Source organism: Gymnogyps californianus, unplaced genomic scaffold (assembly GCF_018139145.2).
Source record: "Gymnogyps californianus isolate 813 unplaced genomic scaffold, ASM1813914v2 HiC_scaffold_100, whole genome shotgun sequence".
NCBI classification, from domain to species: domain Eukaryota; kingdom Metazoa; phylum Chordata; class Aves; order Accipitriformes; family Cathartidae; genus Gymnogyps; species Gymnogyps californianus.
The window spans coordinates 66856-200058 of NW_026113981.1; the positions used below are offsets into that span (position 1 = coordinate 66856).

The window sequence follows — 133203 nt, forward strand, 5'->3', positions numbered from 1 at the left end:
GAGGCAATATATCAGATAACAGCCATTGATGAGTTCCTAAGGGAGGATCGCAATGGATGTTCTAATTTTTTTAGATCATGTGTGGCTGTACTAAGTTTGTTTGCAAGTACTTCATATCTATGCTGTTTCAGACTCCCAATCCTGTCCCTAGGATACCAGTTACATTTCTTTTTACTCGATTTGGAAGGGTAAGAGACTGCCCATGTAACCATGCTAACCATCCTGTATAGGACGTGCTTATGAATGGTGAACAGGCTGGTTTAACTGCAGAGATATTAATCTGCATTGATAGTTCTACCCGTTTGAGGGACCATGATGGATTAAACAAGATTCGTTGTTGTCCAACCCTTTTAACGACATATGGTCCAACTCTAGCTATCTGGGGGGTTATTTCCTTTAGTAATATCCTAATCACTTCCCTAGCCCCATTGTTGCGACAAGGGAAAGTCTCAGGCCATCCGGAAAACATATCCACTAGAACAAGTAGATACTTATGTTGTCCACATTTTGGTAATTCAGAGAAATCTATTTGCCAGTATTCCCTAGGGGTTATTCCTCTTTTTACATCACCTGCTGGCGGCTTTCTTTGTATTTTGGGATCATTTACACAAGTTTCATCTCTTTACTATTATATCTGCATTTGTCTGCATTTTTGGCCCTACAGCGTATCTCTTAACACTGCTTATCATAGCATCAGCTCCCATGTGAGTTTCTTCATGTAGCTTCTTGAGGAGAGCTTCCATCATTTTCTTTTAATTTCATCAAAACTACTCCGACACTCTGGAGTCCATTCTAACAACTCCCCACAAGGCCCTTCATGGCTGCATATAAGGGTTTGGTTGTAAGTCCGAAATTGGGGATCCATATCCAGCAGAATCTGGCTATTCCCAGAAAGTTTAGCCGGCTTACTGTGGCTTCTGTACAAGTCTGTTCTGTATCTGCTCCAATTAAGATATCGTCCACATACTGTAAGAGAGTAACATTATCATTATTAGTTTGCCATTGTTCTAATTCTTTGGCCAGTACTTCACCGAACAAAGTGGGACTATTTTTAAATCCCTGGGGAAGAACAGTCCAACACAGTTGTCCTTTCCTTCCAGTAGTCGGATTCTCCCATTCAGAAGCGAAGAGTGTTTGACTCTGTTCATCCACTGGAATGCAGAAGAAGGTGCCTTTTAGGTCCAACACTGTAAAATAGGCATTGTTTTCGGGTACAGATGCTAGCAAAGTATAAGGGTTAGACACTGTAGGATGTATGTCTTTGGTTATCCGATTTATAGCCCTCAAGTCCTGCACTAATCGGTAATCCTGGGAGTGAGGCTTTCTCACCTAAAACCGGTGTATTGTATTCAGATTGACATTTTCTGAGCAGTCCATATTGAACAAAGGTATTTATCAGGGCTTCGAGGCCCTTGCGAGCTTCCAGCCTAATAGGATATTGATGCACCCTTACTGGTTTTGCCCCCTCTTTTAGTTCTGCTTTAATCGGACTCACTTTTTTTGCTTTACCTGGTTTTTTTGAAGCCGATACCAGGGGAATTACCACATTTAATACAGCATCTGGAATATTCTCTTCAATTTCTTCCGGTGTTTCATCTGTCAGCAAGCAGATCTGAGCTCACCAGGTGGTTTCAGGCAGGATATGGAGCTGTACAGCATTCTTAGAAAAGGTTACTTGTACATTTAGTTTGCATAATAAATCTCACCCCAATAAAGGTAGGGGGCATTCTGGCATGTATAGAAACTCATGAATTAATTTAGCTCCCCCAGTTGTGCATTCCATTGGTTGTAAAAATGGCCTTAACATTCTTTTTCCCTTTGCCCCAACAATAGGTATAGTTACTTTACTTAGAAGTCCTTTACAAGTGGTGACTACTGAATGAGTAGCCCCACTGTCAATTAAAAAAAAATCTATGGTCTCGTTCCCCATCTTAACTGGAACCAGGGGATCAGCTGGGGAGATTTTAATGTTCTCCCCCGGTCCCCTTCATTCATTGTCTGAATCTTCTAACATAATAAGATTAGCATTTTCTGCATGATCTTGTTCCTTTGGCCCCTTTTGTTTCAGGCATTCATTCTTCCAGTGTCCCTCCTGTTTACAGACCGCACACTGATTTAGCCCTAAAGGGGTTCAGTTTTGCGGACCTCTTCCCTGCATTATGCCACCACATCCTCCTCTTCCTTTACTTTTTCCTCTACCCTTCCCTTCAACATCATTTCCATTTATTGCCGCTGCCAGCAAAGATGCTTGCAACTTTATTTTGTTTTGTTTTTCTTTTCTTTCCCTCTCATCTCGATTGTTATAAACCTTATATGCTATCTCTATCAATTGTGAGATCGACATTCCCCCAGCTCCATCAACTTTCTGCAACTTTCTCCTTATATCCTGAGTCGACTACCCAATAAACAACATATATTGAACATCCTCTGATTTGCCTCATCATCCGGATTCAAGTCCATCCATTTTCTAGCTACCTCACATAGCCTTTTGTAAAAGGCAGATGGATTTTCCTCCAGACCCTGCCTTACCTCATAAAGCTTAGACACATTCTTCGGTTTAGGCACTCCATGCTGAACCCCATATAGCATCAGCTGCTGATACTGCTTCAGTTGAGCCCTCATTTCCCCCCCCGTTAGGATCCCATTCTGGGTCCCTTTTAGTAGGTAGGAACTCCTCAGAATCTTCTTGCCTGTTTCTCCTTCCCCCTTCTTCCCTGGCCCTTTCAATCACCATTCTCTTTTCCTCTGCCGCAAAGAACGTATTTAGCAGAGCCTGTATATCTCCCCAGTTGGGATTATGTGTTAACATTATAGTTTCTAATAGTTGATGTACTCCCTCAGGGTTTCCCCTATAGGATCCAACAGATTGTTTCCAATTTAACAGGTCAGAGGTAGTGAACGGAACATGTACAAAAACCGGCAGTCCTTCTGGTCCCACTGCTTGTCTCAGGGGAGCCTGTACAACTGGTTGAGTGTGCCCCCTAGTCCGGCTTGAAATGGGGCTAAAATTCTCATTGCCCGATTGTAAATTAGGATCGATTGGCAATTGTCTGGCACTATTTTTGTATGGGGGTGGGGCTGTCGGGACTAACATTTGCACATCCTCCTGCTCTTCTCCCCCTGCAGTCTTTCTATCATCACAGCCTATGCAACAACCGCTCTCCTTTTTCTCAGAAGCTGTATACATCACTAGGTCAGTCTTTAGCTTACATTTTTTCTGAATATCAGGTTTTCTGTACAAAGTCATAAAAGCATCAACATAAGGCACTTCATCCCATTTCCCCGTCCGAGGGCAAAACGACATCAATTGTAATATAGCATTATAGTTTACCGATCCATTTTCTGGCCAGACCTCATCATAACCCAATTTATAATTCAGCCACCATTGATTACAATATCTTTTCATTTTATCTTTAGTCATCAGATCTCCCCCAAACTTCTTCCAATTTTTCAAAATACACCCCAAAGGGCTACAGGGAGGAATCACGGATTGGCTTGCTCCCATTTTAACCGAATTTACCTATTTGCCGGCTTTGACTCCCTTGGTCGGTAATTACCCTTCTGACCCCTTTGGTCAGTAATTTCCACTCTGACCCCCTTTGGTCAGTACCGCTCTGACCCCCCTTGGTCAGTATGCGCACTCAGTTCTGACCCCCCTGGTCAATTAAGGCAACCCTTGCCGAACATCTATGTGCGACTTTATGCGCCCCCCTGGCAACTTTATGCGCACTCGGCTCTGACCCCCCTGGTCAATTACGGCACCCTTTGCCAAGCGTCTATGTGCGACTTTATGTGCCCCACCGGCGACTTTATGTGCACTCAGCTCTGACCCCCCTGGTCAATTACGGCACCCTTTGCCAAGCGTCTACGTGCGACTTTATGTGCCCCACCGGCGACTTTATGTGCACTCAGCTCTGACCCCCCTGGTCAATTACGGCACCCTTTGCCAAGCGTCTACGTGCGACTTTACCCTTTAACCTTCCATGGGAGTCACTGAATTTGTAATTAAATTTTATACTCACCAATCCAAGGATTCATTCCCCTTTCACCCTGATACAAATATCTCTGGTCGGCGTTGCACCTTTGAGTCGCTTGTCGCCCCGGCTTCGGAGGGAATCCAGAGGAGTCCCCGATCAATAGGTCGGTGCACGCTGGAGCTCGGTCCAGTCCGGTCCGCTGTCGGGGACAGCAAGACGATCCGGGCAAGGCCTTATGGCCGTCCCATCTGGGTCGCCAAAATGTTGTCCCAAAAATCAGGATTCTTTCACCCGGTGTGCAAAAAAGCCGATTAACACACAGAGTCGAGATATTTGTTTATTTCATGTCTGCGCAGAGATGGGTGCTAGGTGGTAACTCCACAAAGCTAGCACACCTGGTTAACACATGGTAAAGCATTTTATACCTTTCGAGCAACAGTTATCAGTATTTTTACAGTTTTGCTTAGTTACTCTCGTTCCTATTGGTTCTCGCAAGTCTCATCTCCACTTAAAGTCGCAGTGTCCTCCTTTTTTACTGCGCATGTTCTGTGAGGAAGGGGCTTCTGTTGGTAGGGGGCTCTCCCTACCTAAGGGTGGGTTTTCTAGTATGTTAATTAGGATAGTTCACTCACAGTTCAAGTAGCCCTTTGGTTGCCCTTGTGCTTATCTTGGTATTTCTTTACCCGGCTGACTTATGGTGTCATCGTATTTCTCTTCTCAAGGTCATGCCTCGTTAACTAAATAGCATCCTTTGTTTTTGTTTCTCGCATATCTCCAACACTATTGTTTATGGATGCAAAGTACTGTCCAAGTAATATAATATGTGAAGCAATGGGAAATTTGATAGAAGCTGTTAGGTTATGTGATAAAAGCTCACGTGTACACTCACAAAGGAACTCAGAGAGACAGTGGCAGGAGGGGAAGCCCAAATAATACCCTGCTGAGCTACTCCTAGGCCTATCACAGGGACCAGCAACCCATGAAAAGTCCATGTCTACAAGTCCAGAGGAGCACAGGAGTGCAAAATACCAGGCAGGGACCCAAATTAAGGAGAGAACACCTTCTTCAGGCCCCTCCCAGGGCTGTCCCAGGAGACTCATCAGCCCCCTTAATGTAGGTATGAAACCCATCAAGATGAGCAGCTCTCTGGATCACCTTTCAGATCACCTTTCAGTTGCTGCGTAGGGATATTGGACATAGTATGGGATGCAGGGGAAAAACATTTTGGGATTGCAGAGGACTCATTATGGGATGTTTATGGAAGGAAGCAAAGGTGGGGAAAGGGAGGGATCTAAGTGATTTGGGGAGGAACAAGTGTGGGAAAATAGAGGCACAATGGGATGAAAAGGACCAGTCGTATGTAAATAGTTTGCTGGTTGGTACACTTGTCTGGCTATGCCCTGCGCCTAATCAGTGCAGTCTGTCCTATCATTAAATTCCTTTCTAATTCCTTTCCTGGATGAGGGGCTCTTTGTTCTGTGTGCATATGTGTGTATGGGGGTGTGAGTGCCAGCAGCTGGAGTCAGACCACGAGTCAGAGGGCACATGTGTCCACAGTGCCAGCAACTGGAGTGAGATCCATCTTGGAGTCCGCTGGCGCTGGCACTGGCTCTATCGGACATGGGGGAAGCTTCTGGCATCTTCTCACAGAAGCAACCCCTGTAGCCCCCCCGGTACCAAAACCTTGCCACACAAACCCAATACACCAATCCACACAAACACTTTTCTCCAAACACATCATTCAACACCCTCCACGTAGATCCCAAAACCTCACAGATAAGCAGTCCCATGAGTGGAGGGACCACAAATCTGGCTGCCCAGCAGACCTTGTGTGAGGATCCAGCTCTTGCATGGATGTTGTCACGCCACAGCTCTTCCACAAGAATCAAGTTTAGTAGATCCTCTCTTCCCGCAGCTGCTAAGGTCCTACAAGTTTTGTAAAAATGTTTGCTTTTCTTTTTCTACTCTACTGATTAATTTTGCTGAAATTAACCAACTGGTTCAAGAGGAACTGGGAAGAAGGGACTGATTGCATAATCACACGTGCCTTGCCACTTTATGAAACCCGGCTAAAGCACTTTATTTACTTCCAAAGGTACTACTCTTTACCAAAACTATCTAGCTAGCTAACTATTGTACTGTTCTTGGGAACATAGAACTGGGAAACACTTCTTGAGTCACAAAATCTGGTTTCCCTACAATTGCAGGGAATTCTAAAATGGATGTCTAGCTCAGAAGTCTCCACAAGGTTCTTTTTACACACTTACTTCTTACTCATAACTATAGATTTAAGGCACGTAGTAAGAAATTGGAAGATGCAATGATAAGGTACTGCCAGAAGAGAGATTGAGATCATTGCAAGGTCATGATATTAGCAGGTATTTGTTAATTAAATCTCCTGGCTGATGTGAGGAAATGATGCACATGCCACCTTTCAGAGGCAGGTGGGGAGTCGGGGGAAAGGAATAGATCCCTGCAATCAAAACTAAAAAAAAGTTCTGTCTCAAAATCCAGTGATTTCTAAGTCTGAGGGTGGGCATCAGACACCTGAAAATGCAATGTCCTTTGCAGGATCAGCACACCAGCCTCCATTAAACAAATGGACACATTTTTTTAATGTAGCTAAACCCAGGAATTTTTGCCCATAGACTCCTAATGTAGTCTTCATGCACGCATTACAGGACTATTCAGAAGGCATTGGCAGTTCCTTAGGAGTTGGAGTCCACAGTATCTAAGACATCTCAGATTCTCTCCAGCTTATAATGTAATTTTTCAGACCGGAGCAATCTGGTTATCTAAATATTAAAGTACATCTATGTATGCTCATATATACACAGAGAAGTCTACATTCTGCTCTCAGCCCACATTTACTACTGATGCTTTTATTACTCCTCAATGCAATGCAATCTTAGCAATTGATTCTATTTTTTCAATGTTCCTATGTTCACTGTTATGGTAGGCCTCAACCCACCTCTGCTTCTTTTTGCGTGACCATTGGCGGGAAACAGTGCACATTCCTGGTGGGCAGCCAGCCCAGCCCAGATATCTTATCTTGGTGGTGCCTGATAAGCAAAAGAATGGTCTGTTGCTTCAGACAAGTTTCCTTGAAAGCTGGAATGTCACCGGGTTTCGCAATTTTGCCATGTTTTATCAGGCAAGCACACACAAGCAAGCTTTGAGACAGTTAACAGATATTTCAGTTCCTCACAGCTGGGGGAAGAAGGAGGAAGGGAGGATGTTCGGAGTTATGGCATTTGTCTTCCCAAGTAACCATTATGCGTGATGGAGCCCTGCTTTCCCGGAGATGGCTGAACACCTGCCTGCCGATGGGAAGTAGTGAATGAATTCCTTGTTTTGCTTTGCTTGCGTGCGTGGCTTTTGCTTTCCCTATTAAACTGTCTTTATCTCAACCCACGAGTTTTCTCACTTTTACTCTTCCGATTCTCTCCCCCATCCCACTGGAGGGGGAGTGAGCAAGCGGCTGTGTGGTGCTTAGTTGCTGGCTGGGGTTAAACCACGACAGTCCTTTTTGGCACCCAACGTGGGGCTCGAAGGGTTTGAGATAATGACAGATTTGATTGGAATGTGCTAGATCGAATTTATAGCTATTATTGCTGTTCAGCTATTAATTGACTGGCTCCTGTGCTTGCTTTGGGGCTTGCTTGCCTCACTGTATATTAGAGTCTAGTGCTCATTAGTGGCTGCTTTTTGCTTTTGCTGCTTGCTGTACTGCTTCTCATCTTACTCTGCTGTGCCTGGGAACATTTTGATAACAGCAATGGCCATGCGCCTGGGCTGGCAGATGGCCAGGGCATCGCTGCTGTTTCTGTGCTGCTGTACTGGACAGGCTGGAACTCCAGTGTGAACTTGAGTCGAAGGGACTGTGACCTGTGGATGAGTCCACGTGGGAACAGGACACCCCGAAGCATCTGTGGCCGTGGATGAGTCCATGCCAGAGCAGGTACATCTCGAAGCATCTGTGGCCATGGTTTTGTTTGTGCCGCAGCAGGTATACCTCTGAAGAGATTGTGGCCCAAGGATAAGTCCACGCTGGAGAAGGTACACCTTTGTGGCTGTGGATAAGTCCATGCCGCAGCAGGTCCACCTTGAAGCATCAGTGGCTGTGCATGAGGTCATGCTGGAGCACCTCAAAGCATGTGGCCATGGATAAGCCCATGACAGAGCAGGTACACCCCTGGAGGGACTGCAGCCATGGACAAGGCCATGTCAGAGCAGATTTACTTCTGAAGGGGCTGTGGCTGTTGGTAAGGCCACACTGGAGCAGGTATACCTCTGAAGGCATTGTGGCCCATGGAGAAGGCCACGCTGAAACAGGTGCACCTCAAAGCGACTGTGGCTGTGGATAAGTCTATGCCGCAGCAGGTATACCCCTGAAGAGACTGTGGCTCATAGATAAGGCTCCACTTGGAGCAGATAAAACCCTAAGGGACTGCAGTCTGTGGATAAGTCCAAGCCGAAGCAGGGGCAAGGGGAGGAGTTCATTGCAATGTTAAACCCTATGGTCTGGTCCAAAGGGACCAGGGGTGGAGATTGTAATGGATATACCTTTAAAATGTTGTAACCCATGATTTGAGTTGCATGTTATAGGAATTACTATAGCAGGAACCACCCGAACCAATGGAGGACAAGCCGTACAAGAAGCAGTGCAAGTGCAGCAGTGATCCAACCTGAGCTGGCTTTGGTGCCCAATAACTCCACACAACACACCACCTCTCCTGTCCTGAGTGACCACCATAAGAGATGGAGCCCAAAGTCATGGACTAAATGAACTCAATGGACATTTTGTGGACATTTGTGGACATTTTGTGGACATTTCACAGGGGTGGTCCATAGACTAAGGGAATGATATCTGTGTATTATATCAAAGGATGGGAAGGGTGGTGGTGGTTAATGAGGATGTATTGGATAGTGTGGGACCTGAGCATGATGTAAATGGTATGGAATAAGGGGTGGAGAATGTGCTGGTTTTGGCTGGGATAGAGTTAATTTTCTTCATAGTAGCTAGTATGGGGCTATGTTTTGGATTTGTGCTGAAAACAGTGTTGATTGATAACACAGGGATGTTTTCATTATTGTTGAGCAGTGCTTACACAGAGTCAAGGCCTTTTCTGCTTCTCACCCCACCCCACCAGCAAGTAGGCTGGGGGTGCACAAGAAGTTGGGAGGGGATACAGCTGGGACAGCTGACCCCAACTGACCAAAGGGATATTCCATACCATATGATGTCATGCTCAGCAATAAAAGCTGTAGGGAACAAAAGAGGAAGGAGGGGACATTCAGAGTTATGGCGTTTGTCTTCCCAAGTAACCATTACGCATGATGGAGCCCTGCTTTCCTAGAGATGGCTGAACACCTGCCTGCCAATGGGAAGTAGTGAACGAATTCCTTGTTTTGCTTTGCTTGCGTGCGTGGCTTTTGCTTTCCCTATTAAACTGTCTTTATCTCAACCCATGAGTTTTCTTACTTTTACCCTTCCAATTCTCTCCCCTATCCCACTGGAGGGGGAGTGAGCGAGCGACTGTGTGGTGCTTAGTTGTCAACTGGGGTTAAACCACAACATGTGTGAATGGATCTGTGCCTGGATTACTTCAACCTCTCTAGTATAGTTTAAAAGCAGAATGCCCACGAACTAATTATTCTTTTTTAAAATGTACAATTCAACAATGCTGCTCTGAAAAGAGCTACAACAGGCACTTTTCATCAGATTTTGGTATTGACAGTCCAAGGTTGGGGTACAAAAGAGTAGTAGGAAGAGGACAGTTTTTTCAGATTTCCAGATGTCAAGACTTTTCAAGTCTTGCAAAAGCAAAGACAATCATCTGACTCTTGCAGAACACCTTCTGATTTCTGGGTACTGACATGACCTTACTGCTGTTATATCTTATTTACACTTCTTTGAGATTGACTTTTCTTTATGCCCTGTTTCCGAATTGCTTCTGTGGGGATTTTTTAATTTTTTTTTTTATTTTAACCAATACCCTTACTACTCTTTTTTGTAATCCTCTTCCCTACCCGTTCCCTGTTATTGGCATACTTGAGGCTTTTCTTCTGCTTGTCTTTGCTTTTGTCTTCATTGGTTATAGAACCATCAGGGAGTGGTTCATGGCCATGAATGTAAGCTTTCTGTAATCCAGTGAATTTTTAACTTCTTTGACTGGGGGGAGGAGTGAGGTGTTGAGTAGCAAAAACATTATTTCAGATCAGTTGATGGGCAAGTGGTATCCATGCTAGACTTTTATGTGTTTGGCACTACTTAAAGAAAATATCAATGACAAGTGTATGCAAGTCTGAAAGAACGTATGTCATCAACAGTGAAGCAGGAGCACTTTTTGGTGTAAGGCTTGAAAATAGCATCCCTGTTTAAAAAAAAATTCTTAGAACTCTACATGGAATTATTTCTTCAAACCACAGCACTAATCTCTTGCCAGTAATTCAAAGAATAGTCAAATAATGCAAATCTGAAAGAAGGAAGGGAGAAGTATAACATGTTCATTCATCCCATGTACTTTATGTAGAGTCTAGTAAAGTCACAATCAGTGAGGTTGCATAAATATTTCAGCAGGAAATCTTCATGCACTTTTTTAAACTGACTGGTTAGGCCCAAATGGTTGCACGTTGCAAATTACCTCTGAAATGTTTGCACCTCTTGTAAATGAAAACACTTACAGCATTTTACATATCATTAACTTCTTGCAAGTGAAAAGAAAACTGCAATAACACTGATGTTTTAGCTTTTTCCCTTCATTTACTGTATAACCTAGTACTTTTCCAGCACCTGTGTTTGCATGAGTGTCTACTGCAAAAATTCATATATTATGCCCACAGTGCACTGGGAGATTAGAGAGATGTTGACCCCATTTGAATTGAGGGGGAACTGAGATTTTTAAAATAATTTTTATCGTATTTTTAAAGCCGGGGTCCCAAAAGAGTTTGAGTGGATTTTTTCATACCTCCTCCCAAGACAGTCAAGCTGTCCAGTGGAATCCTCAGACCTGGATTTGGTACCCAAAGACTCTCCTAAATAACAGGGAGAAATAACTCATTCAACAAATATTTTTGTAGTGAGTCAGCTTGTTCTGGGGAGGAGGTAGGAAGAATGGTGTTAGAAGGAAAATGCCTAAATACACAAAGTTGAGTAGGTAAATTGGGGGAGGGGGGAAGGATGTAGGCATTTGGCAAGGAGTACTCTCTGGGCTCATCACCCCACTCATTCTCTTGGAATTAAGCTCTTTCTTGTTACATTTGACTGTCTCTTAAATCACAGTCGAAGTAAAATACTCCTTGTTTCCTAGTTCATCACTAATAGGACAACAGCTACTCAAAACCTTTTATGAGAAATTAGCATTAAAATGGTAGTTAGTGCTCTTAAAGTCTGACCATTTAGTTGTTATAACTGTTCTGTCCATTTTCATGTCTACGCAATTTTAACCTTGATCAGATTAAGCTTTCCTATAACCATCACTCAAATTGCAATCTAGCTTTTACCAGCTTGCTAGGTTTTGTACATGTGGCAGTCAAGCCACAACCAACTTTATCATTGTCTTCTTGTTTGCTTATTGCAATATGTTAAACATAACATGCAATAAAAATATAAACACATTCTTTACTATTAAAGTCAGCACTTTTTAGTAGAATGTTAAGTATCATCTCTGTGACCTTTTAAGCTAACCTGTGTACAGTAAGGCACATTCCTTTTGATTTTTGTAAATACCTGCTATTCTTTACTTTGGGAGGGTTTTGTGGATTTCTGTTACATATAGAAGTTTCTGATTATAGTACTGAAATCCAGAGTTTAAGCATCAGTTGGTGTTAACATAAACTTCACTCATTATCTAAGACTGTAATGGAAAAGTGGCTGAAATAATCTGAGTTCTTCAGAATTTAGTGCAATGGACCTGATTCTCATACACAGTCTGGCTGGTGCCTCTCGATGGTATAATAATGCTATAAGATGAACAAGTGGGCAGGCCAAAAGGCTGGACATGTACTGCCAGCTACAGTCAGGGAGCAGCATCAGTTGTCAAGTTACTGTACAAACATCTGCCAGGCAGAAGTTTTTGCTCTGGTGATCTGTTGGCTGATGTTGGCTCCCTGTGGAATTAATCTCTGAAGTTCAGAATTATTCCAGTATTTATGGAAAAATATGTTTGTTCATTCTTTCAGTTGTACTAGAAGAGCTTTTAAAGAAATTATCTCTTTGCTTCCTCTTTTAGAAGTGCTATAGGCCTTTTTTTCTCTCTTTCCTCAGAAACCTTGAAGGAGGAAAAAAGCCTAGGACTAGCTTCACAAAATGGATGTAACAGTAGCTTTAGGCCTCAAGGCATTTGTATTGGGTTTGCATGGCAAGGTTTTGGTAGCGGGGGGGCTACAGGGGTTGCTTCTGTGAGAAGATGCCAGAAGCTTCCCCCATGTCCGATAGAGCCGGTGCCAGCCGACTCCAAGATGGATCCGCCGCTGGCCAAGGCTGAGCCAATCAGCGACAGTGGTAGCACTTCTGTGATGATAACATATTTAAGAAGGGGAAAAAACTGCTGCGCAACAGCAGCCAAAAGAGAGAGGAGTGAGAATATGTGAGAGAAACAACTCTGCAGACACCAAGGTCAGTGAAGAAGGAGGGGGAGGAGGTGGTCCAGGCGCTGGAGCAGGGGAAGAGTGTGGGGAGGAAGGAGCAGCAGAGACAATATGTGTGATGAACTGACCGCAACCCCCATTCCCCGTCCCCCTGTGCCGCTCAGGGGGAGGAGGGAGAGAACTTGGGAGTGAAGTTGAGCCTGGGAAGAAGGGAGGGGTGGGGGGAAGGTGGTTTAAGATTTTTTTTTATTTCTCATGATCCTACTCTGACTTTTGATTGGTAATAAATTAAAATTATTTTCCCCAAGTCGAGTCTGTTTTGCCCCTGACAGTAATTGCTGAGTGATCTCCCTGTCCTTATCTCAAACCACGAGCCTTTCATCATTTTTTTCTCCCCCTGTCTAGCTGAGGAGGGGGGAGTGATAGAGCAGCTTGGTGGGCACCTGGTGGCCAGCCAGGGTCAACCCACCACAGCATTGCTGGCACTTGTATCATTGAGCTACTCTGTGTCCAGTTCACTTCCAAATCCCATTGGAAACTGCTTTATTCTTTTCAATATTACACTTGCAGAGTGTTGCCCGATAAAAATGTTTAGACAGTCTATGACTCCATAAAGAGGAAGGAGCAAAGCACCAAGTCATCAGGGCTTCCTCCTATCCAGTAAAGCAAGAGAGAGACTGTCGGGCAATATGTACTTGATACTTTCTTATTATCTATGGTGATTTTAGCCTAGCCTTCCTGCTCTCTAGGGAAGAGTATCGTGTCACAGGTAGAATGAAGTTGACTGATGTGCAGCCATTATAGCATGCACCTGGAAAGGAGCTGGAGAAAAAATCTGCATGCCGGTTCTTGCTCTAGTAAGTATCTTTATATTCTGGTCATCTGAGCACATATAGAAAATGAGACAGGTGAACCAAATCCTCTTGCAGAAATGAAAAATCTTCCTTGCCTATGAGTGCCCTTATTACCCAGCTTTTGGGTTATTTCAGCTGTTTTTTCCTCAAACAACCAGAGGAAACTTCTTGGGCAGAAGAACTGAACTCCAAGTATATTAACAAGTGTGGGTTATGTACATCCACTCCTGAGGGGATAAAAATCTAATCTCAGGGAAAAGAGTAGTTTCCTATATATTAATTTGGATAGATAAACCTATTGTTTTCTGTGACTCCCCTTTCTTGGGTGAGTTATCTACCAGAAATGGTACAGACTGCTAGGGCATGCAACTGAAATATGAATTTACTTGCCATCAAGATTTTTGACAGTCATCTTGCAAGTTACTTGGAGCAGTAATACATGTGCAGCTTCAGGGAAACTTCTGGCTCAGCTTAAATGATTTAGTGAGCAGTGGGAAATTGCTTCTTGATTCTTCACAAGGCCAAAATCACCACCTCCCCTGCTGGACTCCTTTGTGCAGTTGCCTTGTACCTAGCCTTGGTGCTCTACTTTTCTAGAAGTCTATTTTCTAAATATATCATCAACCCACTTTTCACTTCCCCACATGCTTCTGACATGGCTGCCACCATATTCCTAGAATATGTTAGTATTTAATTCTATCATTCTATGGAATACTTGAGATATCTTGCACAAGCAATGCATCCTCTTTTGGCAGGAAAAGGAATAAAGGTCAGGCATCAGATAGCTTTCCTTAATCTTTGGATGGAGAAAGTTGCAAGTTTCTGGTTTGTGCTGTGTATGTATGTATGTATACACATGTATATGCACAGACATGCATGTTCATAACAGGCCAAAGCAAGCAGGTGCCAGTTCTTTTGAAATGACAGTACTTTTATCAGCATCACAAATTTAATTTTTTTAAGGGAAAGGAGAGGAGGCTAAAATTAATCAGGTAACCAGAAACAGCATATATTGCACACAGCTCCAGGTATCATTTAGTCTGACGCCATTACTAAATTCTGCTGCTTTAGTATTTTTTTTAAACCAAGCTTCACAGGTTCTTTAAAAAAATAAAAATAAAATGACACTAAATATACTGAGGCTGTGTTTAACTTTCAGGTTCACCTAAATTTAGCTGTTAGTGCGTAAAGCAGTCTCGATTCACGTTGAAGCTTACTAGATTTTTAGTCACACAGCTTTCTTCCATTTCTCCCCATTCCTTCTCTATACCTGCTTTACTATCTCCAGAAAATACAGAAGAACATCTCTGAATCTAGCTTCCCAAATACAAATTCCACTACTAAACAGAAAAATAAATTCACTGGAAATCCTTATTCACATACTGTCTGCAAAACAAAAAAATGTATCTGCACTTTCTACTTACTTACTGATGCACCCAATGAATTTTGCAAAAGCTTCCAATTAATTAGTCTCCAATTTCACTCCACTGATTGATAGATTGTTTCAATAAATTCGTCTGCTCCCTCACTAAGACTCAATCCCTTCAATTAGTACTGAGCTATCAAAGTTTCTGTGCCCAACAGCCCTCAAGAATCCCTCAAAAAATTCCCTTGTAATTTTGCTGCATTTCCCCATCCCATTTCTCTCCTGTCCTCCATACCAAGATTTCTAGCTTTGCTGTTCCTTCTCCTCGCATTCTCCATCCCCACGTTGAGTGAAGTTCGTGGAAAAAAAAAGTCAGAGTCTCACTCTCTAATGAGATGAGGGAAAAAATGGGATAATAAGTTTCTTTGCTTCCTCACATCCCATGAAGAGCAAAAGAGGAGGAAGATGGCCAATGCAGCTTAAGGCTGAGCACTTCAGAAATGCACCCGGCCTTTTGACAAGAGGACTAGGCAGGAGCTGCCCTGCCCTATGTGATACAACAGAAAGAATCTCCCCAGAAAATAGACAACTCTTCTTCCGTCTCCTTCTTGTGAAGGAGGGCAGGAAGAAATAAGTAATATGCAGGAGGCTTCTCTGAGAGGAAAAGAAAATTACTCCATACAATAGTGTATTGGGTATATATGGCAAGAACAGGAAGAGAAAAAAAAGAAGTCTTTTGGCCCAGTAAGTCAGGATAACACTCTGGGTCAAATGTTGATTCAATGGCATAACTCTGAATTGCACTTGCTTACAGCAAGAATGCCAAGATGGTATGAGATTAATAATACAGAGTGGCTTCCTCACCACTTACAAAGCGGCACAAAAGCTACTATGGAAGAGAAATATTAGAAAAAAACCCTCTCCCCCCACAAAAAAAAAGGCTAGAGGAAGGGCAACAGACAAAAGCAATTCAGTTTGATTTGAAATTATTCCAGGCCTTTAGTATGAACTCTCATGCTTACTTAAAGTGTCACAGCAGTTATAACGACCAAAAGTTGTTAAAGACAGTAGCTTTATGTCTCATATGAAAGACATTGCCTGCAGCAGTAGAACATAGCCACTGATAGGCTATGGAAACTACCCCTATGGTTTATTATACCTATCATCTGCTATATCTTCCTTATCACCAGAACACTTTACTGCAACTGCAAGGTATTTTAGATTCAGACTACCCCTCTTGGCTTTGTGGGATATGACAAGATGTCAGGATTTAAAAATGGGCTGTTTTAGCATTTCAACAAAAGATAGAAGTAAGTTACTATCTTCATGTTTATTTTTTGCAGTACCTTGAAGGAAAACAAATTACGCTCATTCTTTAAATAACTAACAGCTTACAGAAAAAACACATTGAAATCCTACTTAAAGGACTGTGGTGGGTTGACCTTGGCTGGCTGCCAGGTGCCCACCAAGTCGCTCTATTACTCCCCCTCCTCAGCAGGATGGGGGGGGGGGGGGGAGAGAAAATAAGATGGAAAAAAACTTGTGGATCGAGATAAAGGCAGTTTTATACAAAAAAAAGCAAAGGCTCAATGTGAAGAAAAGGAAAACAAAAAGATTTATTCTCTACTTCCCATCAGCAGGCGATGTCCAGCCGCTTCCTGGGAAGTAGGGCCTCAGTACATGCAGCGGTTGCTCTGGAAGACAAATGCCTTAATAATGAATGCCCCCCTCCCCTCCTCCTTTCTCTTACCTTTTATTGCTGAGCACGATGTCATATGGTATGGAATATCGCTTTGGTCAGATTGGGTCAGCTGTTCTGGCTATGTCCCCTCCCAACCTCTTGCCCACCCCCAGCCTACTTCTTTTCTAGAAGTCTATTTTCTAAATATATCATCAACCCACTTTTCACTTCCCCACATGCTTCTGACATGGCTGCCACCATATTCCTAGAATATGTTAGTATTTAATTCTATCATTCTATGAAATACTTGAGATATCTTGCACAAGCAATGCATCCTCTTTTGGCAGGAAAAGGAATAAAGGTCAGGCATCAGATAGCTTTCCTTAATCTTTGAGGTGAGTTTTATTATTTATTCCACAAAGCCAAGCTGTGGAGCAAGTATAAACTGAGGTAGCCCTGGGTAACATTTTGTCTTGGAGATGATTTTTAGAGGTTTTCTGCTTGCTGTTCCCTTCTTGCTCTGGGATGGAAGCAGAGGGGAAAAAAACCAAACCAGTTGCAATGGTCAAAACTCTTAGAACCAAAGATTAGCCTTGCTCAGCTCATGTATCATGCACTCAGTCAAACTGAGCCATAAATGTTCAAAAAACTATCAAACAACGTGTGAAGCAGTGCAAGCTTCTTGCAGGGCAAATAGTGCAAGTCAATGCACCTAGAACTTCATAACCTGAATCGTGCGTTCATATGCCACCAGCTAGTACCTGGCCATTTCATACACAAATAACAGGTGTTTTTTCCACCAACCTAGAAGGTTACAAAAGGCCTCTGCATCTGACAATGTCTTTCTTGCATCCACTGAGCAAAGATCAAAGGGGCTGGACATCTGCCTGCCAGTGGGAAGTAGTGAATGAATTCCTCTTTTTGCTTTGCTTGTGCGTGTAGCTTTTGCTTTCCTTATCACACCGTCATTATCTCAATCCACGTGTCTTTTTGCCTTCCTTCTATTTTTCTCCCAATCCCCTGGGAGAGGGGAGTGAGCAAGAGGCAGGGTGGATGTTTGGCTGCTGGCCTGGGTCAGCCCACCACACCCTGTATGCCACAAGTGTTCGAAACTGCAGGTTAAATTTAGGGGCGATTCTTAAGATTTCTTTTTCTTATACACACATGTGAAGTTCATGCGCTGACCATGTTTCCATAGACCTTTCTAACTTCTCATAAAGGAATCTGGATTCTCACTCACTTTGGAGTGTTAGGGTACTGCCACACTTCATTTTGGGCAGACTTTTGCTACTCAGAACATCATAAAGGTTTTTTAAAGGACATTTTCAAAAGTCCAAAACTGCTCCTGAGGTAGGGTTTTTTTTAATTTTTTGTTTTGAGAGCAGTTGAAACCTCATCTCTTGCAATTTTTCTGGAGGCTAGATGCCTGGCAAGACTGGCTTTTGAGATGTTAATCTACCACAAGCTCTTTCATGTTTTCTCCTTCTTTCTCTAATAGATTTTGAGTTCTTTTTTTAAAAAAAAAATCATTTCATTTTTGTGTGATGAGCAGCCCTCTCACTTCTGTAATAGTTTGACAACTTTCTCTGTATAAGGTGATGGATACTATTAAACACAAACAGTGCATCCTTATTGCCTTAAGCCCTGATTGACCAATGTAGGTTAATTTTATTATTATGCATACATAGAGTTCAACATACATAAATGGTTGGCTCTGAATGTGTATAAGCTCCACCTCAGGACTATACTAATATGGCAGTGCTCTTCCTGGGCTACATCTGGCATGTATCTAGGTAGTCAGGACTGTTGGTGGAGGAAATTTGTTACCGTTTCTACCTGAGCATGTAGATATGCTCCTAGGGACTAGGTTTTTAAAAGTGAGACACTGCAGTGTTAGCTCTTTCCTCCATTTCCCTCTTTAAGTGGTGAGTAACATCCAAATAATAATTATTTTGAGAAGGGTGGAGTAGAAAGGCCAAAGGAGGTGCTTGCTTTTTTACTTATTCTGCCTTTTTTAAAAAAAAGAAGAAACAATATGAGCAACAACAACTTTGATAAATGGAGAGAACAAACTTACTAATTAGAAAATATTATTTCTGAAGATAAAACTTATTGAGAATTTTTCATAACTTAATGAGGGGAAAAGAGCTTTCAGGCAATTTGCATTTGTAGAACTGATATGGGTAATAGGTTTTATTCTAGATATTAGGCACTCATATTTAAACCATTTATTCTTTTATGCTTAAATATTGTTTTAGTATCATCTAATGCATCCCTTTGAATGTCCATGTATGATCTGACATGGAAAGAGTTTTAAAAACTGAACAGCAGTAAAACAATATGCCTATCCCCTATCTTTGACCTCTGATGATGACAGTGATTCAGAGTACTCAGTCTAGGTAGCCAAAAGTTTTAAATAGCTCATGAGGAAATGTATGGGCTTCCAGAAGGTGTTCAGAGCTCCTAAGCTGGATCTTTAACTTTTAGATAATGAAGCTCCTTCTGCATCAATGCCAACTTTATGGAGCTGTGGGAGGTAAAGAAAAGCTGTGTTGCCCAGGTCTATCTGGGAAGATCTGCAGACTTACAATAGATCATGATTTGCAGAATAAAGATCTGCAGAACATTTTGCAAGCATATTATGCTGTGAACGTATTAATCTGATCCTGCAAAGACTTAAATATAACTTGAAAAAAAATACTATTTAAATTAATGTACTTAGTTTTAAGCATGGTGAACGGGCCTGTTTGTTTGTGATATTATGTTTAAGTCTTTACAGGCAAGATACCTTTGCTAAGAGTCATTAAAAATGCAGGGATTAGCAACAAGACTCCAAAGTAACTGATAAAAGGAATCAGTATCTGGAATGCAGTGAAAAGGAGAAGTTCAGGAGCAAGTGAAAGCTGAATTTTCCAATCAGTGAGACTAAATTGAAGTATGCATGAGGCTTTTCAATTTGTAATACAGTAAATATGCCATGTGCTTCTTGTGAGAGATACCTTGTTATTTGTAAACAATCATTCAAAGAAAAATCTATATTCAGTTACAGAAGCAGTTTTGGAGATCTGCCATAATGCTACTTTCTCCTTTTGGTGACCTAATATACTGACCACTGTGAAGAAGCTTATGTTTTGGAAATAAAAATTCAGTAAAGGAATTTGTGGTACAAGATTCAAACAAGGAAAGATGAAAAGGAATTTTGTATCAGGAGTAAGAAAATTAAGCCCATAGTACTTTTTGTTTTCCTCAATATAAGTTTATATCCGTCTTTTCTTGGACTGGATTCACAATGTAGAAGTACTTTTCAAAACCAGGTATTAGAAGGAAAGAATTATCAGAATTATACAGATAAAATATCTGTAGTGAACTTTAGAGTAAATTAAGAAATTGAACCAGAGTATTCAATGGTGTCATCATTTGTTGTTTGCTTTAAAAAAAAAGGAATACAAAAGAATTTGGCAGACTATTATAAAATCCTGTTGATGTGAATAGTCCCATTACATCTAACACCCCTGCTTGCATAAAGCTACAGAAAAAATTTATTACGTTCAGGCTCCTGAGTCCTACTGTGTAACAGAGAACTGAGAGGTGAAAGATGACAGTTGCTCTTTCACAGCAAGATAAACCAACTCAATACTTGTAGTCAGATCTTAACTCAGAGTTAATTGTCACAGATTGGCAAGAATTTTCAATATGGAACTATAGTTCTTTAAAAAAAGTTATACAATCTAGAGGAGGAAAAATTAAAAAAAAACCAACTTACAAATATAAAAAAGATTATGTTTTTATAAGCAAGAAAAGAGCTAGTTCATGCTGGCAAGACAAAAAGCAATGCATTTAAGCTACAGAAAGAGTATTTCACATTCAGTAACAGGAAAAATATTTGAAATTATACATGAAAAATGGGAGAATGGAAAAATGAAAATCTTCAAGAAAAAAATTCTGGTACTTAACTATTAAATCCCAGTATTATTAATCAATACGTCTAATCCTGCCAATAGTGTAAATGAGATGGCCTCATGACCTTTCAAAAATCTCATCTAGCTGAGGACTGAGCTAGCACAACAGTAGCACGATATCCATCTTTTCCTTTGGTAACTCAAAAGAGATGAACTTCACAAAAACAAAAGCAGAACTGTAAATACTGTGCATAGGGCTTATTATTTCCAGTCACAAAATACCACCATCTATAAAGAAAGCACTCCCAAGGCATGCAACCATGCTGCTCATCTAGGGGAGAAAAATACTGTGAAGTCATTATCTTTCCCAAGGACAGAAAAGGTATTGGAGAAACTCTCAAGCTTTTTATAACCAAGCAATGCCTATGGATATAACTTATGTTCATCAGTTATATACTTTATACCAAAAAGGCAAAGCCTTTATTATAAATAGGCCTAAAGTGCATGCTGATTTTCAGATTATGAAAGGTAATGTATTTGGTTTGTGGAATTTTGGGTGTTTGGGAGAACAGCTCTTCTGTCTTGCCTAGCATGTCTGCTCTGACTTTCTGCATTACTGTCTTTCTGATTTCTAGGGTAAATTATATTTTTAATTAATCACTTCAGAAATTGAAGCTGTCAGTGACCTTTTAAAATGACTACATACACAGCACAGTGTTAGATGAACATTGATTTTTTTATTTTTGTTTTGATTTTTATTTTTCCCCGCTCCAGTGCAAAGTTTAGAGAATGAGTTTTCATACTGAGAGGATAATTACGCTTGAATTTTGTTCCTTAAAGTTTTAGAATTAAGTCTTTTGATCATGAGCTTTTTTTTAACTGTTAAAGTCCAAGTAACCAAGCAAATATGTGCAGAAATTCACCTTTTTATTATTATTATATACTGTAGTAATAAAGTTTGTTTGAAGTGCATGAATAAAAAGTTAGTGAAATTACAGGAGGAACAATCTAATATAGCAATAATAAGTGCATTCACTGTGCATCTGGGGGGGGAGGGGGGACAGTTTTCACTCATTTTGGCCTTAAATGTTGTGTCCAGGTTTCCAGGATTCCGACATCAGAACCCAGATAACACTGATTAGAACCATAGGGCTTTACAATAAAAGCTAAAATATTGACCATATGATGGCAAAAAGTCTTTTTTTTTTGTGGTTAACTTATTCTCTTCTAGCTACTCTCTGATGAAGCTGGTGGTGCTGTGGAGGAGCATCTCCTTCTTCTTGACAAAGACCATGATCGCTCAGCGCTGTAGGCAACATGTTTATAATTTTGTATCTGAGCCTCGAGGAGATCCCTCTGTTGTTGGCTGATTGTCTGGCTAATCAGTCCAGGGAGAGCTTGAATGCTACCAATTAAAGTTTCCAGTTTAGTTTCCAGAGAAACAATTCTCTTCTCAAAATCTTCACTTCTTTCATTTAAGTCAGAAATCATGTCATACATGATGTTTTGAGTCTGAAAGTAGAAGGATGTAAAAAAGGTTTAGAGAGATCTTACAGATATTGTAACATGCAGTGCAACTCTACAAGGGTTCTTAAATGCTTTTGCATTTCACAAAAAGAAGATGAGTATTCCAACAAGATCTAGTCTTGTGAAATAATTTTGCTTGCAGATGCATGACAGACTCCCTACTGGTGCTAAATTTATTGAGCAGAAATGTAACATTGATATTTTGAGTAGCATTTTAAATGTCAAGTTCTTATTGAATTCGACAAAACACCAGACCTTTTTAGAAGTTTGTTTAGATGCTTAGAAATGCACCATCCTAAGATTTGTGAACAGAATTAGCTGTGTAAGTCACAAGGAGACCAAAGGTTCCAAAGCACAGTGATGCGCCCTTCACTTTTCTCTATTTCCTCTGATTTTTAAACACCTTCATACTTTTAAAAAGAAAACAATTTGCTTGTTTTCTCCTTAAACTGTGCTTGAACCTGTTGTAATAAGAGTAGTTGGGTGGATTGTTTTTGAAATGTAGAGCAAGGAGTAAAAACTCAAGCGTACGCTCCTCTACTTCTACCTTCCCCTATCTATCTGTCCTCTACAAAATGGTGTTTGGTATCAGAAAGTCTATGGGGTAAACTTTAAAATGTCATAATGCTTAGTACAAATGGAATCTGAAGCATGTTAATTCATAAGGTCTGTCACTTTCTATTTGACTTCCATTTGTTTCTTTTGCAATTCATGCAGGGAAATTACTAAAACTAATGACTGAATTTCTCCCTCTTGTAGATTGAGACTTCAGATTAGACACAACCTAAATTTAAAATAACTGGTCATAATTCAGTAGATAAACTGGCTGAAGTTTATAATCCATTATAAAGGAATGAAAAATTAATTGAATGACTACCTGAAGTGCAAAGCACAGAAGTATCAGACAAGTGTCTATAATGCATTTTCTCTGCCCTGTTTCAAGATGCTAGCATAATTGTTGAAAGAAAACTAATCTACATTAAATAATATCTTAAAAGTCCTTATCAGTTGCCAGAAGCAGAGTGAAATGTATTTTCAGTAACTGAAGTTGTCAGGTGGTTCTCTACTGCAAAAGAGGAACAAACACTGAAGAGTTTTATGTTTGCCTCGATGTTGCACTTTAAATTGATCTGGGTTTTGAGGTGCCTGAAGACATTTGTATGAGAAACCCTTGGGAAAAGTGTATAAATACTTCTAATGAAGCTTCAAATGAAGTTCATATAAAATAACTGTTATATATTGCAGTCTAATGTGAAACATGGAATGCTCTCAGCTCAGCACTGTAAGTCTTGTTACTGTTTTATGTTTTTTTAAAAAGCAACACTTAACAACAGGCAAGTAGTGTGTGTTAGGTTATGTGATAAAATCTCATCTGCACACCCACAAATGAGCATAGACAGACAATGGCAGGTGGGGGAGCTGAATAATACCCTGCCATGGCTACTCCCAGGCCCATAAAAGGAGCCAGCAGACCATAACTGGCCCATCTCCACGAGCCCAGAGGAGCACAGGGGCAGAATCGAATCGAATCGAATCGAATAGAATCGAATAGAATAGTTCAGTTGGAACGGACCTACAACAGTCATCTAGGCCAACTGCCTGACCACTTCAGGGCTGACCAAAAGTTAAAGCATATTATTAAGGGCATTGTCCAAAGGCCTCTTAAACACTGACAGGCATGGGGCATCGACCACCTCTCTAGGAAGCCTGTTCCAGTGTTTGACCACCCTCTCGGTAAAGAAATGCTTCCTAATGTCAAGTCTGAACCTCCCCTGGCACAGCTTTGAACCATTCCCACGCATCCTGTCACTGGATACCAGGGAGAAGAGACCAGCACCTCCCTCTCCACTTCCCCTCCTCAGGAAGCTGTAGAGAGCAATGAGGTCGCCCCTCAGCCTCCTTCTCTCCAAACTAGACAACCCCAGTGTCCTCAGCGACTCCTCATAGGACATGCCTTCCAGCCCTTTCACCAGCTTTGTTGCCCTCCTCTGGAGGCATTCAAGGACCTTCACATCCTTCTTAAATTGTGGGGCCCAGAACTGCACACAGTACTCAAGGTGAGGCCGCACCAATGCTAAATACAGCGGGATAATCACCTCTTTTGACCGCCTGGTTATACTGTGTTTGATGCACCCCAGGATGTGGTTTGCCCTCTTGGCTGCCAGGGCACACTGCTGACTCCTATTGAGCCTGCTGTCAACCAGCACCCCCAGATCCCTTTCTGCAGGGCTGCTCTCCAGCCACTCCTCTCCCAATTTATACTTGTGCCTGGCATTACTCCGTCCCAGGTGCAGAATCCGGCATTTGGACTTGTTAAATTTCATGCCATTAATCATTACCCAATACTCCAGTCTATCTAGATCCCTCTGCAAGGCCTCTTGTCCCTCGAGAGAGTCAGCAGCACCTCCCAGTTTGGTATCGTCAGCAAACTTGCTAATGGTACATCCAACTCCTGCATCCAGATCATTGATAAATATGTTGAACAGAACTGGCCCTAGAATTGAGCCCTGAGGAACACCGCTGGTGACTGGTCGCCAGCCAGATGTAGCCCCATTCACTACAACCCTTTGAGCCCTGCCGTTCAGCCAGTTCTTCACCCAGCGCACCATGTACCTGCTCATCTCACAGTTGGACAACTTGTCCAGAAGGATGCTGTGAGGGACAGTATCAAAAGCCTCACTAAAATCCAGAAAAACTACATCCACCGCCTTCCCTTCATCCACTAGGCAGGTGACCTTATCGTAGAAGGATATCAAACTGGTTAAACAGGAATTTCCCTTTGTGAACCCATGTTGACTGCGCCTGATGATTGCAGCCTTTCAATAGCACCCAGTATAATCTTCTCCTAATTTTTCCAGGTATTGAGGTGTCCTGGTTTCAGCTGGGACAGAGTTAACTCTCTTCTTAGTAGCTGGTACAGTGCTGGGTTTTGGATTTAGTGTGAGAATGATGTTGATAGCACTCTGATGTTTGAGCTGTTGCTAAGTAGCGCTTCTCTTAAGCCAAGGACTTTTCAGTTTCCCATGCTCTGCCAGCAAGCAGGTGTGCAAGAAGCTGGGAGGGAGCAGAGCCGGGGCAGCTGACCTGAACTAGCCAAAGGGGTATTCCATACCATGGAACGTCATGCCCAGTATATAAACAGGGGGGAGTTGGCCAGGAGGCGTGGATCGCGGTTCAGGAACTAACTGGGCATCGGTCAGCGGGTGGTGAGCAATTGCATTGTGCATCACTGTTTTTTTCTTCCCCCCCCCTTCCTTTTTTGTTATATTCCTTTTCATTACTATTATTATTATTATTTTTCATTATTACTATTGTTAGTATTATATTTTACTTTAGTTATTAAACTGTTCTTATCTCAACCCACGAGTTTTACTTTCTTTCCTTTCCTCCTCCTCACCCCACTGGGAGGGGGAAGGGGGAAGCAGCTGCGTGGTGCTTAGTTGCTGACTGCTCCTGAATCTTTTAGCATTCTTCCCAGGGCCCTTTGATCGACCTTGGACTTTTTGTTGCAACATCATTAGTGCCCACATGAAAGAGTCGGAGTGGGTAATAGTCCAAAGGCTGTACTAAGTTCTTCAGTCGTCTGGTGACATCCCTGATTCGGGCTCCAGGGAGGCAGCAAACTTCCCTGAAAAGAGGGTCCAGTCTGCAAATCGGTGCTTCCGTTCCGCTCAGGAGGGAGTCACCGATGACCATAACTTGCCATTGTTTCTTCTTGGCACTGGTCTTAATGCAGGTCTTGTTGCGAGGGGTTGGTTGATCTGACCTTGGTGAGAGTGCTTGCATAGGTTCCTCCTCTTCTATCTTATTATGCGCTTCGTCTACCGTACCCAGGGCCTCATACCTATTCTGTAAAGGTAGCTGAGAGGGTAAGGAGGGGTTCCTCTTACAGCTCCGTGCAGTAACCTGCTTCCACCCCTCCCTATCCCTTGTAACACTGCCTTCCTCATGGTACAGAACAGATCCTGGACCTACCTCCGTAGTGGCCATGCTGAGTTGGCTTCTGTGTACCAGAGATGGCAGAGCACAGCTCCATTGGTCAATCTCCTTCTCAGACTCCTCTGTCTGCCCACCTCCTTCTGAAGCTGGGCCACCAGGCAGAGCAGTTCATCTACCTAGTCACACCTCCCACAGGTGTGCTTGCTATCACCCTCCATCTCCAGGAATATTCTTGCACACGCCCTGCAGTCTGAAGCCTGTGTGGTCGCATGCTTTGACAGGAGCTCTGTCTGTGTGGCTGCATTGGTTGCACTTCTACCGGGTGCTAGAAGCTCAGGAGAAGCAGAGGACACGGCTTTTTGCCAGATGGTCACCATGCTGCTGCACACCTGCCTGCTGGGTAATATATATGTGCATCCATTGCAATCAGCTGGGCAGAACAGAACAGTTTAATAACTAAAGTAAAATAAAATACACTACTAACTAAGAATAATAAGAATAATATTATAATAATAATAATTGTAATGAAAAGGAATATAACAAAAAAAAAAAGAAATAACACCCAAGAAAAGACAAGTGATGCACAATGCAATTGCTCACCACCCGCTGACCGATGCCTGAGCAGCGATCAGCCCCTCCCGGCCAACTCCCCCTGTTTATATAATGGGCATGACGTTCCATGGTATGGAATATCCCTTTGGCTAGTTCAGGTCAGCTGTCCTGGCTGTGCTCCCTCCCAGCTTCTTGCACACCTGCTTGCTGGCAGAGCATGGGAAACTGAAAAGTCCTTGGCTTAAGAGAAGCGCTACTTAGCAACAACTCAAACCTCAGTGTGTTATCAATATTATTCTCACACTAAATCCAAAACACAGCACTGTACCAGCTACTAAGGAGAAAATTAACTCTATCCCAGCCGAAACCAGGACGCTATCTTACTAAATTCCTTTCTAACTCTCTCTTTTCCTGGGTGAGGGACTCTCTGTTCAGTGTGCATGCATGTGTACGGGAGTGTGAATGCCAGCAACTGGAGTCAGACCATGGCTCGGAGGGCCTCTTTGTGTGTGTGTGTGTGTGTTTTGCCAGCAACTGGAGAGATCAGAGTGAGTGAAACCAAGTCCCACTGGAGTGGGACCAGGAGCCAGAAGTCCATGTGTCTGTGGTGCCAGTAACTGGAACAACTGTGGTGTGTGAGTGAGTGTATGAGTATTAGCAAAGATCAAGCCAGACTAGCCTGTGAGTAGGTGAAGTGGCCTGAGAGTCGGGGGGGGGGGGGGGGGGGGGGGGGGGGGGGGGAGTGTGTGTCTAAAAGTAAGACCACGGGAGGAGCTGGCTATTAGAAGGACCAGGGGAGTTCCAGCCAGATGCTGGGGGGACGGGGGGGGGGGGTGTTGGGTTGTGTGTGTCTATGGATGAAACCTGCTGGGAGGGGGGTGTGTCTCTAAGGGCGAGACCATGAGGAGAGTTGACTACCACGGAATCAGGGGAGCCCCAGCCAGGTCTGTGCGTGCGTGCGTGCGTGCGTGCCTGCGCAAGATGGTCTGTACCAACAACTGGAGTAGGACTGTGGCCTCAGGGGCTCATATATCCAGGTGGCAGCAACTGGGGACAATGGGTTCCAGGGGGAGCTACTGGGCAGACTGAGTGTCTGAGCCCAGCTGCTGGAAGGATCATGTATTGGGTGTAAGTGGCAAGGTTTTGGTAGCGGGGGTGGGCTACAGGGGTGGCCTCTGTGAGAAGAGATAAGGGGCTGCACTGTGCCGGACACAGATGGTTCCAGCCAGCTCCGCAACAGAGCCGCCACTGGCCAAAGCTGAGCCACTCAGCGAAGCTGGTGGTGCCTCTGTGAAAGCATATTTAAGAAAGGGCAAGAATGCTGGACAGGCAGTGAGGAGTGAGGAAAAAAACAACCCTGCAAACACCAGGGTCATAGAAAAAGTAGGGGGAGGAGGTACTCCAGGCACTGGAGCAGATATTCCCTTGCAGCCCATGGAAAAGAGCACGCCAGAGCAGATATTCACACTGCAGTCCATGGAGGACCCCACACTGGAGCAAATGGTTATTTCCTGAAGGAACCGTGGCCCATGGAGAATCCACGCTGGAGCAGATTTTTTCTTGAAGGACTGCAGCCTGTGGAGAGGACCCATGCTGGAGCAGGGGAAAAGTGTAAGGAGGAAGGAGCGACAGAGACGAACTGTTATGAACTGACACTAACCCCATTACCCCTGCACTGCTTGGGGGCCAGAGAGGGGAGGTAAAGGAGTCAGGAATGAAGGAGTGAAGTTGAGCCTGGGAAAAAGGTGGGGTGAGGGGAAGGTGTTTTAGTTTTTGTCTTTGTTTCTCACCATCCTACTCTATTTTTAATTGGAAATAGATTAAATTAATCTTCCTCAAGTTCAGTCTGTTTTGCCTGTGACAGTAATTGGCAAGCGATTAACCTGTCTTTATCTCGACCCACAAGCTTTTTCATCTTATTTTCTCCCCCTGTCTTGTTTGAGGAGGGGGGGTAAGAGAGCGACTGGGTGGGGGTCTGGCAGCCGCCTAAGGTCAACCCACCACAGTTCCACATTGTACATATGTGTGTGTATATATATATATAAAAATATTTTCTCGCTAATAGAACTCCATCCTGAAGAAGTTACAGGAGGAAGTCAGCAGGCTGCACAGCATCAGAGAGGATGAGAGAGAGATAGACAGTATCTTCTCAGAGATGCAACAGCTTCAAGAGCCCCGGACCCCAGGTGCGATGGAGACACAAGCAGTCTGTCCCTAGCAGAATGGTAAGTGCAACCTCTGGGGAAGGCGAAGAATGGAAGCTGGTGACTTCCGGTAGAAGGCTCCTGCTCCACCTAAGGGCTTACAACTACAATATAGGTTCACTGTCCTCAAAGCTGAGGAGGAGCTGGATGTGCTTTCAGGCAAAGAGCTGAGGAGGAGCTGGATGTGCTTTCAAGCAAAGCATCTGGACCAACTGACCCTGAACCATGCAAGACCACCAGGAGGAAGTGGTGAGTGATAGTAATGGGCGACTCCCTGCTGTAGGAGACGGAGGCACCGATCTGCCGACCTGACCTATTGTCTAGAGAAGTTTGTTGCTTGTTGGGGGCCTGGATCCAGGATGTTGTGGAGAGAATGCTGAAGCTGATCCAACCCTCTGACTATTACCCTCTGCTCTTCTTCCATGCGGGCACCAATGACAGTGCCAGGGGCAACCAGGAGAGTATAAAAAGTGACTACTGAGCTTTGGGGGGGTGTGGTGGGTTGACCCTGGCTGGATGCCAGCTGCCCACCAAAGCCACTCTATCACTCCCCCTCCTCAATTGGACAGGGGAGGGAAAATAAAATGAAAGGCTCGTGGGTCGAGATAAGGACAGGGAGATCACTCAGCAATTACTGTCATGGGCAAAACAGACTCGACCTGGGGAAAAATTAGTTTAATTTATTGCTAGTCAAATCAGAGCAGGATAATGAGAAATAGAACCATATCTTAAAACACCTTCCCCCCACCCCTCCCTTCTTCCCGGGCTTAACTTTACTCCTGATTTTCTCTACCTCCTCCCCCCCGAGCGGCGCAGGGGGACGGGGAATGGGGGTTTGGGTCAGTTCATCACACGTTGTCTCTGCCGCTCCTTCCTCCTCAGGGGGAGGACTCCTCACACTCTTCCCCTGCTCCAGCATGGGGTCCCTCCCACGGGAGACAGTCCTCCACGAACTTCTCCAACATGAGTCCTTCCCACGGGCTACAGTTCTTCACAAACTGCTCCAGCATGGGTCCCATCCACGGGGTGCAGTCCTTCAGGAACAGACTGCTCCAGTGTGGGTCCCCCATGGGGTCACAAGTCCTGCCAGCAAAGCTGCTTCAGCGTGGGCTCCTCTCTCCACGGGTCCACGGGTCCGCAGGTCCTGCCAGGAGCCTGCTCCAGCGCGGGCTTCCCACGGGGTCACAGCCTCCTTCGGGCATCCACCTGCTCCGGCGTGGGGTCCTCCATGGGCTGCAGAGTGGATATCTGCTCCACCGTGGACCTCCATGGGCTGCAGGGGGACAGCCTGCCTCACCATGGTCTTCACCATGGGCTGCAGGGGAATCTCTGCTCCGGCGCCTGGAGCACCTCCTCCCCCTCCTTCTTCCCTGACCTTGGTGTCTGCGGAGTTGTTCCTCTCACATCTTCTCACTCCTCTCTCTCGCTGCAACTCCTACTCCCCTGTAACTTCTTTTCCCTTTCTTAAATATGTTATCATCACAGAGGCGCTACCACTGTTGCTGATTGGCTCGGCCTTGGCCAGCGGCGGGTCCGTCTTGGAACCCGCTGGCATTGGCTCTATCGGACATAGGGGAAGCTTCTAGCAGCTTCTCACAGAAGCCACCCCTGTAGCCCCCCCCGCTACCAAAACCTTGCCACGCAAACCCAATACAGGGTGATAGTCAGGGGCATGGAGTCCCAGGTGGTATTGTCCTCAATCCTGTCGGTGAGGGGAAAGGGTGTAAGGAGGAGGGCACTGATACAGCATGTCAACAATTGATTGTGGAGCTTGTGTAAGCAACAGGCTTTTGGTTTCTATGAACATGGGACCCTGTTTGAGGATGAATGTGTGCTTGAGAGATATGGGCTCCACCTCACCAAGTGGGGAAAAGGTATCTTTGCCAGTAGGATGGCTGACCCGGTAAGGAGAGCTTTAAACTAGGAACAACAGGTGAGGGAGTTACCAGCAACCCTGTAAGGGAGTGATAGACAGGGTTGACAAGCAAAATGCCTGGAGTGATATGACTGAAAGGGAATGCAAAATCAACAAAATAGGACTTAAACAGGGTCACCTCCAACATTTGCATGTAAGCAAGGAAGTGCCTACAAGGCACCATTATGGTAAAAAGAAACCCAATGGATTCTTTCTGGGAAATCAGCATGCTGGGGTGCCTCTCTGAAGTGCATGTACACTAATGCACATAGCATAGGGAATAAACATGAGGAATTAGAGCTCTGCATGCAGGTGCAGGGCTATGATCTTGTTGGGATCACAGAGACGTGGTGGGATAGCTCCCATGACTGGAGTGTTGCAATGGAAGGATACAGTATTTTTAGGAAAGACAGGCCAGGAAGACGAGGAGGAGGAGTTGCTCTTTATGTGAGAGACCAGCTGGAATGCATGGAGCTCTGCCTGGGGATGGATGAGGAGACAGCTGAGAGATTATGGGTAAGGATGAAAGACAAGACAGGTAAGGGTGGCATTGTAATGGTTGCCTGCTATAGGCCGCCTGATCAGGAAGAACAAGCGGATGAGGCCCTCTGCAGACAACTAGGAGCTGCCTCACGTTCGCAGGCCCTGGTCTTCATGGGAGACTCTAACCACCCCAATATCTGCTGGAGGGACAACACAACAGGGCATAAGCAATCCATGAGATACCTGAAGAGCATCGGCGACAACTTCCTGATCCAAGTGACAAAGGAGCGACCGAGGAGAGGTGCTCTGCTGGACCTCATACTCACAAACAAGGAAGGGCTCGTTGGAGATGTGAAGGTCAAAGGCAGCCTTGGCTGCAGTGATCATGAGATGGTAGAGTTCAGGATCCTGAGGGGAGGGAGCAGGGCAAAAAGCCAGATCACAACCCTGGACATCAGGAGAGCAGACTTTGGCCTCTTCAGGTACTGGCTTGGTAGAGTCCTATGGGATAAGGCCCCAGAGGGAAGAGGGGCCCAAGAAAGCTGGTTAATGTTCAAGGATCACCTCCTCCAAGCTCAAGAGCAGTCCATCCCAACAAGCAGGAAGTCAGGCAAAAATCGACTGAAGGAGTTAGGTCTTTTCTCACTGGAGAAGAGTAGGCTCATCACAGCATTCCAGTACTTAAAGGGCGGCTACGAAGAGGACGGAAGGTTTCTCTTCACAAGGAGTCACATGGAGAAGACAAGGGGCAACGGGCACAAGTTACACCAGGAGAGGTTTCATCTCGATATAAGAAAGAAATTTTTACAGTGAGAACAATCAATCACTGGAACAACCTCCCCAGGGATGTGGTAGAGTCCCCATCACTGGAGATTTTCAAGATGCGATTGGACAGGATACTAGATAATCTCATCTAGGCTCCCTTTCCCACGATCTGTTGGACCAGATGATCTTTCGAGGTCCCTTCCAACCTGGGCTATTCTATGATTCTATGATTGAAAAATGCCAGGAGGCCTGCGTGGATGAACAAGGAGCTCCTGGCAGAACTTACACATAAAAAAGGAAGTATACAGAGGGTGGAAGCAGGGACAGGTAACCTGGGAGGAATACAGAGATGTTTTCCAGGCATGCAGAGATACAGTGAGGAAAGCCAAAGCCTACCTGGAATTGAATCTGGCAAGGGATGTCGAAGACAACAAGAATGGCTTCTATAAGTACATAGGTGACAAAAGGAAGGCTAGGGAAAATGTGGGCCCATTGCTGAATGGGGCAGGGGCCTTGGTGACACAGGACATGGAAAAGGCTGAGGTACTGAATGCCTTCTTTGCCTCAGTCTTTACTAGCAAGGCCAGCCTTCAGGAATCCCAGGTCCCAGAGACCAGGGGGAAAATCTGGAGCAAGGAAGACTTACCCTTGGTGTAAGAGGATCAGGTCAGGGAATACTTAAGCATACATAAGTCCATGGGCTCTGATGAGATGCACCCTTGAGTACTCAGGGAGTTGACTGAACACCTGCCTGCCGATGGGAAGTAGCGAATGAATTCCTTGTTTTGCTTTGCTTGCGTGTGCGGCTTTTGCTTTACCTATTAAACTGTCTTTATCTCAACCCACAAGTTTTCATACTTTTACCCTTCTGATTCTCTCCCCCATCCCGCCGGGGGGGAGTGAGCGAGCGGCTGTGTGGTGCTTGTATGCCGGCTGGGGTTAAACCATGACATAAGGCCACTGTCAATAATCTTTGAACAATGACAGCAATTGGGAGAAGTGCCAGAGGACTGGAGGAAAGCAAATGTCACTCCTGTCTTCAAGAAGGGCAAGAAGGAGGACCAGGGAACTACAGACTGGTCAGCATCACCTCCGTCCCTGGGAAGGTGATGGAGCAGCTAATCCTGGAAACCATCTCTAGGCACATGAAGGACATCAGAAGTTGTCAGCAAGGATTCACCAAAGGGAAGTGTCGTGGTTTAACCCCAGTCAGCAACTAAGCACCACGCAGCCGTTTCCCCCTCCCCCTCCCAGTGGGGTGAGGAGGAGGAAAGCAAAGGGAAAAAAAAGTAAAACTCGTGGGTTGAGATAAGAACAGTTTAATAACTAAAGTAAAATATAATACTAACAATAGTAATAATGAAATATAATAATAATAGTAATGAAAAGGAATACAACAGAAAAAGGAAGGGGGGGGAAAGGAAAAAAAAACAGTGATGCACAATGCAACTGCTCACCACCCGCTGACCGATGCCCAGTTAGTTCCCGAGCCGTGATCCACCCCTCCCAGCCAGCTCCCCCCTGTTTATATACTGGGCATGATGTTCCATGGTATGGAATACCCCTTTGGCTAGTTCAGGTCAGCTGCCCCGGCTATGCTCCCTCCCAGCTTCTTGCACACCTGCTTGCTGGCAGAGCATTGGAAACTGAAAAGGCCTTGGCTTAAGATAAGCCCTACTTAGCAACAACTAAAACCTCAGAGTGCTATCAACATCATTCTCACACTAAATCCAAAACCCAGCACTGTACCAGCTACTAAGAAGAGAGTTAACTCTGTCCCAGCCGAAACCAGGACAGGAAGTCAGTCATGCTTGACCAACTTGATAACCTTCTATGATGAAATGACTGGCCTGGTAGATGAAGGAAGAGCAGTGGATATTGTCTACCTCGACTCCAGTAAGGCCTTCGACACTGTCTTCCAGAAGATCCTCATAGAGAAGCTGTTGAAGTTTGGGCTGGATGTGCAGACAACTGGCTGAACAGCTGGGCCCAGAGGGTGGTGATCAGTGCCACGAAGTCTAGTTGGAGGCCAGTAACTAGCAGTGTACCCCAGGGGTCAATACTGGGTCTGATCCTGTTCAACACCTTCATTAATGATCTGGGGCAGAGTGTACCCTCAGCAAGTTCGCAGATGATGGTGGCTAATACGCCAGAGGGTCGTGTTGCCATCGAGAGGGACCTCAACGGGCTGGAGAAGTGGGCTGACAGGAACCTCATGCAGTTCAACAAGGGGAAGTGCCAAGTCCTGCACCTGGGGAGGAACAACCAGTATATGCTGGGGGCTGCCCAGCTGGAAAGCAGTTCTACACAAAAAGCCCTGGGGTTTCTGGTGGACACCTGTCCTGGTTTCGGCTGGGACAGAGTTAACTTTCTTTTTAGTAGCTGGTACAGTGCTGTGTTTTGGATTTAGTGTGAGAATGATGTTGATAACACTCTGAGGTTTTAGTTGTTGCTAAGTAGCGCTTATCTTAAGCCAAGGACTTTTCAGTTTCCCATGCTCTGCCAGCAAGCAGGTGTGCAAGAAGCTGGGAGGGAGCACAGCCAGGACAGCTGACCTGAACTAGCCAAAGGGGTATTCCATACCATGGAACATCATGCCCAGTATATAAACAGGGGGGAGCTGGCCGGGCGGCGCGGATCGCGGTTCGGGAACTAACTGGGCATCAGTCAGCGGGTGGTGAGCAATTGCATTGTGCATCACTGGTTTTTTTTCTTCCCCCCCCCCTTCTTTTTGTTGCATTCCTTTTCATTACTATCATTATTATATTTCATTATTACTATTGTTAGTATTATATTTTACTTTAGTTATTAAACTGTTCTTATCTCAACCCACGAGTTTTACTTTTTTTTTCCTTTGCTTTCCTCCTCCTCACCCCACTGGGAGGGGGAGGGGGAAACGGCTGCGTGGTGCTGAATTGCTGACTGGGGTTAAACCACGACAGCCTTTTTGGCGCCCAACGTGGGGCACGAAGGGTTGAGATAACGACGGATCTGATCAGAGTGTGTTAAAACAAACTTGTTGTAAGTATTCATTGTATTGGTTTGATAGTTACTGGTTACAATGTGGGTTCGTTTGCTATCAAAGTTGGTGTTGTGGTTCTTGAAGTTGCGTTATGTAATGCCCTACTTGCAGTATATGCTCCCTGTTGTGCTGTTTATCATCTGTGGGAACCGGGCTAGAGTTATCATGTTGTTGTACTTTGTAACACTGGCTTATGATGTGATAGAAGTGCAAGCCGTGAAACTAATCGGGTGTTTGTACTCAGCATTGTTGTCACCTCTGTACTTCGGGAGCCACCTATGGGAGACTATTAATAATTGTACCTTTTACCTTTTCTCCTCTGGGAACCAATCTGTGGAGGAGACATCTCTGTACTTCGGGTGCTATCTCCTAGAGAATATTAGTAACTGCACTTTCTACCTTTTCTCCTCGGGGAGCCAACCTATTGGGGAGACATCTTCCCACATCTTCCTTTTCTTTGCCAGGTTAATTGCAATAGCATTGAAGGAGTTTGTAAATTTTGAATATCCTTGGGATGTTGAACTTAGTATGGTCATACTGCTAGGAACCAGCCTGTTCCTGAATGTGATTCAGATCTTGCCTAGGGTTAAACAACTATTTAAAAATACCACCCAGAGATCAGCTCCCACGACTGCAGCTACTCCAACTCTGGCGACAGGCACTACGGCCACTCAAACTCTTGCAACAGGCACTGCAGCTACTCAAACCCCAGCGACAAGCACTGTGGCTACTCAAACTCTGGCGACAGCTACTGCAGCTACTCTAATCCCTATGACAAGCGCTGTGGCTACTCAAACCCCAGCAACAGGCACTGTGGCAACTCAAACCTTGGCGATGGATGATGCAGCTGAACTAGAGAATCAACTGGTGCCAATATCAATCGCCCCTACACAGAAGAGGAAATATACAAAAAAATCAGTTCACTTAGCAAAGGATGAAGGTGAACCAGGGCCATCATGAGAACAGGAGGAAGAGGCAGAACCGGAGATAATCTCCCGATCCCTATTCCCGAGTGAGCTGCTAGAGATGCGAAAAGACTTCAGCCGTCATCCAGGTGATCACATTATCACCTGGCTGCTCCGATGCTGGGATAATGGGGCAAGTAGCTTGGAATTAGAGGGTAAGGAAGCCAAGCAATTGGGATCCCTTTCTAGGGAAGGGGGCATTGACAAGGCGATTGGAAAAAAGACACAAGCCCTCAGCCTCTGGAGGCGACTTCTATCGGGCATGAGGGAAAGGTACCCCTTCAAGGAAGATGTTGTATGTCAGCCAGGCAAGTGGACCACCATGGAGAAAGGTATCCAGTACCTGAGGGAATTAGCCGTGCGGGAGATGGTTTATTATGACCCAGACGATGGGCGGTTACCCACAGATCCAGATGAAGTCCAATGCACACGACCCATGTGGCGGAAGTTTGTATGAAGTGCACCATCATCGTATGCCAGTGCATTGGCAGTAGTGGACTGGAAAGACGAGGAGGGACCAACAGTAGATGAATTGGCTCGCCGACTTTGGCAATACGAAGAAAGTCTCACTTCCTCCCTCGTCGCGGCTGTGGAGAGACTGCCAGACATACTAGCCGAGAAATGGTCCCGAGAGTTCCAGCGATTTTAGGATAAGTCTGGCTGCCCACCTGTACGGACCAATACCTCAGCTATTAGGAGAAGGTATTCTTCTGGGCAAGAGAGAGGAGAGAGAAGGTATATACCACGGGGTACCCTGTGGTTTTACCTGCTTGACCACGGAGAGGATATGAGAAAGTGGGATGGAAAACCTACCTCGGTCCTAGATGCACGGGTACGGGAATTGCGAGGAAAAACAATCACAAATGAGGGTTCTTCCAGGAAAATGGTTGCTTCAGCCTCCAGTGAGCACTGCGAGAGGTGTGGCCGACAGAGTGGAAGGGCTGATCTTACTCCTGATTCTATGAAAAGGAATTCTAATCCGTTTTTACAAGTGAGTGGAGAATCCTATGACCAGGACTAGAGGGGCCCTGCCTCCAGCCAGGTGGAGGAGAGGGACAACCGGGTTTACTGGACTGTGTGGATTCGATGGCCTGGCACATCAGATCCACAGGAGTATAAAGCTCTAGTAGACACCGGTGCACAGTGTACTCTAATGCCATCAAGCTATAAAGGGGTAGAACCTATTTGTATTTCTGGGGTGACAGGGGGATCTCAACAGCTAACTGTATTGGAGGCTGAAATAAGCCTAACTGGGAATGAGTGGCAAAAACACCCCATTGTGACTGGTCCGGAGGCTCCATGCATTCTTGGCATAGATTATCTCAGGAGAGGGTATTTCAGGGACCCAAAGGGGTACCGGTGGGCCTTTGGTATAGCTGCCTTGGAGACGGAGGAAATTGAACAGTTGTCCACCTTGCCCGGACTCTCTGAGGACCCTTCTGTTGTGGGGTTGCTGAGGGTCGAAGAACAACAGGTGCCGATCGCTACCACAAGGGTGCACCGGCGGCAATATCACACCAACCGAGACTCCCTGATTCCCATCCATACGCTGATTCGTCTACTGGAGAGCCAAGGGGTGATCAGCAGGACTCGCTCACCCTTTAACAGCCCCATTTGGCCAGTGCGAAAGTCTAATGGAGAATGGAGACTAACAGTGGACTATCGTGGCCTGAACGAAGTCACGCCACCGCTGAGTGCTGCTGTGCCAGACATGCTAGAACTTCAATATGAACTGGAGTCAAAAGCAGCCAAGTGGTACGCCACAATTGATATTGCTAAAGCATTTTTCTCAATCCCTTTGGCAGCAGAGTGCCGGCCACAGTTTGCTTTCACTTGGAGGGGCGTCCAGTACACCTGGAATCGACTGCCCCAGGGGTGGAAACACAGCCCCACCATTTGCCATGGACTAATCCAGAATGCACTGGAAAAAGGTGGAGCTCCAGAACACCTGCAGTACATTGATGACATCATCATATGGGGCAACACAGCAGAAGAAGTTTTTGAGAAAGGGGAGAAAATAATCCAAATCCTTCTGAAAGCCAGTTTTGCCATAAAACAGAGTAAGGTGAAGGGACCTGCACAGGAGATCCAGTGTTTAGGAATAAAATGGCAAGATGGGTGTCGTCAGATCCCAATGGATGGGATTAATAAAATAGCAGCTATGTCTCCAACGACTAGTAAACAGGAAACGCAAGCTTTCTTAGGTGTTGTAGGTTTTTGGAGAATGCATATTCCAAATTATAGTATGATTGTAAGCCCTCTCTATCAAGTGACCCAGAAGAAGAACGATTTTAAATGGGGCCCTGAGCAACAACAAGCCTTTGAACAGATTAAACGGGAGATAGTTCATGCAGTAGCCCTTGGGCCGGTCCGGGCAGGACCAGAGGTTAAAAATGTGCTCTACACCGCAGCCGGGGAGAATGGCCCTACCTGGAGTCTCTGGCAGAAAGCGCCTGGGGAGACCCGAGGTCGACCTCTAGGGTTTTGGAGTCGGGGATATCGAGGATCTGAGGCCCACTATACTCCAACTGAAAAGGAGATATTAGCAGCATATGAAGGAGTTCGAGCTGCTTCAGAAGTGGTTGGTACTGAAACACAGCTCCTATTAGCACCCCGACTGCCAGTGCTGGGCTGGATGTTCAAAGGGAAGGTCTCTTCTACACATCATGCAACTGATGCTACATGGAGTAAGTGGATTGCACTGATCACACAACGAAGTCGAATAGGAAATCCCAGTCGCCCAGGAATTTTGGAAGTGATCACAGACTGGCCAGAAGGCAAAGATGTTGGAATTTCACCAGAGCAGGTGGTGACAGGTGCTGAAGAGGCCCCACTGTATAATAAACTGCCAGAAAATGAGAGGCAATATGCCCTGTTCACTGATGGGTCCTGTCGCATTGTGGGAAAGCATCGGAGGTGGAAGGCGGCTGTATGGAGTCCTATACGACAAGTTGCAGAAACTGCGGAAGGAGAAGGTGAATCGAGTCAGTTTGCAGAGGTGAAAGCCATCCAGCTGGCTTTAGACATTGCTGAACGAGAAAAATGGCCAATACTTTATCTCTATACTGACTCATGGATGGTGGCAAATGCTCTGTGGGGGTGGGTGCAGCAATGGAAGCAGAGTAACTGGCAACGCAGAGGTAAACCCATCTGGGCTGCTGCACTGTGGCAAGATATTGCTGCCCGGCTAGAGAACTTGGTTGTGAAAGTACGTCATGTAGATGCTCATGTACCTAAGAGCCGGGCCACTGAAGAACATCAAAACAACCAGCAGGTAGACAAGGCTGCTAGGATTGAAGTAGCTCAGGTAGATCTGGATTGGCAGCATAAGGGTGAATTATTCATGGCTCGGTGGGCCCGTGACACCTCAGGCCATCAGGGAAGAGATGCAACATATAGATGGGCTCGCGATCGAGGGGTGGACCTGACCATGGACACTATCGCACAGGTCATCCATGAATGTGAAACATGCGCTGCAATTAAGCAAGCCAAGTGGTTAAAGCCTCTTTGTTATGGAGGACGATGGCTGAAATACAAATATGGGGAGGCCTGGCAGATTGACTATATCACACTCCCACAAACCCGTCAAGGTAAGCGCCATGTGCTTACAATGGTGGAAGCAACCACTGGCTGGCTGGAAACATATCCCGTGCCCCATGCCACTGCCTGGAACACTATCCTGGGCCTTGAGAAGCAAATCTTATGGCGACACGGTACCCCAGAAAGAATTGAGTCAGACAATGGGACTCATTTCCGGAACAACCTCATAGACACCTGGGCCAAAGAGCACGGCATTGAGTGGGTGTATCACATCCCCTATCATGCACCAGCCTCTGGGAAAATTGAGCGATACAATGGATTGTTAAAGACTACATTGAGAGCAATGGGTGGTGGGACTTTCAAACATTGGGATACACATCTAGCAAAGGCCACCTGGTTAGTCAACACTAGAGGATCTGTCCATCGAGCTGGCCCTGCCCAATCAGAACTTTTACATACTGTAGAAGGGGATAAAGTCCCTGTAGTGCACATAAAAAATATGCTAGGAAAAACAGTTTGGGTTACTCCTGCCTCAGGCAAAGGCAAACCCATTCGTGGGATTGCTTTTGCTCAAGGGCCTGGGTGCACTTGGTGGGTGATGCGGAAGGATGGGGAAGTCCGATGTGTGCCTCAAGGGGATTTGATTTTAGGTGAGAACAGCCAATAGATTAAATTGTATGCTATTAATTGCTATATAATCCTGCCATTGTATGTCATCATCATTATAATTATTATGTGCTATATTAATGGTATTATAGTAAGAATTACTTAGATTAATGAAGAATGAACTTTGACAAAACCGAGTGAAGTGCAGTAGTGATGGAACCAGGACTGACTTCAGCATGCAACAATCCGACACCACACACCATCCTCCTGCTGCGCCCAATGTCACCTGCCTGCCACATCACACCGAAGCCCAATCCTGTTCTGCCGACTGAGCGGACTTTGCACCATCCCTCCTGCCCAGACAGACTGTTATGATAGATGGAGCCCAAAGTCATGGACTGAATGAACTCAACAGACATTTGATAGAGGTGGCCCATAGATCGCGGGAATGATATCTATACGTATATATTAAAAGACAGGAAAGGTGATGGTGATTAATTGGAAATGTATTGGAAAGTGTGGGATCTGGGCATAACGTAAATGGTATAGAATAAGGGGTGGATATTGTCCTGGTTTCGGCTGGGACAGAGTTAACTTTCTTTTTAGTAGCTGGTACAGTGCTGTGTTTTGGATTTAGTGTGAGAATGATGTTGATAACACGCTGATGTTTTAGTTGTTGCTAAGTAGGGCTTATCTTCAGCCAAGGACTTTTCAGTTTCCCATGCGCTGCCAGCAAGCAGGTGTGCAAGAAGCTGGGAGGGAGCACAGCCGGGGCAGCTGACCTGAACTAGCCAAAGGGGTATTCCATACCATGGAACATCATGCCCAGTATATAAACAGGGGGGAGCTGGCCGGGAGACGCGGATCGCGGTTCGGGAACTAACTGGGCATCGGTCAGCGGGTGGTGAGCAATTGCATTGTGCATCACTGGTTTTTTTTTTCTTCCCCCCCCTTCTTTTTGTTGTATTCCTTTTCATTACTATTATTATTATATTTCATTATTACTATTGTTAGTATTATATTTTACTTTAGTTATTAAACTGTTCTTATCTCAACCCACGAGTTTTACTTTTTTTTTCCTTTGCTTTCCTCCTCCTCACCCCACTGGGAGGGGGAGGGGGAAAGGGCTGCGTGGTGCTGAGTTGCTGACTGGGGTTAAACCACGACAACACCAAGTTGAACATGAGCCAGCAGTGTGCCCTCATGGCAAAGGTGGCTAATGGTATCCTGGGCTGCCTTAGGAGGAGTATTGCCAGCAGGTTGAGGGAGGTGATCCTTCCCCTCTACTCAGCACTGGTGAGGCCACACCTGGAGTCCTGTGTCCAGTTCTGGGCTCAGGCCTGTGCTATGCTGTGCCATGGTGCACATACAACATGGCCTTCAGCCCTGTGTTATGCTGCACAAATCCCTCGGCCGCAGGATAAACTCAGCCAGCTCATTGTAACAGAGGATCCTGCAGGCAGCTCCCAGTTGGTACTGGTGATTATGCCGCTTGCGTGGCTTTGCCTTTATCTACAACCACAGCAAGAAGTTCTTATGTGAACATCCTTTCTCTTTGACAGTAGAAATTATAAATAGAGTTGTTTCCTTGTAAGAAAATCCTATAATGGCTTGAAAGACCAAAAGGGGATAATATCTCGGCTATGGACAGGGTCTGCATGGCATGCTGCATGTGGGTTGGAGTCCTGTTCAATGCTACACCGCTCAGGGTTCCCAGCATCTAAAGGGATGCTATTCTCTCCTTATAGTGTTAGATAAATAGCATTTTAAATGATACCTTACAGAGTCTAAGTGCCTTTCTTACTAGGATCATAACGGACCAGAACCTCCTAGTGCAAAACAGGGCCACTAAGATGATTAAGGGACTGGAGCATCTCTCCTATGAGGAAAGGCTGAGAGAGCTGGGACTGTTTAGCCTAGAGAAGAGGAGGCTCAGGGGGGATCTCATCAATCTCAGTCTTGATATTTTATGATCTCGGGCTCTTCCTTCAATATGGAGGCAATAGATCTTGGCTCTAAGAAGTCCATGATGCCACCATACATTCCCCATTACTACAACATTAAAAAAACCACACCTTTGCATCCATCTCTTGACTTAATAAAAGTTCCATGAAAACATGTACAAATCTGATATATGGGTTTCTTTCAAGTCCCCCCTCCTCCTTTTTTAGAATATTATTTGATACAAAACCTACCAAAACCAGTGACAATACTTTCTGGTGTGCCAAGATCACTTGTTATAATAGTATCATACTAATAATGCCTCATTGTTTCTCACTCTTTTTCCTATATGGGGATTGTAAGCTGTTTGGGAACTAAGACTATATTTTTCTCTTCTGTTTTTATACAGTACCTGCATCAATGTAATCAGGTGTTAAGAGTCCTGAAGTGCTACAGTAATATAAATAACAATAAATGAAGATGGTAGTTCTGTATCACCAACTGTACTGTACACATCATAATACTAGATCTGTCTTTTTTTATCCTTCAGATCCCACTGTGCTCTGCTGAGATATATAACAATATCCATATTATATACTAAGCTGAGACACCTATAGCAATCTAATCATGGTCCTCTGTCCTTCTCTTTACTGATGCAGCCCACCCTGAGCTTTCTGCTCTTATCACCAGGACCTCCAGTCCTGAGACAACTAATTTAAAGCTATCACAGATAATTTTACATTATGGTAGACTACAGCAGACAGCTACGGCAGCTGTTCTAGAGGGAAAAAGCTATTGGTGCCCAGAGTGACTAAAATTACAGAAATCATATCTGATGAGGATGAGGCTATGAAGTTTGGATCTGGATCATGCCTTCCCAGTTCACAAGTGCTTGGACTGAGGTTCATACTGATGCAATATACAGCGATTGCAAAACTGCAAGGTTGTGCTGGTTTCGGCTGGGATAGAGTTAATTTTCTTCATAGTAGCTAGTATGGGGCTATGTTTTGGATTTGTGACCAAAACAGTGTTGATAACGCAGAGATGTTTTAGTTATTGCTGAGCAGTGCTTACACAGAGTCAAGGCCTTTTCTGCTTCTCACACCACCCCACCAGCAAGTAGGCTGGGGGTGCACAAGAAGTTGGGAGGGGATATAGCCGGGACAGCTGACCCCAACTGACCAAAGGGATATTCCATACCATATGACATCATGCTCAGCGATAAAAGCTGGGGGAAGAAGAAGGAAGGGGGGGGGATGGCATTTGTCTTCCCAAGTAACCATTACGCATGATGGAGCCTTGCTTTCCTGGAGATGGCTGAACACCTGCCTGCCAATGGGAAGTAGTGAATGAATTCTTTGTTTTGCTTTGCTTGTGTGCGCGGCTTTTGCTTTACCTATTAAACTGTCTTTATCTCAACCCACGAGTTTTCTCACTTTTACTCTTCCAATTCTCTCCCCCATCCTACTGTGAGGGGAGTGAGCGAGCAACTGTGTGGTGCTTAGTTGCCGGCTGGGGTTAAACCACGACCAAGGTTCAGACTCAGACTTCAACAAAGTCTAGCGTTTGGGACTAGCATTTCGGTAAGGGCCCACTTTTAGTGATAAGCAAAGAGAAGTGCTTGCAACTCTTTAACTAAAGGGTTAAGTTTGGGGGTTGGTTTTGTTGTCTTTTAAAATCTAAGACAAAGAATCATTAGCACTGCCAGAGAAGCCACACTGAAAACAGCATTTGGTCGTCAGTTTAAAAATGTGGGACTCAGAGAAACACTATACTCCTCAAAGTAAATGCCTCTTGCATTTCCACTTGGTTCTTTGGTAAAGTTCCAAACGCAGTAGCTGCTGCGTGCTGAGAAGAGTTCGAGGTTTGTGATGTCCTCCGGGGGTGTCTGAGGGGGTTTCTGGGTCCCCGGCACCCTTGGGTTGTGTGTGGCAGGGACCGTCCGGCAGGCGGCAGGTCTCACGAGAGGGGCGGGCTAGAGTTGGGCAGTGCCGGCTGTCCTCGCGGCCAGTTCAAACCGTGGGAAGCTGCATATAACCGGCCCCTAGGGAGCGCCAGCGGCCAGGATTTGCAAACAGGGAGTGGCGTCAGCAGTTTGTGCTGCAGTTCGCGTGTGAAGGGCTGCACACTCTACCAGTTAGCGGGCTGCTGCCTGCTCTACTCACCAGCAGGCTTAGGCTGCAGCCCCAACAGTCACCCCAACTAACTGGTGGCTGTGCAAGCCTACCCAGAAGCTTGAGGTCTCCAGGGAATTATAATTAGGATTACATCTTTCAAAAGAATTACAGTTTTATAAGAAGGGGGCTATTTTTCTGAGAACTATAAGGAGACTGTGACCGGCTGAAAGAAAATGGTGTCCACCTGCCACAACTGCAAGGCTGTGGCTGCAACCCAAACAGAAGCACTACAGCTTACCTGTGCTCATGTCTACCCAGACCTCCCAAGGACTGAAACAGCTGTCCAGACCTTAGGTTGCATGGAGTTCCAGCATCTGGAAGTCCCCCTAGCACCTGAAGGCAGCAATGGATGTCATAGCTGCAAGTGTGCTCAGCTGGAAGAATGCCTTTCTGGTGACAGGAAAAAGGGAAACATTGCAGCCATTTTTAAAAAGGGTAGAAAGGAAGACCCTGGGAAACTACCGACCTGTCAGCCTCACCTCTGTGCCTGGGAAGATCATGGAACAGATCCTCCTGCAAGCTGTGGTAAGACACATGGAGGACAGGGAGGTGATTCGAGACAGCCAGCATGGCTTCACCAAGGGCAAGTCTTGCCTGACCAACCTAGTGGCCTTCTACGATGGGTTGACTGCATCAGTGGACAAGGGAAGAGCTATGGATGTCATATATCTGGACTTCTGTAAGGCCTTTGACATGATCCCCCATGACATCCTGCTCTCTAAATTGGAGAGATATGGTTTTGATGGATGGACTATGACTGGATGGATCAGTGACGAGTGGTGTCCCTCAGGGGTCCATATTGGGACCAGTACTGTTTAATATCTTCATCAAAGACATAGACAGTGGGATTGAGTGCACCCTCAGCAAATTTGAAGACTACACCAAGCTGACTGGTGCGGTTGACACATCTGAGGGATGGAATGCCATCCAGAGGGACCTGGACAAGCTTGAGAAGTGGGCCTGTGTGAACCTCATGAGGTTCAACAAGGCCAAGTGCAAGGTCCTGCACCTGGGTCAGGGCAATCCCCAGTATCAATACAGGCTGGGGGATAAAGGGATTGAGAGCAGCCCTGAAGAGAAGGACTTGGGGATATTGGTGGATGAAAAACTAGATATGAGCTGGCAATCTGCGCTCACAGCCCAGAAAGCCAATTGTATCCTGGGCTGCATCAAAAGAAGTGTGGCCAGCAGGTCAAGGGAGGTGATTCTGCCCCTCTACTCTGCTCTGGTGAGACCCCACCTGGAGTACTGCATCCAGCTCTGGAGTCCTCAGTACAAGAAAGACACAGACCTGTTGGAGCAGGTCCAGAGGAGGGCCACGAAGATGATCAGAGGGCTGGAACAGCTCTCCTATGAGGAAAGGCTGAGAGAGTTGGGGTTGTTTAGCCTGGAGAAGGCTCCAGGGAGACCTTATTGCAGCCTTTCAACACTTAAAGGGGGCTTCTAAGAAAGATGGAGAGAGACTTTTTACCAAGGCCTGTAGTGACAGGACAAGGGGCAACAGTTTTAAACTAAAAGAGGGTAGATTTAGACTAGATATAAGGAAGAAATTCTTTACTGTGAGGGTAGTGAAACACTGGAACAGGTTGCCCAGAGAGGTGGTAGATGCCCCATCCCTGGAAACATTCAAGGTCAGGTTGGATGGGGCTCTGAGCAACCTGATCTAGTTGAAGATGTCCCTGCTCATTGCAGGGGGGGTTGGACTAGATGACCTTTTAAGGTCCCTTCCAACCCAAACCATTCTACGATTCTCTAAAAAGGTGACAAGGTCAATAGCACAGCTGAAGTGCCTCTGTCCTGGTTTTGGCTGGGACAGAGTGAACTCTCTTCTTAGTAGCTGGTACAGTGCTGTGTTTTGGATTTAGTGTGAGAATACTGTTGATAACACACTGATGTTTTAGTTGTTGCTAAGTAGCGCTTCTCTTAAGCCAAGGACTTTTCAGTTTCCCATGCTCTGCCAGCAAGCAGGTGTACAAGAAGCTGGGAGGGGGCATAGCCAGGACAGCTGACCCGAACTAGTCAAAGGGATAGTCCATACCATGGAACGTCATGCCCAGTATATAAACAGGGGGGAGTTGGCTGGGAGGGGCGGATTGCTGCTCGGGCATCGGTCAGCGGGTGGTGAGCAATTGCATTGTGCATCACTGTTTTTTTTCCTTTTTTTTCCCCTCTTCTTTTTTTTTTTGTTATATTCTTTTTAATTACTATTGTTATTATTATTATATTTCATTATTATTATTGTTAGTATTATATTTTACTTTAGTTATTAAACTGTTCTTATCTCAACCCACGAGTTCTGCCTTCTTTCCCGATTCTCCTCCCCATCCAACTGGGAGCAGGGGGGGAGTGAGGGAGCAGCTGCATGGTGCTTAGCTGCTGGCTGGGGTTAAACCATGACAGCCTCTATACCAATGCACGCAGCATGGGTAACAAACAGGAGGAGCTGGAAGCCACTGTGCAGCTAGAAAGCTATGATCTAATCGCTATCACTGAAACATGGTGGGATGAATCACATGACTGGAGTGCTGCACTTGATGGCTATAACCCATTCAGGAGGGACAGGCAAGAAAGGAGGGGCGGTGGGGTTGCCCTCTATGTAAAAAAAAATGGATTGATTGCACAGAGCTGTCTTTGAAAAACAGCGATGAACAGGTTGAGAGCTTATGGGTGAAAATTAGAGACCAAGCCAACAAAGGAAACCTCGTGGCTGGTGTTTACTATAGGCTGCCTGATCAAGGGGAGGATGTTGATGAAGCGTTCTTGCTTCAACTACAGGAAGCATCACGCTCGCAGGCTCTGATCCTGCTGGGGGACTTCAACCACCCTGACATCTGCTGGAAAAGCAGCACAGCAAGCTGTAAGCAGTCCAGGAGACTCTTGGAGTGCGTTGAAGATAATTTCTTAATCCAGGTGATAGACAGCCCAACCAGAGGAGAAGTGTTACTGGACCTGTTGCTTATGAACACAGATGAACTAATTGGAGAGGTCAAGACTGGTGGCAGCCTGGGCTGCAGTGATCATGCCCTGATGGAATTCACAGTCTCGAGGGATGTGGGCCAGGTGATAAGTCAAGACCCTGAATTTTAGGAGAGCGAACTTTCAGTTGTTTAAGGAATTAGTGGATGGGACCCCCTGGGAAACTGCTGTGGCAGGTGCACCCACCCCGATAAAGGCCAAAACTTCTCGACCGCTGGAAGGAGAGAGTTAAACTAGAAGCCGTGGTTTGGGGGTCGAGCCAGCCAGCTGCGTGGTGACTGGAGTCACGTACACAGAGTGCCCCAAGTCACGTACCCCAGCTACCCGAGCCCGCCAAAACCACCTCAACCAGTGAAACCTCTCGGGTTAAGAGAAGTTTCCAGACCACTGACCATATATGACCACGAGCCCCAATCCGACCTAGGGTATAAATGGAGCCCCGCTGGAGGGCAAATTGAGCCAGTCCTCCTCGGAGCAGCGGGTCTGCAGTCGGGGACTCTCCCTATGGGTAGGGATGCCGCCCACGGAAACTCCTGCAGGTTGAGTGCCTCACCTTATCAGTGAGTGATTGCGCATTTTGAGTCATCATTCTAAGCTTAGATTTGGTTATAGTTCATGTAGTGATAGTTCCCAACTGACATCCTGAACCTGTAAATAAGTTGTGTTTATCGCAGTGTTTATGACCTAATATTCCTGTTTAATCTGGCTATTATATCTCAATATAACATAACATTCCTGTTCAATTTGACCGTTACATTTTGATATCATTAAAGAAAATTGACTTTTAAAATATATCACTATCTGTCTAGTGTTTCTGCGACAACTGCCCTCAGGGATAAAGGTACTGAACAGAGCTGGCAGCTCTTTAAGGACATTTTTCTTAGAACGTAAGAGCTCTCGATTCCCACGTGTAAGAAATCGGGCAAGGAAGGCAGGAGACCAGCAAGGCTGGGTAAGGACCTCCTGGTCAAACTACAGTGTAAGAAGGGAATGCACAGGCAGTGGAAGCAGGGACATGTATCCTGGGAAGAATATAGGGACACTGCCCAGATGTGTAGGGATGGGATTAGGAAAGCTAATGCACAGTTGGAGCTGAATTTGGCAAGAGATGCAAAGAATAATAAGAAGTACTTCTACAGGTACGTTGGACAGAAAAGGAAGATTAAAGAAAATGTACCCCCCCTTGCTAAATATGACAGGAGAACTGTTGACAACCAACATGGAGAAGGCTGAGGTACTCAACAATCTTTTTGCCTCAGTTTTCACTGGTAATCTCTCTTCCCAAGTCTCTCAAATCCCTGAATCTCAAGGCAGGGACTTGAACATTAGTTTAATATTTCAGGATGATGGCTAGCAAGGATGCTCTTGTCCAACATCTGTCATGGAAAATCATGCAACCCAGACAATGTAAATACAAAAGTTTCATGAAAATACATGTAAAGGTATATAAAAAATTGTTGCATTAAAATTCAAAGTTATTGCAGATGGAACCAAACCAAGTTACATTTTTTCAAAACAAAACAAAAGTTTTTCTATAAATCAGTCAGCTCCAGTCATATTTATGTAGAAAAAAGATATCTTGGGAGAATTGCTGTTTATTCCAGTCAGTAATTGACTGCCTTTGAACTTGATGAAATGCAACCATAATTTCTAATTAGATCTAACAGTTTTTTCCTGTCCTCTGACACTTAAAAATCTTCCCTATTCTATTGGGATGAAATGAAGAGCTTCTGAGGGAGTGTTTTGTTTTATTTTATTTTGTTTTATTTTATTTTCTAATTCTAAAAGATGGTTACATCTTCCAGAAGACTTTGTTTACTCAAATAGAAGTAAAAGAAAGCCTCTGCTGTTCTCTCACATTCCAGATTACTGCACTAACCACTACTGCCTCAGGGACTGATTGCTCAATCTCTCTGTAGCTACTCAACTTCATTTTAATCATTATATGTTCTCTTTTCTTTACTTCAATTAGAAATTTCATCCCAAGAAGCCACAGCCATAAAATAACACAGAAGAAGTAAGTGTTCCTGAGAAAAGTTTCCACTTTGGCAAATTGATGTGCTGGAACAACAATAATAAAGGAGCTAAAGAAATTCTGACCAGCCCAACTTTTAATAGTTTCAACCCTAATAATTCAAGCATCCTTAATTGTCTTCTCCATTTTATGTTTCTGCTTGACAGATTTTCCAGTTAGATTGTATTGTGTTAGAAGGATTAAACACAAACTTCTGAATCCTGAGGTCACTGATGTTTATTATTGAATTCTCAGAATCAAGTTAATTATATTCTACCATATATCTGAGAAGTGGACCTGAAATGCTACCAATCTGCATGAAAAGCTTTTTGCAAGCTTTTTTTTCCTATACTCTCAGGATGTAAAAACTTGGCTGTGTTCTAGATTTTTGAGATTCTCATCGACAAAACTATTCACCACATTGCTTTGACCTTTTGCCACCAGACACTAGAAATGCTAAAAATATTATAGATTCTTGATAAATGTGCAAAATGTTCTAAGTAAACCTTTAAATGGCAATACAATCTATTATTCTCTTACTGTTATCACAGAAAATTGAGTTGCTTCTATCAGTTCAGTCATACATATCTACCCACAAGGCAGTGTATTAATCATACCTTTTCAGCTCTTTGAGCATAATTCCAAATACATTTTTGTGTTTCATAAACAATTCTGTGTTTCTGCAAATAATTACAGAATTAAACAGTGTAAAGAAAAGTTTTCCTAAAAATACCACAATGTTCTAGGCATTACAATGCAAAATAATTTATGACCTTTATGTACATTATCCATAGAAGGTTCTATAAAATAATTTTCACATTTCACTGCTCAAATCTGATGTTTACCTTCTTTTTCTTTTGTTTAGGAATCTTCCCAGAAGATCTTCAGCCAATGTTAGCTCTGAAGTTAGAATCTACTTTTTTCTGTTTTTCTTAAAATCTAGTAACTATTAAATTTCAAAGATGTTACAGATCAGATTTTGCTACCAACAGAAATCAGATGTTTCAAAATTATGCTATTCTAGGTACCATGTTCCTCATGCAGACAGCATGTTTCTTCATATTTGTTGATAAGACCAGGGTGGTCTGAGATGAAACCCCATGAGCAAACAATACAGTTTAACTTTATATGAAGAGTTCCCCTTGTCATACAGCATAAACACCTCATTCTGGTGGCTTTTTTAGCATGTGTAGGAAAGGAGTTGCAATTCTTTTAAAACAAATGCAGACTTCCACATGGACTTTAAAAATTGCCGTAAGAGAAGTTTTAAAATTGTATCATCTGAGTAATTTTTAATTCAGTAAGCTAGTATTCCAAAGGCTAGATTGTACACACTGACTGCATTGTGACTGCTCTAATAAGAATTATTCACCTACATGGGTGGGGTTCAGATCCAATAGTTAAAAGATGCTACTTAAAAATTTTCCAAAAGAAACATCTAATCTCCTTGCCCACCTCTGTGATGCAACTTTAAGAATATCTTCATAATTTTTTTGCTTCTTTGATAGGCTTAATGATCTCTTTGGAATTCATTTCAATGAGAAGCATTTAAGCTGCAATTTCAGCAACAGCGAGGCCAACATGAAAATCCTACAGGATATCTATTTCATCGAAAGCAATCTTCATTCAAGCTATAGCCAACTATTCTGTGCATCCTGTGATAAAACAGTTAATTGTAACTCATCCATTTTATCTTACTTCTACTTATTTGTTCCAAATGTAATGACTTTTAATATAGACAAATAAACTCCCTATTCTCATACTAGACCAGGAGCTATTCAATACCCTCCATATTCTTCATATATTTTTAATACTTCATTCATTCATTCCAATTCTTCCCATCCCACAGTCAATAATTATGCATCTTCCCATAGCTTCTCATGATTGCCTCTCCTTTTACTTCTTCAATTTCTACTTCCCTTCTTTACATTTTTGTTATCTTCATTATATACTCCTCATAAAGCAAGGAAAAATTGGCAAAACACTCCAAGGCCCTGACTCTATAAAATAGTTAAGCAGGTGAAAATACTATCCATGTATAAGCAGTGCCACTGAAGTTAATAACAGCACAAATAAAGTGCTCCACCTGTAGCTGAGCTCAGCTTGCTGACCAGGAACTGAGAGATCTGGCGGGTATGCATTGATAACCACTGCATATTCAGTGGGTAGCCAAAACTCAGACAAGTTGCATGGCCTGGTAAAAATGGTGTGGATCTCCCCATCTATTCTATATCCTGTTCTGATACAGAAGATGGCACTCATATTTCTATTCATCAATCACTCTCTGCAGGCCTAATTAATGTATAGAGAAGGCAGAGGGCACATTTACTATTCAATTTATCATCTACCTGGTCCATAGTCTGCTAGTCTGCATAGACTGCATAGTCTGAATAGACTGCTTCCTAGTGAAGTCTCATCAGAAAAACACTGATAGGTGTTTTAGAGAGGTACCCAGTTCAGTTTCTCTTGCCAGTATATAAACAGCCTCTGCATTTACCAATGCCACCAACTCTGTACTGCACTGTTTCAATATTTTCATTAAAGATTCACATATTTAAGTGCTTTGCAAGATCCAAAATAAATTGTTCAATATGACAGAACACATTCTTTAAATATTTACATTATTTTTTCAAGAATACAAATGATTCACAGTTTTCTTTTTTGCTTATTTTAATTTTTCTAATACATTAATTAGACTACTGGCTTACTCTTAATGTTTCTCAACTGCTTATTTTCTTTTAGTATCATCAGAATAATATGTAAAGATTTTCCTATTTTCCAGGAGAATTTAAAACATGTCACTTGAACCAGTGTCTCAAGATAGCAATAGCTTCAGTTTTAATAGCCAGCACAACTTGGTGCCATCAGCAGACTGCATAAAGTCTACTTCCCTGGCAGAAGCACAATGCAGGGTTTAGCCTGAGCAGTCCAATTTCCACCCCACAGAAACCAATTCCTGAGGCAAAAGTGGGAGGAGAGCCAGGGCATACCTGGGCTCTCTCCCTTCTATGGGGTCAAGACACAAAAGGAGTCCTCTTTGGGCCACCAGTTCTGCAAAGCTAATATTAACTCTTCAGCGGTCTGTGTAACCACTCTTGTAACCAGTCATTTACAGATGTTTCCCTGAACTTAAACATGTATTTGTAAGTATTTCTATTTATTTTCCCTTCTATACTTTTTAACAGGGGCCTTATCCAAAAGCAAAAATTCAGTGGTATTGGGTATTGATCACAGTAATCTACTTGCTACTTTAGATGCTAGGGAATTAAATTTTTCCTCTTGAAATCACATCTTTTCCACAATAAACATGAATTAGTTACTGTACAAGTTTCAGAAGAGTAGCTGTTTTTAAAGAATTATATTTAAGAGCTATGAACTTTTTGGTCTTGGAGTTTAGGTTGGAGGATATGTTCATTAATATGTTCACTGTTTCACACTTCATATCTTTCAGATCCTTTACCAAAAAAAAAGCAGTAATTTCAACATCCAAATTTCTCACATTGCTTCATAATTTTCTTCTCAAAGATGACAGCTTGCCAAAGCCATATTGCTGATGTCCTTTAAAATTTAATTAGGGGTCAGATTTTCATTACTATTTTAACTACCATCACACACTAACTACCTGACCCCTTTTTTGTTAAGAATGCTTTCTGTCTCTGGAGGTATTTATCCCAAACTCATCGTGCAATCCTGACTATGTAAGTACTACTGAGTGTTTGGAGCCTTACTGCTTCAAATGTAGCTGCAGAATTTTTAATCATAAAAAACAATCAATCAAAGACATGAAGGTGAATATCATCTGTACCTTTTACAAACCTAATTTTCAAAGGGATCTTGTTTCAGTTGTGAAAAAGAAATGCTATGTGTGTAATCAGTATATATTAACCAGTACTGTAGCTTTTCACTAAAGCAATGGAAACAGCTGCTGTAAATAATTTTACACCTGATTCCAAATCATGCTGTCATAAGCAAAATGACAAATACAGCTTAGAATTTCACCTTCTGTGTGGTTCATTCATGAGCACATAGAAAAAATTTGCAATAATCTGGAGACTGTTTCTGTTATTTTATTTTTACCTTGTTTTCATCATAATAAAATCGTACAGCCTACCCAGAACCATGAAAATTTTAAGACCAGTCCAGATGCTGCTGTCATTTGCATCAATATAAACCCAATAGCAGTGTGAAACCCATGGATGATTAGTATCAATACTAACATTTTCATTGCACTTCTGCAGGGCTTGGAAACTTTAAGATTTCTGTTACAGTATTTTTTTTCATACTGAAAATGCCAAGAATGCTGAACAATTTGTTTTGAGTAAATATTCAAGGCAAGTTAACCTAGAATTTAGCTTTTGTCAAGAGATCTGTTGTCAAGGATGTAGTCAGAGATGATAATGAGGAGGGATAATGATCTAATATCTGCATCTTGAAGCATTTGCTTCTTATTTCTGAACAGTGTCTGGGAAGAAGGAAAGCATTATAACAGGGTTCTGTACTTGTTCTGCACATCCCTGTGGCAATATATGCTGCATGTTCTCTTCTTTTCCTAATGAACTTATGGCCAATTTTTATTCTATCTGGCATCAAAATCCAGCTCAGAATGAAGAACAAAGGCAAATACCCCAGAAGACAGCAGATATGAGTTTAGTCAACAGCCTTTAGAAAAGCCTTCTGAGTCATTCCTGTGCTTTCTGCCTGTATTTTCACCAGATGATTGCAAACTCTGTATTTAAAGAGATATGCATTTGACACTACCAAAATTTCCTGGAAGTCTTTCTCAATAAAGGTCAATGACCTGAAACCTGTCAGATGTTAAAAAATAAAAAAGAAGTATTTGGAAAAAAAGTCTTCAACACTACAAAAATGCATTGATCTATTTTACTCTCTGAACATAAAATACATACTTTTATAAACAACAGATTTACTAAAACACCTGCTCAAAAAGGGAAACTTCTTGCCACCATTTGTTTTCAGCTATAATCCCAATATACCTGTTTTAATAGAAGGTAGATATTGAAGCTGCATTACTTTTATGATCAATGGATCTTACTGTCATATATATTATATATGATGCCCATCCTGAACTTCTCACTCACAGGGAAATTTACATGGGAGCTTGATACGAATAAAAGTGGCAGGATCAGGAGCTTTTTTACTTCTAATTTACTGTAAATATGCAGAAATTTCCATTATAATTTATTGCCCTACTCCCTACCTAACTTGGACCAAATGCTACAATACAAAAAAATTGAAATGAGATATGAAGTACAACTAATAAATATGTACTGAATATGTATGGTCTAATAATTAAATCAATGGTAACAAAAACTCTTATAATGAAAACTGCACTACATAAATCCACTTAAAGCAATGGAAAACTATGGACCATATGTTATTAGACTTATAAGAAACAATGTAGAAAACTATGCACAAGCAAAAGACTAGCCACCATCGCAATTCTACACCTGTAAGTAACTTCATTAAGAAGCAAATATCAGAGCTGTAGGTTTGTTATTAGAAGTGGTCCAATTACACATGGCCAAAGACAGTCAAGAAGATGTGATATCCTAACATTTAATGAAAGACTCTATTGAGATTTTGAAGCTGAGAATGGCATCAGGGTGGAATTGTTTCTCTGTATTTTATTATGCAGCTCTTCATTCTACCTACAGAGGATGAAAGCCTTCCATTCCATTACCATGGAATGAGAGACCATGGAATGGTGCAAGTAAGCCTATATACTTTAAAAGTTATCAAATAAATATTTCTGTTATGAATACCATGAGTTTGGGGATTAATTCCAACAAACTTAATCTCATATCCAGTGAATGTGTTGGGTTTGTGTAGTGGGGGAGGGGCTACAGGGGTGGCTCCTGTGAGAAGCTGCTAGAAGGTTGATTTGAGACTAAGCAGGGTAGTTGTCCTGTAGCTACTAAGAAGAAAATTAACTCTATCCCAGCCGAAACCAGGACAGTAGTAGAGGCGGGAGCGTTACTTAAGCCGCTCCTTCACAATCCCTGAACAGAAACAAAGTAGGCTTAAATTTTGCATTAGGATAGTGTCGTGGTTTAACCCCAGCCGGCAACTAAGCACCACGCAGCCGCTCACTCACTCCCCCCCACCCAGTGGGATGGGGGAGAGAATCGGAAAAAAAAAAACCTCGTGGGTTGAGATAAAGACAGTTTAATAGGACAGAAAGGAAGGAAAAATAATGATAATGATAATAATAATATGACAATAGTAATACTAAAAGAATTAGACTATACAAAGCAAGTGGTGCACAATGCAATCGCTCACCACTCATTGACCGATGCCCAGTTAGTTCCCGAGCCGCGATCTGCCCCTCCCAGCCAACTCCTCCCTGTTTATATACTGGGCATGATGTCGTATGGTATGGAATATCCCTTTGGCCAGTTTGGGTCAGCTGTCCTGGCTGTGTCCCCTCCCAGCTTCTTGTGCCCCTCCAGCCTTCTTGCTGGCTGGCCATGAGAAGCTGAGAAATCCTTGACTTAGTATAAACACTACTTAGCAACAACTAAAAACATCAGTGTATTATCATCAACATTCTTTTCCTACTAAATCCAAAACACAGCACTATACCAGCTACTAGGAAGAAAATTAACTCTGTCCTAGCCGAAACCAGGACAGATAGATTTATTTTTTTTTTGCAAGTGAGATTTGCACAAAGCTTCCCCTCTTATTTTAAGACAATTGAATGATGGTTAACCTTGATGGGGGTTTTTTGTTTGTTTGTTTTAATCCTATTTTATATAGGGGTGTCTAATTCCAAATGATTGAATAAAGTACTGAAAAGGAGGTGGTACTTTCCTTCCCTTGCTTGTTGCATTTTTGCTTCTCTGTCTGTGACCTCTCAAGCCTCAGGATGGGAGCAACTAGCAGCTTTAAAAGTTTGCAAACTGGTAATAGCACGCTGTAAAGGCAGTCTCATTTGTGAAATGTTACTAAACCATTTATGTGTCTTACAGTTTCCTATAATGAACTTTTTTTCTGCTGGACACTTACATACTAACTTTTCTTTCTTCTTTGAGTCTCATTGCCTTTAAATATTACAAAGCTATGTAGATTTTTTTTTCTGAAATCTATTTGCTAGAGAGTCACTAGCTACTGTTTAGAGCAAAGGTGAGGCTGACAATGAAGGAAAGGTGGATTGGAAACAGATGTGACCTTTGCATTTTGTGAAATAGCTACACAGAGATAGTGTAGATGACATTCAAAGCAGAATTCAAAGTGTTCTGGGATCCACTTGCATATAATTGCTGTGATATCAACCTTATCTTTCCATGTTAAAGATGGTAATGGCTAGTGGTGGAAAGTTGTATCTGTAAAGGCACTGAACTGAAGATTTTGGAATAGCTGTGAGGGGAGAAAAGTCAGGGAAAAGTAGTCTGTTTCCAAAAATAATAAAAAACAAAAAACCCCCATAGAAATCTGAATATTGGTTATTCTTAAGATACATCAAAGAATCTTATGGTATATTTATCGAACACTAGTATACTGATTACTTTGTTATAAATACATTAACCAAAAATCTCACAGTGTTTTGGTAGCGGGAGGGGCTGCAGGGGTGGCTTCTGTGAGAAGACACCAGAAGCTGCCCCCATGTTGGACAGAGCCAGTTCCAGCCAGCTCCAAGACAGAGCAGCCGCTGCCCAAAGCTGAGCCAATCAGTGACGCTGGTGCTGCCTCCATGATAACATATTGAAGAAAGGGTAAAAAAAGCTGCGCAGCAGCTGAGAGAGGAGTGAGAAAAATGTGAAACAGTCCGGCAGACACCAAGGTCAGTGAAGCAGGAGGGGGAGGAGGTGCTCCAGGCACCGGAGCAGAGATTCCCCTGCAGCCTGTGGTGAAGACCATGGTGAAGCAGGTTGTCCCCCTGCAGCCCATGGAGGTCCATGGTGGAACAGATATCCACCCTGCAGCCCATGGAGGACCCCACACCGGAACAGGTGGATGTGCCCTAAAGGAATCTGCAGCTTGTTGAGCGCCCACGACAGAACAGGCTCCTGGCAGGAACTGCGGCCTGTGGAGAGGAGCCCACGCAGGAGCAGGTTTGCTGGCAGGACCTGTGGCCCCATGGGGGACCCACACTGGAGCAGTCTGTTCCTGAAGGACTGCACCCCGTGGAAAGGGCCCATGCTGGAGCAGTTCGTGAAGAACTGTAGCCCGTGGGAAGGACCCACATTGGAGAAGGTCATGAAGGACTGTCTCCCGTGGGTGGGACCCCACACAGGAGCAGGGGAAGAGAGTGAGGAGGAAGGAGCAGCAGAGACAATGTGTTATGAACTGACTGCAACCTCCATTCCCCATCCCCCTGCGCCGCTCAGGGGAGGAGGTAGATAATTCAGGAGTGAAGTTGAGCCTGAGAAGAAGGGAGGGGTGGGGGGAAGGAGTTTTTAGATTTGTTTTTATTTCTCATTATCCTACTCTGATTTGATTGGTAATAAATTAAATTAATTTCCCCAAGTCGAGTCTGTTTTGCCCGTGACGGTAATTGCTGAGTGATCTCCCTGTCCTTGACCCACGAGCTTTTTCATCATATTTTTCTCCCCCGTCCTTGTTGAGGAAGGGGAGTGATAGAGCGGCTTGGTGGGCACCTGGCATCCAGCCAAGGTCAACCCACCACAGGGAAACATTGCAGTACCCAGTAGGTCAGGTCTAGTCCATGGTTATGCCTGAGGTAGTAACTGTTAGATGCCTTTTTTTTTTTTTTAAAGGTATGTTTACTGATATTATTGTGAATGGAAAAAATATGCAGCTGAGTACAGGAGAAGTTACTGTGGATGTGCTAATGGATGTAGATGGCCTCAAAGGAAAGGGGTTATAAGGGATCAAATAGACTAAAAGGTTTAAAAAATAGAGTGGAAAGATACTTCAGTTTTTTGTACAGTACTACTCAAGAATATGTTTTTAACATATTTAAGAATATCAAGAGTATATTTATAGTATTTGTTATTAAAAAGGGGGCCAAAATAATTTTAAAAGGCAGATGTCAGTGATAGTTTTGTTATGAGACACTCTGTAGAGTGTAAGACAAAACTGAACAGAGAAGTACTGGTTATGGTTTCTGGGTGATAAAAAGTCTGATTTTCTGAGACTAAAAAGTCTGATTTTCTCTCTCAGCTCCTTTATTGGCTATAGGCTCTATTTGTGATCAATCTCTCTTTTATTTTTAGGAGAATAGCACATTGCTTAAAATGGACATAAATGGAGAGTCCAGAAGTACCATATCTACCCTCCCTGTACCTCTTACAGAGGTCAGTTCTGCAGGCAAAACAGAAGCAGAGAAACCACGATGTTCCAGTACCCCCTGCTCACCAATGCGACGGACATTTTCAGGCTATCAGATCCTTCGTATGGATTCTAACTACCTGGTTGGCTTCACGACTGGAGAGGAGCTGCTAAAATTAGCCCAAAAGTATACAGGAAATGAAGTTAATAAAGGGGATTCCAGGCCTAACTTGCACTCTAAACAGTTTGATTCAGGACTTGCACGTTCCTCCCGTTTGTACAAAACTAGAAGTAGGTACTATCAGCCATATGAGATCCCAGCAGTAAACGGGAGGAGGAGGAGACGGATGCCCAGCTCAGGGGATAAATGCACTAAGGCTTTACCATATGAACCTTACAAGGCACTTCATGGTCCCCTGCCTCTTTGCCTTTTAAAAGGTAAAAGGGCTCACTCTAAATCCCTGGACTACCTCAATTTAGACAAAATGAGCATCGAGGAACCTGCTGACACAGACATGCTACAATACCAGCTCCAACACCTTACCCTTAGAGGGGACCATATGTTTGCAAGAAATAACACATGAACTATGAACTATAATCTAGAATTTAGAACCAGTTTCTGGTTATTTCTCTGTTGCTGCAAAAACCCACTGTCATACTGTGTACATGAGTGTCCACACTGTAGGTGGTATCAGCTAAATGTTATCAGAAAGTAATTTATTTGAATAGAATTTTGACAGTGCATTGTGTTACAAATACTTGGAGGGAAAAAATCTTTCCAGAGCAAGCAGCTTCTAATGCAAATTTGACTGCAGCTGGTGGATAATTCTTTGGACACCTTTTAACAAAGAAAAGGCTTTTGGTTTTTGGATTTCAGTTTGGCTTTTTTTGTACAGTTATCTAGTATTTATGGTAATTTAATACTGAAAAATTGATGGTCTGCTTGGTTGTTGCTAATTTTGGCTTGATGTTAGAAATTGCTCTTGGATAAGTACTCAAGTTATCTTTTTGTTTCTTACTGTATTCTACAATAAAATGTATGTATGATTTTTTACATCATGGGAAGGAATCCGAGCTTGGCGAAATTGGATCACATGTTATTTTAAACCATTCCATTCAAACATTTTGAAACTGGGTTTGCACTGGTGGTGAGGAGGAAATTCACTCATAAAATAAACCTTTGTTCATTTGCTACTTTAAACTGATTAAATTATTTTTTAGTTTCTGCATGGAAGTAATTGTTTTGCCTCCTCTGTTTTATAAAACTAGTTTGGAATAAGAATTTGGAATATTAAAAAATATTTTTGAGAGTGAAGGGTTTGGGTTTTTTGTTAATATGACTTATTTTTTACATTGTCTTGGCATGTAAACAAGGATTCACTTCAGATTCCAGTAAATACACTAGAATGTCTGCATCAGTATGTCAATAAAGTTTTTCATTTTAATTCGTTATTTCTATATAGTATAGTAATGGAAGATGTCAAATAACTCTAGCATTGCTTTGGAAATTTAGTTTATTTGAAGCACTGAACACTTTTATTAAGATCCGGAAGGCAGATTTTTAGATGGAGTGCAAATGAAGTGTTTCTATATCAGCCCTGAAGAGCTGATTCTGGATTATTCAACAGAGTAGATTGAATACACTGGCTTAATTTGTTGCTTAAGAATTTTTTGTCCAAATATGACATCAAATGCAGTTTTGACAGCTGTATTCTTAGATATATTTAAAACATTTAGTAACTTATGTTTAAAATTTTAAAAAAGTTTTTAGACATTTTTAGGTGCAATCTATTACTGAAGCAGTGTGCAACTTCATTTTGGTTTACTTATTTAGAAGTTAAAATTAAGATCTCGTTGTTTTGACACATAACTTATTTGATCAGTTGTTTCTGGTACAATTCAGGGTTTTTTTGTTTCTCCTTCAGAATGAATAGCAAGCACTAGTCAGTGCATGTGTTGTGGAAAACGAAGAGTTCTTTTCATTCTGCCACTTACTCCACAATTGTAACTGAAGGCAGTGAAGAGGAGCCCAGTAGACTATGTTTTACTGGTTTGGTTAATGTTTTCTGGCTTATAAGAATATTTCCAACTGATGTGTATTTTAAAGAGTTAACTGCACCTCTGTAAATTTAATGTATTGAACAATGATCTCTAAAGTAAACTTTTCCTATGTAGTATTTAGTTTGAAAAACAGAATATGGTCAGATGCCAAAGAAATGGAGGTTTTGTCTAAGGAGTAAACACCATTATTTATTGAAATGCCCTATGAAAATGTATTTCTAGCTGAAAAATAAAAAGAATTATATAAATACCTATTTTTGTGGAGTCTTTTGCTGTGTAGAAGAATGAGGACATTTAAAAATACAACTTTAGACCAGGAATCATTAAAACTTGAAAGCAACAATCTTATACTTCTGTGAAATATTTAGACAGTTAGGATTCTTCTATTGTTTCAGGAAATCAGACATACAACTGTTAGTACATTTTGTGCATGTTGTTACTTTGGTCCTGTGCAGTAACTGTATAGCTACATCTATAGAGACACTGGTGGCTGTCTTGCCAAGTTCAAACATGAAAAATTTGTTAGTACTTTTTCTGTCTGGTGGCTTGCTTGTGAAAGTGATTGCACCTGATAACATTGCTTAACTGTTTTACACTTGCAGTTACACTTGCATAGTACATAATCATTCAAGAGCCATATTTTTTTTATAAGTTGGATTTGTAACGTTCTTAATTACAACGCTTAAATTCATAGTGCTTTTCTGTTTTTACTTCTAAAAGCAGCAAAATCTCAGACATAAGAAAGCTTTTAATCTTGTCTTATTTTTGATAACTATAATGTCTTACATTAAACTAATCTATTAAAATTAAAGGCAAGATGGTTCTTTAGACTACTAAAATGAAATCGAATGTGAACAATACTGACTTCTCAAAGTGAGATCTTTACTGAATATCAGGCTCCGGACCTTATTGTGGCCTTTCAATACATAAAGGGGAAAGATGGAGAGAGACTTTTTACCAGGGCCTGTAGTGACAGGACAAGGGGTGATGGCTTTAAACTGAAAGAGGGTAGATTTAAATTAGATATAAGGAAGAAATTCTTTACGCTGAGGGTGGTGAGACACTGGAACAGGTTGCCCAGAGAAGTTGTGGATGCCCCATCCCTGGAAGTGTTCAAGGTCAGGTTCAATGGGGCTCCGAGCAACCTAATCTAGTGGAAGATGTCCCTGCCCCCTGCAGGGGGGGTGGGAACTAGATGATCTTTAAAGGTCCCTTCCAACCCAAACCATTCTATGATTCTATGAATACAGAGTTCTCACTATTCTTCTAATAAATTAAAAGAAAAAATTGCATTGAGAAAACAATGTTTCCCTGTGGCCTATAGATATCTTCCAGATGATTAGAAGAGTGAAGGTGGTAGAAGCAATAAAAGGTAGTAACACTAATCATAGAATCATTTAGGTTGGAAAAGACCCTTAAGATCATCGAGTCCAACCATAAACCTAACACTGCCAAGTCCACCACTAAACCATGTCCCTAAGTGCCATGTCTACACATCTTTTAAATACCTCCAGGGATGGTGACTCAACCTCTTCCCTGGGCAGCCTGTTCCAATGCTTGACAACCCTTTCGGTGAAGACATTTTTCCTAATATCCAATCTAAACCTCCCCTGGTGCAACTTGAGGCTGTTTCCTCTCGTCCTATCGCTTGTTACTTGGGAGAAGAGACCGACACCCACCTCGCTACAACCTCCTTTCAGGTAGTTGTAGAGAGTGATAAGGTCTCCCCTCAGCCTCCTTTTCTCCAGACTAAACAACCCCAGTTCCCTCAGCTGCTCCTCATAAGACTTGTTCTCTAGACCCTTCACCAGCTTCGTTGCCCTTCTTTGGACGCACTCCAGCACCTCAATGTCTTTCTTGTAGTGAGGGGCCCAAAACAGTATTTGAGGTGCAGCCTCACCAGTGCCAAGTACAGGGGGACGATCACTTCCCTAGTCCTGCTGGCCACACTATTTCTGATAGAAGCCAGGATGCTGTTGGCCTTCTTGGCCACCTGGGCACACTGCCGGCTCATATTCAGCCAGCTGTCGACCAACACCCCCAGGTCCTTTTCCGCCAGGCAGCTTTCCAGCCACTCTTCCCCAAGCCTGTAGCATTGCATGGGGTTGTTGTGACCCAAGTGCAGGACCCGGCACTTAGCCTTGTTGAATCTCATATGATTGGCCTCGGCCCATCGATCCAGCCTGTCCAGATCCCTCTGTAGAGCCTTCCTACCCTCAAGCAGATCAACACTCCTGCCCAACTTGGTGTTGTCTGCAAACTTACTGAGGGTGCACTCAATCCCCTCATCCGGATCATTGATAAAGATATTAAACAGAACTGGCCCCAATACTGAGCCCTGGGGAACACCACTTGTGACCAGCTGCCAACTGGATTTAACTCCATTCACCACCACTCTTTGGGCCTGGCCATCCAGCCAGTTTTTTACCCAACAAACAGTATACCCGTCCAAGCCATGAGCAGCCAGTTTCTCCAGGAGAATGCTCTGGGAAACAGTGTCAAAGGCTTTACTGAAGTCCAGGTAAACAACATCCACAGCCTTTCCCTCATCCACTAAGCGGGTCACCTTGTCATAGAAGGAGATCAGGTTCGTCAAGCAGGACCTGCCTTTCATAAACCCATCCTGACTGGGCCTGATCGCCTGGTTGTCCTGTACATGCTGTGTGATGGCACTCAAGACGATCTGCTCCATAACCTTCCCCGGCACCGAGGTCAGGCTGACAGGCCTGAAGTTCCCCGGATCCTTCTTCCGGCCCTTCTTGTAGATGGGCGTCACATTTACTAACCTCCAGACAACCGGGACCTCCCCGGTTAGCCAGGACTGCTGGTAAATGATTGAAAGTGGCTTGGTGAGCACTTCCACCAGCTCCCTCAGTACCCTTGGGTAGATCCCATCTGGCCCCATAGACTCGTGTGTGTCTAAGAAGTGGTGTAGCAGGTCACTAACCTTTTCCCCTTGGACTATGGGGGCTTCATTCTGCTCCTTGTCCCTGTCTTCCAGCTCAGGGGGCTGGGTACCCTGAGAACAATTGGTCTTACTATTAAAGACTGAGGCAAAGAAGGCATTAAGTACCTCAGCCTTTTCCTCAGCCTTTGTCACTCTGTTTCCCCCCACATCTAATAAAGGATGGAGAGTCTCCTTAGCCCTCCTTTTGTTGTTAATGCATTTATAGAAACATTTTTTATTGTCTTTTACCACAGTAGCCAGATTAAGTTCTAGTTGAGCTTTGGTCCTTCTAATTTTCTCCCTGCATATCCTCACGACATCCTTGTAGTCCTCCTGAGTTGCCTGCCCCTTCTTCCAAAGGTCAGAAACTCTCCTTTTTTTCCTGAGTTCCAGCCAAAGTTCTCTGTTCAGCCAGGCTTGTCTTCTTCCCCACCGGCTCATCTTTAGGCACATGGGATCAGCCTCCTCCTGCGCCTTTAAGATTTCCTTCTTGAAGAATGTCCAGCCTTCCTGGACTCCTTTGCCCTTCAGGACTGCCTCTCAAGGGACTCTGTCAACCAGGCTCCTAAACAGGCCAAAGTCTGCCCTCTGGAAGTCCAAGGTAGCAGTTCTGCTAACCCCTCTCCTTACTTCTCCAAGAATCAAAAACTCTGTCATTTCGTGATCACTATGCCCAAGATGGCCTCCAACCATCACATCACCCACAAGTCCTTCTCTGTTCGCAAACAACAGTGGGGCCCCTTCCCTAGTTGGCTCCCTCACCAACTGTGTCAGGAAGTTATCATCTTCCACACACTCCAGGAACCTCCTAGACTGATTCCTCTCCGCTGTATTGTATTTCCAGCAGACATCTGGTAAGTTGCAGTCCCCCATGAGAACAAGGGCTAGCGATTGTGAGACTTCTCCCAGCTGCTTATAGAATATTTCATCTGCCTCTTCATCCTGGTTGGGTGGTCCGTAACAGACTCCCACCATGACATCTGCCTTGTTGGCCTTCCCCCTGATTCTTACCCATAAACACTCAACCCTTTCATCACCATTGTCAAGCTCTAGACAGTCAAAACACTCCCTAACACGCAGGGCTACCCCACCGCCTCTCCTTCCTTGCCTATCCCTTCTGAAGAGCTTATAGCCATCCATTGCAGCACTCCAGTTGTGCGAGTCATCCCACCGTGTTTCCGTGATTGCAACTATATCATAGTTTTCCAGCTGCACAATGGCTTCCAACTCCTCCTGTTTGTTGCCCATGCGGTGTGCATTGGTTTAGATGCACTTCAGTTGGGCTGTTGATCCTGCCACCTTTTTTGGGGGAGAAGCCCTAATTCCTATGTGACTGTCCTCAGGTGCTTCCGTGGTTTCTAACACATCAACAACCCTTGCGTCTTTGCTGCTGCGTGGATCTCCATCCCCTACCCCCATTGAGATAGCTAAGGTGCTGCACGCATTAGTATAGAGACATTTCAAATGTGCTCCAGTGTACTCAGCACATTGTGGAGCAGACGGAAGAACCTCGCTAGCATACTGTCCCTCAAACATTGGCGTGCCGCCCCCAAGCTTATCTCTAGCAGGCCTGGTTTTATCCCTTTCCCCCTTCAAATCTAGTTTAAGGCTCTTTCAATGAGCCCTGCTAACTCTTGCGCAAAGATCCTTTCCCCCCTTTGAGAAAAGTGTACCCCACCTGTCGCCAGCAGGCCTGGTGTCGTGTAGACCAGCCCATGATCAAAAAACCCAAAATTCTGCCGGTGACACCAGTCACGGAGCCAGGTATTGATCTGCTGGCTCTTCCTGTTTCTTCCCTCATCATTCCCTGCAACTGGAAGGATAGAGGAGAACACTACTTGTGCTCCTGATCCCTTAACCAGTCGTCCCAAGGCCCTGAAGTCTCTCTTGATTGCCCTTGGACTTCTTATTGCAACTTCGTCACTGCCTACCTGAAAAAGCAATAAAGGATAATAATCTGAGGGCCGTACCAGGGGTAGGAAGTTTTCTTGTCACGTCTTTAACCTGAGACCCAGGGAGGCAGAAGACTTCCCTAAGAAGTGGGTCCGGTCTGCATATTGGGCCTTCTGTTCCTCTCAGGAGAGAGTCTCCTATGACAATAACTCGTCTTTTTTTTCTTTATGGAAGTGGTTTTGATGCAGGGTGTAGGCTGACTTAACCTTGGCGACACCCCCAACCTAGATGGACCATCATCCTCATCATTGTTCAGTTCCACTTGCAGAGCCTCATACCTATTGTCCAAAGGCACCTGGGAAGGTGAGGTAGTCATAGAGGAGATGCACCTGCTGCGCCGGGCAGGAACTTTTCACCATTGCCCCCTATCCCTTAAGTCACTGCATTCTGCCAGGTAGAGAGAGGATAGGGAATCCTCCGTATCATGTGTCCTGTCTGCCTGACAGGTCTGTCCCAGGGAAGGCTGGGTGCGGTTCCAGTAGTTGATCTCCCTCTCAGACTCCCTGATACTCCTCAACCTACTCACCTCCTCCTGGAGCTCTGCCACTAAGCTGAGGAGTTCCTCTACCTGGGTGCACCTCCCACAAGTGTACTCACTGCAGCTATCCAGTACTGGCATAAGAGTAGGGCACACCCTGCAGCCTGACACCTTCTGGGAAGAACAGAGGAGTGAGTGGAGAACAGTTATTCTTAAACTGCTCAAAATGCAGATGTTACTGTCTGGAGATGGAGGAAGGTTCTGAGTGGTTCAGTGATTGCAGCATAAATAATTTTGGTTTTTTGTGGGCAAATATAATCTTTTAGAAGAATTACAAGAAAAGAGCAGAAGGGCCATAAGCTGCATAAAAAAGATTTCCAAAATCCACAGTACCTGGAGAAATGTGAGCTGATAAAAACAGGTTAATTTCAGATAAAGTTAGGTCATGTCAGGTTGTATAATTTACTTTTGAAAAGACAAAAAAGCTATCCAGAGCAGAAAACTATGGTCTGAAAAAAAAAAATCAAAGTGGGTTTCAAAGTGTATTTTCATTTGGTAAGTCACAGTTTAAAAAAAAAACCACCAACCTTAAGGTCAATGACAAAGTAATGTTAAGTTTTATGGATCAAATGGGTCTTTGTAGTATGAAGGTCAATACTGCAGGTAATACTTCCTAAGCAAAGAATTGTTAATGGATAACATCACTATTGTTTCCAGCTCTTTCAATGCTACCAAAGAATCTGAAACAGAAAATGTACAACATGATCAAATTCTGAAATTGTGGATGCTTGGGAGGTTGGTCTGAGTAAAGTGAATTTTTAATGTTAAACTTCATTTTAAAGAGGAATATATACTAAAACAATAGCAAAAAATGAGCTTCAATGAGAACAGCAGAAAAAAAAACTAGAAAAAATCTTTGAGAGGAAGACTAATCTTAAAGCGGAGCTATGTTACAGAAATGTAACTGAGTAGTAAGTTTAGCTATTGTAGGAAAAATCAGATCTAAAATTCAAAGATAAGTAGAGTTATTACAATGCTAATACCATTAAAGAAAGTTAAAGCTTGGCAGACAAAAGTGCACGTTTCTTTGCATGTAGTCTGAGCAGTTAGCAAATATGATTTTTATTGATTACCCTTTTTGGGGACTGACAGTTTGCATGAGTGGTTTGCAGTGCTTTGGTCTGTTAATTGGGTCATGATGGGTGATTACACTGAACACTGTAATAGTGTGGTGTCCTGGTTTCGGCTGGGATAGAGTTAATTTTCTCTTAGAGTTAATTTAGAGGGGTGAGCGGCTGCATGGTGCTTAGTTGCTGGCTGAGGTCAAACCATGACATGTGGCAAAAACATATTTGATAGATCCTCAGAAGAACACATTTGATAAAGTTTGCATAATTGATTTCTGTCTGTATCACATCACAGTTTTTAGCAAGAGGTTAATTCCAACCTTCCAAATTCCTGAGAACCCTCAAACAGATTATGCTTTTTCCCCCAGTTATTCTGTCAGTGAAGTTTTCCTGTTCTTCCCTCTTTATTCCATCATAAGGGCTCTCAGGCAAAATCTAGCTGTATCTTCAGGACTAGAATATTGAAAACTTTCTTTTTTTGAAAGGAGCAGGGGGAGTCCCTAGTTGTCTGAAGTACTCACTTCTAATCTTGTAAAAGCTGGGCATCATTGTTAAATATGATACTTAAGTACAGAAATATTTGTGAGCTACTTTTGTAGGCATTTTCATCTGCCTCTAACCATGGGAGTAGCTTGGGAGGTGTAGGATAAGTTATGAGATGCAGGTAACTGAGCTATGAAGCATCACTGATTCATAAAAATTATCTTCTGTTTGAAAAATCATTATCAAGCAATTCTTTGGTCATTTTTCTTTGCATCAGAGTGATGACTTAAATCAATCAACAATCACCTTAGTTTCCCCATCTAGAACACACGGATCATTATCAATGACTCTCCTTCCTCAGAAGTTGCCTTTGGTTGTTGTATTTGGCTGCTTCTGAATGTCTGATTTCATGGCAGTGGTTAAGATTTAGTGCTGCTGCTCCAGTAGTGGAAGTGCTAAACCTGCTTATCTTGTGCGTTTTTGTGGGATGGCTCGAAGGAGGGAATATTCACCTGATGTTTCAAAATCCAGTCTGTTTTGCATCCTTCTTAACTTATTCTTAGCTTTAGTAGTTTGGCAGTAGAGAATGGCATCAAGGAAAATGTACAGAGAAATTATCTAGGCCACATTAGAAGACCTGAAGAAAGATGACTGTCAGTCTGGGGGGAAAAAAAACCAGAATCAGCTGACTTGAAAACAAAACAAAAGTAAATTAACTGATCACATTTCATCCTTTTTTAGGAGACAGTTGTCTGAATTTACATGTGCTTGATGTTACTTATCAAAGAATTCATCTGGAGTGAAAAGAGGGAGAGGACAAACATGGAGAGCTTTGCACAGTGCTTTCCTTTTCTGTGGAGAGTGGGAGAGCAGAAAGGAGAATCCACCAGAATATGTAGGGAGAAAGGATGAAGAAAAAGAGAAAAACCTCAGAGGGAGAGGGGCAGTACTGCAAGAGTAGGAAGAGTGAAAGAGTGTATAGTTTCAGTCCAAATATAAATTAGCACAAAATAAACTATGAAAGAATATTTCACGCAAGAAATATTTTTCAAAATAAAGCTGTCTCCCCAAAGTAAGGAGAACATGAGCCTGGAAATCATTATGACGTGAGAATTAGATGGAAGAGACAATGTTATGTCACAAACCTTGTCCTTAACTCTATGCTGCTCTTGCTGTCTCTCTCTCTCGTGCTCTCTTGCATGCTGTCTCTCTCTCTCCCCTCCCTCACACACTCCCAGCCGCTCTCGCGCTCACTCTCATGCTAGTTTTCTTGCTCTCTTGCTTTCTTGCTCTCTCATGTTCTCTGTCGCTTTATCTCTTGCTCTCTCTCTCTATCTCACGCCTTTTCGCTGGCGCTCTCTCACTTTCTCTTTCTTTTGCTCGTGCTTTTCTCTCGCTCTCACTTTCTCAGCCTTTCTCTTGCTGTCAGTCACTCTTGTGCTCACTTTCTCTCTTGCTCGTGTACTTGCGCTCGATTTCCTACTCTTGCTCTATCGCTCATTCTCACTTTCTTGCTCTCACTTTCTCACTTGCGCTCTAACTTGCTCTCACACTTTCTCACTCTCTTGTTCTAGTGCTTTCACGCTCTTGCTTGCTTACTCACTCTTGTGCTTGCTCACTCTTGTTTTCTCACTTTCTCACACTTGCTGTCTCTCACGCTTGCTTTCACTCACATGCTCTCTCTATCTCTCACTTCCTCTCTTGATTTCTCTCTCTCGCTTTCTCGCCATCGCTCTTGCTCACCTTGAGCTTGCTTTCTCTTCCTCACTATTTTTCTTGTGCTCACTTGCTCACTCTCTTTCTCTCGCTCTCACCTCCACTCTCTTGCTTGTGCTCTTGCCTGCACTCACTTTCTCACTCTCGAGCTTTCTTGCACGCTCTTTTTTTCTGTCCATCTTTTGGTTTCTCGCCCTCTTGCACTTTCTCTCTTTTGCTTTCTCTCACACATTCTTGCACAAGTGTTTGCTTGTGCTTTCTCTCACTTGCACTCGCTTGTGTCCTCTTGCTCACGTCTTACCTCGCACTCATGCTTTCTCTCATGCTCTCACTTTTCTTGCTTTCTAGCTCTCTCCCTCTCAAATTTTCGCTCTCCCTCTTGGCTCTCATACTCTTGCTCTTAATCACTTTTTTGTGCTCTTGCTCACTCCTGCTCACTTTCCAGCACTCGCTTTCTCGCTTTACCACTTTCTTGCTTGCTTTTTCACATTACTGTGGCCGCTACCCCCTGCTCCTGACCCCTGGTAATACGGTTAGCACATAACTAACACCATTTATAAGGCAAACGGCCATTCTCTGTGACGACCAGGTCACGTATTAGTCCCCTTTCCCCTCATTATCAGGCCTTGAAGGTCCTGTGAATCAAGTAGACAAGTCAAACAGATTTCTTCTTCCCCTCCCTGTTGGCCTCAAGATTCCTGGGTGCCAGGCCAACTACTCCCTCCTTACCAGCCTTGAAGGTCCCAGGCACCTGGCCAACCAGGTGGTGGTGATGACCCCATCACAGAACAGGGAAGCACAGCAGCACACAGAGCACTGTCTATAAAATCAAGCAGTTACAGGTCCTAAATGGGAACTTGGACTGGAACTGCAGCTGGACAGTGAGACCCGTGACCTCCCGGTGGCCAGGGAGGCCTCCACCATCGTCTGCTTCCTCCGAGGACTGAGTGACTCGTATTCTTTTATATGTTTTTCGAGTCTAGATTATGATTGTTATATTGATGCAGCAAGCCAAGTATTAAGATTTGACCCGATCTGCAGAGGGTCCAGGTGATTAGAAACCATAAGCTAAGCGGTGCTATAAAATTCTGTGCTATGCTACTTATAAAACTGTGCTACAGTGATTCTGCTTGTAGAAATCCTGTGCTATTCTGATCGTAAATTCTATGCTATGCTAATCATAAAATCCCGTTAAAAAAAAATAAAGCTTTAATTGTAACTACAACTTAGTGCCGTCATCATTCTGCCAAGGATCCTAAAAGAACCTGTCTGTCCCCTTAGTGTCGGTGACAGTTACCACTTTCTTGCTTGTTTTCTCGCACTCGTACTTTCTCACTTCAACACTTGCGTTCTTGCACTCGTTTTTCACTCTCGCTTTATTGCTGTCACTTTCTCACTAACTCACTTCATCTCATGCTTTCTCACTTGTGCTCACTCGTTCCTACTCACTTTCTCATGCTCACTTTCTCACTTTAACACTTTTTCACTTTATCACTTCCTTGCACTTGCTTTCTTATTCTCATTCTCACTCCCACTCTCTTGCGCTCACTCTCCAGCTCACTTTCTCATGATCACTTTCTCACTTTAATGCTCTTGCTTTCTTGCACTTGCTTTCTCTTTCTCACTAACTCACTTTCTCTCACATATTCTTTCTTCCGTTCTCATGTTCTTGCATTCTCATACTCTTGCTCGTGATCTCACTCGTTCTTACTTGCTTTCTTGTGCTCGCTTCCTTGTTTTTTGCTTTCTCAGTTTCTCATGCTTGCTTCCTCGGCCTCTTTTGCTCTCTCTAACGCTCTCATGCTCGCTTTCTTGTGCTCGTTCTCGCTCTTTCCCGCTCTTAGTTGCTCTCGCTCTCCCTTCTCTCGCTCTCTTTTGCTTTTTCCTTCTCCCTTGCTCTTGCATTCTTGCTTGCCCTCTCTCCCTTTCTCGCTTTCTCACTGTATTGGGTTTGTATTTTCTCTCCCCTGTCCAGTTGAGGAGGAGAGTGATAGAGCAGCTTGGTGGGCACCTGGCATCCAGCCAGGGTCAATCCACCACACTCACTTTCTGACACTCACTTTCTCTCTCTATCGTGCTTTCTCACTCAATTTCCCTCGCTCCCTCACATTCTCGCACTCTCCCTCTCTTGTGCATGCTCTCTCTTGATTTCTCGCTAGTGCACTGGCATTCACCTTTCCACGCTCACTTTCTTGTGTCTGCGTTCGCTCTCGCTTTCTCTCTCTCTCTGTGCTCTATCTTGCTTTCTCTATATCATGCGTCAGTTTCCCATGCTTGCTCTCATGCTTTCTCGCTGTATCACTTTCTCGCACTCATTTTCTCACTTTTGCACTGTCACTTTCTCACAAACTCACTTTATTCCATGCATTCTTGCTTGTGTTCTCACGTTCTTGCGGTCTCACACTCTTGCTTGTGCTCTCACTTGCTCTTACTTGCTTTGCATGCTTGCTTTCTCTCTTGCTTTTCCGCTCCCTCACTTCCTCTCGCTTGCTTTCTTGGTCTATCTCCTGCTTTTCCTCTCGCTCTTTTTGAAATATCTCGTGCTCGCTTTCTCGCTCTTGCTGTCACTTCCTTGCTTGCCCTCACGCTCTCTCTCACTCTCTTTCCCTGCTCTCGGTTGCTCTCACTCTCGCTCTCCCCCTCTCTCTCCTGTTTGTTTTCTCTCCCTTGCTCTTACATTCTTGCTCTCGCTCTCTTCCTTCCTTGCACTCTCGCTTTCTAGATCTCACATTCTCTCTCTCTTTATTTTGCTTTCTCACTTTCTGTATTGGGTTTGCGTGGCAAGGTTTTGGTAGCAGGGGGCTACAGGGGTGGCTTCTGTGAGAAGATGCCAGAAGCTTCCCCATGTCTGACAGAGCGAGTGCCAGCCAGCTCCAAGACGGACCCGCTGCTGACCAAGGCTGAGCCCAATCAGCGACGTTGGTAGTGCTTCTGTGATAACATATTTAAGAAGGGGAAAAAACTGCTGCGCAACAGCAGCTGGGAGAGAGAGGAGTGAGAAGATGTGAGAGGAACAACTCTGCAGACACCAAGGCCAGGGAAGAAGGAGGGGAGGAGGTGCTCCAGGCGCCGGAGCAGAGATTCCCCTGCAGCCCCTGGTGAAGACCATGGTGAGGCAGGCTGTCCCCTGCAGCCCATGGAGGTCCACGGTGGAGCAGATATCCACCTGCAGCCCATGGAGGACCCTACACCGGAGCAGGGGGATGTGCCTGAAGGAGGCTGTGACCCCGTGGGAAGCCATGCTGGAGCAGGCTCCTGGCAGGACCTGTGACCCCGTGGAGAGAAGCCCACACTGGAGCAGCTTTGCTGGCAGGACTTGTGACCCCATGGGGGACCCACACTGCAGCAGTCTGTTCCTGAAGGACTGCACCCCGTGGAAAGGGCCCAGGCTGGAGCAGTTCATGAAGAACTGCAGCCTGTGGGAAGGACCCACATTGGAGAAGGTCATGGAGGACTGTCTCCCGTGGGAGGGACCCCACGCTGGAGCAGGGGAAGAGAGTGAGGAGGAAGGAGCGGCAGAGACAACGTGTGATGAACTGACCGCAACCCCCATTCCCCGTCCCCCTGTGCCGCTCGGGGGAGGAGGTAGAGAACTGCGGAGTGAAGTTGAGCCTGGGAAGAAGGGAGGGGTGGGAGGAAGGTGTTTTAAGATTTGGTTTTATTTCTCATTACCCTACTCTGATTTGATTGGTAATAAAATAAATTATTTTCCCCGAGTCGAGTCTCTTTTGCCTGTGACAGTAATTGGTGAGTGATCTCCCTGTCCTTATCTTGACCCACAAGCCTTTTGTCGTATTTTTCTCCCCTGTCCAGTTGAGGACGGGAAGTGATAGAGCAGCTTGGTGGGCACCTGGCAGCCAGCCAAGGTCAACCCACCACACTTTCCCTTGCTCTTTCTCACGCTCCCGCTCTCTTGTGCGTGCTCTCTCTCTCTTGCTTTTGCGCTACTGCACTGTCATTCACTTTTCCACCGCTGTGGGGGGAGGAGGTAGAGGAATCAGAAGCAAAGCTGAGCCAGGGAAGAAGGGAGGGGTGGGGGAAGGTGTGTTTTTAAGATATGGTTCTATTTCTCATCATCCTACTCTGATTTGATCGGTAACAAATTAAATTGATTTCCTTTTTTTCCCAAGTCGAGTCTGTTTTTTGCCTGTGACCATAATTGGTGAGTGATCCCTCCCTGACTTTGTCTCGACCCATGAGCCTTTTCATTGTATTTTCTCCTCCCCATCCTGCCGGGGGGGAGGAGTGAGCGAGCGGCTGCGTGGTGCTTTGTTGCTGGCTGGGCCTAAACCACGACAGTGAATAAATTCTGAAACACTCACCATGATTCCAGTGAGTAAACAGACTCCTTTCCCACAGTATGTATTAGGTACCATGTCACCATATCCAATGGATAGAAATGTTATTGAAATCAACCACATTGCTCCAAGGAAGTTGCTTGTAACATCCTGTTGATCATGGTACCTGAAAAGAAAAAGAAAACAATTTCTTTACAATGAAAAGTTCTGTTAAATTTTTGTGCTGTCAGAAAAAAATCTCACTAACTGGTGTGTGGTGGATCAACCTTGGCTAACAGCCAAACACCACCCAGCCGCTCACACCTCCCTGCTCAGCAAGATGGAGGGGACAAAATAGGTTTGTGTAATGAGAAACAAAAATAAAAATTAAAAAAACACCTCCCCCCCAACCCCCATTTTCCAGGCTCAACATCACTCCTTCACTCCCGAATCTTCTACCTGTCCCCCCAAGCATCGCAGAGGGATGGGGTTACTGTCAGTATATATGTACTAGGCCTGGCTAGGATAGAGTTAATTTTCTTCAAAGCAGCTCATATGGTGCTGTGTTTTGGATTTTTTACCAAAACAGTACTGATAACACACTAATATTCTAGTTATTGCTGAACAGTGTTTGCACAGCATCAAGCCTTCTGTTTCTCACTCTGTCCTCCCAGTTAATAGATTGGGGAGGAGGGGTTGCGCAATAGGCTGGGAGGGGACACAACTGGGCAGATGACCTGAACTAACCAAAGAGATATTCCATATCATATAATGTCATGCTCAGCAATAAAAGGGAAAAGAAGGGGGCTTTAGGGGTTAGCCATCTTTTGCTCGGGAACTGGCTGGGCATCGGTCTACCCACGGGAGGTGGTGAGTGATTGCTTTTGTATCACTTGGTTTGTTTTCTTCCCTCTTCTTCCACTTATCATTCACTTATTAATTGTTTGTTTGTTTGTTTGTTTTATCTTGACCCCCAAGGTTTTTTGTTTTTATTCTTCCTTTCCTCTTCCCCAGTCCCACTGGGGGGGAAGTGAGCAAGCGACTGTGTGGTGCTTATCTGTCTACCAGGGTTAACCCACAACAACATAACAGTTCCTCTCTGCCACTTCTTCCTTCTCACACTTTTCCCCTGCTCCAGTGTGTGACCTCTCCATGGGCTGCAGGGGAATACCTGATCTGTCATGGTCTCTTCCACAGGCTGCAGGGGAATCTCTGCTCTGGTGCCTGGAGCACCTTCTCTCTCTCCTTCTTCTCTGCCCTTGGTGTTCGCACTGCTGTTTCTCACTCTCTTTTCTCTTCTCTGCCTGCGCAGTGTTTTCTGCCCTTTCTTAAATATGTTTTTGCACAGGCACCACCAACTTCGTTGATTGGCTCAGCTTTGGCCTGCGGTGGGTCCATTGCTAAGCCAGCTGGAACCGGCTGTGTCCAGCACAGATGCCACCCCTGCAGTCCCCCCATTCCCAAAACCTTGCCATATATACCCAATACACTGGTGATAAAATTATTCTTGTAATCTACAGTTATTTCTTTTTAAAAGCACTTATAAGTGTTTATATAAAACTCAAATACAATGACATCAACATTAAAGAAACAGAAGATACAACAATAGCACAAGTAGTACAGATATTCATGTCATTTTATATTTAGTATTCTGTTATTACTATTAAAATAGCAGAAACCTCTTGGGTTTTAAGAGAATCTTTTCATAGGGGTACAAGTCCTGTTGATCTTCTACAACTGTATAAGACATCAGTCTACTATAGTTGCTCCAGTCTGAAGCATATACGGAAGTCAGAAATGAATGTGTGGACAAGCAGAGAGCAGAGCAGATCTCTATCTCCTTGGCCTAAATTTAAGTCTGTAATCAGTAATCTGATTCACATGAACTGTCATGTGAATGCTGAATTAACCAACCTAGGATCTTCCCTCTCCTTCAGCATGTTTAAGATAAATAGAACTGTATGCCACTGTATTCCTTGTCATCACAAGAACTTCACCTTAAAAATAAGAAAATCTCCCTTTTGTGTTAAAGTCAACTACTAAATGTAATTTCCTGATGTGCTATTTGTTGTCTTATTTTTACCATTCTAATAGAATGTGTTCATTTTTTCCTTTAAAGAAAACAAGCTTAAATGAATAATCTAGTCTTCACATTACATATATATCAACTCAACTGGGAAGCCATAAGGACATGTTTTAGGTATGAAACCTGCTGTTACCACTCACTCTGTGAGGAAAAAAGGCCTAACATTAATGTAGATGGAATTTTGCTTCCCAGACACAGAGTAGCTCTGCAACAGAGACTACCTGGCTGCTACTGCAGCCTCAAGGTTGAAATAACCCCTGCAGCTGCTGTGAAGCCTCAGGTTAGTTATCTGTGCTGTTGGATTCTCAAGGGTATTATTTTAACCAGTCCTCAAATCACTGTCTCACAGTGGGTCACAGAGTGCCACTAGGTAATTAGCTCATAAATCCACAGGCAACCTGCTTTCCACCACTGAAATAATTACTTCAGTTTTCTTCCTTTCCAGACCTCACTCTGAATGATGGAGCAGAAATGCAGAGTGAGCACAAAGACGCTCTCAGGAAATTCCCTGTTCTCTCACTTGCAATATATTCCCTATAAATATCTGCAAAATACCTTCATTCCGTTCTTCAAAGTCTCGCCTATACCCTAATGGTTACAAACCTAAAAACTCTTGGACTGCCAAAGACTGCAGTGATCATTCCAAACTAAATTGTTCCATTTTCTATTTGCCTGTACTCTTCTCTCTGTTGGTGCAATGTTGTCTTTCTCACATACTTTATACAAGCTTTTGTAGGTTTTTCTGTTATTGCAGCATCTAGAACAATGCAGTAGCAGTCCACAGCTGGAGCTCCTAAGGATGACAGTGACACAAATAATGATAATCACAACAGCTTATACTAGGTCTGGCTGGGATGGAGTTAATTTTCTTCATAGCAGCTCATATGGTGCTGTGTTTCTGATTTGTGACCAAAACAGTGTTAACACATGGATGCTTTAGCTATTGCTGAACAGTGCTTGCACAGCATCAAGACCTTCTCTGTTTCCCATTCTGCTCCTGCAGTGAGTAGGCTAGAGGTGGGTAAGAGGCTGGGAAGGAACACAGCTGGGACAGCTCACCCAAATTAATGAAAGGGATATTCCATACCATATAAAGTCATGCTCAGCAATAAAACTGGGGGGGGGGGGAAGGGAAAGGTGGAAGGTGGAAGGTGGAAGGTGGAAGGTGGAAGGTGGAAGGTGGAAGGTGGAAGGTGGAAGGTGGAAGGTGGAAGGTGGAAGGTGGAAGGTGGAAGGTGGAAGGTGGAAGGTGGAAGGTGGAAGGTGGAAGGTGGAAGGTGGAAGGGCGGAAGTCAAGTCAAGTCAAGTCAAGTCAAGTCTTTCCAAAGTAGTCATTGCTCAGGGACTGGCTGGGCATTGGTCTGCTGGTGAAAGGTGGTGAGTGACTGCCTTTGCGTCACTTGTTTGGGGTTTTTTTTCCCTTTCACTTATTAAACTGGTTTTATCTTGACTATACTGTTGCTGGTCATGATGTTGACTTGTTTGCTCTTAGTGCTGGTTTATTTGGTCCCTCACCTGCTCCTTGGAGTCCTCCCTCTCTTGCTGTACATCAAACTCCAGGGCTTGTTAATGGCTGCTTTGGCTTTTGCTGTTTGCTGTGCTGTTTATCACTTTGTTGTGTTTTGCCTGGGAGAGCTATGATAAAAGCACTGGCCTGGAGCTTAATCTGGTATTTGGGCCCTGCACTGCTGCCATTCCAGCACTCTGGGAGCCATCTCATGGAGACAATCAGCAATTACACCTTTCTCCTCCTCCCAGAGACATGTGGTGGGGAAAATGAAGAATGGCACCTCCCCTTTCTTCTCCACAGAAGATGTTTCCTGCCTTGTTACAATGGCCCTTCAGTTTCTTGAACATTCTTGCATAACCAGAATGCTCATATTGGTGTGTGCCATAAATCTGATTTCAGCTTTTCCTAAAGTTAACCAACTGCTTGGAAATGCCACACAGGGTTGTGCTCTGAGGCAGATGAGTCATGGGTGGCAAGATGCGTGGGAGAATTTGGGCAGATACTTAGAGCGATTTTCACCTCCGATGGTCTGGGACTTCACACCCAAACAGGCATGGAATCCTGTTAAAGTGGCAGACCACTGGAAGGAAGGATGCCTTGCCTATACCAAAGAGACACAACTTCTAGCACTGTGTTGGGGCCTTGCCTACGTGTACTGAGCCTGTGTCCAGCAACCTCAAAGGGATGAGAAGGTCTCTGGACCTGAGGACATAGAAACGGACACTGTGGCTAAGCCAGAGACCCACAGTCAATATGAGTTCTGGAGAACACATATTCTGAGTTACAGTCAGCTTGTGAGCCCTCTCTATCGAATAATCTAAAAGAAGAACTGTTTTGACTGTGACCCTGAGCAGTGACAAGCTTTTGAACAGATTAACCAGGAGATAGTTCATGCGGTAGCCCTTGGGCCACTCCAGACAGGATCAGATGTGAAAAATGTGCTCTACACCACAGCCAGGGAGCATGGCTTCACCTGGAGCCTCTGGCAGAAAGCACCCAGAGAGACTTGAGGTTGACCTCTATGGTTTTGGAGCTGGGGGTATAGAGGATTTGAGGCCTGCTACATGCTGACTAAAAAAAGAGATATTAGCAGCATATGAAGGGGTTCAAATTGCTTCAGAAGTAGTCAGTACAGAAACACAGCTCCTCTCGGTACCATGATTGCCTGTGCTGAACTGGATGTTTAAAGGAAGGAGGCGGCGTACACGACGAGTAGCAGAAACCATCAAAGGAAAAGGCGAATCGAGTCAGTTTGCAGAAGTGAAAGCCATCGAACTAGCCCTAGAGATTGCTGAAGAAGAAAAGTGGCCAGTAGTCTATCTCTATACTGACTCATGGATGGTGGCTAATGCCCTGTGGGGGGTGGCTACAGCAATGGAAGCAGACCAACTGGCAGCGCAGAGGTAAACCCGTCTGGGCTGCTGCATTGTGGCAAGACATCACTGCATGGGTAGAAAACACTGCTGTAAGGTAAAGATACATCATGTAGATGCTCACATGCCCAAGAGCTATGCCACTGAAGAACATCAAAACAATGAGCAGGTAGTCCAGGCTGCAAGAATTGAAGTGGCTCAGTTAGACCTGGACTGGGAACGTAAGGGTGAGCTACTCGTAGCTCAGTGGGCCCATAAAACATTGGACATCTAGGGAGAAATGCAACATACAGATGGGCTCGTGATTGAGGGGTGGACCTGACCATGGAGGCCATCACGCAGGTCACCCATGAATGTTAAACATGTGCCGCAATCAAGCAAGCCACATGAGTAAAGTGTCCCTGGAATAGAGGGTGGTGGCCGGGATATCAATATGGGGAGGCCTGGCAGATCGATTATATTGGACCACTGGCACAAACACGCCAAGGCAAGTGCCACATGCTCACCATGGTGGAAGTGACTACCGGGTGGCTAGAAATACCCTGTGAACCATGCCACCAATTGAAACACCAGCCTAGGCCTGGAAAGGCAAGTTCTGTGACAACACGGTAGTCAGCAGTGTGAGCTGCTCCTCCCTTGGGAAAAAGCAAACCCATTTGTGGGACTGCTTTTGCTCAAGGACCCGGGTACACTTGGTGGGTAATGCGGAAGGATAGGGAAAACTAGTGTGTACCTCAAGGAGATTTAACCTCAGGAGAAAATAATCCATGATTTGAGTTGTATGCTTTAGGAAGTACTACATCAGGAACCACCTGAACCGACAAAGAATGAGCCTCACAAGGAACCAGGTGTGTGCAGCAGTGACCCAACCCAAGCTGGTCTTGGTGCCCAACAATCCAATATGATGCTTCTCCTGTCCTTGACAGATGGGGCCCAAGTCATTGACTGTTGTACTGGGTCTCACTGGGATGGAGTACACTTTCCCCATAGAAGCCCTCATAGAGCTGTGCTTTGTATTTGTAGCTAGAAAGGTGTTGATAACACACCAATGTTTTGGCTACTGCTGAGCAGTGCTCCCACAGCATCAAGGCTGTCTCTCCAAACCCCCACCCCCAAAGGCCAGTAGGCTGGGGGTGGGCAAGAGGTTGAAAGGGGACATAGCCAGGACAGCTGACCCAAAATGACCAAAGGGATATTCCATACCATATGACTTCGTGCTCAGCAATAAGAGCTAACAGAAAGGAGGAAGAGTGGGGGGCGTTCGTTATTAAGGAATTTGTCTTCCAAAGCAACCGCCACGCATACTGGGGCCCTACTTCCCAGGAAGTGGCTGGACATTGCCTGCTGATGGGAATTAGAGAATAATTATTTTTGTTTTCCTTTGCTTCCAAGCGCGACCTTTGCTTTCCTTCATTAAACTGCCTTTATCTTGAGCCACGAGTTTTTCATCTTATTTTCTCTCCCCTATCCTGCTGAGGAGGAGGAGTGATAGAGCAGCTTGGTGGGCACCTGGCAGCCAGCCAAGGTCAACCCACCACACTTTCCCTTGCTCTTTCTCACACTCCCGCTCTCTTGTGCGTGCTCTCTCTCTCTCTTGCTTTTGCGCTACTGCACTGTCATTCACTTTTCCACTCTCACTTTCTTGTGCTTGCTTTCACTGTCACTTTCTCTCTCTCACTCTCGATGCTCTATCACATATTCACTTTCTCACGTTTGCTCTCTCTCATGCTTTCTCGCTGTCTCACTTTCTCACACTAGCTTTCTTGCTGTCTCTCCCACTCTCGCTTTCTCTCTTGCTCTTGTTCTCTCTCAATCTCTTTCTCATGCTCTTGCTTTCACTTATGCACATGCACTTGCTTTCCCGCTCTTGTACCTGCTCTCACTCTCGGTCTCTCTTGCTCTCTGGCTCTTGCTTTCTCTTGCTCATCGTTCGTGCTCACTTTCTCTCTCTTGCTCTCTCACTCATGCTTTTACTCCCACTTTCTTGCTCTCGTTCATGTTCTGTTGCTCACACCCTCTCATCTGCACTCTCACCCACACTTGTTTTCTCTCACTAAAGCTTGCTCTTGCTTTTTCACTTGCTTTCCTTCATTGCTCTCACTCTGTCTTTCCCTTTCTTTTGCTTTCTCAGGCATTCTCGCACTTTCTCACACTCTCATGCTCTTACTCTCGCACAAGATCACACTTGCTTTCCTTTGATTTCTGTTTCTCCTGCTTGCGCTTACACATGCTTGCTTTCTTGCTTGTGCTCACTTGTTCGTGCATTACCTCGCACTCGTGCTTTCCCTCACAAGCTCGCTCTTCTTGCTTTTTCACTCTCAAGCACACTTTCGCGCACTCTTGCTTACTCTCGCTCGATTTCTCGCTCGCTCTCTTGCTCTTGCATTCTCACTCTCTAATTTTGTCTTCTTTTCTGTCTCTTGCTCTCTCATGTTCGCTCTCCAGTGCTCGCTTTAATGTACTCACACTTGCTTTCTCGCTATCGCTTTCTCATGCTCGCACTTTCTCACTCACAAGCTCATTTTCTTGCTTTCTTGATTTCTCGTGGTCTCGCTATGTTGCTCTTTCTCTTGCTTGCTCTATTGCACTCACTTTCTCGCTCACTGTCACTTTCTCTCATGCTTTCTCACTCATGCTCTTGCTTGCTTTCTCACACTCTCACTTTTCCACGCTCAATTTCACGCTTTAATGTTTTCTTGCTTAATCACTTTCGTGCTTGCTTTCTTGCTCTCACTCTCACCTCACAATCACAGAAACACAGAATTGTTGAGGTTGGAAGGGACCTCTGCAGGTCATCTGGTCCAAACCCCCTGCTCAAGCAGGGCCACCTAGAGCAAATTGCCCAGGACTGTGTCCAGATGACTTTTGAATATCTTCCCAAGGAGGGAGACTCCACAACGTCCCTGGGCAACCTGTTCCAGTGCTCAGTCACCCTCACAGTAAAAAACGGTTTCCTGATGTTCAGATGAAACCTCCTGTGTTTACGTTTGTGCCCATTGCCTCTGGTCCTGTCACTGGACACCACTGAAAAGAGCCTGGCTCCATCCTCTTTGCACCCGCCCTTCAGGTCTTTATATACATTGATGAGATCCCCCCGAGCCTTCTCTTCTCCAGGCTAAACAGTCCCAGCTCTCTTAGCCTTTCCTCATACGAGAAATGCTCCAGTCCCTTAATCATCTTTGTGGTCCTTTATTGGACTCCCTCCAGTATGCCCATGTCTCTCTTGTACTGAGGAGCCCAGAACTGGACACAGGACTCCAGGTGTGGCCTCACCAGTGCTGAGTAGAGGGGAAGGATCACCTCCCTCGACTTGCTGGCAACACTCCTTCTAAGGGAGCCTAGGATACCATTAGCCTTCTTTGCTGCAGGGGCACATTGCTGGCTCATGTTCAACTCTGTGTCCACCAGGACAAGGCCGGACCCAGTACTGATCCCTGGGGTACACCGCTAGTTACTGGCCTTCAACTAGACTTCGTGCGACTGATCACCATGCTCTGGGCCCAGCCATTCAGCTAATTTTCAGTCCACCTTACTGTCTGCTCAGCCAGCCCATACTTCAGCAGCTTTTCTATGAGGATCTTCTGGAAGACAGTGTCAAAGGCCTTATTGGAGCTGAGGTAGACAATGTCCAGTCCTCTCCCCTCATCTACCAGGCTAGTCATTTCACCATAGAAGGTTATCAAGTTGGTCAAGTATGATTTCCCCTTGGTAAATCCATGCTGACTATTCCTGCCTGCTCTTGCTCTCTCTCGCTTCACCACACTCGCTCTCTTTCTTTCTCGCTGTGCTGGGTTGACCTTGGCTGGCCGCCAGGTGCCTACCAAGCCGCTCGCTCACTCACTCCTCCTCAACAGGACGCGGGGGAGAAAATACGACGAAAAGCTCGTGGGTCGAGATAAGGACAGGGAGATTACTTGCCAATTACAGTCACGGACAAACCAGACTCGACTTGGGGAAGATTAATTTAATTTATTGCCAATTAAAAAAAAAAGAGTAGAATAGTGAAAAAGACAGACAAAACTAAAAACACCTTCCCCCCCACACCCCACCCTTCTTCCTAGGCTCAACTTCACTCCTTCATTCCTGACTCCTCTACCTCCTCCCAACCGAGCAGAGCAGGGGGATGGGGAATGGGGGTTGAGATCAGTTCATAACACTTCATCTCTGCTGCTCCTTCCTCCTCATGCTCTTCCCCTGCTCCAGCATGGGGTCCCTCCCACGGGATACAGTACTTCACAAACTGCTCCAGCATGGATCCTCTCCACAGGGTGCAGTCCTTCAGGAAAAAGACTGCTCCAGCATGGGTCCTGCCAGAAAACATGCTCCTGCATGGGCTCCTCTCCACAGGCCACAGTTCCTGCCAGGAGACTGCTCCAGTGTAGGCTCTCCACGGGCTGCAGCTTCCTTCAGGGCATATCCACCTGCTGCAGCGTGGGGTCCTCCACAGGCTGCAGGCGGATATCTGCTCCACCGTGAACCTCCATGGGCTGCAGGGGGACAACCTGCTTCACCATGGTCTTCTCCATGGGCTGCAGGGGGACAACCTGCTTCACCATGGTCTTCTCCACGGGCTGCAGGGGAAATCTCTGCTCCGGCACCGGGAGCACCTCCTCCCCTCTTTCTTCACCAACCTTGGTGCCTGCAGGGCTGTTTCTCTCACATTTTTTCTCACTCCTCTCTCTCACAGCTGCCGCACAGCATTTTTTACCCTTTCTTAAATATGTTATCACAGAGGCATCACCAGCTTTGCTGATTGGCTCAGCTTTGACCAGCAGTGGGTCCATTGCGGGCCTGGCTGGAACCAGCTGTCTGACACAGGGGCAGCCCCTGATCTCTTCTCACAGAGTCTACCCCTGCAGCCCCTCCCCTACCAAAACCTTGCCACATAAACCCAGTACTCCATATGACATCATGCCCAGCAATAAAAGCTCAGTGAAATGAGGAGGAAATTTGTGGTTATGGCATTTGTCTTCCCAAGGAACCGTTATGCGCGCTGAGACCCTGCTTTCCAGGAATTGGCTGGACCTGCCTGCCGATGGGAAGTAATGAATGAATTCCTCTTTTTGCTTTGCTTGTGCGTGCAGCCTTTGCTTTCTTTATTTAACTGTCATTATCTCGATCCACAAGTCATCTTGCCTTCCTTCTATTTTCTCCCCATCCTGTGGGAGAGGGGAGCGGGCATTTGGCTGTTGGCTGGGGTCAACCACCACAATGACACCAATTCTGAGAGAGTTAAGTTCCTAATTGTGAGATATTCTGAAGGTATTGTCTTTCACTTGGGATTCCCAGTCCTAATGTCTCTACTGAACTAAACAGACTAGGCCAGTACTTTTACCCAATAGCCAAGGAAAAAAATCCATGTTCCAGTTCCTCAGAAAAGTGTACTAGCCAGCAGATTATAGAATGTTTCTTTTACTAAAATCTAGTCCCAGAATAACCAATATCCTCTTGGTTAAACATTTGCCTAGGATTAAGATTTGGCTTACTTCTCAGAGACAATTTCAGAAAAGTAATTTTTAGTATACAGTGGAAGAAAATTAAAGTGTCATTGCAAATGATGTCATTGTGAAATATATTTTCTGTAGCCTGAAATATTTGTCCTACAGCAAAGGAACATGTCACAGTGCATTTAGTTCATTAAAAAAAACAAGACAAAAACAAGTCAAGAAAAACAAATTTGTACTTCATCTCTTCTGCCTCAAATCACAAAGAAGTTAACACACCTAGAACACAATTCTGTTACAGTATATAGGCTGTATAATACTGCATGTTCAATTACCCAATTAATCTTATAATTAGCAATCCTAGAGGAAAGGAGAAGAAAGCATTATTTAAGGATAAACTATTTTGGTAACAATAAAATTGTTATACAGGAATAAAACTGACTTCAAGATTTCAAACAGTTCAGTATTTTTTTTTTTGATCCAAGCTATTGAAAAGACCTTTTTCATTAAAACTATGTATGATTTGGAAAACAGAATTCATACGTATTGCATTTGATATGACTGATCCAATGAAGAAGAAAGAAACAAGTTAAATATGGATAAAAGGAGGCACCATTATTAACATACAGTATTTCCTGACACTATCACAGGAGACCTAGATTTTAGGAGGATTCAAAATTGAATTGAGTTACATGCATAACAAGAACAACCAAGGTTGCAGTAGCAAGATAAAAATGTATAAAAGATATTAATCTTAAGGTTTCATAGCACAAGACAAATACTAAATTTCAGGGATTAGGATGAATTTTTGCCTATCTTTAAAAGCAGAAGGAGTTAGTTGCAAAGTTATACCTCATGGCAGGGCAGCAACATGCCAAGCATTGTCTTTAAAATCCAGCATTGCAGACAAAGCCTGAAATGCATGAATCCTTCAAAAGCGGTAAAAGAGGAAGCTGGAATAAGCAAGCAGGAACAACCAATGTAGGCCCATGACTGGATATGACTCTATGTCTAGACTCGGGAGCCAGAATGCACTTCCGAGTTTCTGAATCTGAGCCTGAGCCCTGGTCACATCCCACCCCCACAACAGAGCAAGAGCCAGGCCTATGTCACTGACACACACGCACGCGTGCGTGCACACGCACACCCGTGCTAATGGAAACCCTCGCAGTCAGTCAGGTAGAAGCCTCATGGTCCTCACTCTGCACACAGATTCTGGCACAGCCAGCACAACATAAATGGCTTTTAGGACCAGGTCACCGAGAACTTGATTCAAGAGGAGAAATATCCATTTTCATAACTTGGCAGGCACAAAAGAGAAAAATGAATGATATAACCTGTCCTTAAAGGGAATGTGTATACAAAAAATGGTAGAGGAAGGTGTTTTCCCTAGCGAGATGGACAAATGAGTAAGAAGGAAGAAGCCAGTTTTTCAAGTCCAAAAGGTTTTCTGTTCCTGAGAGCTTCAGAACAATTACGTTCTTCATGTTTACCCTATATTGCTTTTTCCTTAAAGTAATTTCTGGGAATTTTATATGAACTGTCTCAAAGAGGAAAAAAAATAACAAAAACAGAACCCTCAAACCCAGAAAAAAAAAAAATCTCAAAATATTCTTCGCAGCTGTTGTTCAAATCACCAAATGAACATTCTCTTACCCTGTAAATCAGTAGAAAAGAAAAAGGATCAGGTTAATTGTTGCTAAACATGACTCATTTAAATCAAAAACACACAAGAGAAATAGAAAACAAAGTAAAGCCAGTAAGAATATCTCTCTCAGAGACTATAGCTGGGACTAACAATAATAGCGTCATTAAAGTTACATAATTGATTTTTCCCATTTCAGAAAACATATTAATTATCCTTTGTGCAAAACTTTGACAAATGTTAATTATTTGGATTAATTTTTTTTTCCCCCCCTATTCAAACAATGGTTTTTTTTCTGGTAGATCTAGCTTCCTTATGCTATGGACCAGGCTCAGGGATGCAGCTTTTACCAGCTCTGTTGAAATTTGTTTATATTTGGTGTTATTCTTTGTGTCCAATAAAACCAGAACCAGTTGTCATATGTTCCATAGAGTTGCCCTAGATTTTAAAAACCCAACTGCCTAACCTTTCCTAACTCCTATAAACATGTCCAGACTGTACAGAATAACTAAACATGCTTGTGCTGGGTTGACCTTGGCTGACTGCCAGGTGCCCACCAAGCCGCTCACTCACTCACTCCTCAACAGGACACGGGGGAGAAAACATGACGAAAAGCTCGTGGGTCGAGATAAGGACAGGGAGATTACTTACCAATTACAGTCACGGACAAACCAGACTCGACTTGGGGAAGATTACTGTATTTTTAATTGGCAATAAATTACATTAGAATAGTGAGAAACAAAGACAAGACTAAAAACACCTTCCCCCCACCCCTCCCTTCTTCCCAGGCTCAACTTTACTCCTAACTCCTCTGCCTTCCTAACTCACTGAGCAGCGCAGGGGGGATGGGGAATAGGAGTTGCGGTCAGTCCATAACACTTCATCTCTGTCACTCCTTCCTCCTCATGCTCTTCCCCTGCTCCAGCATGAGGTCCCTCCCACAGGAGACAGTCCTTTGCGACCTTCTCCAGCGTGGGGTCCCTCCCACGAGAGACAGTCCTTCAAGAAAACACTGCTCCAGCGTGGGTCCCCCACGGGGCCACAGGTCCTGCCAGAAAACCTCCTCCTGCGTGGGCTCCTTTCCACAGGCCACGGTTCCTGCCAGGAGCCCGCTCCGGCGTAGGCTCTCCACGAGGCAACAGCTTCCTTTAGGGCACATCCACCTGCTCCAGCATGGGGTCCTCCACAGGCTGCAGAGTGGATATCTGCTCCACCGTGGACCTCCATGGGCTGCAGGGGGACAGCCTGCCTCACCATGGTCTTCTCCGCAGGCTGCAGGGGAATCTCTGCTCCAGCGCCTGGAGCACGTCCTCCCCTCTTTCTTCACCAACCTTGGTGCCTGCAGGGCTGTTTCTCTCACATTTTTTCTCACTCCTCTCTCACAGCTGCTGTTGTGCAGTGTTTTTCACCCTTTCTTAAATATGTCATCACAGAGGCAGCACCAGCGTCACTGATTGGCTCAGCTTTGGCCAGCGGCAGGTCTGTCTTGGAGCCAGCTGGAACTGGCTCTGTCCGACATGGGGGCAGCTTCTGGTGTCTTCTCACAGAAGCCACCCCCGCAGCTCGCCACCCCCGCAGCTAAAGCCTTGCCACGTAAACCCAATACAGTGCTCTATACCACTCTGGTCTGGCAAACTCAGACTCTAGTGATTGTTTTCAGTTGTTTGAGCAAAAGCATCAATAGGCACCAAAACTAACAGTAAGGACTGGAGCAATCTTAATTCCTCCTCTTTGGGCACATGTATTATGATGCACTAACTCCACGATCATATGCTACTTTTTACCCTTCCGAAAACTACGCTATTAAATTTTTCAGTGCAAAGTACAGCTCTGCACCAGGGATGGACAACAGTAGCACAAAATACTTTATTTTCATACAGTTTCCTGCCTCATTTTTTGGAAATGAAAAAAATCAGATTTTAATTATTCATAGCGCTCTGACAGACTTGCTGCATGAAGTTAACCACATGTGTTACAGCTCGCTCTTTTTTTTTTGTTGTTGTTGTTGTCTTCACATTCTAAGCTTTCAGATCCATACTTCGAGTTTGATTTGCCGAAGACCTGGATCCTCAGAGCTGCAACTAAAAACCAATTAACTCAAAGTTCTCTGTAATGACAAGTATGTTTAAAAATAAGAAGCTATGTTTCTTAAAATTAGACATCCAAAAGTTGCATAACAAAAAAAAAAAAAAAAAAATTCTTCACTTGGCCAAAAATACTGGCATTGCCCAAAGCACCAAAATAGCCTTTCAAATGCCTCAGTATCCATAAACCAATCAACATGGATGGAAAAATTCAGAGAACAACAACTAACTGATCGGGCTTCCCACAACACACAGGAAAATGAGCTGTTGATACCTTTTTTTTTTTTTTTCTTCTAGCAGCTTAACAATCAGATCATTCACCATGGATAGAAAACTTGTTTTAAGTCTCTTCTCAAGCACAAAGCTGATTCAGCTCAACATCTCCATCTTACTGTCCTAGCTGTTAGGATACAGGTTGTGAAATCATCTCAGACTTTCAACTTTAAATTGAATTAAAAATGGAGAGAGCATGACTCTCCAATACAGTGGACAGAGATATTGCCTAAAAGGATCAGGGCCAGAGTTGGGGAAGGGGACATGTCAATTCTAATCCTTGACAAACCACTCCGAGTAAACAATAGTTCTGCTTTCAAAGCAAAGTTCAGCAAGCAATCGAGAAAGTACAGAGATCGCACACACATTGACTAATAGAAATAAAATCCAAAATACCCAAGAGCTGCTCTTTCTGTAGTTCTGTATATCAACTTTATCAAATGAGGTTCAGTAAGAGAAGCTACTGTAAATAGACATTCAGTTAAAAGAATGTTCTAATGCATGAATATAAGTGAACCAAAGTGAAGTGACATAAGCAACCTTAAAGCAAAATTTTATTTTTCAGTGTTCTAATTTGTAATCTTATTTTAAAATATATAAATATATGCATATATATTTCCTTTCGGCAGCCATAATTTTGTAACACAGTATAATGTTTGAAATTTGTTGATACAGTAAGAATGAATCTTATTTTTCACAAGATTTGCTTTAATTTTTCAAAGTCTGTAACAGCATTAGTTAAAGCTGCATTATTATTGGAATATCAATCATTCAAAAAAATCAAAGGAAGTTCCTTAATGAGCTCTACTGTGATTCATTTGTTATATTCACTAGCAACTAATTCACTCCTAACATTTTCCTTTATCTTGCATTTTACATTTTCTCTGGAGATACTGTGCTCCTACTTTATACACAACCCCCCCTCAGAAGGAGGAAGGGTTTGTGTTTTGTTCTGTTTTTTGTTTTTTTGTTTGTTTGTTTTTAAAGTTGAGATCATCAACTGGAATCAATTGGCATCTAAAGAATCTGAAGTAATTTGCCGAAGAAAAAGTTCAGAAACAGAAGCTTTAGAAATTAGAAACAGAACTAATCATTATGCACTTAAAACTAAGCCGACTACCATTTTTTCTGACATAACATAGCAGAACTAGATAAAGGTTTTCTTTTCTTTTCTCCTGTATGTGTATGTGAGGAAAGGGGAGGGAAGAGGAGGAGGGGAAATTACACAGCAAAGATAATGCTGAATTCTCAGAGAAGACTTTGTGACAAACTGAGCAGTCTGAAGGTATTTTTCTCTCACAGATCTAACTTCATTTATCATCGTGCAAATTATTTTTTTTTTAATTCTTTTTTTCCCCCTACAGCAGAACCTGATGTATTGCCTTCCATAAAAAGCAGTGAAGTACAAGCTCACAGTCATAAAATTTGTTCTTTATGCCCAAACTTCTCAAAAATATAAACAATTTTGTTAAGAGAGGTTATAAGCAGCTGCCGTCTCCAGCACCTCCAGGCCCAGGGATTTGTCCCGTCTGGCCGCTGGAGCCCAGACCAGAGGGTCTCTGCCCCAGGCCAACGGACACGGTTTGCAGGTTCAACCAGTAGTAAAGCTGAGCATGTAGCCCAGAGACACACACATACACACAAAGGATACGCATAGGACATGGACACAGCCAGCTACACAGACTGCCACAGACAAGGCACTGCCTTCAACAGCACCGACATACAGGACTCACATAAAACATAAGCATAGACAGCCAAGTCCCCTTCCTCTTCTTTGGCTGGTAGAGATAGAAGGTCACTAGCAAAGGCACACACACAACACTCTCCGGATTCACAGCCACTGGTGCCGAGCCCCTCACTTGCCTCACTCATGCCGGTCCCTCCCAGCAGCTGGCACTCGGGACACACACTGGTCCCATCCTGGGTGCTGGAGACCCTTACTCCCTCCAGCCACTGGCACAGAGACCCCCACTCACTCCAGTTGCTGACACCACAGGCCAGGGTGCCTACACCCTTGGCTTGACTACAGTTGCTGCCACCAAATCCACTCACACTGGTCCCCCCAGTAACTGACACTCTGGACACAAAGTCTGTAGGATGCGTCAAGGTGCTCCTAAGAGCTATAGCCCCTCCAAGTACTAAAGCAGAGACCCTCGCTCGCTCCAGGTGCTGGCACCACAGGCCTGGGGGCGCCTACACCCCCCAGTCTGACTCCAGTTGCTGGCCCCAAATCCACTCATGCTGGTCTCACCATTAGCTGGTGCCTCATCCTTACAGCACTCACACATACAGGAGAGAGAGTGAGATTACACAGAAAGATAGTTAAAGGATTTAATGAGAAGATAGGACAGACTGCAGTGATCAAGCACATGGCTCAGTCAGACAAGCATACTGACCCACCACAGTTTACATGTGACCAGCCCCTTTTATACCCCTTTCTGTCTATTCCTCTGCTGTTCCTCCTTGATTCCCTTTCCCTGCATGTTCCTTCATCAGTTTGCATAGTTCCACCAACATCCGCCGCACCCCTCCTCCCCCCAATATCCAGGACCCGGAGGTTTGCATCCTCAGCAGTTGCTGTCGTGGTTTAACCCCAGCCGGCAACTAAGCACCACACAGCCGCTCGCTCACTCCCCCCACCCAGTGGGATGGGTAAAAGTGAGAAAACTCACGGGTTGAGATAAAGACAGTTTAATAGGGAAAGCAAAAGCCGCGCACGCAAGCAAAACAAAACAAGGAATTCGTTCACCACTTCCCATCGGCAGGCAGGTGTTCAGCCATCTCCAGGAAAGCAGGGCTCCATCACGCGTAACAGTTACTTGGGAAGACAAACACCATAACTCCGAACGTCCCCCCCTTCTTCCTTCTTCCCCCAGCTTTTATTGCTGAGCATGACATCATATGGTATGGAATAGCCCTTTGGCCAGTTGGGGTCAGCTGTCCCAGCTGTGTCCCCTCCCAACTTCTTGTGCACCCCCAGCCTACTTGCTGGTGGGGTGGTGTGAGAAGCAGAAAAGGCCTTGACTCTGTGTAAGCACTGCTCAGCAATAACTAAAACATCTCTGCATTATCAACACTGTTTTGGTCACAAATCCAAAACATAGCCCCATACTAGCTACTATGAAGAAAATTAACTCTATCCCAGCCAAAACCAGGTTGGCCCTCTTTGAAGTGATGCCTGCAGTTTCTTGATAGCCCATCAATTAGTGTGTGACTGAAAAGGTTGGTTTCTCATCTTTGTCCCCATTATGTTTGCCCCGTCAGGTCTGTGCCTCCCTCTTTTCCTTACCATCCCATTTGACAAAGACCTCAATCAGATCATCTTACTGAAATAAACAAACATTCTCACACTCCACATGCCCTTATCAATTAGTGTAACTGATCAGGTTTGGTTCTTGTTATTGTCTGTTAAAGTTTGTCAGTCAGCTTTGTGCCTCTATATGTATTGCTTCCCCCTTTTCCTTGTCATCCCATTTGACAAGGTCCTTGGTCAGATAACCTTAAGGGAGCAGATGCTCTCTCATGCACGTACCCTTACAAATTTTACCAACATGAACATGTTTTCTAATGAAAAGCACACTGGAAGCAGATGACAATACAAAGGCCAAGCCAATATCATTTTCCTTAGAGTTAAAAACCAAAATAATCTACAGTTTCTAGAACATACGTTTTGATGAATCACAGGAGAATAAAACTATACCCTATATAGTACAGCACTGTGGAAGAAACCATTTTACAAAATCTAGGCAGAATTATTTTTAGCTAACTTTGGGTCTGAGCCAAAGCCTGTGGTCAGTGGAAACAATTTCATTGGCTGCCTCAGATTTTGGACTAGGCTCATGCCCCATATCATGGGCAATGCTAGAGCCATGTATTTATCTTAAAAATCAATGCAAACTGTACTTGCTCCTTGAATATATGTTAATGTCTTTTATGAAAAGATGAAAAGTTATATTTAGTTTAATGCTTCCATAAGTCACACTGCTTGAAACTAGACATATTTTACTGAATATTTATAAAGACAATTCCAAACATGAAGTGTGTACTTGAGAGTCATCCAAAAGTTATGCCAGATTTCATTAACAATCTGTTACTAATGTATTGGAGACGATTGGTACATTTAATTTTATGAAATATAAGGAAGTATAAAAACATAACTATATATTGCTATAAAGCAAATGAAGCAAAGAAAGCATTTTTATGCATGAAACATTAGCGTGAGGCTGTAATATTTTTAAAAAAACCAAAGCGTTCTCCCTTTTCCGATTCTGTTCTTTTCATCACACTGATGAGAAGGCTAGAAAAATACTTCAAGGTGAGTTTCTGTGATGGTATGAATCTAAAAAAACCAAACCTAGTAGTATTAGTCTTTTTACAGCTACATTAACATATAGAATCTTCTCAAAGTACTGTACATGGTACAATTACCTAACCTATACCAGAGAAGAATTTAGTTCAGTATACGGCTGAAATAGGCAAACTATTCATTTCTCCTGCTGGTCAGTATATCTTGCTAAGAAACAAAGATAAAATGGCCGGGTTTGCTTTCCTCTTAGCACCTACATGCCTGCCAATACACCTTGGAGCTACACTTGAGAGACAGCAGATGAGAATCACATTTGACTCATTCAGATTGGAGATTTCGGTGTTCCAAACTCCCAGATTTCAGAAAATAAACTTGTCACAACCAACCTTAACTAAATGAATAATGAATAACCTGGAGACATTTATTTGCTAGAGAACAAAAAAAGTTATCTGTGCATAAGACGAATTTTCATTTCTCTCTGCTACAACCAACATATTGCTGTATGCCTTATACTGGAGTGAATGGGTATACTGATAAACTATGGTAACAGACTTCTGTCCCAACTCTCTCACGGCAAATACAAGTTGAGAGAATACCATAATTTCAGTCAGGCTATCAGAAACATAATACAGCTGTAGTACTTAACTGTGGTCATGGTAATTAAAGAATATAATTCTCATTTGCTTATATGGACCTCTGCAGTATCATATTTGAAGACAGAAGTATTGCTCAGCCAAATACACCTGGAAAAAAAAAAAAATACTTAAGACACTTTCACCATTTTATGTTAAAAGTGCCAGATGCTCTGTTTTAGGTCTTGACATGTTACCATCAAACTCTGTAGCATTGGGAGTATGAGATTATATGGAGTCTGACCCTTCTACTTTCGTCCCCTTACTTTCTCATAAAAAAAAAAAAAAAAAAAGGATAAAATGGGGCTTTTTGATTTTGCTAATTTTGCAGTTTCAAGTTTATTTGCTGTTTGCTTTTGGGAGAGCATAACTCTTAAGGATCAATCAACCCTATAGGGGTCATTCTCATTTTAATGACAATTATTTAGAGAGAATAATGCTGCCCTTAGGGGCCTATTAATTCTCCTCCTTTCACTTGCTTGACAGAACTGGCCTTCTGCAAGACTTTACATATACTGAATCCAAAGACACATGTAAAGCTCTGCATACAAATGTGATCGCAGAGCTACAGCTTCTTCTGGTATCTTGACTGTTTCATCTGTCCTGCTTCATAAAAGTCCCCAAGATTATCATTTGAAAGCACCACAAAGGATAGTAAGAAGAACTCATTTTTCATTCTCTGTCTCCCATTTTAAATGAGTAATGACCACCAGCTTATAGGTCAAAGACACCTTATTCTATTAGCAAAAATCCATAACATTAAAGAAAAAACAAGTCATAGATGATACACTGCAGAATAAGTTTTGTTTGGGAGAGGAAGAAGAGGATTAGACACAGAACTGAAGATGTGTGTCCCTCTAGTAGAGTTGGGACCACTTTATACATATGTAGTATTTCTGGAGCTACAAAACATTCATTACAATAATGGATAGACAAGACAAATTTAAGACAGAAGAAAAACTTTCCTCTGATAGTAGAACTACATTTGAATGTTACCTTTTATAGAACTCAAGAAAAGATGTGAGTAAAGGTCAAATTACTGGAAAAATAGTCTTAGGCTTCTCTAGATTGCAACTTTTGAGTTCAAGAAACTGAGTCATGATTCCCTCAAGGGAGAAGAGCACAAAGACTTCCAACTACATTGATCAGAAATCCCTTAAAAATGCATTAGGATCCAAAGTCTTACTTTTCCACTCCACCCAGCTCCAGGTAATTTCTCCTTTAGGTTTAGGAGCTGTGATCAAACAGAAGTAGGAACAGAGCTGTAGTACAGTCACAAAGCCTTCTGCAAAGGATGGCCCACATTTCCTGAATATCTTCCCCAAAGAATAAGAAAGCATAATGTAAGTGTACAGAATAACCACATTTCCTGCACTTTCACGCCTCCTCTGGACCCCCTCTGTTGGTGTGACCGCTACCCCCTGCTCCTGACCCCTGGTAATACGGTTAGCACATAACTAACACCATTTTATAAGGCAAACGGCCATTCTCTGTGACCGACCAGGTCACGTATTAGTCCCCTTTCCCCTCATTATCAGGCCTTGAAGGTCCTGTGAATCAAGTAGACAAGTCAAACAGATTTCTTCTTCCCCTCCCTGTTGGCCTCAAGATTCCTGGGTGCCAGGCCAACTACTCCCCTCCTTACCAGCCTTGAAGGTCCCAGGCACCTGGCCAACCAGGTGGTGGTGATGACCCCATCACAGAACAGGGAAGCACAGCAGCACACAGAGCACTGTCTATAAAATCAAGCAGTTACAGGTCCTAAATGGGAACTTGGACTGGAACTGCAGCTGGACAGTGAGACCCGTGACCTCCCGGTGGCCAGGGAGGCCTCCACCATCGTCTGCTTCCTCCGAGGACTGAGTGACTCGTATTCTTTTATATGTTTTTCGAGTCTAGATTATGATTGTTATATTGATGCAGCAAGCCAAGTATTAAGATTTGACCCGATCTGCAGAGGGTCCAGGTGATTAGAAACCATAAGCTAAGCGGTGCTATAAAATTCTGTGCTATGCTACTTATAAAACTGTGCTACAGTGATTCTGCTTGTAGAAATCCTGTGCTATTCTGATCGTAAATTCTATGCTATGCTAATCATAAAATCCCGTTAAAAAAAAAAAATAAAGCTTTAATTGTAACTACAACTTAGTGCCGTCATCATTCTGCCAAGGATCCCTAAAAGAACCTGTCTGTCCCCTTAGTGTCAGGTGACAGTTGGGCAAGTTCAAACCATTTTATTACTCAGTATAAGGATACCACACCAAACAATAAAGATAAATATTATTATATGCATGGAACATACAAACAGAGCTTAAGTGACTTTGTTCAAGGTCACAACATATCTATAGGATGGATTCCCTATCTATCACTTTTAATTTTTTATATTTTAATGAATTTATAAATTATTTGTATACATCTAGCATACTCTGGTTGGTATACTAAAACCTTCACTTCAATGTTCTATACTATCCATAAAACTATAGCCTGTTACCTGAATGATAGCAGAGTATTAGGGTTGATCCTATTAAAACCATACTAACAGTCTTTGAGTCTAAATTTTTTTATTTTCCTTCTGAAGAAAATGAAAATGAACTGCTCTACCATGCAGTTCCTGGTGCAGATTGTTGTGTCTCCAATGGACACCGGAACATCATGCCACAGCATCTGCTTCTTGACTGATTGTCTATGCAAGATCTCATTTTCTAAAAATCAAGAGAAATCACACACCTTGCCTTCAGAAATACAATCACTGAAGGTACACTGATTGCATCAGCAGGTCTTCTGCCTCCCAACACACAAAGAACAGGGAAGGCAATCAATGCCATCTGCTTGCAAGGAGATGTAACCATTAGAGCAAATACCACTCTAAATGCAGTATTATCAAGAATTATCAAGCAAAACTTTTGTCAAATGCCGGTATGCTTGGAAAAGGAAGAAAATTAATGCTGCAAGTATTACTGAGCTGAAAAGCCTCTTTGGTGTTAAATTAACTAAATGTAACATCATGTTTTGAATGCCTTGGAAAGAATCAGCTGCAAAAGATTCCACTTTCACATCGAAGTTTAAACAGGCAAGGATACAATTTTAGAAGCTCATTAGTCTGAAGGTGTATGATGATTTCTGAAAAGATGAATGATTAAAAAATAAGTAAGAAGAAAAAGACATTTGGGCACAAATATTTGATCTGAAATCTCACTGTTCAATTTCAGATAACGCTGCATCTCTACGATTACGGATTGTGGGAAGATTTTCAGGCTATTATCTAATGCATTCTTCAAAATACAGGATAACATAAGAGATCACCTTTAACTCAAGGAATTAGAACAGCAGGTAACTTCTTCCTGAAACACAGGTAAGAGAGAACTTGTTTTTTTATTAGAAGACCATTACTTCATGTAAATCATTTGCAATGTCGTTTCCCACATATGCTACTGGAGACTCAGAAATACGCAGCCTAGCCCCTGGTCGACACTTAGGTCACAAAGGAAAACATTTTGGATAATTCTCAGGTCAAGTCAATTAAGTGACTACACAACTGATAAATTTAGGTTATTCAGTAACAACAGAGAATGCGTCTGACTGAAAGAAAAGGGACACAGATTAACATCATCCCTTGGTAACTAACAGAAGTAAGCCTGGAGCAGCAAATGGACGGTGCACTTGCCAAACAGCACCTGCAATAGTGTAAACTCCACATTCTCCTACCACAACCCCACTGCAAACCCAGCAGTTGGCATGCAATGTTTTATAATCATGTTTAAGCTTCCCCCTGAGATGTACCATAGCCAAATATTAAATTTGAAAAGAAGCCATTAAACTTTCTGACATGACTGATTATTAACCAAGATACTTTCCATGTTCTTCCATGCTCTTCTCCAGAGTTGGAAAGAGAGAGCAGCTTCTCCTCTTTAAATCTCATGTCCTATGCCAGTCCTACCAGAGAGGTGGCAGCAGTAGAAAACAAGCCCAAACAAGGAAAACTAGTGTTCAGCCAACACCCTCCTCCCCCCTCCAACAGCATCAAGCTGCAATGGGACTAATATTTTTCTTCTCTCTTTCACATCAAATCCTTCTGTTGAACACTTACACCAGCAAACCTTCTGTCCTAATGCTTTATCTTTAATCATTCTGTCATTTCTTGTTTACGTATTACAATATGTTGTATTGTTTCAAAGACAGCATACACTATGTATTTTACAGGTATTTTCACCTTCTGCAGTTCACAGACTACCTTCTGTAATCTTCTGCAAGTCAAAAGTTACTTGTAAATATTTAGTGTATTAACGGAAAAAATAAGCCTTTAAAAAACAAATTAAAAAAATAATCAAACAGCTGTTTTATTTCATAGTAACTGTCAGACATCTCTCCCTCTCTCTCTCTCTCTGATAAACACACCAAGACAGTTATAAATTGCTCTGTGCGTGGGTTGACCTTAGCTGGTCACCAGGTGCCCACCAAGCTGCTCTATCACTCCCCCTCCTCAGAAGGACAAGGGGGAGAAAATATGACAAAAAGCTCATAGTTCAAGATGAGGACAGGGAGATCACTCAGCAATTACCGTCATGGGCAAAACAGACTCGACTTGGGGAAGATTAATTTAATTTATTGCCAATTAATCACAGAGTAGGATAATGAGAAATAAGAACAAATCTTAAAACACCTTCCCCCCACCCCTCCCTTCTTCCCAGGCTCAACTTCACTCCTAACTCTTCTACCTCCTCCTCCCCCTCCTTCTTCACTGACCTTGGTGTCTGCAGGGTTATTTCTCTCACATATTCTCACTCCTCTCTCACAGCTGCTGTTGTGCAGTGTTTTTTACCCTTTCTTAAATATGTTATCACAGAGGCGCTACCAATGTTGCCAATTGGCTCAGCTTTGGCCAGTGGCAGGTCCATCTTGGAGCCGGCTGGAACTGGCTCTGTCCGACATGGGGGCAGCTTCTGGCATCTTCTCACAGAAGCCACCCCTGCAGCCAGCCTGCCTGCCTGCCCGCCCCCGCCCCCCCCCCCCCCCCAACCTTGCCATGTAAACCTAATACGTGTCAGTAACAGTGGTTGCAGATTTTTTTCTGCCATGCATCCCAATGTCACAGAATCACAGAATGGTTGAGGTTGGAAAGGACCTCTGGAAGTCATCTGGTCCAACCTCCCTGCTCAAGCAGGGCCACCTAGAGCCAGCTGCTCAGGACCACGTACAGATGGCTTTTGAATATCTCCAAGGAGGGAGACTCCACAACCTCCCTGGGCAACCTGTTCCAGTGCTCAGTCACTCTCACAGTAAAAAAAAAAAAAAAAAAAAAAAAAAAAAAAAAAAAAAAAAAAAAAAAAAAGGGTTTCCCGATGTTCAGACGGAACCTCCTGTGTTTCAGTTTATGCCCATTGCCTCTTGTCCTGTCACTGGGCACCACTGAAAAGAGCCTGGCTCCATCCTCTTTGCATCCTCCCTTCAGGTGTTTATATACATTGATGAGATCCCCCCCGAGCCTTCTCTCCTCTAGGCTAAACAGTCCCAGCTCTCTCAGCCTTTCCTCATAGGAGAGATGCTCCAGTCCCTTAATCATTTCCTAGCATTACAAAGCATATTTTCATACATATACACAATTCCTTACAACTGAAACTTAAGTTTGTATCCCAACCACTTGGCATGATTTGCATGACTACACAGTGGACACAACCATTTTTGCATCCATCGTGAAAGGCCTTGAAGCCAATGAAAGCCCATTGGCTTCCACAGGTTTTGCATCAGCTTCCAAACCAGGCTATAGCCCTGTGACACTAACATCATCTGTTCCTGTTCCTGCTGTCATCCTAGTCAGGTAGCTGGCACTCTAGGGCCTAAGAAATATTTTTTTATCATCCTTCTTCCCAGTGGTCAGGGACTGGTCTCTTTTGCTGTCTCAGCTTGGCATCAGAAGATATGCTTATGCACTGTGTCCCACATTGGCCACACATACCCCATAAATGAGAGTATAGCGCAGAGACACCTGCTTAGTGCCAGCCCGTTCCAACTCAACCTGATATATGTTCACGGCATAGCATTGTGCATAGTGCTAGTACAGATCTAAAAGGAGTAAAGTTGATTGACGCTACTAAATGGTGGATTTTAAGGTCCCACCACCTGGCGTACGTGTTCCCCTCTGCGAGGGAATTAAGACTACAGACTCTCACCTCAGCCTTCTCCACTTCAGGCAGCACATTTCCAAGGAGAAAACAATGCCGAGTTCAGGCATTACTCCTGCCTGGGCAGTGTTCTCAGCACAAGCTGTCAGCACACTCAGCATCAATCGAAACTGAATAGTTAAACTGCTATATCAGCACATGCAAGCATTCATCTTCATCTGAACATCAGGAGCTCTCAGAAGCGTTTAGCTCTTCCACCCCACTAAAAATTATTACATTTATTAGTACTGCAATATATTATACGGAAGTGTTATTCTCCGATACCACTGTGCTAAGCAGCACGCAACATAGAACAAAGATAGCCCCTGACCCAAAAGCTCGCAACTTAAGTAATCTGAAATAGTTGTCCAATTTATGTTGCAGCAATAGATTCAGTTTTCAATTAACATACTTGGATTCAGTGGACCACTCGTGGAAACCCATAGGAATTTTACCAATGGATTTTATTTAATACAAAACAAGGCTTAAAAACAAATATTGGATATCACTGAGATAAACCCACTGTTTTATAGAAACATAACTACAAGTAAATTCACGTTCTATTTTCTAATTCAGGAATGTTTTTGATTGATCAACCTACGAGCTCTGTACTGGTATAACATCACTGTTATACTAGCATAAAGAAAGTTCAAAAAGGTGTCTGGATTTCAGTGCAGAAATGAAATTGAACCTTTCTGGAAATACTAGTGTCAGAATATTGGAATTCCTGTATTTTGGGCCAAAATGAGAGCGCGCCTTGTCACTTGCAATGAATTTAGAAAGCAAAACATCTTTCCTTCTAACACTTTGTTACTTCTTGTATTGCATTTACGTGGCAAGGCTTTTGGTAGCGGGGCAGGGGAAACCGCAGGGGTGGCTTCTCCAAGAAGACACCAGAAGCTGCCCCCACGTCGGATAGAGCCAGTTCCAGCCAGCTCCAAGACAGACCCACCGCTGGCCAAAGCCGAGCCCACCAGCGATGCTGTTGGTGCCTCTCTGATAACATATTTAAGAAAGGGTAAAAAATGCTGCACAGCAGCTGTGAGAGAGAGGAGAGAGAAAATGTGAGAGAAACAACTCTGCAGACACCAAGGTCAGTGAAGAAGGAGGGGGAGGAGGTGCTCCAGGTGCCAGAGCAGAGATTCCCCTGTAGACCATGAAGATGACCATGGTGAAGCAGGCTGTCCCCTCTGCAGCCCATGAAGGACCCCACACCGGAGCAGGCTCCTGGCAGGAACTGCGGGCTGTGGAGAGGAGCCCACACCAGAGCAGGTTTTCTAGCAGGACCTGTGACCCTGCGGGGGACCCACACTGGAGCAGTCCATTCCTGAAGGACTGCACCCCGTGGAAAGGGCCCACGCTGGAGCAGTTCATGAAGAACTGCAATCCATGGGAAGGACCCATGATCAAGCAGTTTGTGAAGGACTGTACCCCATGGGAGGGACCCCATGCTGGAGCAGAAGAACAGCATGAGGAGGAAGGAGTGGCAGAGACAAAGCATTATGAACTGACTGCATCCCCTGTTCCCCAACCCCCGTGCGCTGCTCGGTGGGGGAGGAGGTAGAAGAGTCAGGAGTGAAGTTGAGCCTGGGAAGAAGGGGGCGGGGGGGAAGGTGTTTTTAGTTTTGTCTTTGTTTCTTGCTGTCCTACTGTATTTTTAATTGGCAATAAATTAATCTTCCCCAAGTCAAGTCTGTTTTGCCCATGACAGTAATTGCTGAGTGATCTCCCTGTCCTTATGTTGACTCACAAGGTTTTTAGTCTTATTTTCTCCCCCCGTCCTGCTGGGGAGGGGGAGTGAGAGAGCGGCTGAGTGGGCACCTGGCAGCCAGCCAAGGTCAACCCACCCCTAGAATGTTCCTTCTGTCCCAGGTATGGGAAATATTTTGAAACTATAATGTGTCACTGTTAACATTTTCAGAACATGATTAGTCTTGCCATAACATAATTGAACAACATTGACACTAAGCATCTACTGTAACAAACTGCATTCCACAATTCTGGCAATATTAACAAGAGCAGCAGCAATGTCAAGATAATAGCTTATCTTATAAACTGAATGTAGATATTTTTCTCCATAACAAATTGGGAAGTAATGCAATGAATAACTTCCAAAAGTAACCTGACCATAACAGTCAGCTTGCATTTTAACTGCTGATTTATATCAGCTAGCTGTCACAAGTAACTCCCCTAAACAGCTTCCAAAGTGGGCAAACAGGGAAAGGAAGAGGAAAAACAACATGTCTGTTTCTCGCTTTCTCTTTCACCAGCCTTTCTCTCTCTCTAGCTTTTTCTCTATCTTGCCTTTTCATTCACTCTCAGCCTTGCACTCACATTCTCACTTTTGCTTTCTCCCTCTCTTGCTCTCTCCCTTTATTTTGCTGCCTCTTCCTTTCTCGCTCTCTCTTCCTCTCACACGGTTTCTCGCTTTTGCTCCATCGCGTTCTCTCTTTTCCTCTCTTGCTCAGTCTCTTGCTTTTGCCCCTCGCTTTCTCTCTCTCGCTTGCTCAGCATTTATCTCTCTCCCACTTTTTCTCTCTTCAACTCTCTTTGTCTCTTGTGTGCTTTCTCATGCTTTCTCCCTCCCTCACACTCTCGCTTTTTGCTCTCTCTCTTGGTTTGTCTGTCTGCTCTCCCTCTTCCCTCCCCTCTCTCACTATTTCTCCCTCCCTTTCTCTCTCCCTTTCACTCTCTTTCTCCGTCCCTCTATTTATCTTTCTTTTAGTAGCTCTCTTTTCTGTTCCTCTTTTTCTTTCTCTCTTTCACTCTCCCTACCTCTCTCCCCCCCCGTTTCTCTTTTTCTCTCCCTCTCCCCCCCCTTCTCTTTCTTTCTCTGTCTCTAACTTTTCCTTTCTCCTTCTTTGTCTCTCTGTTGCTCTCTTTCTTGCTTTCTCTCTCTTTTAATCTCTCTCCATCTCTTTCTCACCTCCTATTTATCTCTTTTCCCCTCTGTTTTTATCTCTCTCTCCCCCCATTCCTCTTTGCCTCTGTTGTGGGTTAACCCCGGTAGGCAGCTAAGTCCCACACAGCCGCTCACTCAGTCCCCCCCAACGGGAGGGGGAAGAGAATCGGAAGGGTAAAAGTGAGAAAACGCATGGGTTAAGATAAAGACAGTTTAACAGGGAAAGCAAAAGCTGTATGCACAAACAAAGCAAAATAAGGAATTCATTCACTACTTCCCATCTTACTTTTCCAGGAAAGCAGGGCTTCATCACGTGTAACGGTTACTTGGGAAGACAAATGCCATATCTCCAAACTTCCCCCCTTCCTCCTTCTTTCCCCCAGCTTTTATTGCTGAGCATGATGGTATATGGTATGGAATATCCCTTTGGTCAGTTGGGGTCAGCTGTGTCCCCTCCCAATCTCTTGTGCACCTCCAGCCTACTCACTGGGGGCGGGCAGAGTGAGAAACAGAGAAGGTCTTGACTCTGTGTAAGCACTGTTCAGCAATAGCTAAAACATCGGTGTGCTGTCAACACTATTTTGGTCACAAATCCAAAACATAGCACCATACGAGCTACTACGAAGAAAATTAACTCTGTCCCAGTCAAAACCAGTACATCACCCTTTCTTGATCTTGCCAACTCCCCAACAACATTTTTTCACTTTTTTTTTTTTTAAAGAAACAGGACTATAAAAGTCTAATTGAAAAAATACATTTTTCCATTGGAATTTTCCATAGCTATTTTATCTACATTACTCCCAATAAATTTAACTCATAAACACAATAAATGAAAGCTGTTATCAACACAGAATATCAACAACTGTAACTGTTGTTAAAAGACATTTTATGGTATCCCACTGTGTTTTAGCAAAGTTAAATGAAAACATTGAAATCGACTTGCAACACTACAATAAGTGTTGTGGCACAAACTTGTCTACATAAATCCTTCAGATTAAAAGGCAAAGCATTCCTGACAATCTGTGACAGAGTGAAATCCAACCAGCACTCAACATATCAAAGACCAGGAAGCTCCATTCCATTAAATATTTAGGTCCTTCAAATACATAAACCAAAGAAGCAAAACAAGACAGACAGACAGAACCAACCAACCAACCAAACAGAACAACCTTACCTTTCACAAGCTCGGACAGTCCACGCAGCAATTATCCATAATGAGATACTAAAAACCAACAGTACAGTTCCTGGACATATTGTCATTAAAGTCTTCATAACAAAGCGGGTATTGAAGTTTATCTTATTTAACGCTCCAATGCTTCTAGATGATGCATCAGTGAAAAGTTTGCTATGCAAAAGCATAACTCTGGCAATAAGATACAGCCTTAAGAACATTGGTATAGATAAAATAATATCCACATCAGCTGTTGTTGTGGATGGAGCGTAAGAAAAGGCAAGCCGGGCTGTCCATGTGAATGTATAGTTCCCAGGTATGGGATGTATAGCACATATAAGTATTTCCAAGCAGATAAAGAAAATACGCTCATAAGTCATGGCTATTCTCCAGTCATCTGCTCCATTGTCCACCATGAATAACTGAAATGATAAAATATAAGGTTAACTTTAGTATGCCATTAACAAACCTTGTTATAATTCTATTTTAAAATACCATCATTTTCAAAGCTGCTAATGACCCCTAAAACCAAAATAAATATGCCATTTCAGCAAATTACATTACTAAGTCACTACTAAGTGAACATCATTTTGGTCAAGCCAAAAAGAATGTTTTTGTGCACTATTTTTAAAACTGTATATGAAACTGAATTTCCACATATTATTTACTAAGATTTTTTCATATTTTTGTTTAATCATCATTTTTGATAAAACAAAACTCTGTGCCAATTTAAACCTCATCCCTTCAAAATCAATTGCTTATTCAAAGTTCATAGAATTAAGAATAATTTAAGAAAGGTTTTTCAGGATGGAAATCTAAATTACAAACTGAAAATACTTTCTGCAGTACAACATTAAGACTTCTTTAGAGCACATCAATGCTTCAGACCAGAGAGATTATAGCTTCAGTAGAACTATTCAAGCTTTCTTCAAACTTCAGGTACCAATATAGACCAATGCAGGCTGCAAAACCATCCAAGAAACTACATAAAGACTCTAAAAGATAACTCACAATAAAAAATCAGTTCAACTATACCTCAACTACTAGCAATACCTGAACTAGCTGTTTTAAAGCTAGGTTGACCATGTCTAAATGAACCATAGTCACACCTTCAAAAAACCAAAACTGAAAAGCAGAGGCCTGCAAACACCAGAGTAGCCTAGGCAGCCAGGTGAGGTCTATTAGTAGCTGAAAATTAAATGCACATGTATGTAGGTCCTTGCAGAATCAAAGCCTTCAGTTTACCACCCAGGAACAAAAGTAATAAAACACTTCACACTGTTTAGTAAATGTTGTTCCTGAAGATTTACTAACTAAATACTTAATTGAACAATATTTGTCACTAGTAGAGAGTAGGGATATGCAAGGTAACTTTTCAAAAAAGCAACAGGAGAAGACCTTCACGCCACTTCTAGTCTGAATCTAGACAAGGCTGTTCAGTAAATATGTAATCGGAAATAAAAAACTTTTGCAGGATTTTTAAAATTAGATTATTCAAAAACTTAGAAGTAATTTAAGGGGTGAGAAGGTGAAATACACAAAGAATGTCCTTCTGAACGTAAGAAAAGTATTTCTAGCATGCTACACACCATATACAGGGCCAAACAAGCAATTCCTCATCTGCATTGCTTTTTGCCCCTTTCCATCCTTCAAAAGTTTAGAAATGCAAGCCTGAACTCTCTGTATATGTCCTTTAGAGATCCAAAAACACATTCTACATCTTCCTCCCAACACGTTCAGTTTGTCTTCCAGAAAATTGCTCCAGTTCTTTGTTTAAGAAAGTGATAACAATAAGTTAACTTTATTGTAGTTGGAGTGACACTAAAAGAAAGAAAGAAGTTAACCACAGTAAGAAACAAACAAAACAAAAGAACCCAACCCAAATTCTCTTATTTTTGGACCTGTTTTTTCCTCCTTCATGTTCCTTCTCTTTATCTTAGGTATAGTTCTTACCTCCACTGCAATACTATTAAAGCCAAAGAAACATAGTGTTGAATTAAGCTAAAGAAACACACTCAGTGAATTCAATGTATGCAACGTGAGCACATACACTTTCTTTTGCCTGTGGTCTTTCTGAAGACTTTGTATGCTAGATATAAAAATGAAATTCATACTGGTAGGAAGGCAAATCTATCTATTTATTTATTACCAAAAGACAGTTGGTTTGCACTTAGCAAATATACTATTTGATATAAAGGGCCAAACTTTCAAAATACAATGAGGCTCAAGTGCGTTTGATTCTTGTGATTAGCCTGTAAATGCTGTCAGTCAGATCACAGAAATGGTAAAACAGCTATAAAGAGGTCCAGGTATTTAGAGCACCCAGAATACAGATGAATAGTAACCAGTTTAACTGAATATGAGATAGATAATATCAAATCCCTCAAATGTTGTGTGGTTTTCTGAAGAAAAGAATAAACGAATGACACAGCTAACCATTTCAGTTCTCAGATACATATCAAATACATGTTAAATCAGCAGTGTTTTAAAATTTCTTTTAAAGTTGCAGAATATGCTGGAAAAGCAATGGTCTTTTGTCCTCCCTTTTTACCTACCGTCTTCACAGATTTCAATATGAATACTATATGCAGAAAGGCAATTCAAGAAAAATGATACCTTAAGTATTGATTCGATTCAAAAGATGAGAATGGAAGAATGTTGAATTAAACTTAGACATCAAAATTTGATCTTACAATTTTCATAAAAGAAAATCATATTTAATCACTTTTTAAAAAACTTTAGAATATCATTATGAAACATATACTTAAGAACATATTCAGTTGTCAGCAGAAGAAATCCTAATATGCTACAAAGAAAGAAGTTTCTCAGTAGTGCCGAGTGGAATGGGTTATGTTTGCAGGCACAGAAAATCCTTATCAACTTCCCTTGACTTCGGCTAAGCCAATTGCTTCTAAGAAAAATAATATTTGAAAGTGATAATGTCTTCAGCTGTCACATAATGAGAGGTCCAGAAATAGAAGCCCACCACTCGGGGTTACCATATTCATTTGAGATACTCAGTAGACCCATCAGTAAGTGACTGAATTAAAGCTACTGAATAAGGAGTTCTTTCAAAGTCAGTGTCCACTAAAGGTATTTCTTCATTTAAATAATATTCTTCATTTAACACTTATTCTATTATATAATATATTCAGACCCCACTCCCTCCAGCAGGGTAAAACACAATGAGAATAAGCTCCTTAAGTTACAACATTTAGAAAACTTCCATCCAGCACCAACAGTTCCCAAAAGCTCCTGTGACTGGGGTTGACAGTCAAAAATGTTCTCCAAGCAGATGCAGAAGGAACATGACTTAGTAAAGCTCTGAATATAGCATAAGTGGAGGAAGATTAATACAGAAAGAACAGTTTAGGTAGGAGTCCTGTTCCTTTCCTTTGCACAAACACGCAAAACGGGAAAATGGGACCAGTGCACTAAAGAAGTATTTTTATTGTTTTATACTATGTATTGTTCTGTTATTTAAAAAGTAAAGAATAAAAAAGAAAAGGAGATGTATGTTATTACATAACAGATATGTTTACTAGTAAATAGACTGGGTGACCCAGAGGAATCCAGAGTAGCTGTTCCATACAATTGATAGAGATGGAATGAAAAACATACGTAGTTTTAAAACCATACTGTTGTTCCCAGGAATCTAAGGACAGAGCAGGTTATTTGCCTGTAGCAAATCTTTACAAAACATTCCACCAGCTAAGCTAACTTAAATACAACTTGTTTAGAACCCGACTTCCATTTGCTGACACTCCACACTACCCCCTACTTCTACTGGCCTGTTCTGGCTCACTCTCACTGCTGAGAGTGTAGCTGGACATTAGCTATGCCAGCTTTATTACACCTGAAAGGGAAAGTGGCAAAGAAATATTGAATGGATTGCTTAGGTTCCCTTTGCACCTTCACAAATACGAACAACAAATGACCACATTGAAAAAATTACTATACTAAAAAAATATTTCCAAAACAAAAACATCTCTTTAAAAACCTTTTCTGGTCTTGTAGGTGGTCTGCTATAACTAGTGCACTAATCTTAGCAGTACTGGGATAGAAACATTAGTCAGATTCCAGAGTTAGGAATGAATTTAGTTTTGCACTGAAGCAGCAATTCCAAGACTGTGTATGAAGAACATAGCACATCTTCCCACAAAATATCAGTACTTTTATACAGAACTAATTTTAGAATGCATCTTGTAAGAAACCTAGTGCTCTCTGTCATATTTTTCCCCATTTCAGGTATCTCAGAAATAAAGTAACTCTAATTCTACAATATTCTTGTGGAAGCAAAATTCACTGGGGAGAACTATCTACATTTCAGTATTTTTATGTTGTTAATTTTAAATGATCATTTTACAGTTCTTGATTTAGGATTTGTTTTTCTTCATTCATCACAAAAATTAATTTGTTCTACAGATCACTGCATGAAGAACTGCCATCTCCCAACATGGCTGCCATCAGCCACTGTTCCCAATGTGAGAGAAGCCTTACTCTCTTCAGGGAAGATCAGCTTCACTGCTACTGGGAAAACTAGAACCAATTAAAAAAGGATATATTCACTGAAGAAATTGGCGATATTTTTGCAAGGGAATAGGGGAAACAGAAGTTAAAGGAATAAATACTGAATCTGAAGCTAGATAAAATGAGCTAATTTATTCATTCTGCCAAAGGAATACACCTGTGACTCTAGACTTAAGAACGTATTTTTAAGGAAAGATAAACCTGATGTCCTGATAAACTTCTAACAGCCTCACTAAAAAATGCTCAGAACAAGGGTGCATTTGAATGGACAATGCTAGGTATTGTCAGGCCAGCCATTCAGTGGCCTGACCATTAGATACAACCTCCTCCTATGTCCTAAGGGAGGCTGTTGGAAACAAGCATCTTCTACATTTAATTTCAATGCAAAAGGCCTCAGATCCTTTCAGTCACCGTTCATTAGATGCTTGACCAATGTTAAAGGATTTTCTATCCTGCATTACAGTGCTGCTTTTCAGAGACAGTGGGCACCTGTAACTTTTCCTGGGTCAACACGTTCTGCAGATATAATCTATTAAAAAATGTACTGAATGGAACTAAAACTAAATATTTATCAAATAAATACTCCTAAAGTGATAATTTAGCAGATATGATGTCTCTAGATTTCTTATAACCAGCATGCTTTTCTGTTGTATGGAATGTGTATTAAGCTTCACTGGTACAAGGTAATTTTCAAGCCTATACATGAAGCTACTGTATCCTGGACCAAAACTGGCACATGATGAGATTTGTTGTCGCCTGATCCAAGGCCTATTAAAATAAACAGAAAAATTTCAGTAATTTTCAACAGGTTTTAGATCAGAATAAAATTATCACTCAAAGTTTATTTATTGATTTTCACCTGTTATTCAACAGACTTGCTTTCTGTGCTCTTAAACTTCATTCGTTTTTGCAGCAGCAGTCTTAGCTGATGATTCAGCGTACTTAAGCAAAGGCAAGCTAGACTTTTGTTTCTTTTGGCATGGAGTCAACAGAAGAAGGAAGACAATGAGATAAACGTGTACCACCACAGTGAAGGCAAAAGGATTACAAAGGATTTAATCATGTTGTATGCTGCTATTTTAATTATGTAACAAACTGTTTATGCATGAAGTGGGCAATTTATACATTGTAAATTATTATGATAATCGGATGATACTATCTTCTTAGCTCTTCCCTCCTCCACCTCTTCGAAAGTGTATTTCTCAACTGGAACAGTAGTCAGAGAAATACCTGTTCTAGGCTGGGATAACAATGAGCTACATTTTTCCTACCGGTCTTCCAAACTGAATCAACAACCACACAAGCTTAGAGAGCGAGTAATGAATATTTCATAATCTCCCAAGTGTGATGCTTTTAACAACATTACAAGCATGACAACAATGAACCAAAAGGAGAATACACAGATTTGGGGTTGTCACCATACTTGGCTCCAACATCATTACTGTTGTTCATCTGGCTTTTTTCCTGGGAGAGGGAGGGAGGTGAAGGAAGCATTGTTTGTGTTTTTATCCTCTTTTCTTGAAATGATAATGTAGGCTAAGAATTATCATTTAAAACTACCTGGTTTAATTTGATTGTTATTATAGTCTTAACATTAAGTCACATTTAATAAATATAATCACTCCTGAATAACAGGATAACTAATACACTAACTAATAATAATAATACTACATAATAACACTAATAACTAATGATACAGAATAACTAATAATAACACTAATTGTACTTATTATTATACTAATAATAACACTAATAGCTAATAATACAGAATAACTAATACACTGCAATCACTGAAAACCTATTTGAAGAAATCATTTTAACATTTCCAATATTTCACAAAACTGCACAGCAGCCAAACAGTTATTTTTGTCTAAATACCGCAGCTATGCCATTCTGGAGACTTTGGTCTGTCAAATGCAGAGCTGTTTCATAGAATAGAAAAATGAATCTGTTTTGCTAATAGGTTTAGAATGCAAGGCTAAAAATATGTCCAAAATTATGCATGTGCCGTCAGGCAGCAGGAGAACTCACCCGGCTGTGCTGCGGGAGGGAAGCTGGGGAGGCTGGCAGCCGCCCTCCCCACAGCACAGGTTGCTCTGAGCTAGGCCCAGCCCAGCCAAGGGCGCCCCGGATAATGTGCAACGTGCGGAGCTGTCTGCGGTGCTGAAAAGGAGGCGGAGGACACACACCCCACCCCACCCCTTATATACTGAAGGTGCTCCTGTTCCTCTACTGCTTATAAACTAAAAAAGAAAAAAGAAGAAGAAAACAAAAAAAGAAAAAAAAAAAGCCCATTTATCTCACATCCATATAATATTCTTGTGAAGAATCCCTGTAAGTCTTCTTAAATCTCCCTTCCAACTCCCTTAAAATAGGATGTTCAGCAGGTCTGGGACAAGCAAGCTCACAGTTTGGTTTAACTGATGAGCTGACTGTTTTCAAAACAGAACACATAGGCAAGGTCATTTAAATGGACAGACTACAGTCACCTGCTATACTGTTAGGCACTACCATAGAGTTGCTTGCAGCATGGCTGTTCAGACTTCCTACCAAGAAATCAAGGGCACTGTCCTGGTTTCGGCTGGGACAGAGTTAACTCTCTTCTTAGTAGCTGGTACAGTGCTGTGTTTTGGATTTAGTGTGAGAATGATGTTGATAACACACTGAGGTTTTAGTTGTTGCTAAGTAGCGCTTATCTTCAGCCAAGGACTTTTCAGTCTCCCATGCTCTGCCAGCAAGCAGGTGTGCAAGAAGCTGGGAGGGAGCATAGCCGGGGCAGCTGACCTGAACTAGCCAAAGGGGTATTCCATACCATGGAACGTCATGCCCAGTATATAAACAGGGGGGAGTTGGCCGGGAGGCACGGATCGTGGCTCTGGCATCGGTCAGCGGGTGGTGAGCAATTGCATTGTGCATCACTGGGGTTTTTTTTCCTCCCCCCCCCCTTTCTTTTTTTGTTATATTCCTTTTCATTACTATTATTATTATTATTATATTTCATTATTACTATTGTTAGTATTATATTTAACTTTAGTTATTAAACTGTTCTTATCTCAACCCACGAGTTTTACTTTTTTTTTTTCCTTTCCTCCTCCTCACCCCACTGGGAGGGGGGAGGGGGAAGCGGCTGCGTGGTGCTTAGTTGCTGGCTGGGGTTAAATCACGACAGCCTTTTTGGTGCCCAACGTGGGGCGAGAAGGGTTGAGATAACGACGGATCTGATCAGAGTGTGTTAAAACAAACTTCTTATAAGTATTCATTGTATTGGTTTGATAGTTACTGGTTACAATGTGGGTTCGTTTGCTATCAAAGTTGGTGTTGTGGTGGTTCTTGAAGTTGCGTTATGTAATGCCCTACTTGCAGTATATGCTCCCTGTTGTGCTGTTTATCACCTGTGGGAACCGGGCTAGAGTTATCATGTTGTTGTACTTTGTAACACTGGCTTATGATGTGATAGAAGTGCAGGTCGTGAAACTAATCGGGTGTTTGTACTCGGCATTGTTGTCACCTCTGTACTTCGGGAGCCGCCTATGGGAGACTATTAATAATTGTACCTTTTACCTTTTCTCCTCTGGGAGCCAATCTATGGAGGAGACATCTCCGTACTTCGGGTGCTATCTCCTAGAGAATATTAATAATTGCACTTTCTACCTTTTCTCCTCGGGGAGCCAACCTATTGGGGAGACATCTTCCCACATCTTCCCTTTCTCGGCCAGGTTAATTGCAATAGCATTGAAGGAGTTTGTAAATTTTGAATATCCTTGGGATGTTGAACTCAGCATGGTCCTATTGCTAGGAATCAGCCTGTTCCTGAATGTGATTCAGATCTTGTCTAGGGTTAAACAACTATTTAAAAATACCACCCAGAGATCAGCTCCCACGACTGCAGCTACTCCAACCCTGGTGACAGGCACTGCAGCTACTCACACTCTGGCGACAGGCACTACGGCTACTCAAACTCTGGCGACAGGCACTGCGGCTACTCAAACCCCAGCGACAAACAGTGTGGCTACTCAAACTCTGGCGACAGCTACTGCAGCTACTATAATCCCTATGATGACAAGCACTGTGGCTACTCAAACTCTGGTGACAGCTACTGCAGCTACTCTAATCCCTATGACAAGCACTGTGGCTACTCAAACCCCAGCAACAGGCACTGTGGCAACTCAAACCTTGGCGATGGATGATGCAGCTGAACTAGAGAATCAACTGGTGCCAATATCAATCGCCCCTACACAGAAGAAGAAATATACAAAAAAATCAGTTCGCTTAGCGAAGGATGAAGGTGAAGCAGGGTCATCACGAGAACAGGAGGAAGAGGCAGAACCGGAGATAATCACCCGATCCCTATCCCCGAGTGAGCTGCGAGATATGCAAAAAGACTTCAGCCGTCATCCAGGCGAGCACATCATCACCTGGCTGCTCCGATGCTGGGATAATGGGGCAAGTAGCTTGGAATTAGAGGGTAAGGAAGCCAAGCAATTGAGATCCCTTTCTAGGGAAGGGGGCATTGACAAGGCGATTGGAAAAAAGACACAAGCCCTCAGCCTCTGGAGGCGACTTCTATCGGGCGTGAGGGAAAGGTACCCCTTCAAGGAAGATGTTGTATGTCACCCAGGCAAGTGGACCACCATGGAGAGAGGTATCCAGTACCTGAGGGAATTAGCCGTGCGGGAGATGGTTTATTATGACCCAGACGATGGGCGGTTACCCACAGATCCAGATGAAGTCCAATGTGCACGACCCATGTGGCGGAAGTTTGTACGAAGCGCACCATCATCATATGCCAATGCATTAGCAGTAATGGACTGGAAAGACGAGGAGGGACCAACAGTAGATGAATTGGCTCGCCGACTTTGGCAATACGAAGAAAGTCTCACTTCCTCCCTCGTCGCGGCTGTAGAGAAACTGCCAGACATACTAGCCGAGAAATGGTCCCGAGAGTTCCAGCGATTTGAGGATAAGTCTGGCTGCCCACCTGTACGGACCAATACCTCAGCTATTAGGAGAAGGTATTCTTCTGGGCAAGAGAGAGGAGAGAGAAGGTATATACCACGGGGTACCCTGTGGTTTTACCTGCTTGACCACGGAGAGGATATGAGAAAGTGGGATGGAAAACCTACCTCGGTCCTAGATGCACGGGTACGGGAATTGCGAGGAAAAACAACCACAAATGAGGGTTCTTCCAGGAAAATGGTTGCTTCAGCCTCCAGTGAGCACTGCGAGCGGTGTGGCCGACAAAGTGGAAGGGCTGATCTTACTCCTGATTCTATGAAAAGGAATTCTAATCCATTTTTGCAACAAGTGAGTGGAGAATCCTATGACCAGGACTAGAGGGGCCCTGCCTCCAGCCAGGCGGAGGAGAGGGACAACCGGGTTTACTGGACTGTGTGGATTCGATGGCCTGGCACATCAGACCCACAGGAGTATAAAGCTCTAGTAGATACCGGTGCACAGTGTACTCTAATGCCATCAAGCTATAAAGGGGTAGAACCCATTTGTATTTCTGGGGTGACAGGGGGATCCCAACAGCTAACTGTATTGGAGGCTGAAATAAGCCTAACTGGGAATGAGTGGCAAAAACACCCCATTGTGACTGGTCCGGAGGGTCCATGCATTCTTGGCATAGATTATCTCAGGAGAGGGTATTTCAGGGACCCAAAGGGGTACCGGTGGGCCTTTGGTATAGCTGCCTTGGAGACAGAGGGAATTGAACAGTTGTCCACCTTGCCCGGTCTCTCTGAGGACCCTTCGGTTGTGGGGTTGCTGAGGGTCGAAGAACAACAGGTGCCGATCACTTCTACAAGGGTCCACCGGCGGCAATATCGCACCAACCGAGACTCCCTGATTCCCATCCATAAGCTGATTCGTCGACTGGAGAGCCAAGGAGTGATCAGCAGGACTCGTTCACCCTTTAACAGCCCCATTTGGCCAGTGCGAAAGTCTAATGGAGAATGGACACTAACAGTAGACTATCGTGGCCTGAACGAAGTCACACCGCCGCTGAGTGCTGCTGTGCCAGACATGCTAGAACTTCAATATGAACTGGAGTCAAAAGCAGCCAAGTGGTACGCCACAATTGATATCGCTAATGCATTTTTCTCAATCCCTTTGGCAGCAGAGTGCCGGCCACAGTTTGCTTTCACTTGGAGGGGCGTCCAGTACACCTGGAATCGACTGCCCCAGGGGTGGAAACACAGCCCCACCATTTGCCATGGACTGATCCAGAATGCACTGGAAAAAGGTGGAGCTCCAGAACACCTGCAATACATTGATGACATCATCATATGGGGCAACACAGCAGAAGAAGTTTTTGAGAAAGGGGAGAAAATAATCCAAATCCTTCTGAAAGCCGGTTTTGCCATAGAACAGAGTAAGGTGAAGGGACCCGCACAGGAGATTCAGTTTTTAGGAATAAAATGGCAAGATGGACGTCGTCACATCCCAATGGATGTGATCAACACAATAGCAGCTATGTCTCCACCGACTAGTAAACAGGAAACACAAGCTTTCTTAGGTGTTGTGGGTTTTTGGAGAATGCATATTCCAAATTATAGTCTGATTGTAAGCCCTCTCTATCAAGTGACCCGGAAGAAGAATAATTGTAAATGGGGCCCTGAGCAACGACAAGCCTTTGAACAGATTAAACGGGAGATAGTTCATGCAGTAGCCCTTGGGCCAGTCCGGGCAGGACCAGATGTTCAAAATGTGCTCTACACCGCAGCCGGGGAGAATGGCCCTACCTGGAGTCTCTGGCAGAAAGCACCCGGGGAGACCCAAGGTCGACCTCTAGAGTTTTGGAGTCAGGGATATCGAGGATCTGAGGCCCGCTATACTCCAACTGAAAAGGAGATATTAGCAGCATATGAAGGAGTTTGAGCTGCCTCAGAAGTGGTTGGTACTGAAACACAGCTCCTATTAGCACCCCGACTGCCAGTGCTAGGCTGGATGTTCAAAGGGAAGGTCCCTTCTACACATCATGCAACTGATGCTACATGGAGTAAGTGGGTTGCACTGATCACACAACGAACTCGAATAGGAAATCCCAGTCGCCCAGGAATTTTGGAGGTGATCACGGACTGGCCAGAAGGCAAAGATGTTGGAATATCACCAGAGGAGGAGGTGATGTGTGCTGAAGAGGCCCCATTGTATAATAAACTGCCAGAAAATGAGAGGCAATATGCCCTGTTCACTGATGGGTCCTGTCGCATTGTGGGAAAGCATCGGAGGTGGAAGGCAGCTGTATGGAGACCTATGCGACAAGTTGCAGAAACTGCAGAAGGAGAGGGTGAATTGAGTCAGTTTGCAGAGGTGAAAGCCATCCAGCTGGCTTTAGACATTGCTGAACGAGAAAAATGGCCAATACTTTATCTCTATACTGACTCATGGATGGTGGCAAATGCTCTGTGGGGGTGGGTGCAGCAATGGAAGCAGAGTAACTGGCAACGCAGAGGTAAACCCATCTGGGCTGCCGCATTGTGGCAAGATATTGCTGCCCGGCTAGAGAACCTGGTTGTGAAAGTACGTCACGTAGATGCCCACATACCTAAGAGCCGGGCCACTGAAGAACATCAAAACAATCAACAGGTAGACAAGGCTGCTAGGATTGAAGTAGCTCAGGTAGATCTGGATTGGCAGCATAAGGGGGAATTATTTCTGGCTCGGTGGGCCCATGACACCTCAGGCCATCAGGGAAGAGATGCAACATATAGATGGGCTCGCGATCGAGGGGTGGACCTGACCATGGACACTATCGCACAGGTCATCCATGAATGTGAAACATGCGCTGCAATTAAGCAAGCCAAGCGGTTAAAGCCTCTTTGGTATGGAGGACGATGGCTGAAATACAAATATGGAGAGGCCTGGCAGATTGACTATATCACACTCCCACAAACCCGCCAAGGCAAGCGCCATGGGCTTACAATGGTGGAAGCAACCACCGGCTGGCTGGAAACATATCCCGTGCCCCATGCCACCGCCCGGAACACTATCCTGGGCCTTGAGAAGCAAATCTTATGGCAACATGGAACCCCAGAAAGAATGGAGTCAGACAATGGGACTCATTTCCGAAACAATCTCATAGACACCTGGGCCAAAGAGCATGGCATTGAGTGGGTGTATCACATCCCCTATCATGCACCAGCCTCCGGGAAAATCGAGCGATACAATGGATTGTTAAAGACTACATTGAGAGCAATGGGTGGTGGGACCTTTAAACATTGGGATACACATCTAGCAAAGGCCACCTGGTTAGTCAACACTAGAGGATCTGCCAATCGAGCTGGCCCTGCCCAATCAGAACTTTTACGTACTGTAGAAGGGGATAAAGTCCCTGTAGTGCACATAAAAAATATGCTAGGGAAAACAGTTTGGGTTACTCCTGCCTCAGGCAAAGGCAAACCCATTCCTGGGATTGCTTTTGCTCAAGGGCCTGGGTGCACTTGGTGGGTGATGCGGAAGGATGGGGAAGTCCAATGTGTGCCTCAAGGGGATTTGATTTTAGGTGAGAACAGCCAATAGATTAAATTGTATGCTATTAATTGCTATATAATCTTGCCACTGTATGTCATCATTATTGTAATTGTTATATGCTATATTAATGGTATTACAGTAAGAATTACTTAGATTAGTGAAGAATGAACTTTGACAAAACTGAGGGAAGTGCAGTAGTGATGGAACCAGGACTGACTGCAGCATGCAACAATCCGACACCACACACCATCCTCCTGCTGCGCCCAATGTCACCTGCCTGCCACATCACACCGAAGCCCAATCCTGTTCTGCCGACTGAGCGGATTTTGCATCATCCCTCCTGCCCAGACAGACTGTTACGATAGATGGAGCTCAAAGTCATGGACTGAATGAACTCAACAGACATTTGATAGAGGTGGCCCATAGACCGCGGGAATGATATCTGTGTGTATATATTAAAAGACAGGAAAAGTGATGGTGATTAATTGGAGATGTATCAGAAAGTGTGGGATCTGGGCATAACGTAAATGGTATAGAATAAGGGGTGGATATTGTCCTGGTTTCGGCTGGGACAGAGTTAACTTTCTTTTTAGTAGCTGGTACAGTGCTGTGCTTTGGATTTAGTGTGAGAATGATGCTGATAACACGCTGATGTTTTAGTTATTGCTAAGTAGCGCTTATCTTAAGCCAAGGACTTTTCAGTCTCCCATGCTCTGCCAGCAAGCAGGTGTGCAAGAAGCTGGGAGGGAGCAGAGCCGGGGCAGCTGACCGGAACTAGCCAAAGGGGTATCCCATACCATGGAACGTCATGCCCAGTATATAAACAGGGGGGAGTTGGCCGGGAGGCGCAGATCGCGGCTCTGGCATCGGTCAGCGGGTGGTGAGCAATTGCATTGTGCATCACTGGTTTTTTTTCCTCCCCCCCCCCCCTTCCTTTTTTTGTTATATTCCTTTTCATTACTATTATTATTATTATTAATATTATATTTCATTATTACTATTGTTAGTATTATATTTAACTTTAGTTATTAAACTGTTCTTATCTCAACCCACGAGTTTTACTTTTTTTTCCTTTCCTCCTCCTCACCCCACTGGGAGGGGGGAGGGGGAAACGGCTGCATGGTGCTTAGTTGCTGACTGGGGTTAAACCACGACAGGCACAGACTACTGAAAAAAAAAGCAGCAGCTGATTTTGGTTAGCAGATGTTTTATGTCACCAGGTGCTTCTAAATATTAAATCTGCAAGCACTACTAATTGCTAAACTTTCATCTTATTTCCCAACATATTTTAGTTCATGTTTTGCAGGAAAATCTACTTTTCTTTCAGGTAGGTTTGCTTCTATCAGACTATGAAACATACCACACTGCAAGCAAAATACATTGCCATTCTGTTCTGTACAACAAAATTTATTGTCTTGATGAATTCCTGCAAATTTACACTATACTTACTGATAAAGTCTAAGTACCTTTCAGAGAAGAATAAGAAAGGAATGATCAAATTTGAACAAGATCAGCAAACATCTGGTGCTCCAGGACACAAGCAACCATCTATGGGCATGATTCTACAGACCTGATTCAAGAAATATTCCACTGCACATAGCAGGATATTTGCCTGAATTAAAGGCAAGTATCCCTTCAGAAAACAGTCAGTTTTAAAGATTATTTAAAAATCGTTACATTATTGGGCTTATGCAGTATTTTCTTTCACTTGGAGTAGGTTCTGTACATTTCTAAGCTAAAGTATTTTAAAGATACCTCTTGTTTTCAGATTTAAGGTGTAACATAAATTTAGCACCATAGATGGATGTAAATATTTCTCTGTGTGGTTTTCATCTTATTTTTTAAAAAGTCGAGTGTGCGTATATAAACATACTGTGCCTAAATTAAAAATCTATCAGATATCTAACAGCTAAGGGTGGTACAATGGCCTTTCCTTCCAATAGCGTCCTTGAAAACAAAACTTCCCTTTCATTTTCAAGATGAATGACAGAGCCCCTTGGAACTGCAGCTTACTCCAGGCTCTGACATGAGTACTGCAGCCTACAGTGTCTCTCAGACAAAAACATAGAGTATTACTGTTTTACAAACAGGTATGCTTGTATTCTATACTGTCAGGCAGTGTTGAAAACTACATTAACCTTGATTAAGTCACATGATCGCACAACTCCTTCCATGTAGTCTTATACATGAAGGAGTTCTTTAAAATGATCAATTAAAAAAAAAAAAATCAGAAATACAACTGAAGTTTTTTAAAAGATTGATTTTTCTGATCCATAACAAATCTCTGAAAGAATGAAAATGTGCATCTAATTAGCTGAAAAAAAAAATATGCAAATGTTGGAGTAACTACCTACTGTAAGCTTATGCATACAGAAACCTATGACTATTTGGTTATCTTGTGTATTGTTTTCTATTTAAAGTTTCTTGAAAATACATAGAATAATTCAAATACTTACAGAGCTTGGTTTTTTCAGCTTTGTTCTTAGTGCCTCAAGCACCACTTATAGCAAGGTACACTGGAGAACAAGGCTCCCACATTGCAGCAGCTACATTTATTTATTTTTACACAAATAAAGAAACCTCTTCATCAGTATTCCAACAGTTTATAGTGATACTCTGTCACCAGACATTTGTTTATTGAGTACAGTAATGTTAAACAGCTGCCCATCTTTGATATGAATGCAAAGAAACTGGGTTCTGAGCCAGAAATAGTGTTTTTCATATGTAAGGACTGCAGGACAGGATCCCATTTGGCAAAGAGTCTTCAGTAACACAATACTTCTCTAACAGTAGTCTTAAGTAGGAGACTATGGTGCCCTTTCATATTAGAACTACAGCATAGAAGAAGGGTACTATACAATTCTTAATTTCTCTTTTTTGTTAATTGGTACTGTTGAAAAAGACGTTCTTGCCCTTGAAAACTGTCATTTCTGCCTGTAATCCAAGGTATCTCTAATTAGACATCGCAAAAACACCAATGTAGCTACAAATAAGGTATTTTTCACTTCAAAACTTTGAAAACTCTCTCTTATATGTTTCAATTTAATTGAAATGTCAAATTGTAATTTCTTGATCAAAAAAAATGACAACTGAAATTAGAACTAAGTACCTTGGACAGGACATGTGACACTATTTTTAGACTTACTCTATAGCTTTGATCATTAAATTCCCCCTACCTTTAGCCCTACCTGTATTGACAGCTTTCCTCTGTCACATTTCCTAGTGGCTGTAATTTCTATGGCATTAAATAAAACAAATCCAACATAAGGTTTCCCCCTCTTTTTAAATATTCTTCTAGTGTATGCTAGTATCTGAAACAGCACAGTGAAGATTACATACCTAGAAGCTACTGATGCCTCTTTCCTAATAATTAGCCCTGCTATCCAGAGAAAAAGCGCAGCATGACATTTAGTCACTGGGAAATAAAAGACTTGCCCTACATCTGCTACAGAAAACAGCAGGTATGTCATAGAGAAAGTGTGCTATAACCTCAGAACTAAGTGATCCTACTAGCATAATCGCAGGTAACAGTCCCTAACAGGCAATGCTTCCTAGCACGAATGTGTCCATGTAGCCTATCTTATTTCTCTCCAGGGATGAAATACATTCACTGAACTTCAGGAAGCACTAAGTGATTATTTTTGTTTTCTGAATCAGTGGGAAGTGCAAAGTACTTACCACAATAAATAAAGCCTTTAGAAAAACTGACTCTGCAACCACAGATATGTAAACACTCAGCAATTCATAAAGTGAAACATTACCTGAATTTCCCTTGCATGGTATACAATAATGAGCCCAAGCAGGATAATCGTGGAGAGGCTAATAAGGCATTTTAGAGCGAGGGAATACAGAGACTCCTGCAACAGAAAGACACCATTGTCTGTCAGAGACCCACACGCACGGGACCGTTCCCGCCCCGCCTGGCTCCCCAGCCCCACTGCGAGCAGTGGAGCCCGGACTGGGAGGGGAGGGAGGGTCGCCTCGCCTTACGGTGTCGGAGCCGGGGGGTGCCTCACGGCGGGGCCGGGGGAGGGGGACACCTCGCCTCACGGTTGTGGAACCGCGGGGGGAGCATCTCGTCTCAGGGCGGAGGACCAGTGGGCCCCACACGGCGGGGCCGGGGGGTCAGGGCACCTCTCCTCAGGGCGAGGGACGCCTCACGGCAGGGCCGGGCGAGGGCCGAACAGTCTCGCCGCGCTGGGCTCTAAGAGAAACGAAGTGACGCCGGGGCCGGGCGGCAGCCGCCTTTCCGCGAGGACGGCGGCGCGGGGCGGCTAGACCGCACGGATTTGAACGGCTGACAGGAGAGTGCAGCTGGCTGCGGAGCCGCCTTCCCGCGAGCCGGCCTCGCCCGCGGGCCGGGGCGGGCACGGAGCCCGCGGCAGGGGCACGGGACGGGGGGGGAGGCGTGGGTCGGGCTGCGTCGACGGCGCCGAGAGCGAGAGGAAGGCGGTCCGACGGCGTGGCAGGTACCTTCGTGTAGGCGCCCCAGGACAGCTCTGTCTCGATCACCATGACTACGATGCCGAACATGCCGAAGATGAGCGCGTAGTCGCTGAGGCGCTTGCGCTTCTCGAAGAGCGCCCGGCGATGCCCCAGCTTGTAGCCGATGTTCTGGTTCTTCTTCTTGCTGGACTTGCCCCCGCCGTTGTTCGTGCCGCCGGAGCCGTAGAGCGTCAGGTTGTTGGAGTTGTTGTGCTCGGGCTTGGAGACCACGATCTCCGGGGCAGCAGCTATGGGGCTGGCGAGCGGCGGCTGGAGCGGCTGAGACTCGGAGTCAAGCTCGTGCAGGTTCCTGCGGGATGAGCTCAGGTTGCTGAGCGGCCGCATGATGCCGCCGTTGTACCTGCAGCTGCTCATGGCTATTTCGGCGAAGGGATTGCTCTCCCGACGCTGCTGGTAGTGGTGATGGTGGGTGCTGCCGCTGCTGACACTGCTGCTGGGACTGGCTGCTTGCTGCTGCTGCACGCTATGGCACTGGTGGTACTGGGGGTACTGGTGGGGCTGCCTGGACGAGCCAGCATGGCTGGAGGGGGTGAGCTCGCTGACGTCCAACTGGCTGCCCTGCCGGGAGGAGGCAGAGATGGAGAGCGGCGAGGAGTGAGTCCTGAAGACGCCCGAGAGGGGCGAAGAAGTGCGGAGCAGCGAGGGCAGGTTATCCCCCGCTGCTGCCGCAGCGGCCCCATAGTAGGTGCAGTTGTTGCACTGGAGGCATGGGCTCTGCTGCTGCTGCTGCTGCTGCTGCTGCGGCTGCTGGAGAAGACTCTGCTTGTCCTGGCCGTGCTGCTGCTGCTGCTCGGAGCAGAAGCCCGTCTGGAACTGCAATGGTGTTTCCATGTCAGAGGCGTTAAAGCCGCAAGAGGACCAGGTGGTGGTGGTGCACCCTGCGCAATGCGTTATGGTCGGCAGGGGAGAGTCCTGCTGCCGCCACGAAGGGCCCATCCCAGCTTCCGTAGAATCCAGCCGCTGCGTCCGATTGGTCGGGCGGACCAAAACAAGGAGCATCTCGTCGGGGGAGACCGGCTGCGGCGTGAGGCGGCAGAGAGATCCCCCATCCGCCCTGCCCCCTCCCGCGCGGGGATCCCGTCTCCCACCACTCCTGCAGGTAAGGGTTACCCTTGCCCCCCGCCCCGCCGCCGGGGTGCCCCACGCCACAGAAACCCGGGGGGTCAGGAGGTGGGCGGGGAGAGCGCTCGCTGAGCTCGCTTCCGGGATCGCCCTCTGCGAGGAAAGGGCCGCCGCGGCGGGGCTTCCCGGCCCCGACCCCGCCGCACACATCTGCGCCGTCTCCAGAACACGGGCGCTGCGCTGCGCTCCGGAGCTGTCCAGCGACGCCCCGCCGCTTCCCGGAGACGTGCAAAACAGCAGCGCCCTCGCTCCGAGGCCCTCGCCGCGGCCCCGGGGAGGAGGCGGCTCTCGGGGCCTGGCGCGGCCGACGCCCAGCAGAGAGGAGCTGGGCCGGGCTGCGGCCTCAGGCCGTGCCCACAGGCCATCAGAGAGGTCACAGGAGATCTCTCCTCTCCTGAAACTTGGGAGAGCCCAGGGCCCACTGCCTTCCAGGGCCCGCAGGGCCCGGGGTGGCAGCGAGAGCTAACCGCTCGGGAGCCATCCTTTGGCATTTGGTTACATATAGTAATTTCCGATATTTTTCAGACCTATAATAAAGGGGAGGATTTCTTTTGGCCACTCTTTTTCTGAATTAAAAAAGGAAGAAACTAGTCACTGGAAGTTTCATAGGGTTTTAGGTCATCACCTGAGGATGCAATACAAGGTGATTTATGGGTTAGGGACTTATTCTAATGGGTTACCAGAAGCTTTAACAGTGAAACAGGATCGTTTTCATTAAGTAATTGAGTTTTTGTCTGGATCCATTTTCCTGAAACTCTGTTCCACAGCAATCCTTAAGTTTGTCACCTGCTACCATTTTGCCTCTTCACCTTCCTTTCTCTCCCAAATTCTCACTGAATAATTCATTATGGCAACTCCCTTAGACAGAGCAATGTCTGAACCAGATAAAGTCTTTTTTCTGCATTTATTTAAGGAAAGATTCTTTAAGGAAAGAGTTGTGAAAAAAGTAAGTGATTTACTTTATAGCTATGTCATTCTTGATAACTATCTGAGATTATAAGAGAAGTTTCTTTTTTTTCAGTCAGGAGGCACTGTCTATGCAGATTGAAAATTCATCTGTAATATTGCACTTTAATAGCATGGAAGGTCTCTTTACAACTTTAACTTCTCTCAGATATTAAAGAAATAAATCACTAAGCCTTTCTAGGATAAAAGCCTACATCTGTATAATTTCTAGAACTTGCACAGCATTTAGTTCAGTTTCCTTTGAAACTCTGCATACTTGAATGGCTTGCGTTTTAAGTAATTTGGATGAGGTACTGTGAATAGCTAAGTTTTTTAATATGCTCTGCTATAAAATTTCATTTTCTTAGTTTTTAACCAAAGTGTACCTTTTAAAGCAAGTGCATATTGCACATATGCAATCAAACAACCCTCACTGATGTAGTAACCATCATGGTTCTAAAATATAGGTAGATTATTCTGAGTGACCAAAATATTAAAATCTCTGAGTATGTTTATACAGCATAGATTATTTTAGAAAAAGCACCCAGAAATACGAGTGTATATGACATACAGCATCATGATTTTTAAATTATATTAAAGTGTATTTGGATGCTCTCTGTTAAGTTATGTGATAAAAGCTCATCTGCACACTCACAAAGGAGCTCAGAGAGGCAATGGCAAGAGGGGGAGCCCAAATAATACCCTGCCGGGCTACTCCCTGTGATGGGCCATCAGTCGATCAAAGGCCTATCTGCACAAGTCCAGAGGAGCACAGGGGCGCAAAATGACAGACTAGAACCCAAATCAAGGACTCCCAAGGAATGAACACCTTCTCTGGGCCCCTCCCAGGGCTGTCCCAGCAGAGCCATCAGACCCATTGTCCAGGCATGAAACCCATCGAGATGAGTCATCGGGAGCAGCTCTCCAGATCACCTTTCGGATTAAGGGAGGTTGCTGCCTAGGGGTGGGACTTTTTATGAGATGCAGGGGAAAAGCAGTTCAGGATGGGATCGCACAGGACTTACTATGGGATGTTTAGGGGAGGAACCAAAGGCAGGACAAGGAAGCGATTTAGGTGATTTGAGGAGGAACAAGTGTGGACAAGCAGAGGGATAAGGGGATAAAAAGGGCCAGTCGCATGTAAATAGTTTGCTGGTCAGTACGCTTGTCTGGCTATGCCCTGCGCCTGATCAGCGCAGTCTGTCCTATCTTCTTATTAAATTCCTTTCTAACTCTTTGCTGGCTGAGGGCTCTCTATTCTGTGTGTATGTGTGTGTATGGGGATGTGAGTGCAGCAACTGGAGTCAGACCATGAGTCAGAGGGCCCGTGTATCCGTGGTGCCAGCGACTGGAGCAAGTGCAGGCGTGTGAGTGAGTGTGATCACTAGTGAAGATCAAGCCGGACTAGCTGGGAAGTAGGTGAAGTGGACTGGGAGCAAGTGGGTGAGTGAGTCTCTAAGGTCCAGGTCTGGGTGTGAGAGCGCCTGTGTATCTCTAAGGGTGAGAGCATTGGGAGGGGTCAGCTATTGGGACCTGGGAAATCCTGGCCAGCTCTGTGTGTGTGTGCGCGCACGCAATGATCTGTACCGGCAACTGGAGCGGGGCTGCGGCCTCGGGGGCTCATATATCCAGGTGTCAGCAGCTGGGGAGACTGGGATCCAGGGGCCAGCTATGAGTAGAATGAGGCTGTTGGTGCTGTCTCTGTTCACATGAGTGCTCTGAGTGTCTGTCAGTGATCTGTGTGGCCGGCCATGTATGTATGTATATATGTGGTGTATATGTGTGCTCTGTGCGTGTCCCTGCCGGGAATGCATTTTCAGCCTTGCTACTGTTTGGACCTAGGGACATGGAGCAGCAGCAGCCTCGCCTCTCTCAGGCTGTTGTGTCCAGCATGATATATTTTCCTCTAACACTCTCTATTGCAGTCAGTTCTCTTGAGCACCCAAGACCAAAAAGGGAAGCTTTTAGTTTTAAGAATGAACACGCTGTTTAACAGAGCTTCAGTTCTTCCAATGTTTGTTTGAAAAAACATAGTGACATAATTGTTTCTCAGCGGTCCTATTTTGCCTGTGTTTTCAAACACATCTGAATCGCATGGATCTTATAAAATGAAAATCTTAGGGAACCTATGTTCTTTTCACTGTGTAGATAAAAGTCCTGCACAAATGTACTGTCAGAATATATGTTTTGTGAAGTAATTAAAGATTTAGACATGCTTAGCTTTCATCCTTCCTTCTCTGTTCATGCCATGTCTTTAATATTTGCTTAAAGATACTTTTAAGTGTCCTCTTTAACAGAAGATAAAGTTCTCAGGATCTAGTTTACCCTGAAAGACTCTTAAGAAATTTGTAAATCTGCATGTTTTATTTAGAAGTCAACAATTTCATCTACTCTGATGCAAGATTATTGATCTTTTAAAAATCTTGGTAAACTAAAATATGTGATCGTTGTGTTCTGTATGGGGAAATGATTGCATTTGTTTCATATATATATCAGTCACCAATCCCAATTTTAATATATCTACTGCTGATAGCCTATTTATTTGTAGAACTCGGCAAGGACACTGCTGTTACTGTCTTTTGGATATTTCATCTACTTGCTTGATAGTTTCATTATGCCAAAAATGAATATTCCCATGTTTACCACAAGAAGTCAGACTAATCATACAGCATGTTCTAAAACTAACCAGAGGTTTTATTTAAGTTCCATTGTACAATTGGGATATCTTATCACAGTTTCAAGGTCTAAAATAGGAATTGGTAACAGTTTGCTTCTTCGTAGTGAGAGAGGTAAACCTTCCTCTCTATGACGGTGATAAATGAACTGGAATAGAAAGATGCAATTTAATTTAACATCTCTCCTTTTTAAATATTTGTCGTGGTTTAACCCCAGCCAGCAACTAAGCACCACACAGCTGCTCGCTCACTCCCCCCCAGTGGGATGGGGAAGAGAATCGGAAGAGTAAAAGTGAGAAAACTCGTGGGTTGAGATAAAGACAGTTTAATAGGTAAAGCAAAAGCCGCGCACGCAAGCAAAGCAAAACAAGGAATTCATTCAGTACTTCCCATCGGCAGGCAGGTGTTCAGCCATCTCCAGGAAAGCAGGGCTCCATCACATGTAACGGTAACTTGGGAAGACAAAACGCCATAACTCCGAACGTCCCCCCCTTCCTTCTTCTTCCCCCAGCTTTATATGCTGAGCATGACATCATATGGTATGGAATATCCCTTTGGTCAGTTGGGGTCAGCTGTCCCGGCTGTATCCCCTCCCAACTTCTTGTGCACCCCCAGCCTACTCGCTGGTGGGGTGGCGTGAGGAGCAGAAAAGGCCTTGACTCTGTGTAAGCACTGCTCAGCAATAAGGAAAACATCCCTGTGTTATCAACACTGTTTCCAGCACAAATCCAAAACATAGCCCCATACTGGCTACTATGAAGAAAATTAACTCTATCCCAGCCAAAAGCAGCACAATACTTTTAAAGTTTACTTTTAAAAATGAGCGTATTAAATTTCAGAAATAAAATAATTTATTGATGTGAATTGGATTGTTATATTCCTCCATATCACAAAGAAATTAGCATGGACAGCTCAGAACTGCTAAGACATTAAGACAAACATCTGTTTTGGTTTGGGTTGTGGTTTTTCCTCTACCTTTTCATTAGACACTGGGTGGAACTACTCTTACTGATTGCCATAGGTCCTGCTGCTGCTTTGCCAAAGAGGCTGTTTTTTACATGTGTACGTGTGTGTGTGTGTGTGTATGAGTTTGTATAAAGTGAGAGAGAGAGAATTACTGCAGATCTCATTTGACAATGATTATTATTGGAATTATTATTATTGGAAAACAGATTTTTTTTTTTCTAAACCCACTAATTGCAAGAACAAGATAAATACTTAAGCAAACCTATACCAATAGCAGGACAGGAAGCTCAACAGACAGGAAAAATTAGATTTCTGAGAGGAAAAGAAACACTATAAAATATCTGAAGTGACAGCTAATGGCTAGTCATTTTAAAAGCTCACATAACAACATCCAATGAAGATACAATACCTACAGGCTACAATAAAAGGTATTAGAAAGCTGTTTTGGCTCTTATCCTATTACCCCTATTCATGCCAGACTCCTGTTAAAGTCACTGAGAATTCTGTGCTCATAAAAATGTCCAAAGATATAGAAAGATAGTTAGAAAGGAAACGAAAGAAATGGGAAAAAAAGCAAGGAAATTCCATTCTATATCAGTATTTTGGACTCAAAGCATATTCTGCACAAGATCTAGGAGTTTTTAGAAAGCACTAAAGGAAACAGTCTTGTCCAAGTTGTGGATCTGGACCACAGCACATTTCATTAAGATATTTCCTAGTTGTACAGTTTGGAAATAACATGACTTTAGAGTGGCTGCTTTAGCAGATCATTAATAATTGGTGAAAAGGCTGCCTCTGTACAATTCACTGTAACGAAGAACCAAGTGTCAGTTGTGAACTGAACCTGCTCTATTATAAAGGAAAAGGGCTGTTTCCCTCTCTCCCTGCTTTCTTTCTCTCCTCACCCCCCACATCACCCCTTCCCCATCCCATATGATTTCCCTGTAAGACTGGGATCTGACTCTGAGGGATCTTCATCATGCAGTAGCAGGGCTGGGCAGCATGAATTGGGAGCCTGACATGCAGCTGACTCTGCTGGGACCTCCTCTCCCACTTTATTGTTATTCTAGCATGCCCTAATCAAACTCTCTCTTTCTGCCATTGCTTACATTAGAGATGAAAAATGAACCAGCCTGGGGTTCATATATCATATGGGGATTCTGTTGTCCCTCCTTCTGCAGGTGGCAAGTGTGAGAACTGCTGTCAACTTCAGTGCCTCTGTGAAGTCCACACTGCCTGAGTCTCAATATTGCAAAACTTGAGCTTGATATCTGCTCCTAGGCACAAAAACAGTATGAACCCAGAAGCTGTGGTAGGAAGGCAATTTTTTTAGCACTTGCTCCTTAAATTATTAAAAGGATACCCTCTTTCTGTTGTGTATATATTTCTGAGATAAAACAGCTCTGGAGTAGGGTGTGAGGGATGATGTGGATGAGAGAAAGGGACACCTTATGTGTCTTGACCTTGCTGTGAATGAGCTGGTGCTCTCTGTCAGATGTGCTGTGAGGCACAGAGCATATTTGTGACTGCTACTTGCACAGAAAGTATGTGGCATAGCAGGGCCCTGAAGCTCAACTTCCTGATCACCCTAATTCTTGAACTGCTTTTTAAGAAGATGCCCTCCCTCCGGCCTGCCCTGCTCCCTCACTGGAGGCAGTAGGACAAGCCCTGGTTGGCGAGACCCATGCCCTGCTGGCTTTGTCCCCTCTGTGACCCCCAGGGAGCTGTTGGCCCTCGCAGTGCCCTAAAATTACTGATCAGCCTCAAACAGACTTAATTTTGCTGTAGCACACTGTATTGGATTTATGTGACAAGGTTGGGGGAGGGGGGTGATGCAGGGTGGCCTCTGTGAGAGGCGGCCAGGGCTGCCTGTGCCAGACACAGACAGTTCCAGCTGGCTTGGCAACGGACCAACTGCTGGCCAAAGCTGAGCCAATCAGTGAAGCTGGTGGTGCCTCTGTGAAAACATATTTAAGAAAGGGCAAAACGCTGCATGGCAACATGAGGAGTGATGGGAAAAAAATGTGAGAAACAATCCTGCGAACACCAAGGTCAGAGAAGAAGGAGCGGGAGGAGGTGCTCCAGGCACTGGAGCAGAGATTCCCCTACAGCCCGTGGAAGAGACCATGGTGGAACATGTATTCCCTGCAGCCTGTGAGGACCCCACGCCAGAGCAGGTGAATATTCCCTGAAGGACACTGCAGCCTGTGGACAGGCCATGCTGGAGCAGGCTCTCGTGACAGGAACTGCGGCCCGTGGAGGACCCATGCTGGAGCAGGCTTATACTGAAGGACTGCAGCCTGTGGAGAGGACCCACACTGGAGCAGGGGAAAAGTGTGAGGAAGAAGGCATGGCAGAGAGGAACTGTTACAGATTATATTAGTAAGCTGTTCAGCTAACAGAAAGTTTTCTGAAAGGTTAGGATGTTATTGCTGTTTTATCCACTGTACCATGAACATGTCTTTAATTAGAAAGAAAAGCCAACAATTTCTTTTATTCTTATTAAATGAAGTATAGAGGCTATTCTTCAACACAGATAATGAATTATCCCATTTTGGATACACAACAGCTTTATCTGAGCTTTTCACTTGCTTTCTTCTACTATACTATGACAGACACCATAGCATTTCTGTTACAGAAAGTTTTTTGTTTGTAAACTTCCATAACTTCACCTTGCTTTGTTCTACTCACTCAGGAGAAATGGAAGAGTAACTGAAGGTTTTCATCCTCTCTTTCCCACAAGGGAAAGTCTGGCCTCACCCTTGATCTCTGGATGACATCAGTTTAGGAGATTTTAGACTGACTATTGATGAGCAACTTGCATGGGTGCCACCCAGAACTGCTGAAGTTGACAGCAGTTCTCACACTTGCCACCTGCAGAAGGAGGGACAACAGAATCCCATATGATATATGAACCCCAGGCTGGTTCATTTTTCATCTCTAATGTAAGCAATGGCAGAAAGAGAGAGTTTGATTAGGGCATGCTAGAATAACAATAAAGTGGGAGAGGAGGTCCCAGCAGAGTCAGCTGCATGTCAGGCTCCCAATTCATGCTGCCCAGCCCTGCTACTGCATGATGAAGATCCCTCAGAGTCAGATCCCAGTCTTACAGGGAAATCATATGGGATGGGGAAGGGGTGATGTGGGGGGTGAGGAGAGAAAGAAAGCAGGGAGAGAGGGAAACAGCCCTTTTCCTTTATAATAGAGCAGGTTCAGTTCACAACTGACACTTGGTTCTTCGTTACAGTGAATTGTACAGAGGCAGCCTTTTCACCAATTATTAATGATCTGCTAAAGCAGCCACTCTAAAGTCATGTTATTTCCAAACTGTACAACTAGGAAATATCTTAATGAAATGTGCTGTGGTCCAGATCCACAACTTGGACAAGACTGTTTCCTTTAGTGCTTTCTAAAAACTCCTAGATCTTGTGCAGAATATGCTTTGAGTCCAAAATACTGATATAGAATGGAATTTCCTTGCTTTTTTTCCCATTTCTTTCGTTTCCTTTCTAACTATCTTTCTATATCTTTGGACATTTTTATGAGCACAGAATTCTCAGTGACTTTAACAGGAGTCTGGCATGAATAGGGGTAATAGGATAAGAGCCAAACAGCTTTCTAATACCTTTTATTGTAGCCTGTAGGTATTGTATCTTCATTGGATGTTGTTATGTGAGCTTTTAAAATGACTAGCCATTAGCTGTCACTTCAGATATTTTATAGTGTTTCTTTTCCTCTCAGAAATCTAATTTTTCCTGTCTGTTGAGCTTCCTGTCCTGCTATTGGTATAGGTTTGCTTAAGTATTTATCTTGTTCTTGCAATTAGTGGTTTAGAAAAAAAAAAATCTGTTTTCCAATAATAATAATTCCAATAATAATCATTGTCAAATGAGATCTGCAGTAATTCTCTCTCTCTCACTTTATACAAACTCATACACACACACACACACACGTACACATGTAAAAACAGCCTCTTTGGCAAAGCAGCAGCAGGACCTATGGCAATCAGTAAGAGTAGTTCCACCCAGTGTCTAATGAAAAGGTAGAGGAAAAACCACAACCCAAACCAAAACAGATGTTTGTCTTAATGTCTTAGCAGTTCTGAGCTGTCCATGCTAATTTCTTTGTGATATGGAGGAATATAACAATCCAATTCACATCAATAAATTATTTTATTTCTGAAATTTAATACGCTCATTTTTAAAAGTAAACTTTAAAAGTATTGTGCTGCTTTTGGCTGGGATAGAGTTAATTTTCTTCATAGTAGCCAGTATGGGGCTATGTTTTGGATTTGTGCTGGAAACAGTGTTGATAACACAGGGATGTTTTCCTTATTGCTGAGCAGTGCTTACACAGAGTCAAGGCCTTTTCTGCTCCTCACGCCACCCCACCAGCGAGTAGGCTGGGGGTGCACAAGAAGTTGGGAGGGGATACAGCCGGGACAGCTGACCCCAACTGACCAAAGGGATATTCCATACCATATGATGTCATGCTCAGCATATAAAGCTGGGGGAAGAAGAAGGAAGGGGGGGACGTTCGGAGTTATGGCGTTTTGTCTTCCCAAGTTACCGTTACATGTGATGGAGCCCTGCTTTCCTGGAGATGGCTGAACACCTGCCTGCCGATGGGAAGTACTGAATGAATTCCTTGTTTTGCTTTGCTTGCGTGCGCGGCTTTTGCTTTACCTATTAAACTGTCTTTATCTCAACCCACGAGTTTTCTCACTTTTACTCTTCCGATTCTCTTCCCATCCACTGGGGGGGAGTGAGCGAGCAGCTGTGTGGTGCTTAGTTGCTGGCTGGGGTTAAACCACGACAAATATTTAAAAAGGAGAGATGTTAAATTAAATTGCATCTTTCTATTCCAGTTCATTTATCACCGTCATAGAGAGGAAGGTTTACCTCTCTCACTACGAAGAAGCAAACTGTTACCAATTCCTATTTTAGACCTTGAAACTGTGATAAGATATCCCAATTGTACAATGGAACTTAAATAAAACCTCTGGTTAGTTTTAGAACATGCTGTATGATTAGTCTGACTTCTTGTGGTAAACATGGGAATATTCATTTTTGGCATAATGAAACTATCAAGCAAGTAGATGAAATATCCAAAAGACAGTAACAGCAGTGTCCTTGCCGAGTTCTACAAATAAATAGGCTATCAGCAGTAGATATATTAAAATTGGGATTGGTGACTGATATATATATGAAACAAATGCAATCATTTCCCCATACAGAACACAACGATCACATATTTTAGTTTACCAAGATTTTTAAAAGATCAATAATCTTGCATCAGAGTAGATGAAATTGTTGACTTCTAAATAAAACATGCAGATTTACAAATTTCTTAAGAGTCTTTCAGGGTAAACTAGATCCTGAGAACTTTATCTTCTGTTAAAGAGGACACTTAAAGTATCTTTAAGCAAATATTAAAGACATGGCATGAACAGAGAAGGAAGGATGAAAGCTAAGCATGTCTAAATCTTTAATTACTTCACAAAACATATATTCTGACAGTACATTTGTGCAGGACTTTTATCTACACAGTGAAAAGAACATAGGTTCCCTAAGATTTTCATTTTATAAGATCCATGCGATTCAGATGTGTTTGAAAACACAGGCAAAATAGGACCGCTGAGAAACAATTATGTCACTATGTTTTTTCAAACAAACATTGGAAGAACTGAAGCTCTGTTAAACAGCGTGTTCATTCTTAAAACTAAAAGCTTCCTTTTTGGTCTTGGGTGCTCAAGAGAACTGACTGCAATAGAGAGTGTTAGAGGAAAATATATCATGCTGGACACAACAGCCTGAGAGAGGCGAGGCTGCTGCTGCTCCATGTCCCTAGGTCCAAACAGTAGCAAGGCTGAAAATGCATTCCCGGCAGGGACACGCACAGAGCACACATATACACCACATATATACATACATACATGGCCGGCCACACAGATCACTGACAGACACTCAGAGCACTCATGTGAACAGAGACAGCACCAACAGCCTCATTCTACTCATAGCTGGCCCCTGGATCCCAGTCTCCCCAGCTGCTGACACCTGGATATATGAGCCCCCGAGGCCGCAGCCCCGCTCCAGTTGCCGGTACAGATCATTGCGTGCGCGCACACACACACAGAGCTGGCCAGGATTTCCAGGTCCCAATAGCTGACCCTCCCAATGCTCTCACCCTTAGAGATACACAGGCGCTCTCACACCCAGACCTGGACCTTAGAGACTCACTCACCCACTTGCTCCCAGTCCACTTCACCTACTTCCAGCTAGTCCGGCTTGATCTTCACTAGTGATCACACTCACTCACACGCCTGCACTTGCTCCAGTCGCTGGCACCACGGATACACGGGCCCTCTGACTCATGGTCTGACTCCAGTTGCTGCACTCACATCCCCATACACACACATACACACAGAATAGAGAGCCCTCAGCCAGCAAAGAGTTAGAAAGGAATTTAATAAGAAGATAGGACAGACTGCGCTGATCAGGCGCAGGGCATAGCCAGACAAGCGTACTGACCAGCAAACTATTTACATGCGACTGGCCCTTTTTATCCCCTTATCCCTCTGCTTGTCCACACTTGTTCCTCTCAAATCACCTAAATCGCTTCCTTGTCCTGCCTTTGGTTCCTCCCCTAAACATCCCATAGTAAGTCCTGTGCGATCCCATCCTGAACTGCTTTTCCCCTGCATCTCATAAAAAGTCCCACCCCTAGGCAGCAACCTCCCTTAATCCGAAAGGTGATCTGGAGAGCTGCTCCCGATGACTCATCTCGATGGGTTTCATGCCTGGACAATGGGTCTGATGGCTCTGCTGGGACAGCCCTGGGAGGGGCCCAGAGAAGGTGTTCATTCCTTGGGAGTCCTTGATTTGGGTTCTAGTCTGTCATTTTGCGCCCCTGTGCTCCTCTGGACTTGTGCAGATAGGCCTTTGATCGACTGATGGCCCATCACAGGGAGTAGCCCGGCAGGGTATTATTTGGGCTCCCCCTCTTGCCATTGCCTCTCTGAGCTCCTTTGTGAGTGTGCAGATGAGCTTTTATCACATAACTTAACAGAGAGCATCCAAATACACTTTAATATAATTTAAAAATCATGATGCTG

General features: G+C 43.8%; 2 protein-coding genes across 2 annotated transcripts; one reads left to right on the forward strand and one right to left on the reverse strand.

Moving 5' to 3' along the window:
* Window positions 1-30812: 30812 nt before the first annotated feature.
* Window positions 30813-58886, forward strand: LOC127027894 (macrophage immunometabolism regulator-like). Its single transcript, XM_050913758.1, has 2 exons — window positions 30813-31382; window positions 58193-58886. The coding sequence occupies exons 1-2, from the start codon at window positions 30813-30815 to the stop codon at window positions 58829-58831; spliced, it is 1209 nt and encodes a 402-aa protein (XP_050769715.1). The 3' UTR covers window positions 58832-58886.
* A 14081-nt stretch (window positions 58887-72967) lies between these two features.
* LOC127027895 (small conductance calcium-activated potassium channel protein 2-like) lies at window positions 72968-121380 on the reverse strand. The gene is made up of 5 exons (XM_050913759.1): window positions 120349-121380; window positions 119637-119732; window positions 102877-103295; window positions 73335-73476; window positions 72968-72985 (listed from the first exon to the last, which is right to left on the reverse strand). Exons 1-5 carry the CDS (start codon window positions 121378-121380, stop codon window positions 72968-72970), a joined length of 1707 nt encoding a protein of 568 aa, XP_050769716.1.
* Between the last annotated feature and the right edge of the window lie 11823 nt (window positions 121381-133203).

Coding starts and splice junctions, on each gene's coding strand:
- LOC127027894 (XM_050913758.1), top strand. CDS start 30,813: ATGCAGGTGCAGGGCTATGATCTTGTTGGGATCACAGAGACGTGGTGG. Junction 31,383..58,192: donor GCTGCAGTGATCATGAGATG/GTAGAGTTCAGG, acceptor TTTTATTTTTAG/GAGAATAGCACATTGCTTAA.
- LOC127027895 (XM_050913759.1), bottom strand. CDS start 121,380: ATGCTCCTTGTTTTGGTCCGCCCGACCAATCGGACGCAGCGGCTGGAT. Junction 119,733..120,348: donor CCTGGGGCGCCTACACGAAG/GTACCTGCCACG, acceptor TTTCTGTTGCAG/GAGTCTCTGTATTCCCTCGC. Junction 103,296..119,636: donor ACCATGCAAGGGAAATTCAG/GTAATGTTTCAC, acceptor TTATCATTTCAG/TTATTCATGGTGGACAATGG.